This window comes from Taudactylus pleione, unplaced genomic scaffold (genome assembly GCF_031769625.1).
Source record: "Taudactylus pleione unplaced genomic scaffold, aTauple2 ptg000305l, whole genome shotgun sequence".
Taxonomy (NCBI): domain Eukaryota; kingdom Metazoa; phylum Chordata; class Amphibia; order Anura; family Myobatrachidae; genus Taudactylus; species Taudactylus pleione.
The window spans coordinates 1,897,871-2,042,049 of record NW_028284706.1 but is presented as its reverse complement, the minus strand read 5'-3'; the positions used below and the strand labels follow the sequence as shown (position 1 = coordinate 2,042,049).

At 45.3% G+C, this 144,179-nt stretch overlaps 1 protein-coding gene across 1 annotated transcript; it reads right to left on the bottom strand.

The window, feature by feature from the left end:
* Nucleotides 1-26,444: 26,444 nt before the first annotated feature.
* Nucleotides 26,445-86,368, bottom strand: SLC9A1 (solute carrier family 9 member A1). Its single transcript, XM_088442063.1, has 12 exons — nucleotides 85,571-86,368; nucleotides 59,618-60,078; nucleotides 52,285-52,535; nucleotides 51,882-52,099; nucleotides 48,306-48,499; nucleotides 47,434-47,523; nucleotides 35,418-35,488; nucleotides 29,439-29,612; nucleotides 28,763-28,877; nucleotides 28,490-28,591; nucleotides 28,212-28,284; nucleotides 26,445-27,890 (listed from the first exon to the last, which is right to left on the bottom strand). Exons 1-12 carry the CDS (start codon nucleotides 85,866-85,868, stop codon nucleotides 27,613-27,615), a joined length of 2,325 nt encoding a protein of 774 aa, XP_088298189.1. The 5' UTR covers nucleotides 85,869-86,368; the 3' UTR covers nucleotides 26,445-27,612.
* Between the last annotated feature and the right edge of the window lie 57,811 nt (nucleotides 86,369-144,179).

Sequence of the window (144,179 nt, the reverse complement as noted above, 5' to 3'; positions counted from 1 at the left end):
GATCTTCACCTCTGCCGGGCTTCCGCTGTCGGGATTTGAACATGCGGCCGGTGGTAAATCATACCGATCCCGGATTATGCTGGAGGTATGCACTTAAAGGAACAGCAGGGAAAAGCACAATGGGAAAAGTGTTGTCAGATGGAGAAATCCAAGAGAGGTTTATGGAGTTGGAGATTATTATTATTATCACCAGTTATTTATATAGCGCACACATATTCCGCAGCGCTTTATAGAGAATATTTGGCCATTCACAGCCATCCCTGCCCCAGTGGAGCTTACAATCTATATTCCCTAACACATGCACACACACATACACACACACATACACACTAGGGGTAATTTTGTTAGCAGCCAATTAACCTACCAGTATATTTTTGGAGTGTGGGAGGAAACCGGAGTACCCAGAGGAAACCCAGGCATGCACAGTGAGAATATACAAACTCCACACAGTAAGGGCCATAGTGGATATCGAACCAACAACCTCAGTGCTGTGAGGCAGTAACGCTAACCATTACACCATCTGTGCTGCCCAAGAAAAAGACAGTTACTGTACCTGAAAGGGAGAGATATGAATAAGATTATCAAGATTGCTGGAGCATTGCAGCGAGATGGATTAGGAGCGTGTGGGTAGAGTGTTGGGAGGGGGCAGAATTTTAGTGACTATTCTAACTTTTACCCACCCCTCCCGCAGCCTAACCCTGACCATCCCCTTCAGCATCCTGGGTCAGATGTATGAAGCTCTGGAAAGTGATAAAGTGGAGAGTGATAAATAACCAGCCAATCAGCTCCCAACTGTCATGTTACAGGCTGTGTTTGAAAAATGACAGTTGGGAGCTGAGTGACTGGTCATTTATCACTCTCCACTTTATCACTTCCAAAGCTTCATACATCTGCCCCTAACCCTAACACTCATTGACGGGATTTTCCTGCCGGTATTGTGATGGTCACTGCCGGGATCCTGACTACATCCCATGCATATCCACTGTGTATCTACATAAACCAATTGGTGACCTTTCATGGTTTAATCATTCAACAAGCCCACACTGTATTATCAAGGTAGTATAATACATCTGGCACTAGAGCTACCAGCTCTAGAGCCTGAGAGAGAAGAGTTAATTGCGTGACAATTTATGGACATTTTACAACTCAACCACTCAAGTAGCCCCATATTCTGTACAGGCCCGCCAAGAGCAGCGCTGGGCGCAGGTAAAAATGGGGCGTGGCCACATCCCCTTCGGGAAAAAAAATTTGCAGTGCCACTCGCTGGCGAGGGGGGGGGGGGGTGCAGTGAGCCCCTCAGCCCGGCGTATAACTAGTGGGGGGAGCGATCAGCTTGATCGTTTCCCCCACAGGCATAGGAGACTGCTGTAGCTGCTTCTTAGCAGCCGCGAGCAGTCTCCCAGTGCAGCCCAGTACACAGCTGCGTCTGCTCGGCTGCTGTGATGAAAGAGGGGGGAGCGGTGTCGGACCCAGGCCCCCGTTTGGCCCCTCCAGTAAGCCCGGGCCAGGGTAATTAGTACCCGCTTTCTCCGAGCCCATCGGCACCCCTGACTGCGTATGTTATTTATTAGTCTTCAGACTTTGATCACATGCTATGATATTGAGATTGGATTATTATTGGAAAATGTGGTCAGAAGATGACCTGACCTGTGATGTTGGCCTGTCATGGTCATTTAGATTCGGAAGAAACTTGTTGAATGGACTTTTGCCAAATTAGACACTAGCACAATGTTGGCTGGGTATGGCGGGCAGCAGTATCAGCTTATGTGTGACCAGTATAGAGCTGTGCACACACCTTACAATTGTCACTGTATCATTCTGTGTGTGTGAAAAGTGTTCAGTGTATAGATAAATTTACAAAAAGATCTTTGGAATAAAATTCACAAGCTCTTTACATGTAAATATGGAAAAGGTGTGTTCCCTAAGTAAAAATTAAACATTTTAACCCACTTACTCTTTATACCTTCCCAATAATGATCAGTTGTTTTTACTTTGCCTACCTATTGTGCGATGCATTGCAGATGAAGTGGGGAGTATACACTATTCTTGTACTTGGCTCCCTTTTCTTTGGATAACACATTCTGGGAGTGCCTCCAGTTCTCATAGCTTTCTTCAGTGACAAAGGCATGAGTATACTGTAGTTGAATATTTCATTACTATTTCCTTTGTTACAAGATATCAGTTCAGTGCTACTGTCCCAGGATCAGTGGACTATTAATTACAGCAAGACAATTATTCTCTTCCCAGAAACTTGTCTAACAGGGAAGTCTATTCAGTGCAATAAAAGGGACATTTGTGGCTGGTGCAGAGTGTAGTACAAAACATGTTAAATTGCTCTGCATATGCGCCTGGGCTGATATGTATGATTTGGAGGTTATGGCTACTTGCATCTGGAGAGGCAGGACAGTAGGGGGAGGGGAGGGGGTAGGGGGGCAATCTAACATAAGAGTACAGTAAGGGTGTTTGTGTGATTTCTAATAGATACACACCAGCTCAGGAAGCCATATTTGTAGGATCAATTCCCTCGCAACTTATCCACCTCACCTTCTTCAAACTTTTCCTATTCATCAGTATTTTCTTCACCTTCTTCAAACACACACTCCAGATTCTCATCAAACCCCTCTGTCATCCCTGTCACACTGTTGAACAATCTCTATGTTCTCATTCATCTACAAACTATTGTAGAACCTTGTCTACAGCTATGGCCAAAAGTTTTCAGAATGACACAATATTGATTTTCACATAGTTTGCTGCTTCAGTGTTTTTAGACCTTTTTGTCAGATGTTACTATGGTATACTGAAGTAAAATTACAAGCATTTCATAAGTGTCAAAGGCTTTTCTTGACAATTACATTAAGTTTATGCAAAGAGTCAATATTTGCAGTGTTGACCCATCTTTTTGAAGACCTCTGCAATTCGCCCTGGCATGCTGTCAATCAACTTCTGAGCCACATACTGACTGATGGCCGCCCATTCTTTCCTAATCAATGCTTGGAGTATGTCAGAATTTGTGGGTTTTTATTTGTCCACCCGCCTCTTGAGGATTGACCACAAGTTCTCAATGGGATTAAGGTTTGGGGAGTTTCCTGGCCATGCACTCAAAATATCTATGTTTTGTTCCCCGATCCCCTAAGTTCTCACTTTTGCCTTATGGCAAGGTGCTCCATCATGCTGACATTGTTCGTAACCAAACTGTTCTTGGATGGTTGGGAGAAGCTACTCTTGGAGGATGTTTTGGTACCATTCTTTATTCATGGCTGTGTTCTTAGGCAAAATTGTGAGTGATCCCACTCCCTTGGCTGAGACGCAACCCCACACATGAATGGTCTCAGGATGCTTTACTGTTGGCATAGGGGAATATATCTTCCTTCCTAGGTTCAATAAACTTAGTGGCACCCTTTTTTGAAAGAATACATTATTTTAAAAGATGTGGCCCATTAGTGGATATTTCTTGGTGATCACCAGACCATATCAATCAGCATTACCAAAATACTAAGATGATGGATGGGGGAAGGACACTTAAAGAGTATCATTTCCCCCATCCGAACACCTATACACTAGTGGGCACCTTCATTTGAAAGTGGAGTCCACTCTATGAAAGTGTGCAATCTTAATAGTTATTTTCTGATGATCACTAGACATTAACATCCTACAGTATACTATAGAAGGGTTAGAAGACCCAAGATTGAGTGGCATCAATAACCCCCGGTATCCCCTCACTTGATATGGTATATTGCCCATTTCTCAAAATGGTTTACCTTGCTGAGCTCCCATAGTATTTGTGCACATTTTCTGAATTTCATAAAAAAAATAATAATTATAAAGCATTATGTTCGAGTGCAGTTTTTATTCTGAAAAAGCTTTTGGGCCATTTTGGTAGATTGTCTTTGACTGGTAAGGAGAACATTTTAATATTATTTTCAGGGAATTTAAAGCTTTCTGGGAAAAAATATGTATATAGCTGCATGGATATTTCATAACTAATGACTGATGTTGCAATGGAACAAGCCAAAAAGAGTGTGGCAAAATAGTCTCAGCAGCAAAAGGGTTAAAAAGTACAAATATTTTTACGGTTACTACAATGATTTTCATATCAAGGATAAACTAGTGAGCAGTTGTAGATGGGGTTCTTTCTTCTAAGGGTGATTAAGCTGAGGATTTTTTGTGATTCAATGCTCTCTTACAAGAAATGTTATTTGAAGGAATTTATTAAACAAATTTTCTGGATCAGGAAGGAACCACCTCCAATAAGGCTAAATCAGCAACTTCTGGACTGGTTTTGTTTTACCTTTCTTTGGATCAATATAAATGGGTTCATCATATTCAACTTTTCATAAATTGTCTTTTTTGTCCTCGTCAAACACTACCATAAAACAAAAAGCTATACATTTTATTCCCCTTAAGAACCTAGTACTTTGAAAACATAGAACTGTATGTATTGTCCTAAAACTTGGAACTATCAGCTAATCAGTGTTTCCCTCAAGAACCATTTATCCAAGAGATGCAAGATGAGGGGACAATAACTACTTTCCCCTACTGGTCACAAGATCTCTGTTCCCGTTTGGTACAAAAATAGCTGCTACTTTTGTTTTAAAAACCTCCCCTTCCCATCACTAGACAACACCACCCTACAGTATACTATAGAAGGGCTAGAAGACCCCAGATAGAGTGGCATCAATAACCCCTGGGATCCCCTCATTTGATGTGGTAGGTTGCCCATTTCTCAAAATAGTATACCTTGCTAAGCTCCCATAGTGTTTGTGCACATTTTTTGCATTTAATTTAAAAAAATATTAAATATGGTTTTTAGAACCTCCCCAGCAAGTCCCATTCTGGCACCTGGATTTAGAATGACTTAATGTAATGGCCTAGTTTGAAAATTAGAGTTATGGTAGCCTAATACCCCTTTTACATCAGAGCTAAAACCCGGGTTATTGCAGGGTTAACCCGGGTAGCTCCTTGGTGTAAAAGGGGAAAGGGTTGGATTGCCAGGACGAGTGACCCAGAAATCCAACCCAGGTAACTAGCAGGGTTTATCACGGGAATAACCCATGAAACCCTGCAGTGTGAATGGTACGATCTGGGTCACGGTGACCCGGATCGTACCGCATGCCTGCCGATTGGCCAGCTTTAGTGGAGCTTGGAGAAGACGTCATCATCTCCAAGCATCCAAGTCCAACGCCAGAAAATCCGGGTCTATGCAGACCAGACTCCGGTGTGAACGGCGCAGGCTCGGGAAAATCCTGGATCGGCGCCGGCTAAATTCTGGTTCTGATCTGGATTGGAACCCTGTTCCAACCTCCGTGTCAGACCCGGAATTTTGGTGTAAAAGTGGTATTACCTAGGTAACTCCTTTTCCTCGAGATAGACGATAGGGAGAGCAAAAGTGGATGAAACAAACGATTTAATATAATATAATGATTAAAGAATATAGTTAAGCATAATCCACAATTTAGATGATAAAAATACCCCAAGCAAACAAGAAAAAATTAGTGCTTGAGATAGATAAAAAAAATGGGAGAAATCTGACATAAAAAATATAAATAGATAAATATATATGTATATTTTTCTTAGTAGAGAATAGATGTATATGAACGAACAGTCAACCAGAGTCTCTTAAAATCCAGTATAATTATAGATCCATTTAAAAGGGACAAAGATGTTGGATGCCTTTGTTAGTCAAATTGCTATTAATATATTTTGCCTCAATGCCGTGGAAGCACCTCACCTCCGCTGCAGATCTTAATTACCAGTGACAGTCCCGGAACAGCAGTAGCGGAGGGGTGCAGGTTATCAGTGAATCACGCTCCCCTTATAGATGTGAACAGCGGTCACCTGATAGTAGTGTGGAGCCAGGTCAGTTGGAGCAACACATCAATGGCCAGTGGATATGAAGATAGCAGCAGCTAGATGGCAGCCAAAGGTAGCATATCCAAGAAAAAGTCCCTGTGGTTTAAACACTTGGCGCTGAGAGATCACAATACTGGTGGATCAGCATACATGAAAGTCCTCAGATCCTTAAGTGTCTCCAGAAACTTTACTGGGAGCTGCAAAGTGGTTGTAGTAATTATTCATTTACTTGCTAATAACTATATTGTCTTAAGATTTTAAATGTGCCTGATATAGATAAATAAGATATATATCTAGTTCCTTCTCTTCGAGGTCCATAGGGTCCACAGTGATACCATGGGGATATTGTGGTTGGAGAGATCCAGGCACCAAACAGTTAAAGCTTCAGCTCCCAGGATGCCTCGGGTCTTCCTCCATATATACCCTGCCCCTAGCCACAGGCCTTCAGTTTTGTTAACAAGCCTCAAGGCAGCAGAAGGAAAGAGAAGGAAGAACAATCGCACACTAGAAATACTCTTACACAAGATGAAGGAATCTGTGACCGAAAGAAAATATTACCCATGTAGCCAGGTGCGTCAGAGCGGCTGCCCTGTGGACCCTATGGACCTCGAAAAAATGAGTTATCTAGGTAAGTCTACCATACATAACTCAAATTTTCTTCTTCAGGGTCCATAGGGATACCATGGGAATGTCCTAAAGCAGTTCCCCTAGGGTGCGGGACACGCCTGAGCAGAAAGGAAAACTCGTCGCCCAAAGGAAGCATCCTAAGAGGCAAAAGTATCAAAGGCATAAAACCTAAGAAAAGTATGGACAGAAGACCACGTGGCTGCCTTACATAACTGTTCAGCAGTAGCACCATGACTAAATGCCCATGATGGCCCTATAGACCAAGTAGAATGTGCTGTCACCATGCTTGGGACAGGGAGATCAGCCTGTGTGTACACCTGAGATATAGTCATGCGTAGCTATCTCACCAGTCTGCTTGTTAGCTGGCCATCCTCATTTGTGAAAACCATATAATACAAAAACAAAAAACACATCTGATTTTCTAACAGTTTGTACGCTCTACATAAATACAGAGAGCACGAACTACATCCAGGAAGGTTTCACCTAAAGAAAAATCTGGAGCCTGAAAAGCTGGAACTACAATTTCTTAATTCACATGACAACGGGACACTACCTTAGGAAGGTAACCCTCCCTTGTACGAAGAACAGCTTCATCCTGGTGAAGAATCAAAAATAGGGAGTGACAAGAAAGCGCTGCCAAATTAGAGACTCTGCGTGCAGCAGAAGAGATAGCGAGGATAAAAAGGGTCTTCGCTGCCAACCATTTCAAATCTGCAGAGTCCAGGGGTTCAAATGGGGGAGATTGAACCAATGACAAATCCCATGGTGCTACTGGTGGAAGGAAAGAAAAAAATAAAAAATCTGGTAATGATGCAATCTTCCTCTGGAACCAGACTCAGTGTAGAAACCTGCACTTCCAAAGTGGCTAAGCGGAGACTAAGGTCTAAACCCACATGGAGAAAAGCCAGTATCTTGGAGATCCTGAACACCTTAGGAATAAACTTTCTGTGGGCACACCACTGACCAAAAGAATGCCAAACACTGTAATAGATGCGGGCAGAGGCAGGCTTTCATGCCCTAAGCATCGTCTGAATTACTAGAACTGGAAAAATCTTTTGCTCTTAAGATGGAAGATTCAAGAGCCACGCCATCAAAGCCAGACGAGGTAAGTCCGGATACCGGCAGGGACCCTGCGTTAGTAGATCCTGCCATAGAGGAAGAGGATGCGGACTGTATGTGGATAGATTCTGTATGTCGGTGAACCAGTGACGTCTGAGCCAAGATTGAGTCACCAGTATTACTGTTCCACCTTCCTGCTTGAATTTCCTGTGAACTCTTGGGAGGGAAATCAGAAGAAAAAAGATGTACCAACTTGAAGACCGATTTACTGGCAGTACGTCCATAAAGGATGGAGAGACCACTCTCCGGCATGTATGTCCTGGCGACTTAGGAAATCTGCTTCCCAATTGAGTACTCCCAGTATAAATAATGTGGAGATTGCTGGAAGATGACGTTCTGCCCAAATCAGAAATCCTTGACACTTCCTTCATGGCTGCATAATTTCTTGTGCCTCCCTGATGATTGAGGTAGGCCACAGTAGTCGTGTTGTCAGACTGGATCTGAACCGGCCTTCCCTGGAGCAGGTCCTGTGCCCTGACAAGTGCTTTGTATACTGCTCGCAGTTCCAGAATGTTTATGGGCAGATGACTTTCTTGATATGTCCATCTTCCCTGAAAAGATGTGATGACCTGTCACTGCCCCCCATTCGCGAAGAATGGTGTCCGTGGAGAGAAACAACCCCATTTGGAATCCAGACTGGGGTGTCACAACCAAGGTTTCTCAGCATAGGGGATGACTGGTATTACCTGTGAGGGCACTGAGGCGTGGTCCTTCCGGCGGAGTGGCTGGTGTTTGGTGGTGGGTGTTGGCTGTGCAAAGTGTTCTGCGTGCGCTGTGTCATTCTGGCCAGGGTAGGCCTGGTGGCATTTCCATTCTGCTCTGGTATGGGCACTGCCATCTTGCCTCTGGTCATGTGACTTAGCTGCTCCAGTCCTGGCATGTCACATGCTCTCTCTGACCTATCACAATTCTGCACTGGGTACTTAAGGGAGTTCAGAGCTTCCCATAGTTGCCAGTGCAATGTGTTTCACAGCGAATGCTGTGAGAGAGTTCCTGTGCTCCGGAAAACCTGTCTGTTTGAGTGCTCACCTGTGCTTTTGCTGGATCCCAGCTTCCTAGCTGCCTTCACCGCTCTGCCTGCTCCCAGCCTCCTGCTGGAACCACCCTGCACTTTCTATCAACCCTTTCCCTGCCAAGAGACTCAAGTGTACAGTTAACCCTGTACCCACACTGCCTCAGCTTACCTAGCTTTTTTAACAACACTGAGCCATCTCAGTACAACTCTCCATTCAATTCATCAGCTGCTGCTAATCCAATTACTCTGTAACCTCTCTGGATTTCATCTCACTAGTATCAATCAGTAACTGTTATCCTGTCTGGAATCCAAAAGGTCACTGCAAGGCTGCAAAGACTTTTTATTAGTTCTGCCACTACCCAGACATTATTTATTCTTACTTCACTAGTTTCTAATCATCACCATCCTCTTAATATTCTGGACTTTATTTTATCCGTGTACATGTCTGCAAGTTCACCCATTAAAAAACCCACTTTTCAATTTAAATCTGTTCAGTTGCCTGCTCCTATTACCACCCAGAGTCCACAACAAACCCAGATTCTAACAATGGGTGCCCTTTGTTCAGATGATCCTTTCTTAGCCACCACAGTAGAGAGTGACGAACCTTTGGAGTGTGAAGGATCCTCTGGGACCTTATTTAAAGGACACAGGGCCTGATTCAGAGTTGGGAATAGAGAGAGAGATAGCACTTAACTGTGTACCTGGACAAACCATGTTGCAATGCAAGGGGTGTAAATACATTTTTTTTGCATGTAGGGTAAATACTGGCTGCTTTTACATGTAGCCCACAAATACTGCACAGCTTTATTATTACTCTACAATTTAGACGTCAGGTTGGGCACCTCCCTCCCAAATCTAAATCTCTCTGTACATTTTAAATCTGCCCCACCTGCAGTGCAACATGGTTTCACCAAGATGATCAGTTGAGAGAAATAGCTCTCTCTTTTCCCAACTCTGAATCAGGCCCACTGTCCTTTCCACCTGGAGAGGATCATTTTTTTGCAGAGGCCTGGAATGGAACTGATCGTACTCCACCATGTCGAAGGTGGATACCATTGATCCCAGGACCTGCATCTCTAATAGAATGGATACCCTTCGCTCGTGTAGCAGCTTGCGTATTCGCAATGATAGAACAGCAATCTTGTTCTCTGGCAGAAACACCCTTTGTGTCCGAGAATCCAGAAGAGCTCCCAGATGTAACATCTGCTGAGCTGGAGAAAGCAATGATTTCTTCCAATTGATGATTCAGACGTGCTTTTGTAGGCAGGCTATGGTCAGTTGAAGATGGTTTTGTAAAACCACCACAGTCTGTGTCAATAACAGAAAGTCGTCCAGATATGGTAGTATTCTGATGCCTGAGATAGGCCGTCATAACCACCATTATTTTGATAAATACCCTGGGGGTCATAGATAGGCCAAAGGGTAGTGCCTGAAATTAGTAATGTTGATGAAGGACAGCAAACCGTAAGAATTGTTGGTGGGATGGCATAATAGGAACATGCAGATATGCATCCTGAATGTCCAGGAAACCATATAATCCCCAGTCTCCATTGCCAAAATAATTGACCAGAGAGTTTCCATATGGATCTTGTGTACATGGGTAAACCGGTTGAGGGTTTTTAGATTCAGAATAGGGCGATGAGCCCCATTCGGTTTCTGAACCAAGAATAAATTGGAATAACAACCCCTTCCCTGTTGCGACACAGGAACTGGGATTATTACCCCCACTTGCAGCAGGGAGTGAATGGCTTCCTGAAGGGTCAAAGCCTTGACCGCATCTGATGGAGAATCTGTGAAAGAAAACTTCTGGGGAGGATGCTTCCTGAAAGTGAGGGCATACCCCTGAGAGACCACTTCTTTGACCCAGGCATCTGTTGTCTGATGCCAGTAATCTGCAAAGCAGTCGGCCTCCCACCCTGGGATCCCCCAGGAGGAGGCCTGCCCCATTAGGCTGAAGGTTTGTCGTCCGGTTTAGAAGTTGGACGTATAACCGACCTATTAGTTTGTCGCCTTGTAGTCCTGCAAAAACTAGACTGTTTAGAGGAAGACTGTTCCCTTGCTCGTCTCTGAGGATGGAAGGGCCAAAAAGAAACCTGCCTAGACTTTATTGTAGCCGGAGATGGCAGACCTGCTGACTTTGAAGCCGCCAGAGTAGCTATTATTTTTCCTGTATCAGCTTTCCAGGATATTAACCAAAGGGCCATGCATGCCACCATTGAAGCTGCTGATTCCCTAGAAGCTAAAATTCCAGCATCTACTGCAGCTCCTCCTAGGTAGGAAGCCGCTTCCCGTATATGGGAGATATAATCATCTGTTCTCTGGTAGCATTTGGTAGAGTCTTCCAATGCCCCTATCCATTCTTCAACAGCTTTGGCTACCCAGGCTCCAGCCATAGCTAGACGAGTAACAGCTCCAGATGATGAAAATATTGCCTTAAGACATGTGGAATCCTGCAGTGAGGATGCTGACTGAATAGGCAATGTAGCATTTCTGATTAAATGCATCGCATGAGCATCCACAGCAGGCGGTATCTCCCATTTAGTACATACAGAAGCTGGGAAAGGATACAACGATGTTATTCTTTTATTCACATAAAACAGTTTTCCAGGTTAGCCCAATGGCTCTTCCAAAAGCTCAGTGAGCAGTTTAGATACAGGAAACACCATTTGGCCACCTTTCAGTGGTGTCTAAACACTGGAGCCTTCTTACTATGAGCTGGTTCATCATCCTGAATATCTAGGACTGATTTAACCACCCTCACCAAAGAAGGAACATCCACTGTGGATGGATGGTCCTCCTCCCCTGAGCTAGACCCTGGAGAGGAACCCTGCACATCATTTGATTCCTCTGATGATGCGTCTGTATCCATATGTTGAGCAGACTGATAAAAAGATAACTTGCGCTTAGGCACCTTAGTAACTACCGGTCTGCTTTCAACAGTAGATAGTGCCATACTCTGACTAGAATGGTCATAAACATCCTTCCAGGAAGGATGCATAGGAGGTGCAAACATAGCATACTGCGGACACCCCATCCAAGGAGGCAGTGTGAGAGCAGCCATATGATCCACAAACTGCTTCATTACCTGGGACAAAGAGGGCTCTTGTTCCAGAACAGGTAAACTGGACTGGTGAGGTGGCTCTTTATAACAGACAACACACAAACCATCCTTTACATACTGAGGAGACAAAACACAAGGTTTACATGAAACCAGCACAGGGTGCTTCCAATCCAGTTTTCATTTATCCTTTGACATGTTCAAAATAAAAGGCTAAACACGAAGTTATGTGACAGCCTTCATAAAATCTTATTGAATGTGAAGTACTCAAAGAAAAACCTCTACTCCAAGGGGATGGAGAGAAAAAACAGTGATAGCTATAATTGACAGACAGAAATAAAAGTGTCAATACAGCAGTTAGCAAACAGTCACATACAATGCATATGTAATATAATTACAATCAACTCTAAATAAAATACACAAACACCAGGAATGGTAGGATATATAGAGCACTATATACCTTAACCAAGGGAGAGGTATACAGGGAGACTGACCATAACCCTCCTGAGACCAATAGCTACAGCAGCGCACTGATAGTGGACTGTGAGCATCACATACACGTGGAGGCTAGGTGGAGCAACCTAGATCCACAAAACCCTTTGTAGTGACGGCGTCTGGGTTGGAGGAGGAACTGCCGGGGAAGCACCTACGTCCCCTAAGCTGCATTAACTAGCCGGGTACGCTGGCCTCGTGGCAGCAGAATTGAATCTGTTGCTGATCCCCAGCGTCATATAAGGACCCGGGCGGTCTAGTGAGGATGCAGATGCTCCCGGGCCCTGACTGCAGCAGCTTCCTTTGCGTCTCCTGAATGCCTGTGGCTAGGTGCAGGGTATATATGGAGGAGAACCCGAGGCATCTTAGGAGCTGAAGCTTTAACTGTTTGGTGCCTGGATCTCTCCAACCACAATATCCCCATGGTATCCTTCTGGATCTCTATGGACCCTGAAGAAATAGAATTCATCCCTTTAACAAGTTTGTCAACCCAAGCAGTAAGTTTTGCTAAATGCAAAAAAGTCTACAAACAAGCCCAACATAGGCATATGGTGTCCAATGAGACTGGTTCATGTTTAAAGTGTGGCATTTCTATAGCGCACAGGTTCTCAAACTCGGTTCTCAGGACCCCAAACAGTGCATGTTTTCCAGGTCTCCTCACACAATCATAAGTGAAATAATTAGCTCCACCTGTGGATCTTTTAAAATGTCTCAGTGACTAATGAGGGGATGCGGTTAACATACCGCCATCCGGAATGCCGCCTGTCGGAATTCCGATGCTGGAAACTCAACGAGCGACTAAAGATAGACGTCGGTATTTAGACGCCTATCTTTAGCCTGATGCCGAAATCCTGACACCCAGCATCCCGATGAAGGTAAGCGGGGGCTTTGTAGCTGTTAGCCGCGGGGAGGGGGGGGTTGTTAGGCACCCTCTGGGGAGGGTTAGGCTGGGGAAAAGTGGGATTAGGGTTAGGCACCTCCCTCCAGGAGGATTAGGGTGCGGGAAGGGAGTAGTTAGGGTTAGGCACCCCTAAGGCAGGGTTGGTTTAGGGGGGGAAAGGGGAGGTTTAGGGTACTTACGAGACCTAGTTGGGATCTTCATTGTTCGACCTTCCACAGTCTATATTTAGTCCGCTGGCATTAGATCCAGCTGCATTACATACAGATTCCGTAATTACAACTGTGCACCTGCTGGGTGACCTGGAAAATGTGAACTGTGTGGGGTTCTGAGGACAGAGTTTGAGAACCTCTGCTATAGCTAACTTTATGCACTGTATGTGGGAATGTCTTAAGGTCAATAAAATTCTGTAAAAAGGTTGTTAGCTTCATTAATTCAGTTTTTTCTATACATGTAAGTCCTGACCGACTAGCCTGTTAAAAAAATTTCAAATGTTCAAAGCCTTGTCACAAAGAAGTCCCAGCAGCAAGAATACATAAAAGTAAAATAAGGATAATCACATTAAATTGTAACATATAAGTTAGAGAGGGTGCTTCCATCTTATACAAAATGACAGAGTTCAAGATAATGATGATTTAAGTCTATGGACGTCCTCGTTTTTAGTAGCACAAAACGAACCTTACCATACCGGTTTGCTAGTAAATTGAGGATGGTTCCTCCAAACAGCTTGTATAGGAGCAGGGCTGCAGGCAAAGCACTGACTCAGGACAGACAGAGAATGTAATAGTGTGTTAGCTCTTAGCTGTCACAACAGATAATTGGCAACATGCAGGTTCTTGTAGGAAGAATGGTCATTATTGCACATTATCTCTCTACGTATATCATTGTTCTGGCACTCACTGCTTTGAAGATTTTCTTCTCCTCATTGCCCTCTGGTACAGAATAAAATAATACACAAGCAAATAGCGGCGGCAATCAATGTTTCAATGCTCAGCGTTTTAGTCAGGGTAACCGTGATGAAAATGCAGAAGCTTTAAACATTGTCTAAAGCAATCAGGAAACAGAAAATAACAAACAAACCTAGCCCCTGTATGGGGCGACTAACTCACTTCTTCAACCCTCTCTATAAGGGAACAGCTAGTCTGCAAACAAAAGTCCCAAGTCAGCTTAGCCCTGCTTCCTGCAGGTTAGCACAGGCTCCGGGCCTGGTCTTTAGTTGGCTGACACAATTACACACACATTGGGGCATATCCAATTACCCGCGGGACTTCTCCCGCGAGTAATTGAGGCGTGAAAGTCCCGCGGCACGGGGTTAAGCTATTCAATAAAATAGATTTTTCCCCGCGTCCAAAAACAGGACTTCCACGCGAGAACTGCGGAATCAGTGTGTTATTCAAGCTCGCGCGAGGCCGAATAGGGTGGCCTCAAGCAGAATTTACCTCGCACCTACATGAGGTGCGAGGTAAAGCCTGACAGCGGGGACTCGCGCACGGGGTCTCGGAGACACCCACGCGTGGAGTCCCCGTTAATTGAATCCTGACCTGCACGATAATTAGCTAATTGGATATGCCCCATAGTCTGTCTCTATGCCTTCCCTGTATCCTCCAGGTTAGGCCTTGGCTTCCTCAGCCTGCAGCTTCACTGCCTTCTCGTCACAGTCAGAGTTTGTGGTCCCCCCTTGCCTCCTGCAAGATTCGGACACAGACCTTCTGGCTTCCCAATGGCTATCTCAGCTTCACTGGGCTCTCTGACTGGTCTGCCTCACAAGCCCACACCTGAGCTCTCTCCACAAGGCAGCCCTTACCCAACTTCCTAGACTCCTTTTCTTCCCTGTGTGGGCAGATCTCTCCTGCCCCACACAGAATCTGCTGCTCACCAGTGCCACCTCTGGTGATCCTGCCATATATCCCTCCCCAGCTTGAAACCCCTAGGTTCAGCTACATGGGACGAGGCATTCACATGACGATGTCCCTCTTCACCCTCCTCATGAGGGAAATCCACAGTCTCCACGGTCATCCAGACTCTGGTTATTTCTGGGGGTCGCATCCTCCAAGTTCCGGAGTTAATCTTTCTCCTCACTTTATGGTACCAACGGTGGTACTTTCTTTCTTTGTGCAGTACTTGAGGCTCTCGCTTGGGTACCACGTCAGGTATCAAGTACTTGAAGTTACTTTTCCCAAAGTTACATTCTTCAACTTCACTCTTGTCAACTTCAGCAGAACCCCGCAAGTTCTTTTCCTCATCTTCTGGTTCATACAAAGAATAGCTTTTACTTTGTTTCTTTTTAACCAAATATAGGTTTCTCTTGCTTACACCTCTTAAAAAGCACACATTTTGGCCAACTTCTCTTTGTCACATCTTTAACCTTCAACCTTGAAGCAAGTTATTGGCTATTGGCATAATTTACTGATGGCCCCTTGAAAGAAGAGGAGCTATCAGTACCTCGAGAGTCCCCAGCATCACAAATTCTGGACCCTGGCTTTATGTCAACAGACAACGTACTGGCACTGTCACCCTCAGATTCTGGACTCCCGTGTCCACATAGGATACTTGCATATTGACTCCATTGATCCACATAATTTATCTCATGGTTTTGATGGCTATCTGCCACTTGATTAAGGCATAGATCTCTTGGATTTTCTTGTGCTCCCGATTTTTGAGCCTTGAAAATATAATGAACTTCCACATGTTCCACCAGCACAGGTTAAAGTTCACTCTCCACAGAGGTCTTTATTTTCCAATTCACTTTAGCAGGACATTTTGCTTCAAGCTTTGTAGTTTGAGACCACTTCACTTTCTCACAGATAAATTCAGCTGTATTGCAAGTTTTATCCTGGTTGCATGACGGCATTACTTCACATATATGAGAATTACTCTTCACAAGACTGTTACCATTAATTGCCTGTAAGGTTCTGTTTTCCACTGCAAAAATGCATGACTTGGGCACATTCACATCACTGTGATCATATAGTGACATCAGAGTCTCATCTTTGGAAGCCATCAACATATCTGTAGACTTCTGTACATCTTGTACCTTTACCTCATGGGTTATGCGATCACCACCTGTATACGTTATTTCTTTATTGCCAATTTCCGACACGGTTATGCAACCTGGACCTGTGCCCCTTTGGGAGGACTTCACACCCTCAGTTATTACTGTAAGCTGAAAGTTGCTGAAAGGAATCTCATCCACTTTTCCAAGATGGACCTTTAGGGACTTTCCCAACTCAGATCCTTCTGTCCATTCTTGTATACTGGTATCGTTAATGAGGACATCTCTATGATCACATTGCTGCTGAATGACATTCTGGAACATCTTGCTTAGTTCCCGCAATTCACTGTTTGTCCGCTGCTCATCACAGAAGAGACTCAGCGCCAGTAGCATATCACTCTGCGCGCCAGCCTTTTCAGAATCAACCTGTAACATTTGCTGCTTGTGGTTACGTACTTCTGCCACACTGGGTTTAGTGAAGACATCGGACGCCATTGTTGGTCCAGAATACAACTGCAGAAGGTTATTTCACTTCTTTTCCTCTTCTGATCTTCCCACTACCATGTGGAACTTTATTTGAGCTGTGGACAGCTGCTCTCCCAGCCTGACAATTTTCACCATGACGCTTTCCAACTTGCTCTCAGATTGCAGTAGTTTGCGCTCCACAACTTCATGTTCAGCAAGTCTCAACTTTTGTACTTTTATTTCAGACTCTGCCACGTTTAATTCACTCTGCAACTCCAGTTCTTTGGTATTACTCTCCACTTGGAATCTTTGCAACTGTTTCTGTGCACTTAGCAAACACTTCTCAATGTTCTCACTCTGTTCTTGCAACTTCCAAGTCCTGCCATGGGCAAGGTTAAGCTCTCTCTCCAAAGATTCACTTTGCTTGGCAGCTTTATGCAGACTTTCCTCCAAGATTAAATTTTTTTTTCCGTCAGACATTCTGAAACTGCTCTAGCTAAATTGGATTGGAGAGTTTGTACTTGCTCTTTACAGCTGACTTTAAGACGGATCATCGGCATCTATTTACCTTCACGGTCAGTTTCCCACTGAGCGTGGGTCTGCAGCATCTGGCGATACTTCTCTTTTACTTCACAGAACTCTTCTCCAATTCACAATCTTTAAGTTTTACTTGTGTGGACACAAGTAAAGAGTCTTTTCCTTTTAACACCAGAGCCAGATCCACCACTGTCACTTGTGCGCGCTCTGCATCACTCTGGACACCTTCTTTCAATTCTTCCACTTCCTGCTGAAGTACCACACACTTTTGCTGCAATTCAACAATATCTTGCTGTAATATGTCATTTTTTGCTAGCAGCACATCATTCTCATCCTTGGTAATACATTGGAACATTTTAGCATCCTCAAGGCATTCAGACACCACTGCCAATTTGAGGTCTGTCTCTTTAAGAACTTCACGTTTTTTTGTTTCTTCCTGCTCAAATGCCATTTTCAGAGAGGCCAATTCACTCCGTAATTTCTTTAGTTTGTTCATTAACATTTCTCTCATCAGCTAATTGTTCCGTTAAGTCATCAACCTCCCCAGCAAAATCCGCATTACCTTCATTCAAAGCTTTACGCTTTCTGTCAAATTCTTCCAGGCTGATATAGCCCTCATTGTACGGACCTTGCACCATACACTGACCACACACACCGACATCTTTATTCAGCTTCGAATAGGTCTCTTTCAACGGAATAACATTGTTTACCCCATCAATTTGAAAGGATTCACCACAGAGGATTTCAAACAGCTTTAAATCCCTTCCATGTAACTGACTTTCTTCACCTTCAGACTAAACTCCAGCTCGGGTTTTCCATCTCTCTAGCTTGAGACAAACTTTGTAGCAGGCATTCTGCCTTTAGAATAATTTTTTATTTCCCATAATTCTTGACAAAAAATACACAAGAATAACGGTTTTGTTTTTACTATATCACACTTTGTCTTCCAAAGCATTTTCAACACAGTAAAACTTCTCTTTGTGTGGCACTACAATTACCAGCATATATCCAGTAGTCTCAATAGCCTTTCAATAGAAATCTCTGCTCCACACCACACTTTATTAGCCACACCTAACTTAACTAGCTTGAGGATTTCAACAGAACTTTAAACCACACAATTTCTTTTAACCGTTCCAATGCCAAGGAAGTGCACATTTCTCTTCACATACAATATATTTGCACTTTTCACTTTTACAAAACACTTGAATACTTTGTTTCTGGCAACTTTGCATCTCATAAGCAAAACAATTCTCCAGCAGCTTGTGTAACACTTATTTCTCTTTCGTTCCAAGGAAAAGATATACACTGCAGCATTAGTGCACACTTGCAGACAATTTGTTTTACTCACCACCTTGATGATCATTGCACTGTTGAGTCCACTATGCAGGTGCAGTAAACATCCATATTTCCATTTACTTGTGTAGAATCTTGGTGTGTAGAATCTCTTGTGCCCGCATTCTCCACCATATTGTGATGTCTTGGGGTTAATTAGCTCGGCAGAGGGTGAATGGGTACAAGTGTTTAGGTGCTTAATTAGGGTCCACACATAGCTTTCAGGTGAAATAAACAAGGTGATGCTTTACTGCCAGTATATGAAATCAGGAAACAGAAAATAACAAACAAACCTAGCCCCTGTTTGGGGCGACTAACTCACTTCTTCAACCCTCTCTATAAGGGAGCAGCTAGTCTGCAAACAAAAGTCCCAAGTCAACTTAGCCCTGCTTCCTGCAGGTTAACACAGGCTCCGGCCTGGTCTTTAGTTGGCTGACACAACTACACACACATAGTCTGTCTCTATGCCTTCCCTGTATCCTGTTTGTTGTCCCCCCTTGCCTCCTGCTAGAATCAGACACAGGCCTCCCAATGGCTCGCTCAGCTTCACTGGGCTCTCTGACTGGTCTGCCTCACCAGCCCACACCTGAGCTCTCTCCACAAGGCAGCCCTTACCCAACTTCCCAGACTCCTTTTCTTCTCTGTGTGGGTGGATCTCTCCTGCCCCACACAGAATCTGCTGCTCACCAGTGCCACCTCTGGTGATACTGCCACTATAATAAATACATTATATATATATATACACATATATACACACACACACATATATATACAATGTTTACTGACCGGCACTCCATATACTGAAACCAGACCTTGCCTGGGTGCCCTCCGCACATATAGATGTAGACCAAACAGCGGCACTCACAGGACTCTCAGTCGCTTTAAATCATGGAAAACATAGACCTTATTGCCAACGTTTCAATCTCATTTATTCCCTGAGGAACAATCTCAAATAAATGAGCAGGGTTCGCAAAATACGCGCTACAGGCACGTAGGGACCCACATTTTAAAAGTACCTGGGTCCCGCAGGACACGCTGTGTGTGCGCGCCGCAGCTGCTGGCCCAGTGACCTCCATCAACGTCTCATCTTGCAGGGCGCCTGAGACCTCCACCTCCTGGTCACGTGATGCTGCCAGGCTCTCTCTAGCAGCTGCCGTTCCCTGCTCCAGTGTCCACACAGGCTGACAGTGTGACTGCTCTGGCCTCCATACACAGGTCTGCGGGTAGGTGACGCCGGATCCCCCTTCCCGGTCACGTGATGCCGCCGGGCTCTCTCCAGCAGCTGCCGTTTCCTGTGCTGCATGGGCTGTGCTCCAGGCCTCCATGCTCAGGTCTGCGGGTTACACCAGATCCCCCCCCACTCTTCCTGTGCTGGTCCTCTTCATGTCAGACCCCCACCCGGATCCAGTGTCCGACCAGAGCAACACAAATTGTACCAAGATCGTCTGCAAGGCCACCAACCATGAGATTGCCCCAAGAAAAAGCACCTGGACTGTGAGTAGCTGCCCTCCAGGGCCACATCCTGTGTGAATCGGTGCCCAGGGTCTTACCAGTGTGTGATGGGGCACTCATTTGATATGCAGTGCCAAAGTGTGTATTGTTGCTTTACTGTGTGGTACATGGGGGTACCAGGGTGAGATGAGGCCCCTTGTGTTGCACCAGGTTTTCTCCAATGTGTTTTGGGACCCTCATTTCCCAGTGTGCAGTGGGACCCTGCTCTGTTGTGCCCATGTGTGGTGGGACCCTTTTATGCAAAGCCAGGGTGGTGCTATTGTGTAGTGGGACCCTTCTGTGTGGTGCCAGTATGTTATGGGAGCCTTCTGTGCAAAGCCAAGGTGTTGCCAGTGTGTGTGATGGGAGCCTTCTGTGCAGTGCCAGGGTGCTGCCAGTGTGTGATGGGAGCTTTCTGTGCAGTTCCAGGGTGCTGCCAGTGTGTGAAGGGACCCTACTGAGCAATGCCAGTAAAAGCCCCCTCCTTGCCCCCCAGTACTGCGCCAGCTGCTATCTACCCCTGCCCCCACCCTACTCCCAGCACTGCCTGCCCCTAGCTTCTCCTTGTCCCGCAGCACTGTTGCAACTGTTGTCTGCACTTTACCCCCACAGTTCTACCCCAACTTCTCTCTGCCTTTACCCACAACTCTACACCAACTGCTACCTGCCCCCACCACTGTCCCAACTGCTGCCTGCCATCAACACGCATAATATGTGATAGGACCCAGAAACCATGAAGTAGGACCCCAATTTTTTAAAGTGAGGGGTCCCCGGGACCCACAATTTTTTTCACTCACCGCGATCACTGAATGAGATTGAAACGTCGGCAATAAGGTCTAAGTTTTCCATGATTTAAAGCGACAGAGTCCTGTGAGTGCCGCTGTTTGGTCTACATCTAATAAATATATAATTTATATTTTACACATACACACCCACACACATTATCACAAGATCAAATTAGAGGTGACAGCACTTCTTATGCAGCATCCAATCAATAGCACACCATTCCAGTGTATCCACAGCCAGTTTGGCAGCACAAAATAAACAAAGCATAAAAAGAATTCCTAGCCTGTCCGGCTCTAACTAACAAAGTTCCCTCTCTCGGGGATGGAAGGTCCTAAGATCCAACTCACAAACAAAACATTTAGTGCAGCACTTACATCATCAAATACAACCAGAGGGCCTGATTCAGAGCCGGACGCTATTTGCGCTCGCTCGGTCATAAAAAGGGGCCGGCTATTTAAATTGAGCGGTCGCTCTTTGCGGTCTGTTGACGCCTCTATGTCTGAGCGAGCGAACGAAACATGTGCTCGCTATTTTGTAAAGACGCCCCCTGGCCGCTCGCATCCTACATCATCTCCGCTATTTATTAGATTAATCGAGTACATCGAAAGGCATCTGAACTGCTCGCAGTGCTTGTGGTTTATCCTACCGCAATCATGCGAACAGTTCGGGCTAAAAGACAACCAAGTGACGTGGCCGATGACGCTGCTTTGTTAATTATGCTAACCCTTAAAACGCCCGTTTTGACAGTTTGGCACGCCTACGTTCGGATCTCCACTCCCCGTATTCAAGCACCTTCCCGTTACCACCCACAAACGCCTCATCCTGTCACTCAAATTGGCAGGCACTCGCTATTTGGCGAGCGCTCGATTTCCGATCACACTGACTGGTTGGCGCATGCGCATAATGACCCATTCGCAGTTGTGCGAACATCGCTCGGAGCTTGCGAGCTTCTCTGAATCAGGCCCAGAGTCTCCCAGCAGTCCTCCAGCCTGTTTTCCCCAGGTAGTATGAGACTGACTAGAGAAACTGACAGCATTTCACAGGCGGTCTGACTATCACTGTGCTCAGTACCACACAGAAATGTCAAATTAAGAACCTGGAACATATAATCCTCCCATAAATAATCTCTCCAGTGCCTTTATCACTGTATACATACACACATTCATAACATTAAAACCACCTGCCTAATATTGCCTATGTCCCGCCAAGACAGCTCTGACCTGTCGAGGAATGGACACCACAAGACCTCTGAAGGTCTCCAGTGGTATTTGGCACCAAAACATTAGCAGCAGGTCCTTTACGTTCTGTAAATTGTGTGGTGGGGCCTCCATGGCTCGGACTTGATTTTCCAGCATATCCCAGATGCTTGATCAAATTGAAATCTGGGAAATTTCCTGCAATAAAGGAGCATGTGACCAATCGCAGTGGATTATTATCATTATTTATTTATATGGCGCCACAAGTGTTCAGTGGCCAGTCTGACAGACTGCAAGGAGACAACTAATCAGGACTAGGTTGAACTGGGCAAAATGACCAAATGAAAGCTTTCAACTCAAGGATATGACTTTTAAGATAGTAACATGAGGAAGTAGCTGAGGAAAGGCACCAAAATAGCGATCTAAACATTTACAGTAATTTGTGAATCTCAAATTACTGCATAGTTCGTTATTGGGCGTTTAATTACTATTCATCTTTAATGTACACACCTAAATACCTCCTTTGTTTCTTTTTGGTGCTGCAGCCAGGGAAGGAGCAGGGCTTAATTACTCATTGTGCTCAAGGAGAAATTCTAGCCATACATCCCCACACCTTCACAGCCAACACAATCAAATCAAAATTACAGGGAATGTCAGAGAGCACTAATAAAATGCTTTCTCTCCTTAATCATGGCATACACAAGCTCGCGGGTACCCTATCTAAAAGAGGGGAGTTCTCATGATGAAAATGTGAAACATATGGTATGTTATTCATTGATCATGAGCACCAGAGAGTAACCCAATCACTGAAGAAATCAATTACTCAAAGGCAATGGTTCCGAAACTCTGACCTCAAGGCACCTTAACAGTCCAGGTTTTAAGGATTTCCATAATTGAGCACACTTGATTAAAATCAGATCGACTGAGGTACTAAGCCCAAGCATGGTTATCCTTAAAACCTGGACCTTGAAGACCTAGTTTGGGAACCTCAGCTCAAGGGATTATCCTCAGTTCAGCAACCAATAAACTCAGGGATATCTTAATTTCAAAAAGGGGGAGCCACCTCTTTCAAATTAAATGGCCACTTAATGCTTATGGTCTATGCACTATAGAAACATTAGTAGAGCCAACCGATGTGGATAGTTGCTAGAAAAAGCCCATTCTCACCCATCCTGGCAGTATGCACTATGGAGCTCTTTATTAGAAAAAGGTGTCCCTTTAAAAGCTATTTTCTGGTGATTATCAAACTTCATCTAACAGAATCCATGTTGGATAGATGGAATAAAAGCCAAGCAAGAACCAGAGTATTCCTTGATGAGGTTTGGAAAAATAAAACACACATATTTGCATTTAAATTACCTTCATGCAATTTTAATAATAAAGAAAAAAAACCTTTATGACCCTTTTCGGCAGTTATTCTTTACCATGTGAATAGGGAAAAACAAATGAATGTTATTTTATAAAATTCGAAGTCTTCTGATAAAACCCCCCCCCCCCAATATATAATTAGTATGGGAACTGTACATACAAATTACTGAAATTGATGCTCAGCACAGCGGTGAGAAAAGCCTCAGCAGCAAAAGGGTTCTACAGTGAAGCCCCATCAGATCTTTACCAATGCATTTGGTTTCTGCCAAAATTTTAGTCATGTAGACTTAAGCTGAACACTAAATGCTCATACACACTAGACTATGTGCTGTATGAGAGATATTGGTGAAAGAACTTTCTGTAGTGCAGGACAAACGAGATTGGGTGTACACACAAACATATCTTTCCTATCACTGAATAAGCAATTCTTGACGATATCGTCAGATTGGCCTGCATGTACGGATGACCAAAGACATAGTTAACGACCCACGGGAGCGCGCATTGTTGGTTGTTCACTGCATACACACTAAACAATATATCGTTGAACGTTATCATCCTTAAAAATAGTCTAGTGTGCATGCGGCTTAAGGGCCACATTCAGAGGTAGACATGTCGGAAGTAGTTAAATGATTTTTTGCTACTGTCTAGTTCTTGCTGCACATTCAGTATATCCGTGTCCATACAGAGTTGTGATTTGAGACACATGCAGGGAGAAGTGTATTGGAAATGTAGTGTGTGTTCCTGGGCAGTGACAGGTGTCTCAGCGCACGCACAGTATGGTCAGTCTTATGAGAGTCAGAGAAACTGGTTGCATACACAGACACTCCACCACTCACATAGGAGGCCATACTCTGAGAGAGAAACTGCACCTGCCATAGGGCTAGTGCAAGTTTTGATAGTGTGACTGCGTGTAGCATCTAAGGATGCAGCAATTAGTATTACAGTATGTACAGACGCTGGAAGTGGGAGTCTCAGTCCTTGCACATTCAGGCACACAAATGTACACTAGTATCAGCATTTGCATAAAGACACAGTCAGACGACCAATAGATGCAACTGCGGGCGCTTCAGCGTCCTCCCCTGAATTAGCCCTTTACACACTTCTATGCCAGACCATCAGGAATGTATTTGGTGAACAAGATTAAGGAGCCCAAATTAAATAAGGGGCACCTTGCTGCATTGTTCTGACTCTCAGAACAAGTCAGATGAAGACTCTGTTCCACCAGTCCTGTAGCATTACATTTCACAGTGCAAGTGGCTGCAGGAAAGGGGGTGGTTCCAACAGTTCTTTTTGTGCAGCACACTAGCAGAGTACCTGAGAACAGGGCAACAGCCATGGCTGGTGAGTGCCTATCTAGTCTACTTGGTTTAGAATTTGTGGCTGTTCTAGTTAGGGTAACAAAAAATTTATACCAAAAAAAAACCATAACACTGCAGTAAATCACTCTCTGCAGTTGTTGATCTAACAGGGCAGAAATACAGTATATATCAGACTTAAGTTTTTTTTTTTTTTCTACACACCTTTAAGTTACCTGCAGAACATGGTTGTTGGAGAATTCTAAGTACTGGCCTCAATCTGATCTATAACCAAAAACTGAAGACCTATCAATCTAGTAACAGTATAGGTTGAGTCTCCCATATCCAAAATGCTTGGGGCCAGGGGTATTTTGGATAAAGGAATATTCTGTATTTTGGAATATTTGCATGTAATAATGAATTATCTTGGGAATGGGACCTAAATATACACACAGAATGCATTTATGTGTTATATACACCTTATACACACAGCCTGCAGGTAATTTTATACAATATTTTCAATAATTTGTGCCTTAGACAAAGTTTGTGTACATTGAACCATCAAAAATCAAAGGTTTCATTTTCTCAGTCATGCCAAAATGATTCCGTATTTCGGAACATTTGGATATGGGAGACTCAACCTGTACTACAATTAGAACTCTGAATTCCAAAAAATTGCAGTGCATAGTTCCTATAGGACTACACAGCGACAAAGGGCCGTGTTTTGCATCAGTGGAAAGCTTTACTTATTACAGCACCAGCCATACATGGGCTTAGATTCTGGGTTGCTCTGTAGTGTCAGTGTCCTCTCCAATTATTCTAGATGGTATGGGGAGAAAGGTGGGTAAGGGGGGCCAGAAGAAAAAGGGGCTTGCACAGCCTGTGTTATGTGCAATGGGCCCCACAATTTCTCATGACAGCCTTGCATTCCAAAACTTTGTGCATAATACTAGATTGTCACCCTGTCTAGTCCCAATGAGATACTTGCACTTGGTTCAAATTTGTTTTGTCTCATATTTTGGGGAAATAAGGTCTGGAGCCACCTTTAGGACTATGTGACAATCTAAATGTAATTTATTCAGACCATTTTCTGAAACCTCTTACATCTACAAAACGTCTATTTTTGTGGACAGGTGAACATGGCTTTTCTCTCCATAGAATACTGCAGTCTGCTCGGGAGTGTAGAAAGCTGCCATGTAAACTTAAAATGCAAATGACCAATGTCACAAAAAAAATAAAAAAATAGCATAAACTACCTTACTACCCATTCTGATTCCACATCTTTACCATTTCCCACACATCGAAGCAGGAAACTGTTTGGAGCAGTAGGTTTCATTGCTAATTTAAAGGACAAAATCCCTTAATCCACATAAGCTTAGAGTTTAATGGGCCTGATTCAGCAGCGTACGCAATTGCAACTACGTATGCAGATCGGCAGATTGTTCAGCACTGCACATACACTGTAATCACCCTTCGATTACGCATGCACATAGGAATCCATCGCAGAGTGAGTGACAGGCAGTGTGCGTTTGGAGATGGTGATGGAGGAGAGGTTGAAGAAACGCAGGCGTGCTTGTCCATTTGAACACCGTTGCATTCACGAGCATAAATTAGCCACCGAGATTGCCTACGTAGCTTGAGTACTCACTGCGTGCGTGGAGACTTGCAGTTTCTGTGACTGTCAGACCTGCTGTAATTGTGCGTGACAGGCCGATGTGCTTTGATGGTACCGATGTGTACACAGGTGCGAGATAGTACAAATGTGAGAAAGCAGCAATGGGGGTCTGAATGCTGGCTGAGCTGTGGCAGGCATTAGCATATATTTGCAGCTGCATTGCGTGCGATTACGCAGCTGCGATTGCAATCCATACTGATTCAGGCCCTATGTTAGCAATATGGTTATGGAAAGAATCAAACACCACATTAAAAACCATACATTTATTTACTGTATTCCCAAATAATAAAAAAAAAAAGTATTCTATAGCTCTCAGATACCAGAAAACTATTCACCTTTATACATGAGGCAGCAAAGAACCATTATGTCTGCAGAACTGTTCACGCAAAGGCATCTCTGCACACCTGTGCATGTACACACATTCCCTCCTACTTGTACATGTGCAGAGGAAAGGCACACGAAGCATGCATATATCTGTACACCATCACATATTCATTTAGAAAACCCAGAACTATTATTGCACAATCATTTGTTTTCTACAGCTGTAAAAGCAGTGTTGCTTTAGTAGTATTTGTTCCCTACACGTGCCTGTACACTAACTAGCATTTTAAAGGGCAGAACCTATGGACCAACATGGTTTGGAATCTCGCCTGACCTACAAAGCTTAGATTATACTATATGTATTGTATGTATTGACAGTGACAACACGGCAAGTACATAAGCCTGATGTACCCAGAGCAAAATGTGCCATGTAGCAATGTGAATTGTACCCACATAAGGTGGCTGAGGAAGAATGCATTTTAAATATTGACCTTAAGGTTAGAGTACCATGATTGTTTGTATAGCGATTTACTGCTGGTGTGTCAGGGACTAAAGATTATATTTGTGTGTGCGAGCAATGACGATAATATATTATTCACATGAACAGATCCTGCATCTAGAAAGCGAGCTTTAGTCTTCCTTCATGGAGTTACACAGAAAGTATTGAGATATCCCTGCCTAAGAACACACACGGACATGCGGGATGCCTACAAAGAAGTAGCCTGCTATTGTTACATCAGTTCAGTGCTTGAAATAAAAACAGATGTATCTGTTTTAACATAATTATCGGTACATCTATAGCTTAAGACCCATCACCATGTATATAAAACAGAGCAATAAAATAAAGAACTACATATGACAAATATACAGCAAGTTCATAATTCTTTGGTTAGAAATATATAAAAAAACAAACAAAAAAAAACATAATATAAAATATGGCAATGAGAAGGGAAGCTGCATGAGAATGTGTGAAAGAAAATAGATGACTAAGAAGGAAAAAGGCGGCAAGGTTATGAGGAGTGTAAAACAGATGCAATGACCTGTGCCAATTTCTCATTGCAATAGGATTCAAGCCAATTATAAAAGACATATGGATCATTCTGGTTTAGGCAGAAAAGGCTGGGTCTCTTCAGGCTGTGGTCCAGGATCACTTAAACAACGCTGTAAGCGCTTGGTGTCAGGGCTCTCTGTGGGATCAAAAACATCATCTGCTCCAGGTGATGGGGGCTCCCGTGCTACCATAGTGATTCCACCATCTTCATCGTTTTCCTCTTCTGTTTCATTCACGAGATCCACAGACTCTGGTGATGCTGGGTCAATGGTGATCACAGGGAGATTCTTAGAATCTGGCTTTGGTTCATAGGCAATAGGATCTAAGGATAAGATGACACAGGAAATACTATAAAGTCTAGAAGTAATGGGAGATCGATCAAGGAGATAAACTGTATAGATTTCTCAGAGCAGCCAGGAAGGAAGAAAAGAGTAAAAAAAACAAACATTTGTGCTATTGTTATAGGACCTGCTAACCATTACATATGAAGTTATCCCATTGCAAAAATGAAGTCAAACAAGTGTGCTCTCTGCCATCACAGCATTGCATGGCAAATTGAATATTTCTGTGTGTTGGTCTTATTCTGAAAAGTGACTAGGAGGAGGATGAAGGGTTGGATGACTTTCCTAATCACATTTCTCACCTGAACCCACACGCGCTCTGGAAAGAGTAGGGGAGTCCAACTTGTGTGCAGGAACAGTCAAATAATTTGTCACCTGGAACAAACATGGCACAAACAAAACAATTGTTTCAGCCTGTCCTGCCATTTCATTGTATGTGAATGTAAAAATAGCATTCATATTTAATCAAAAGCTAGTCAATACATTCAGCACTCTGAATAGAATGAAACTGTAAGAGCATATAGAGGGTGAACGTATTTATAATAACAGGTGCAAAATCAAAAATTAATTTAACGCTTACCCTATGGTCCATCTGATTAATTTTTTGTCTTCTTAGCAACATCTGGTTCCAGGCATCTTCATATGGGTCAGCAACCAACGTATGCCGGTTGTATGAACGGAGCTGGATAGATTTAAGACCACATATTACAAATTATAAAAGGTTGCAATGCAGAAGAGAGGGAAAAAAAACTAATAATAATAAAAAAAAAAAAAACTTAACCAAGCCACAAAAAGACACCTGGCTTAATTTACATATGCACAAAGATTATAAATCTTAATGAAATCTGCTCACCCTCTGGCGTGTCTTTTGCAAGTTAGTGCGTAGAATCTTTCGGATCTCTTCCTCTTTCACCTTAGATAGGTTTGGAATAATTCTGACTAATGTCTTAGGTTTAGGCTGAATATTCCTGCAGAAAGTGCATATTACATAAGTCACATGTCTGGCGTGTAATGGTCATCACAAAATCACTTGCTTTGTTTACAGAATGCTCATTTCCTCCTGATGAACTTTGGCTGGTTTGATAAAACATTTCTGATGTTACCCCACTTGAAAACAGAGTACTTTCAAATACATTTAAGAGTTATGGGAGCTGCGATGTTTTTAATCAATGGGTCCATATATTAATAGTTAATGTAATATTTGCTTTTAACTAGTGGTGTATATGGCAACAGTGGATGTGGCCATTTTGTAGCTTGAATATTCAGACAGTAGCTTCCATTTACTTGGAACCAACCACTGACGTCACTGAAATACTATTGGGCAGATTCATATCAATGTGGCTAATAATGGGAGTGAAATCTTGCTCTGCTTTGCTTGCAGCACTATGGGTTGCAAGCAGAAATGAGCGAGGTTATCCTGCCCGGATAACTTGTATTATGATAGCATGCAACATTGCATTCTTATGAAGGCACTTAAATCAGATAGACTTAATATATGTGCCAACAGTCTTTAAAAAACCCACACTTACTGCATGGATACCGTAGATACAGCAGATGGAATTTTTCCAATGCCCCCACTCTCTACCAGTTCAATTGCCTGTTTCATCTCCATTTTATGATAGAAAGCGATGAGCTGTGGCTCTGTGGATCTCTCCCCTGCAATAAGGCACTTCTTCACGTAAGTTTTATTGAAACGGTTCAACCTGTGTTGAGAGAGATTATAATTTTGTCAGTGGAAGCTCTAATCGGTAGCTTTCATAATCACGCCAGCAGGGGCGTATCTACCCATTGGCCAGGATGGCACTCGCCAGGGGCGCCGGCCGAGGGGTGGGGGGCGCCACCATGCAGTGCCTCCCATGGTCAAGGGGTAGAAATAGACAGGACTGCCGCGGAGTCCCAGGTACGCCCTATGATGTCCGTCCAGGGCCTGGGAGCCGCTAGTGAGTGAGAGGGAGTCACCCACCTCCTACTTTCCGGCACCACCTCCTCACCCGCCCGTCCTCCCCCAGCCTCCTCCTCCCTGTCCCCGGATCCTCCCCCGCTCGGCCTCCCCGGCAGCCGCGGCTGACTCTCCCTCTCACATGCCGCCGGGCACCGGGGAGCGGAGGATGTAGGAGTGTACCTGCCGGCTGCTCCTGTGCGGGCTGACAGCGGGACCCCAGAGGTATGTGACAGAGTATAGTGTGACAGGGTGTAGTCTGAGTGTGTGACAGGGTGTAGTCTGAGTGTGTGACAGGGTGTAGTCTGAGTGTGTGACAGGGTGTAGTCTGAGTGTGTGACAGGGTGTAGTCTGAGTGTGTGACAGGGTGTAGTCTGAGTGTGTGACAGGGTGTAGTCTGAGTGTGTGACAGGGTGTAGTCTGAGTGTGTGACAGGGTGTAGTCTGAGTGTGTGACAGGGTGTAGTCTGAGTGTGTGACAGGGTGTAGTCTGAGTGTGTGACAGGGTGTAGTCTGAGTGTGTGACAGGGTGTAGTCTGAGTGTGTGACAGGGTGTAGTCTGAGTGTGTGACAGGGTGTAGTCTGAGTGTGTGACAGGGTGTAGTCTGAGTGTGTGACAGGGTGTAGTCTGAGTGTGTGACAGGGTGTAGTCTGAGTGTGTGACAGGGTGTAGTCTGAGTGTGTGACAGGGTGTAGTCTGAGTGTGTGACAGGGTGTAGTCTGAGTGTGTGACAGGGTGTAGTCTGAGTGTGTGACAGGGTGTAGTCTGAGTGTGTGACAGGGTGTAGTCTGAGTGTGTGACAGGGTGTAGTCTGAGTGTGTGACAGGGTGTAGTCTGAGTGTGTGACAGGGTGTAGTGTGAGTGTGTGACAGGGTGTAGTCTGAGTGTGTGACAGGGTGTAGTGTGAGTGTGTGACAGGGTGTAGTGTGACTATGTGACAGGTTGTAGTGTGAGTGTGACAGGGTGTAGCGTTACAGGTGACAGGGTGTAGTGTGAGTATGTGACAGGGTGTAGTGTGAGTATGTGACAGGGTGTAGTGTTACAGGTGACAGGGTGTAGTGTGAGTATGTGACAGGGTGTAGTGTTACAGGTGACAGGGTGCAGTGTGAGTATGTGACAGGTGACAGGGTGTAGTGCTACAGGTGACAGGCTGAGTATGTGACAGGGTGTAGTGTTACTGTAACTGGCAGGTGAGACATGGCTAGGGAGAGGTTTTAAGTACAGTGTGTGTATTTATATAGAAAATATAGGGGGAGGGGGCGCCATTCCATTACTTTGCCATGGGCGCTCGGACCCCTAGATACACCCCTGCACGCCAGCAGCTGTTAATGAATGAGTATTTAAGATGCACTTCAACATTAACATAACAGAACTCAGTGGCATTAAAGCCTAAGTGGTATATTTATTAAAAGTGCGGCTTTTTAGAAGTGTAGATGTTGCCCATAGCAACCAGATTCTAGCTATTATCTTCTAGAAGGTGCTAGTTAAATGTTAAGTAGAATCTGATAGGTTGCTATGGGCAACATCTCCATTTCTAAAATTTCACTTTAGTAAATATACCCCTGTAAGTCCATCTAGACTTCTGTTGTAGGTTGTTTTGTGGTGGAGGCTTGAGGTTTGTTTACATTTTGTTTTTCCCAATATTGTCTAACCAAGGCTCAACATTTGTCACATTTATCCTTGATTTGTTTTACTATACAAGACCTCACCATGACTGCGGGAAGATTATTCCATGGAACAATCATTGTAAATCCAAACAAAAGAAAAAACTTCTTCCATCCAAAGTCAGAGTGTCCCTGTGCCCTGGATGGTTTCCCATTTATAAAACATTCACACCTTCCTGAGAACCATTAACAAGCATAAGGCATTTCCGTCCTTCACACATTTTCAATTATCTAGGTCAATTTAATTAGGCACGGGTTCGCGAAAGCAAGTTTGTTTCATGAAACTCGCATACATTGCGTGGACGTGTGGCAATTTGCAGTAGTCGCGGCAAGGGTGTGAGACTTTTCTACAAAACGTGACCTGGGAGAAGTGCATGAAAAAGTGGGAAAACCATCCAGGTCTCCAAAAAACTGACAAAGGCCTGATTCAGCTTGGATTGCAGTTGCTAATACGCACACAATCTGCCGATTGTTGCGTACCACGCATGCATCGAAGTGCGCGTAAGCGAACCAGCCGCTGCAATCAGTGACTACGCGGACCCATCGTAGAGTGATTTACAGGAAGTGCCGTTTGTGGGTGGCGACGGGTTGTCGTCAAAACGCAGGCGTGCCAGTGCGTTTCAACGCCGTTGCAGGGGCATGCATAAATTAGCCTCAGTGTGCGATCAAGTTAGCAATTCCTGAGTAAAGTTTAGAGCTTGTGCAAGTGTGCGTGAGGCTGCGATGGTACTCGATTGTACCGATGGTTTCTCAGTCTTGCTAAACATTACGGATGTGTGTAAGGTAAAGAGGAGTCCTTACATAGTGCTGCGATGGCATAGTGACCGCAATGGATTAGTGGGTAATCGCAGCTGCGATCGCAATAGCAATTAATCAGGCCCTCAGTACAAATTGCGATTTCGTATGGTACGCAGCGGCGAAATATGTTAATGCTTTCCAAAGCTCAGCCGGTATAAAAACGCCCACTTACAGCAGGTCTGATCTGCCACACACACTGCAGTGGCTAATTTATGCACGGCCAAGGAACTGTGGCCCTGATTCAGAGCCGGACGCTCTGAAAGAGCCCCCCTCATTTACACCTCCACACACCCCACCTGTCCCCCCCTCATTTACACCTCCACACACACACCCCACCTGTCCCCCCCTCATTTACACCTCCACACACACCACCTGTCCCCCCTCATTTACACACACACCACCTGTCCCCCCTCATTTACACACACACACACCACCTGTCCCCCCCCATTTACACACACACCACCTGTCCCCCCTCATTTACACCTCCCCACACACACCACCTGTCCCCCCTCATTTACACCTCCCCACACACCCTGTCCCCCCTCATTTACACCTCCACACACACCGTCCCCCCTCATTTACACCTCCACACACACCCTGTCCCCCCTCATTTACACCTCCACACACACCCTGTCCCCCCTCATTTACACCTCCACGCACACCCTATCCCCCTCATTTACACCTCCACGCACACCCTGTCCCCCCTCATTTACACCTCCACGCACACCCTGTCCCCCCTCATTTACACCTCCACACACACCCTGTCCCCCCTCATTTACACACACCCTGTTCCTCCTCATTTACACCTCCACACACACCCTGTTCCCCCTCATTTACACCTACACACACGTCCCCCAGCATTTACACCTCCACACACACCATCTGTGCCCGCTCATTTACACCTCCACACACACACCACCTGCCCCAACATTTACACCTCCTCAAACACCACCTGTGCCTGCTTATTTACACCTCCACACACACCATCTGTGCCCGCTCATTTACACCTCCACACACACACCACCTGTCCCCCAGCATTTAACCCATTACTAATCTGTTTAGATAAATTCACCTGAAAACATGTCTTTATTGGCCAAGTTTTGCAATTTCAACCCCTCCAACTGCATGATTATTCATTGCAAGGGGTGTACCAGAGCTTCTGCACTGTGTCCAGACATTTTTACCCGCTCAGGGAGTGTGCACAAAAAACAAACAAACATGAATTTCCTCTATATGAGTTTGCAACTGAATGCAAATATAATTTGTGGTGAGAACTCCTCGCAGGACCCAACTCACACCTAATTGAACTGACCCCTTCAAGTCTTTCTTTCGGATAAATTTGTTATGCTGCCCATCAGCTAATTTAGTACACATTTTCCCCCAAATGTTCTATCAGTGTCTTTTTAGAGCCAGGACTTCCAGAACTGTACACTCTTCATAGCATCTGAAACCATAAACCTTGATTCCTTTCTTCTGTTATTGTTCTATCCCATGTATGTTTTTAGATTTGCTATATTACAATTCAGATTCTACACTTTATCCCATTACTCAATGCTCTCTAAATTGTAACAAATTAATTTGAAACTTTTAATGCATCAACCCTATTACAAAACATAGGCCCTCATTCAGAGCCGCTCGTTAGCGGCAGTACGCTCGTTCCGAGCGATGTTCGCACATCTGCGCATGCGTACGGTTTTTAGTACGAATGCGCGAACCAGTCAGTGCGGCCAAGAATCGTTTGTACGCTGTATAGCGAGTGCCTGCTATTTTGAGTGACAGAATGAGGCGTATGTGGGTGGTAACAGGGGAAGGTGCTTGAAAACGGGGGAGTGGAATTCGAACGCAGGCGTGCTTAAAGGTCAAAACGGGCGTTTTAAGGGTGTGCATAATTAATCCAGCAGCGTCATTGACCACGTCACTTGGTTTTTTTAAACTCAGAACTGCTCGCAAAATAGCGGTTGAAAAAACCAACCACAAGAATAGCGAGCAGTTCATACGCTGTACGATGTACTCGATTAATCTAATAAATAGCGGACATGACGTATGGTGCGAGCGGCCAGGGGGCGTTTTTATCAAATAAACGAGCGTATGTTTTGCTCGCTCGTTCAGACTTAGAGGTGTGAACAGACTGCAATGTGCGAACGGATCATTTGATTAGCCACCCCTTGTTTTTGAACGAACGACCGCAAATAGCGAACGGCTCTGAATGAGGGCCATAGGCCACAAGCAATTTCACCAATGGACACATCAACCAAAACAGGAGGGAGCTTTCCTAGAGGTGCTCCCATTGGTTACCATCCCCTCATCTGCGCATGGATTACAAATCTGTGTCCTGAACTTGCACTTTCAGATTTCATTTAATCTGTGTTACCATATTTAAAGCCTTGCTAATATCTAAATAATAGCTTTTGAGTTAGAGTATAAATACAAAAACAAACACACATTGGATGTGTATATGATCTCCCTGCACCGAACATTATAATATGTATATTATATTTATTGTCTCAGTCACTACATGGTGGACGATCTGGCAATCAGGATTGCACACCCTAGTATTCCACTAAGACTGGACCCACGAACACCTCTTTCACACACACAGCAAAAACCCATGAACGTGCATCAACCTGGGTTTCTGCTAGATTTGAATAAAACCGACCCGGGTCGAAATCCCGAGAACACGACCCTACTCTGTACCAGGGGCAGACTGAAACCCAGGAAATTCCCGGGTTGATAGACCAGTGTATTTCCCAGGGCTTATGTCTGATGAAAGGGATAAAAGTGATCAATGACATATATACTGCAACGCCTAAGGATCACTTCTCCTCCTCCTGGATCACTATACTGAGTTACATACAGTTTGATCACTCTCTTCACTCTATTGTCCTTTGTGACAGGACTCTCCCTCTGGCATTGAGAGATCACATGAAACGACAAGTTCAAATTTTGGGGGGAAGCGAAGTCAAACATCACCGGCACCCATGGCATGTACAGTCTAATGTATGCCCTGTGTGTGTACAGATACGGTGGGGGAGGTACCCATGTACACAAATAGACATGCATACAGAAAACATACAAGACTGATAGATACGCAGGGCTGTGTAACTTACTTGTCCTTCCAGTGATGGTGGCCATAGTGACCACATATGTCTTCAATTCCAGTCAGAAGGTGGTCTAGAAACTAAAGAAATAAGTAGATGGGATAAAAAAAACAAAAAAAAAAACCCACACATTTATTGAATCACATTATCTAGCTGAACCAGCTGGCAGTGGAGAGCCGCAGGGGAAGACAATAGCTCTCAATGATCCTGTACCCATAATATGGGCGAGCAGGCAGGGTCAGTCACTGAAGGAGAGAACGTAACAAAAGACATCGAGCACTGGCGCTAAAATGCAAGGGGGACCTGCCCGTGAGATTAATTTCCCAAAACAAAATGATGGAACGCCAATATAGGATTATGTGGGTTGAGGGAACTGTAGGGGAAAAGGGACCAAACTCGCCTCTGTGGGGTCCACTATCTGCTTCGGTACCACCATTGCCACCGTAAGCCTCTTACCTCTCCATGGGCTTTAATTTGATTCAGCCTCCTCTCTGCCTCCCTTATAACTTTATGCATTAATTGGCTACTTTATTCAATTCACCCCAATGATCCACCACCACACCGCTGAGTTCTAACAGTAAGAAATAAAAACCCCAATGCACTCAGATCCCTACTCAATTGAAATAACTTCCAAGACTACGTAGAGAGCAGTACAAATATACAAAGTGTCTAGTGGTATCTATCAATCTGTTCAATTGCAATTAAGTAGCAAAAAGACATTACAAGACAACTATTAGAAACTAAAACATTTCATTAGGCATTGGGAAATTACTTTGGCGGCAATACAGTTAATTTGCAGAGAGTCGGCAGACACATTAGTAGTAATGCTGTGGGGAAAGGTACAGCATGAGAAAGTATATAAATAGCATGCATGTGCTGCGGTGAGTAAAGGTACGCAGCAGGGAAGAATCTTTGCTCATGACCGCTGCAAGCTGGAAATAGGGCAGATAATTGTACTGTACATTTCTCCACGGCCTTAATGTACAAATGGGGATATAAAAGTGGAATTCTGCTGCCTAAGTGGACAAAGTAGTAAATACAGATTATTGTACATATTTGCTATATTTTTAAAGTTATGTACATTATGGAATTCATGGTCTATGATCAATGCTACAACATACTACGTTGTAATCCCTATATTGTACCAATCAACCACCAAACATCTACATTCTACTGACTTTAAAACTAATTATCAATCAGCTAAAGGAAAGAGCACAAGGGAGATACATTAGAGGTCTGGCTCAAAAGAGGTTTGCTAAAAGTTTAATATTTATCACTCTAAAAGAAATGCTTACATTTTATAGCTGGTACTTAACCTCACCTCGCCTTCATGCAATTTAAACCCACTTCCCCTTGAGCTTGTTGGAGACAATGTGGTGCTGAGGGCTCTATGGCACATATCTGGTGGCATCATTACTTTGGGATTGCATGTTTATGACATGACATTCATGAGCTTATCAGATCAGTTACGGGTGTGACATTCCCACTCCTCTGCTGCCTCATCACCCCTAAGCATACAGCTTTCCTCACAGGATATATTTTAAATTCCGCAAAATGCTATATAGTGTGTAATTGGAAACAGGGTGCACCTCCATCTATCACCACTGTCATCAATGGATGTGGATAGGCATGCTCTTGAACAATGGATCTTAACTCCAGTCCTCAAGTACCCACCAACTGGTCATGTTTTCAGGAAATGTTTAATCATGTATAAGTGAGCGGATCTATTTTGCTGAGTTAATTATCCCACCTGATATAGAGATGGATATAGATCTATTTTTTTTATTTATTTAGAAAAGAATACACTCAAAATTGCCTTTAAAATGAAACTTATCTTATGAAAAACACATTTTGGCCTATGACATTACATCATAGTTAATGATAGGTTCAAAAAGGGAGTTCCGGATGAAAAATAGCACTGTTTACACATATACACTGGAGAAAGCCAATGCTAAAAATAAGGCCCTGCAGCAAGGCAGATAGAACTCACTGAATAAATCAAAACATTTCTTCACATATGTCATGGCACAAAAGGGAAGTAATCAATGTGACCAGAGAAAGATTGCACGGATATGCAACAATTTAGCCCCATGACTGTGTGTGTGACATCTTCCCATGCATCAATTAAAATACCAAAATATTTTTCATCTTAAAATCTGGGACTTTCAATTCTGTTAGAAACATAGCTGGAAACTTGAAATGTGATGTGTTAGCAATTCTCTAATCTGCCTAATATTCCACCAAAATAAACTATGGACAGTGTTTGGAATTAAAAAACAAAACAATTTCCTACTTAATATCATTGGGGTCCCAACTGTTGCTTGTTTTGAAGCCACTGGGAGGTTCATAGCTAAAGAGTCTGCAGTAGAAGTGTCAAGACTTTATTTGAAGGTATATAACAGCTATCCAATCTTTGCCACCTTCTCTCAGGCATAGTTCTACCCATGCGCAAGTTTTCCATGAAGTAGCACTGAATATAATAGTGGTTCTAGTGTCTATTATGCATATCGCATCAGGAACTTTAAAGTAGGAATGGTAAGGTGAACTTCCACTTTAAGGAAATTAGATAAGCATGCACTAGGCATTTGATCTTATACCAATATCCTGATACAACCATACTGTGGAACATCTATTAATCCCTTCATTGCCAAGGACAAGCTGGACTCTTGAGGACTGTTTAAAGGGGGAGGAAACTTATTTAAAAATTCCTCCTTATAGTTGCAGTCTCTCGGGCCAAGGAGGGGGCAGGGCTACAGAGGCACCCTTATATGAAATGGGGGAAGTGCCTTCTTTCAAATACCTACATCCTTTACTACAGAAAGCATCCAGAGGTGGGAGAGTTCTAATGTCTGGATCTCCCCCATCCTGGCATCAAACACAAGGGTCCCTTCACTTTATGCTGAAGGACAATTTTCTAATATGGTCTACCTCAGGGGTCTTCAATCTTTGGCCCTCCAGCTGCTGAGGAACTACAGATCCCAGGATGCCCTGCCAGTGTTTTAGCATTCCGTTACATCAAAACTGTGGCAGGGCATGCTGGGATGTGTAGTTCCACAGCAGCTGGAGGTCCAAAGGTTGAAGACCCCTGGTCTACCTTGTTGGTATATCATATTAATCTTACGCATTTGATGAGTTTTAGTCAAATGCAAAAAAAAAAGCCAGAGACTTAAAGAAAACCCACCCTGTAAGAAAAAGGATTCTAGGTAAAGAAAATGAAGAACCTGAAACTTTTTTCTTTTGGCACCAATCAATATATCTTTTCCATAATCTTTGATAACTATCTGCCGAAACATTTTTCCGGCCTTTAATCATATTCTGGATTACTGAAAATCATTTGTTATTTAATATCTTGGCTTCCAGAGCCATACAGGTGTGTCCTCATACATCTATCCTCCTAATAGCGCCATGCTGTAGCGTGACTCTGTAGCGCAGAGCATCTTCTTGTGCGACTTTTACCTTCAAATGAGTCTTATTCACACAGTGATGCACATAACTAGCACAGACAGCTTCTGCTGATTAAAATTACATGCATGCAAGATGCTACATTAGTGGTACAGCCACTGACACCAACGTAGCATTTCGCATACAGATACATCCGCAGATGAACACAGAACATAGGCATGCTGCATATCATTTTAAGAAGAGGTTTGTGCTAGCTATTCGCATCAGTGTGTGAATAAGGTGCATTTGAAGGTAAAAGTTGTACGAAAGATGCTCGGCGCTACAGAGGCACACGGAGCTCCCACGTTACGTGTGGCGCGACTTGTAGCGAATGGAGGATAGATGTATGTGGACACATTTGTACCATCAAATTTACATTCTGATATTCCTGACACGGACTCAGATCTTACAAACAGAAGCACCAGAGTTCAAGGGAGAAGTTGCCCATAGCAACCAGATTCTACTTCTTTATCTAGCACCTTCTAGAGCAGGGGTTCCCAACCAAAGGACCTCAAGGCACATTAACAGTCCAGGTTTTAAGGATAGCCATTATTGAGCACAGGTATCTCAATTAGTACCTCAATTATTTTGATTTAACCATCTGTGCTCAAGCATGGATATCACTAAAACCTGGACTGTTAGTGTGCCTTGAGGGCCGAGGTTGGATAACACTGTTCCAGAGGAGAATAGCCAGAATCTGATTGGTTGCTATGGGCAACACCTCCACTTCTATAAACCCGCACTTTAGAATATACCACCAAGACTCAATCTAAAATCATGCAAACTCTTACTCAAAACTCACTCCTTCATGCCTGCCTAACATACCATTTCCTAGTCTTTCAAGGTCATTCACACTCCTTCCTCCATCAGTCACTTGTGTCCTCTCTCTTGACCTTATTGTTTCTCATTAAGCCCTTCTCCTAGAATGTAAGCTGTCTAACTTATGTCATATCCGCCTCCTGTCTACTTTGTATCTTATTCTTAATGTCTATATGAGCACTATACTTTATGTTGAACTCATATGCATGGAATTTGTACTTTTATTCCTGTAACCTGTAATTGTTTGGCACAACTCATTTGTGTTTGTATCACACAGCTGCCTAAATGTATCCAGGAGTGTCTTAATAAAGGGGAGACTGCATTTACAGTGGGCCTCTTCACCTCCCCAGGTTACCAGACTGCTGGTAGCAGCACATTTCCAGCAATGTTTGAATGTGGCTCTTGCACAGAAAATAGCAGTGCCGCCAGCCTCTTCTGGGGCCTATGTGCACCCAACACCCATTATAGATTCTCCACTTCATGTATTTGTTATTATGCTTAATTGTATTAATGTGTATTTATGCTGACCGTCTGGTGTTGCAGTATTTGAAACGCCTTCCGAATAAAATATATATTATGATTGAGGTGTCCTGTATTTTGCCTGCTGTTGGTCCTCTATTGTTTTTTACTATGCTATATTTCTCCATGGTACAACGCTGCATAAATTTGGGGTGCAATATAAATGATAATAGTGGACATTTGAACGTTAAAGGTTTATTTTGCATAAGTTTGGCATAACACTTCAATGCAACACTTGATATATTTCAGCTTTAATACTATAGACTTGGCCATAACTAGTTACAATTAAGTTTGCTGGTATAACCTTAAGATACGATATAGTTATATAAATGCAGACACCATAGTTGCATATGATAACAAGAGATATGGTAAGAACTTACCTTTGTTATCTCTGTTTCTACGAAGTCCATAGGGTCCACAGGGTTGACCTCAGGGTATAGCTGGATCTGGATCCACAAGCACCACGCAGTTAAAGCTTTTGCTGCTCCCAGGATGCACTGGGTCCATCCTCCTCTATACCCTGCCCCCGAGCCACAGGCACCTCAATTGGAAAGTAGCCAAGGCCGGAGGAGGAAAAAACAGAGAAGGAAGACTGGAACACACAAGAACCATACTCACAGAAATGGAAGACTGAAAACCGGTGACCAGCCACATAGCTCATATGAAGCCAGGTGTGTCAGGGCAGGCGCCCTGTGGACCCTATTGACTTCGTAGAAACAGATAACAAGAGATATGGTAAGAACTTACCTTTTGTTTTCTACTTCAGGGTCCATAGGGGGTCCACAGGGTTGACCTTGGGTATGTCCAAAAGCAGTTCAACTAAGGGCAGGGACGCTCCTATGCTGAAAATAGAATCCGGCGCCCGAAGGATGCATCGTGAGAGGCGAAGGTGTCAAACGCAGAAAAGTCTGGATAGAAGACCATGTGGCCAGCTTACACAGCTGAAAAGCCGAGGCGCCACGGCTAGCAGCCCACAAAAGGACCCACAGTCCGAGTAGAATGAGCCTTAACAGAGGCCGGAACAGGCAAACCCTCCTGTGCATAAGCCTCACAAATAAACAAACAAAGCCAACGGGCCAAAGTTTGTTTGCTTGCAGGCCAACCCCTCTTGTGAAAACCAAAGAGGACGAACAAGGAATCAGACTTCCGAATGGAACTAGTCCGGTCCACATAAACTTTGAGAGCACGGACGACATCCAAAGAAGCCTCACCAGCCGAGAGGTCAGGTGACAAAGGCTGGCACAACAATTTCTTGATTAATGTGGAATTTAGAAACCACTTTAGATAGAAAACCGAGATGAGTGCGAAGCACCGTCCTGTCCTGGTGAAAAATCAGAAAAGGAGGACGACAGGAAAGCGCCCCCAATTCTGACACCCTCCTGGCCGAAGCAATTGCCAGGAGAAAAACAAACAGTTTTAATCGTCAACCACTTGAGTTCCACCGACTCAAGAGGTTCAAATGGAGGACCCTGTAGGGCCCGAAGCACCACCGCCAAATCCCAAGAAGCCACAGGAGGGACAAAGGGAGGCTGAATCCTGAGAACCCTCTGGAAAAAGGTGCGGATATCTGGCAGAGTAGCGATCCTACGTTGGAACCACACAGATCGTGCAGACACATGAACTTTCAAAGAAGCTACGCATTAGTGTAGTTCCAAATAAGACTGAAGGAATGCCAAAACCTTAGAAACACGAAACGCCTGCGGATCGTAGTTTCTGGACTCACACCACTGAAAATAAGTATGCCACATTCTGTGGTAAATCCTGTCGGAAGGCAGCTTGCGTGCCTGAAGCATTGTGCTGATGACAGAGCTGGGAAAACCCCCGGACCTTAAGACGGATGTCTCAAGAGCCACGTCATCAAAGACAGATGACCCAGATCAGGGTAAAAGCAGGGCCCCTGAGACAATAGGTTCCGCAACGTTGAGGCAGAAGGAACGGAGCGTCGATGGAAAGGCTCCGAAGATCGCAGTACCAAGGACGTCTGGGCCAAGCCGGAGCCACCAGCAGAAACGTGCCGCCGTCCTGTTTGAATTTCCGAAGGACCCGAGGCAGCAGAGATATCGGAGGGAATAGATACGCCAGCTGAAATGTCCATTTCACTGACAGCGCGTCCACCAGGCTTGCGCCGGCGTCTCTTGTCCTGGACCCGTACATAGGTAGCTTGTGATTGTGACAGGAGGCCATGAGGTCCACCTCCGGCAGCCCCACCTGTCCACGAGTAGATTAAATACCTCTGGGTGAAGCGACCATTCCCCGGGATGCACGTTGTGACAACTGAGGAAGTCAACCTCCCAATTGAGGACTCCTGGAATGAAAACTGCCGAGATGGCCGGAAGGTGGCACTCCGCCCAAGCCAGGATACATGACACCTCTGACATCACTGCTCGACTGAGAGCCCCCCCTTAATGGTTGATGTACGCCACCGTGGTGGCGTTGTTGGATTGAATTTGCACGGCCCTTCCTTGAAGAGCGTGACCGGACAACTGGAAGGCCCTGTACAGAGCCCGAAGTTCCAGAATGTTGATGGGGAGAACCGCTCCTTCCACAGTCCATCGGCGCTGAAGTGAAAGTTGACCGGTCACTGCCCCCCAACCCCGGAGACTGGCATCTGTCGTGAGCAGAACCCAGTCCGGGATCCAAAAGGAACGACCCTAGGAGAGATGAGATGTCTGAAGCTACCAAGCTAGCGACAGGCGCACCTCCGGAGACAACACCAGCATCTGAGTCCTGATCCGGTGTGGCAACCCGTTCCAATTTGGATAGAATCAGCCCATGCAGGGGCCTGGAATGGAACTGGGCATACTCCACCATGTCGAATGCCGACACCTTGGACCCCAGAACCCTCATTGCCGAGTGAACAGACACTCGGCAACTCTTCAGGCAACTGAGCACCCGCAGTTGTAAGGAGGAAATCTTTTCCGGAGTCAGAAAGATACTTTGCTGATGAGAATACAGCAAGGCTCCCAAATGAACCATCCGTTGTGATAGAATCAGGGAGGACTTCTTCCAATTTATCAGCCACCCGTGTGCTTGCAGACAAGCGATCGTCAGGTGTAGATGATGTAGAAGTACCTCCGGAGAGCTTGCCAACAATAGGAGGTCGTCCAGATACGGCAGAAGCCGTATACCCTGGCTCCGTAGATGGGCGGCCATGACCGCCATAATTTTGGTGAATACCCTTGGAGCCGTGGAGAGGCCAGAGCCTGAAAAACTGGTAGTGGTGTTGACGTATAGCAAACCTCACCTACCGTTGGTGTGAAGGCGCTATAGGAACATGAAGGTAGGCGACCTGGATGTCATGACATGTAGTCCCCAGGTTCCATAGCCAGAATAATGGAACGCAAAGTTTCCATCCTGAATTTGGGAACTCTGAGGAACTTGTTCAGCAACTTTAAATTGAGGATAGGCCGATGAGACCCATTGGGTTACTGCACCAGAAACAGAGAAGAATAGTAACCCATCCCGCGCTGAGAAAGCGGAACGGGAACAATGACCCCTACTTTCAGCAAGGACTCTATTGCTTCCTGAATCTGCAAGGCCTTGGTCTTGCCCTGAGAAAGATTTGTGCAGAAGAACTGAAGGGGAGGTCTGTGACAAAAGGGGAGGGCGTACTCCTGAGAGACCACTTCTCGAACCCAGGCATCCGTGGTGGTGTTGAAGAAGTCGGCCCCCCACTCTGGGATCTCCCAGAGGGAGGCCTGTCCCATCAGGCAGAAGGTTTATCCTCCGACTTGGAAGAAGGGCGTCTAGCACTCCACGCTGGGTTCTTGGGCTTAGGGGCGGCCTTGGTCACCGACTGCCTCGGGAAACTCTGTCCCTTGGACTTTCCCTGAGTACGAAAGGACAGAAATGCAGAGGTCCTAGCCTTAGAAGGTGCAGCTGCTGAAGGTAGAAAAGCTGATTTAAACTTAGCCAGGGTATCCACAATTTTGTCCAGGTCTGGGACAAATAATATCTCCCCATTAAAGGGTAAAGCCTCCAGGCCTTTCTTGGAATCTGCATCCGCTCTCCAAGAACGCAGCCACAAAGACCGGCGAGCAGACACCGCTGCAGCAGATACTCTGGAAGTCAGAAGACTGGCATCCAAAGACGCTTCTCCAATATAGGAAGCGGCATCCCTCATCTGTCCCACTAAAGCTCTCTGCATTTCCGGAGCATCCGCTGGAAAAGCATCTTCCAGTACATTGGCCCAACTCTCAATGGACACCCAAGAGATGGCCATGGATGTACAGGCCATCACCCGTGAGAGAGAATAGATGGATTTTAAACAAGTCTCCACTTTCCTGTCTGCGGGATCCTTTAGGAATGAAATCGACGGCAAAGGCAAGGTAGTGCTCTTATTAAGTGAGTAACATGAGAATCCACCGCGGGCGGGGTTTCACACTTTTTGCAATGAGCTGCAGGAAACTGATAACTAGATACTAAACGTTTCTGCGGCTGGAACCTCTTACTAGGTGACTGCCAGGCCTCCGTCATATGATCAGTCAGCTGGTCAGATAGGGGAAAAACCGCCAAAGTCACTTTTGTCTGTTTGAAATTTGAATACTTGGATTTAGGAGCTGGTACGTCATCCTCTATATCAAGAATGGACCACACCGCCCTTACCAACGCCGGCACATTAATGGAAGACTTAGGCCCTGATACGGAGCCGGACGCTCTGAAAGAGCGCTCGCTCTGAATCAGGGCGTTTTTCTTATTTTTGGAGCGGCCTCCTGGCCGCTCGCATAGCTGTGGGTGACCACCCACAGCTATAGCGAGCGTCCATGATGATGGTCGCGATGGTCAAGACCATCGCAACCATCGGGCTTGTGACGAGACCCTTGTGGCAGGGTCTCATTCATCGCAAGCCCCAGAGAGCTTTTGGCTCTAACAGAGCCGGAAGCTCTCCACTGAGATCACTTATGTCGTCAGTGGAGAGGTGTTCTCATGGGAACGCCTCTGTTTGGGCAGCCACCCCCCTGGCCCGCCCACCAAAGGGGGCGAGCTGTCACTCAACATCGACAGCTCGCCCCCTTTGGTGCGAGACCCGGAGCGACGGACTGCCCGTCACTAGCCGGGTCTCGCGCATGCGCATGACGGAGCCGGCTCAGTCGTGCGCATGCGCTGTGGGCCACCACCGAGCCGCTTGCAAGCGCTCAGTGCTTGCGACCGGGTCTGAATCAGGCCCTTAGTTTCCACCTCCTGGACAGGGGAATCCAAGTCAGAGTCCTCAAGCAATTCCCCATCATCCAAGGACACCTCCAAGTCTGATATTTGCGCAGACTGGGATGACATAGCACAGCGTTCGGATGCCTTCTGAGGCTTGTCACTATATAACATAGTTTGAAAGGCCGAAGATGATGAAAATATTATGAAAAAATACTCTAGGGATGTGCAGGCTCGGATAGGTTCGAGTTTGCACGCAGAGTTCGGATTGTTCCCTCCAAAAAAACGGAACTCAGAAAGAGGCAAAACGTCATCTTGCATGGACAAACATCATCATTCTTGGACGAACCTATCCGAGCCTGCACATCCCTAATATACACATACATATGTACATATACATATATATATATATATATATAGTTATATATAGTGTGTGTGTGTATGTATATATATATATATATATATATATAGTTATATATAGTGTGTGTGTGTGTGTATGTATATATATATATATATATATATATATATATATATATATATATATATATATATATATATATATATATATATATATATATATATATATATATATATATATATATATACACACACACACACACACACATACATATATATACATACACACACATTATATATACACACAGCGTTCCCGCTAGGCTGTTTCTGGAGGGCAGAAAGCGCCCTGTCCTCACAACCTGCGGGTGACGTCTTCACCCGCGAGTCGCAGTGTCCCGAGCGTTGGGAAATGTGCGGTGACCCGGTCGCCACCGGAGAATAGATGCCGGGCGGTGTGTCCGTAAGTGCCGGGCACGCCCCTAGGTATGACGAAAAGGGGACGCGTCTTTATAGACACGCCACCCTTTCAATGGCCATGCCCCCTTTTCGGGCGCGTGGCATGGAAGTGCAGTCTCCTGCCTGCCGCCGGAGCTAGAGTGAACATACTAATATAAATAAATAGAGAGAAAGGGATAGGTATAGACTGCCAGTATGTAGAAATAAAGCACAGAAGGTCAGCACTAGCAAAAGTCACATACAATGCAGAAAGTTAATACTCACTGCACCTTGTCACTACAATCAACTGCCCAGATTCAGTGTCTGGGAGGGCTATAGTGCTGTGTACGCTGTCCTTTAGCAGCGGAGAGGTACACAGGGGTACCGGTCCATGCGCTGCCTGGGAGATCTGCGATGCTGCTAGGAAAGATGGCCGCCGGACACCTCAGAGGAGGAGTGGACGCAGGAAGAAGCAGCTCAGTGTCGCCAGACCCGAGTGGAAAGGCGCGCTGAGGTGAGGAGCCGCTAAAAAGGGAAGGCTGCCTCCCCAGGCTAGCAATTAACCCCAGGGACGCTGGCTCCCGCTGGCGGCATTATTCCCTGGTGGTCTAGTGGTCCCGTGGGGTATTCCTCCAGAGAGGGGGAGCCCGCCGCCACAGCCAGTCTGTCCCCAGAGACCGGAGGCATGCGACTGCATATACAGGCGGGTCACCGCAAGCAGTGAACCGCGTTTTAGCTGATCCCCGGCGCTCCGGCAGCAGTCGTGGGTGTCCCCAGACCCCAGCTAGTACAGACTCTGGGGTCCCGCCGCGATCCTCAGATCTGTACTGGCGTCGCAGCGCCAGCGGGGTGCAGGAGCGGCAGCTTAGATGTCCAATGGACAGTCTGATGCTGCCGCTCCGAAGAGTCAGTTAAAGATAAAAAAATGAAATAATAAAATAAAAAACCTCTAAAAATAAGCTTAGGGGCTGCTAAGCAGCCCCCCTGCGCTATAGGTGACCAGACTCCGGCCGGGCACCAACTAAAACTGAGGTGCCTGTGGCTCGGGGGCGGGGTATAGAGGAGGATGGACCCAGTGCATCCTGGGAGCAGCAAAAGCTTTAACTGCGTGGTGCCCGTGTATCCAGATCCAGCTATACCTCGATGTCAACCCTGTGGACCCCTATGGACCCTGAAGTAAATATTTTAATACCCAGGAGTCCGTATTTCCCAAGTCTTTCTAATTTGTAATTTCAAACGGTTAACTGCCCTTCCTAATTCATAATTTCTTTACGCTATAAATATGAAGGTGTTTGACTGTCCGATTTACCTGTGTGTGAATCTCTTCATTTATTGAACGTTTACTCTCCTGCTTTTTCTTCACAGCTAAAAGTTCCACCAGTGGCCGAATGGTCATACCCTGTGTGAGACCGAGAATATTTGTCAGAGCACAGAAAAAGAAATAAGCAAACATTAAGTCTTGCTGCACTTAATAAGAACTTCAGTAAACAATACTATACTAGAGGTACTTTAGAATAATCACTATGGAAATCCCCTTTCAGACTTGAGGCGTACGCACCCAATTTATAAACCTCACCAGACAGCAGTTTTCTACCCACAATCACCTTAATTACAATATCTCATAAGGGGAGATCTACAAACATTCCATAATGGTTTGCGAACGTCATGTGCAGCAGTTACAGTTTTCCCTGCATGTTTCAAAGCAGGGAAATGTCAATTATTGGCGCAGCTAATAGGATGCCGATCGTGAATCGCTAGTTATGAACAGTCAGTGGCAGTCTCATTGGATTTCACCCGCTTCTGGTATTGCCAGTGCACGTCCCTGGCTGTTGGAATATGCAGCCAGGGCTTGTGCATACATTTCTTTTTTTTCATAATGTTGCATACTAATTCCCTTGCATACTAAATCGGTTGTGGGTGCCGCAAGGTAGGCAAGACCAGTGCATGCAAAGTATGACTACATACACCGGTCACTATCGCCGATAGGACAGCAAAAAGCGAGGTGAGTCAACACTCCCCTACTTTGGCAAATGTAATTCTGATACATTTCATTGCTTAATGACCATGCTTCGCATCAATAACGGACGAAACAGGCCTGCATTTTAAAATCTTTAATGAGCCGGATAACTCTCCCATAGTGACCTCCTCCAAACATAAGGTTCCACCAAATGACTCACTTACCTGCACAAAAACGGTGAAGAATATGACTGTTATTATTGCGGTGAGGAACATATCCCTGTTACTACTGTGCAATAAATATCCCAGGGAGAAGGCAATGGCACCACGCAAACCACCATATGCAATTATAAATTGATCTTTGGGCGTCAGCTTCACTATGCGGAACTTGTTAATAAACCAGGTCAGACTCAGCACACCTGAGGAAAGAAGGCATAATGAAGTCCTACCACAAGACAAACTAACAGTGTAAGGTTCTTCACAATATACTATCAGCGTCAGTTTGCTATAAAGAATTAGGAGATAACTCAAGACTGTTTGCTAGATAAATGATGCATTATGCCTAGCAGTCAAATCATATTCCCTGCAAGAAGTGGAAGAATAGAGAAAAGTAAAAAAAACAAAACAAAAAAGTATTAAGAACTGGGTATAGGGTCATGGGGGCAATAGGAAGAGTCAGGGGTAAAGTGGAGATGGCAGGGGCTCAACACTGGCCAGCTAGCTCCAGTCTGGCACTTAACATAACACAAGCTGGAGTATAGTTGTAATTACATCCAAACAGGTTAAGGTAAAACCTTTGGAACAACTTTTCCAACCTGAAGGCTCATCTTCCAAGATTTCATACTACTGATGGATCTAAAACAGCGTGAGCGGCAATCACTAATGACTAAGCATTTTAGGCAGTCTATATTCTTGGATGCCCTCCATATTGCCAAGCATCAAATATAATGGGTGACCATTTTTTTTCCAGACTGGTGGCATAAAACCTACCGTATATACTAGAGTATAAGAAGAGTTTTTCAGCACATTTTTTGTGCTGAAAAAGCTCCCCCTTGGCTTATACTCGAGTGATGCTCCAGGACCAGCGGGCCACGGTGCAGCATGTGTCTCTGTGACACAGCTGCACCGCGTGTGTAGCGCTGACCGGACGGAGTTCGGTCAGCAACTACACAGTGCCAAACACACAGCCGCTGGCAACGGCAGCTGTGTGTTTGTTGTAATCAGCAGCCGATGAGAGTCTATCAGACTCTCATCGGCTGCTGCTGCTCCCACTGCGGGAGTCACCTTCCGGCTCCTGCAGTGGGTAATGGGAGAGACATCGTCATGACAATGTCTCTCCCATAATGCAAAGAGGCCGGAGGAGCAGTTAGCAGCGTCGGGACCAGGAGCGGGGTTTCAGGTGTTTTTTTTATTACGTCTCTCTACTGGAGGGGGATTACTACTGGGGGCACTACCAGGGGGGGATATTACTACTGGGGGCACTACCAGGGGGGGGGAGATTACTACTGGGGGCACTACCAGGGGGGGGAGATTACTACTGGGGGCACTACCAGGGGGGAGGGGATTACTACCAGTAGCTGCTGCATTTCCCACCCTAGGCTTATACTCAAGTCAATAAGTTTTCCAAGTTTTTTTGTTGTAAAATTAGGTACCTCGGCTTATATTTGGGTCGACTTATACTAGAGTATATACGGTAATTAATTCAGGCAGTCTATAGGTCTGTCTGTCTCAATGCATTTTAATTCTAACTAGATGAGTGTCCACCACTTCTGCTGGGATACTGCTACAAGGATTTAAAGCTATTTTTTTTTTTTTTTTTTTAAATAAGTACTTTTTAACATGGCCATTTAGCCTATAATAGCACACTATGGCCCTCATTCAGAGCCGTTCGCTATTTGTGGTCGCTCGTTTAAAAACAAGGGGTGGCTATTCAAATGATCCGTACGCACATTGCAGTCTGTTCACACCTCTAAGTCTGAACGAGCGAGCAAAACATACGCTCGTTTATTTGTTAAAAACGCCCCATGGCCGCTCGCATCCTACGTCATGTCCGCTATTTATTAGATTAATCGAGTACATCGACCAGCGTATGAACTGCTCGCTATTCTTGTGGTTGGTGTTTGCTACCACAAATTTGCGAGCAGTTCTGGCTATAAAATAACCCAGTGACGTGGTCAATGACGCTGCTGTTTTAAATATGCACACCCATAAAACGCCCGTTTTGACCTTTAAGCACGCCTGCGTTCGGATCTCCACTCCCCATTTTCAAGCACCTTCCCCTGTTACCACCCACATACGCCTCATTCTGTCACTCAAAATAGCAGGCCCTCGCTATATTGCGTACCAACGATTTTCGGCCGCACTGACTGGTTCGCGCATGCGTACTAAAAACCGTACGCATGCGCAGATGTGCAAACATCGCTCGGAACGAGCGTACTGCCGCTAACGAGCGGCTCTGAATGAGGGCCTATGTTCCCATGCTGTACATATGCAATAATGTGTTGCATACAACCTCCATTTTTAAAGTCGCCTCGCTTTTTCCAGGAATCATTTTAATTTCTCAATTTACCCAAAGCAAATCTTCTCTCGTTTCAGGACAGACCTCTTTTGGAAATGTAAAAGTTATATAAAGCTTATTAGCAGGAGGAAGTAAATAAAGAAACACTGCACTTTTCCCATAAGGTTTCGCATTGTCATTTATTCACATTCAGAGCATTCTCAGATAATGACTCTGAAGTGCAATTTTCTAGCTCTATGTTTGAGATATCAAATGTATACAAATAATGTCTTAGGACAGTTATTGGGCTGCAAAGATGGGATTTTTCTACTAGGGCAGTGGTTCTCAAACTCGGTCCTCAGGACCCCACAGTTCATATTTTCCAGGTCACCCAGCAGGTGCACAGATGTATTCATTACTCACTGACACATTTTAAAAAAGGTCCACAGGTGGAGCTAATTATTTCACTTTGATTATGTGAGGAGACCTGGAAAACATGTATTGTTTGGGGTCCTGAGAACAGAGTTTGAAAACATGTGAACTAGGGGAGTGTAGGAGTAAAATCCCCTTCTCTAAAGTTACGTTTAATAACTAATCTACAATATGGCACTGCAATGGATTCTGGTGTGAAGTGATTTAATAAGCTGTTTTCCTGACTCTTTAGAAGCTTGGATGTGCTCATCATATTTGAGAAGACAAGTCTAGCCTTTAGTTTTACTGCAGGAGAATAATGACAGTCTCGCTCTTACAATAAGCTAAAATATCTAAGTACATTAGTTCTCCCACAAAAACCACTGGAAAAGTGGTGCTGTCACCATTACAGTGGAGATAGGCATTGTATGGGCTGTATAATTATGTGTGAGAATGAAGCAATATCAATTAACTATGAGCCATAACCTCATGAATAAAAATATTGCAGGACCTCCGTGTAGTCACTGGTTCCTAGCATATTTACAGGATGCATGATTGTTAAATCCACAAAAAACAGAAGAGACTTTTCCATTTTGCCTTGACACTGAATACCATTTGTGATGGTCTCCTAAACTAGATCCTCAAGGCTCCCCCCTTTACAATCCATGCTTTTATTATATCAGTGTGGACGATAAAATAAAAAAATTACTGGAGGTACTAATTAAGCATGGATAGCCATAGAACCAGGATTGCTAGTGGGCTTTGATGACTGAGTTTGGTAAACACTGTTTTACCGGGACCAAAAGAAAAAAAAAAAAAAAAAAAACACATACAAAACTAACCAAACACTCTCACACCATGTATGTTCAAGCAAATAACGTATTTCACTATACCCAGCACACGTGCGATCAGACAGAAGATGAGTGTACTGATCACATAGGTCCAGTTCCAGGAATGGGGCCCAGCCACGGTGGAAACTCCAAGAAAGATGAAAATTAAAGTCTCGCTGACACTGCTCCACATCTTCAAGAAATACTTGATGGTGGTGTGCGACTTGTGAGAAATATTAGCCTCAACGTAAGGTCGCATTACAACCCCAGAGGCAATAAGACTGCAATGAAATATAAAAAAATAGGAACATTTCAGGTAAATACTCCAAGAGAGAGTGAACTGGAATGTGGTCACTCAAATTTGCAGTGATATTGTGGTGGGAGAGGTATGGTGGGGAGGGAAAATATAGGGAAAGGTTGTGTGTGGGGGTTAGGGAAGAGAGAAAAAGAAAAATGTAAAACTCACGCCATAATTCCTGAGAGGTGGAAGAGTTCTGCAGACATATAGGCCATGTAACTATAAAGAAAAACAAACAAGGGCTCGATAACACGAATGTGGGAGGTAAAGCGTGAAGTGAAGGCTGCGATTATGCCATATACCAATCCTACAAACACCCCTCCAAGAGAAACAATGAAGAAACTCAGGAACCCCAGGAAGATATCATGGAATGTGACCTGTTCAAATTCAGAAAACTCTTCAAACAGGTGGTACAAGACCTAGGGAAGAGAGATTTACATAAATTATAGTCAAAATGCTGGAGTATAAAAACAAACCTCAATTTCAATGCTCAAGTTAAAAAAAAAAAAAAAAACAATATAGTAGAAGAGGGACAGCAAGGGAATTAAGTACAATATAAATGGAAGTAAACCAACATAAACCTTAAAGAAAAACAGAATAAGTGAAAACTTTACTTCCTACATGCATGCCCTGCAAGGCACAGCCATGCATAAATCCAAACACTGATTACTGACAAATTGTGTGAATTTTTTTCTAATCATGACTTTAGGATCCGGAAGGCCAGTTTGAGTCTCTGATTCCCTTCTATTGCATGCCCAACAAGAGACCAAGGGGCAATTCAATGGTTTATCACTCCCATCTAAAGTGACCGGGAGCTTTTCAATTGTTTGCGTAACCAGCAGCATTCTCGCACCCTAATGCACAGGATTAGCCGGGTTAAGCGGTTTATCCAGTGCCAAGTGCTGGGCACGTTGCAGGTCTGGTGTGCACTGCACTCGTGCCCAGCCCTAAAACTAACTTTCCTGAGGTGACAGCTCAAATCCGCGTAGAGTGGGAGCAAAAAGTCACGATAAGTGCAACCTCGGGGCTAGTCACCCATAATATTTGACTAGCTCCCAGTCACTTTGGACGACAAATAACTTACCCATAATTTTGTGTCTTTGAGATACTTCATGGCAACCATTACTCTGGGATTGCATCCCATTCCCCTAGTATTAGACAGGACGTTTTTTTTCCCCTTTCTAGGCTCCGCCCACTTAGGGTATATAGGGTCTTTGATTATCTCAAACAAAAAAAAATATCAGCAAGTTATAATTTGCAGTTTTCTTCTTCTTCTTCTTACTTCATGGCAGCCATTACTCTGGGATATAGAATAGTCAACACAAACAAATTCATGCCGGATTACTATATTTATTCAAACCACTGCCCGAGAGAATGGGACTTCCAAAAGTGGGTGTCCGAAACCTCCAAGGCATAATGCTTTGAGAAAGCATGAACCGATGACCAGGTAGCTGCTGCACAGATGTCTCACAGATACTTGAGTCTTTTTTGCCCATGAAGTCGCCATTGCTCTGGTCGAGCATGCCTTCAGATTCTCTGGAGCTTTACGCCATCTTTCCTCATATATAAATATAATCAATTGTTTGATCCATCTTGCGATCGTCTGCTTCGTGGATGATTCCACCTTTTCTTGCACCTGTATGCAGGACAAACGAATGCTCAGTCTTCCAAAATTCTTTAACTCTCTAAACAGAGATCACCCGCAACAAATCTAACAAATGCAGTTTCTCCTCTCTCATTTTTTCGGTTTAGGAAAACATGAAGGCAAAAGTACTTTCTTGAATTAGATGAAACGCTGATATTAATTTTGGTTCGAAAAACTACTTTCCATGTTAGCTTTATCGGAATCTCATGTAATGGCTCAAACAGGGGTAACATTAATGCATTCAGTATTAGGTTCAAGTCCCATGGGGCTAAGGCCAACCTAACTTGAGCCATATTATTTTCATTACTCAACAGATCATCATTACAAGATTCTCCTCGGATAATCTTCTGTCCAATAGAATACTTAATGCTGCTATTTGTACCTTAATTGTTGAGGTTGCCAGACCTTTTTCAAATCCCTCATGTAGAAGCTGCAATACGTGGGGTGTATCTGCCTTCATCACATCAAACCTTGAGCCAGCCCAAAATATAAATGTTTTCCAGATCCTATAGTAGATATCTGAAGATACTCTCTTTCTTGCTTGCATAAGAAATCGGACAATCCTTTCACTTGTTCAGACGATCCTATCCGTCTTAATAGTTGCCATTCAATTTTTACACCGTCAAATTAAGATTTTGAAGATTTGGATGAAACAATGGACCTTGGTGCAACAGCCCTGGCGTAGTTGGCAAAGTCCATGGCACTTCTGCCTTTTTGGCCAAGAATAGTGTGGTTTCAAACGGTGTGAGAATGGCAGGACTATTATTGCTTCTACTCGTTGCTCCCTGAACTTTTTTAGCGCACGAGAAATCATAGGAAATGGTGGGAATATATATCCCAGTTTGAAATTCCATGGTAGAGAAAAGGTGTCTACTCCGTTTGTTTGTGCTAGGTGGTACTTTTGTACTCTGATGTGTCGCCATCAACTATCTGTGGATGGCCAAACTTTATCACTATACGCTGAAATACCTGGACATCCAGTTATCATTTTCCTGGCAATACTTTGTCTTCTGAGGAAATCTGCAATAACACTGTCTTTCCCTGGTACATGAAGGGCTGATAACGAGATGTTCTGCCCATTTTAAAATTGTTGACATCTTCCATTAGGACTCAACTCCTGGCACCAGCTTGACAATTCAGATATGCCACTACAGCTACATTATCTGAAAATACTTTCAGATGTTTTCCTTTTAAATGGTCTTGAAAACCCTTTATAGCATTCCATTATTTCTGATTCAAGGACATCATCATCTCCTTGGCATTCCAGAGTTCTTGTAGGCTTTGTGCCAACAGATGTGCTCCCCATCCTGGCAAGCTTGCATCGGTAGTTATAAAGAAAACTCTGTTTCTGGCAATGATGTTGTTCTTAAGTTTACTTCTGTACTTATCCACCAATGCAGAGAATCTCTTGGGTCTTGACATAGGCTTATCCGTTAAGAGAGAGGAAACCCTTTCCTGCTGTACTTAAGTAGGTTCCACTGTAACTCCATCATTCTTCACCTTGCCCATGGAATTATATCTATGGTAGAGGACATCATTCCCAATAGACTTGACCTTAGACGTAGCAGTATTTTGATGCACACAAGCTAAAGAAGCCAGTCTTAGGATCTTTTTACTGACAGTGCTATAGTGTATTTTGAGTGTCTACATGCACACCCAAGAACTGAATTTGCTGTGGCGGATCTAATCGACTCTGGGCCTGATTCAGAGCCGGACGCTCTGACCAGAGCACTCGCTCTGAATCAGGGCAACTCCTACCTAAAAATGGAGCGGCCTCCTGGCCGCTCGCATAGCTGTGGGTGACCACCCACAGCTTATGCGAGTGTCCATGATGATGGTCGCGATGGTCAAGACCATCGCGACCATCGGGCTTGCGACGAGACCCTGCAGTAGGGTCTCGTGGCCGCAAGCCCCGGAGATATTTTGGCTCTATCAGAGCCAAAATCACTCCCACTGACATCACTAGTGATGTCAGTGGGGCCGGACCCAGACGGTAGGTGTTCCCATTGGAACGCCTCCGTCTGGCAGCCACGCCCCCGGCACGCCCACCAAAGGGGCCGTGCTGTCTGTCACCATCGACAGCATGCCCCCCTTGGTGCGAGACCCGGAGCGACAGCTTGGCTGTCGCTATGCGGGTCTCGCGCATGCGCACGACGGAGCTCCTTCCGTCAAGCGCATGCGCATTACGGCACCATCGACCCGCTTGCAAGCGTCCTACGCTCGCGGGTCTGAATTAGGCCCTCTTCCCAGTTTATTATCCAACTGTGACACTAAAGAAATGTTATGGTTCTGTCCACAGCTTCTCTCACTATCTCTATTGAACTTCCAGCAATTAACAGATCCTCTAGATATGGCCAGACTGCTATACCTTGTCTTCTTAGGCAAGATATAAGGGTCACCAACATCTTTGTAAACATTCTCGGGGACGTAGCCAACCCAAAAGAAAGGCAAGTAAATTGGAGAGGTTTACCTTTGATGCAGAATCTCAAACTTTCAATATTTTTTGCATACCGGAACATGAAAGTAGGCATCCTTTAGATCTATTGATGCGAGGAAGTAGTTTTGTCTTATATCCATCAGAATACAATTTTATGGTTTCCATATGTAATCTCTATATTCTTACAAGCTTGTTTAATTGTCAGCGATCCAAAATAGCTCGGAATCCTGCTGTAGCTTTTTCCACAAAAGAAATTGGTGAACAAAACCCTGTCTTCTCTGACCGTGGGACAATCTCTACAGACTTTGAGATGATACATTTTTTATGCTGTTTTCTAGAGCTCTGACCTCCAAAAGTTGCCACTGAAACCTTTGACTCCACAAATTTGTCAATTTTGGGAATTTCTAATTATATCCTGTACCCGAGACACCACTTCCAGGACCCAAATGTCTTAGACTCTTTCCATTGTCTTGCAAATTCCAGAAGTGTCTCCACTAATGGTAAGTGTGTCAGGGGGTGTAGTAGGTATTACCGCCGGCCTAAACGTAACGCTCTCCCCCCCCACAGCTGCCCGCGCCCGGCTTACCTTCGTTCGGTATGCCGGGCATCGGTCTTCCGGCGTATGGTTAATGACAGGCGTTGAGTTTGACGCCTGTCATTAGTACCACGCTGGGATTAGAAAGTCTGGAAGCCGGTGGTCGGCATTTAGACCGTCGGCTTTCAGACTACATCCCGTGCCAGGATCCTGTAATAGTCATGGTCTCAGATTGTCTTTCCTGTAGGATTGACGAAAGGATTGCCTCGTCACCCCTGAGGAGTATCTGCCACTGTATAGCCACCCAGGTCTTTAACGTTTGGCTTCTGTATACTGTTGCTTAACAGATGGGGTAAATACATTGCCTATCTTAAGGCAATCGTACAGATTTACCTACCTTCATCATCCAATTACCAAATAGTAGAGAACCTTCAAATGGTAAAGTGACCAGCCTAATTTTTGAATGCATATCGGCTGCCCACGAACGCAGCCATAGGGCTCTTCTTGTCATCACTCCTGCCATCATATAGTTTGCAGAGCACTTCAAGGGAAGCCTCACAGGTATTCAATAGCTTTACACATAATGAAAAGTCTCCTCTGTAAATTAATTTCTTTCAATTTTCTCTTCCAAATCTGTGTGCATAATAGATCCCCAGAGTCTTGATATTGACGAAATCGCAACACCAGACTTTAAAAAAACTGCATAGTTCTGCAGCAGTTTCTCTGAAGAACATTAAATTTTTATCCATGCTATCTTTTAGTACAGCCCCATATTCCAGAGGGATAGTAGTTTTAGAAACAACCTCAGCGACAGCTGCATCAACTTTAGGTATTATACACCACAACAAGAATTGTTCATTCATAATAGGATACATCTTATCAATTCTCTTGACGTTACCCAGACGTTTATCAAGATTTTGCCATTCCTTATTGATAATCTCCTTCATAACTTTATGCACTGGAAAATGCCTGCTTCTTTTGGACCTATCTTCAAACAGAAAATCTTGATAATCGCTAACTTCCACAGTATCAGAATTCATAGATTTATATATATTCTTCAGTAGACTATCCACAATATCCAAATCAAATGCTCTAAAATCTTCAACTTTGCCAGATTCCTCACAAGATTTATTCTTGCACGCTTGTTCAAACACAATTTCAGGTGAAACTGATTCATAAAGTCCAGACAAGTTTGAGATCTAGATCTCTTAGATCCGTAACTGCAAAAACTCTTCCTTAATAACAAAAGATTTTCATCCATTCCATTAAGTCTTGTAACTGTTTAGGACTGACTATCCACAGGAGTAGTTTATTTGACAGTCATTGCAGAATTTAGCATCTTGATTACTATTAAAGGGCTTTTCATAAGCAGGGAAAATATTTGCAGGATGCTGCTTCTTACAACTCTTCTTCCAAGCTTCCAAAGCTGGAGACACTGTAGAATGGAATAATTACATTAATAAGCACCCTAACTAACACTTATTATATAACATGTGCCCTCTATGAGGACTTGCCTCTTTTGGGCACATACAGCCTTTTGTGGAGAAGGCTCCTTTTCTATCGTTTGTAAGAGGTAGAATAGCAGCAACACTCCCAGATAAATAGCAGCTCCATATCGTTCAATGCACAGTGCCATTTTCAATCCTTTCATCCCTCCTGAACTACACCGCTGAGATTGCTGGGACTGCAGCGTCATAAGGACTTGCACCTGCCGTCCGCGAATGCCAGCACTGCCGCTTGCCACCAGTCATCCCCGGCCATACTCCACACGGGGTGAGACAAACAGCCGCTTAGGGTGATAGCAGCGGGCGGGTTACATGTGAACATCAGCACATATTGGGCGCAGCTCAAGGGCCCCAGTAAAACATGCCTCAGCCTCTCCCCAGGGTACTACCCTCTTCCAGAACAGGGCTACCAGTCATATTTACTGGGAATAAGTGAGGCAAGTCCTCCTAGAACAAAATAAACATATATACCCTAAGTGGGCAACCCTAAAAATGGGGGGAAAAAAAACTTCCTGTCTAATATTAGAAGAATGGGATGCAATCCCAGAGTAATGGCTGCCATGAAGTAAGAAGAATAAAAACAACTGAACTACCCCCAGTATCCTTTGTGATAGGACACTAAATTATATTGCTTATTAAGGTGGAAAAAATAATTCTGGAATGACTAGATTTGAGAGATACATTCTACAAATGTTAGTGGGGACTAGATACCAAATACAGTAAGTCTTACGCAAGAATTATTTCATTACAGTCAGGATGGAAGATTTAGGTTTTTTCCCTTTAATTATGGTCAAAAATCATCAACTGGTAGACTACCCAAGTCCGTGTCAGTAATGCAGGATAGTTTTTAAGTTCCAGGTTTATGAATGCTGAATTGGGAATTAGCACGAAGAGCAGCTGGAGTCACACTTCATAGATTTAATCAATAACGTTTAGACTTTCGCACTGTGTAAGCAATATGTATGTATGTATGTATGTATGTATGTATGTGTAACTTCCTTATAAGCTTCAAAGTACAATTTCTTTTTGTGGCAGCCAGAAAAAAAAAAGTAAAAAAGTTTTGCAAGCCATGAAATAGGGTAACAAACAACTAAAGTGCTTTATAGAAGGGATGAATTAGCAGAATTGTTTCCTGGCAACTGTAGATGGAAATACAATTGTGTACAGAGTTTCCACTACATGTGAATGTGGCTATGGAATAAAAGGTCTGCAAGGTTTGTAGACTGTTTTTATGTCGTGATCCATTCTAAAAGGGACAAAGTGCAAAAAGTAAAATATATATGTTTCACTACATGTGAAAATAGAACACTAATAAAACAATACATGCAAGTAATTTAACATCTTTCCCAAAAAGTTGTTTGGTAAAGCCACACACTTACCACAGTGACTGCATCATTAAGCAAGGACTCTCCAAACACCAGGATATGCAGCAACTCATTAATGTGGATTTCTTCAAATACAGCCAATACAGCAACTGGATCCACAGCTGAAATGATACTGCCAAACAGCAAGTTCTCCAGGAGGTTTACTTTCATTAGCTCTTCCCCACCAATCTGGCACACTGCGTACAGCAGTGATCCTATGAAGAAAGCATTCCAGAGTGTTCCCACCACTGCAAATATTAGAATAGTTCCCAAGTTTTCAGAGAAAGGACGCAATGGTAGGAAATATCCAGCATCCAAGATAATAGGGGGCAAGAGGTACAGGAAGAAGACCGTAGAACTCAAAACTGGAGGAATTTCACCAACTGCCTTGATAAGTCCGCCTACCAGAAGGCCCACAACAATGAGCAGGCAGCTCTCTGGAACTACATTGGACACCGTAGGTATCACATGGAAACCTGCAGACACAAGGAGAGATTATATCCATATGTGAAAATAAGGTAAGAGTAATAACAATGCATCCATTTATGAAAGTGGGTTCATACAGAGGCTGTTTTGATTAGAGACTACCCTTAATTACTAGACCATGAACTTAAGTACAGGAATTTGAAAAAGCAGGAAGTGTTTTATGATTGGATATTGAGGCCAGACCCTATGATATGAGGCTCTGTATTCATCATAATCCTACATTTGGTTAATTTACTGATAATACTACCTGTGCATGTCTTTCAGCTTCCAGTTTACTAGAAAGTGATAAAAAAGGACCAATGGGTTTTGGACCGAGCTTAACCAAATTTGGCAGGGCAATGTAGTTTGATAAAACTTAGGTTAAAAACCTAATCATTAACTTAATCAGGGCCACACAATCATTAAAAATGGGGACACTCTTAAATTACACAGGTTCTAGGGCTGGCTCAAGTGGAAATTGGCTGTCTGCCAAAAACCTGTGTGATAGCTACAAAAAATATCCTTTTAACCTCACAGCAAGTGTCAAACTTTGACTCATGCAAGTTCATATTAAATCCAGAGTCAGTCCTTTTTAAAGTAAACATATATATTAGTCAGCCCTCTGTGTTTGCATGCAAGGGTGTAACTAGAAATTTGGGGGCCACATAGCAAGGTCTTAAAAGCCCCCCACACCCCCCCCTTCCAGATGTAAAAAAAAAAAACACACACCCCTTATACACATTATGCCATGCAGTAGTAATGCCCCTTATACATTATGCCACACTGTAATGCCCCTTACACATTAATTATACCACTGTAATGCCACATCGTAGTAGTGGCCCATATAACATTATTCCACACAATAGTAGTGCCCCTTAGACATTGTGCCACACAGTAATGCCCCTTATACAACAACTCACCTCCCCATGCCCCTCCAGCAGCCTCTCACCTCCCCATGTGCCATCAGCAGGTGTGGATTTGGTGCAGGGCAGTCAGCTAATTACATATGGCGCAGCGGCAAACAGACAGACCGCACCGGCGTAATATGAATTTTGCGCCGGTCACAAGCCAACCAGAGCTCGCAGACTGGCAGTCAATCAGGAGCAGCCACTGCTGATTGGCTGCTGGTCTGCAAGCTCCGATTGCCTTGCGACCGGCTGTGCTGTCTCTCCATGTCTGTCTGCCAGTACACCAGCTGTAATCAGCTGGCGGGCCGGCAGCAAATCAACACAACTGCCACCTGGGCCCCCCCCCCCCGGCGGCCCTGACTGGACCGGCTCACCTTGTGTGCGTGAGTGGGTGCAGGGGGAGCGGCGGGCTACATACGTAGCTCAGGCACCATATCAGCCGCATTCCTTGCACCCACGGGCCACTGTTTGAATGCATGCTAGCAAACAGTGGGGTCCTATTCAGGATTAATGGAATGGGGTTATAAGAGAGAACAATGTAAACAGATACAGGCTGCGGGTGTACTTCAGGGTGCAGTCTTCAACCTGGGCAAAGCAGAGTATCCCAGCTAGTCTTAAATGGTGCTCAAACCAATCAGCTCCTAACTGACATTTTTCAAATACCTGACAATTAGGAGCTGATTGGTTGGAGCACCATTTAAAATTAGTAACGAGTGATAACAAGATTATCACTTATTATATATGCCTACAAAATACCCCCCAGGAAATTAAGCTAAAAACTGAATTTTGAACCAATGTAAATGTTACATTCTTGTATTGAAAGCAGATAAAAGGATGTATATTGCACTACCTCCAGCATAACATTTATGATCCCGTTCCTCCCCTCACTCCAATAAACAAAACATTTTGGAAACTGTGCAAGAAATACTTTGATTTAAAAAAAAAAAAAAAAAAAAAAAAAGTTACATTGTACAACCTGGTAAGTTACCATAGACAAATAAGGTTGTAGTGTAGGGGCACACAATACAGCAGTGATAGACAACAGGTTGCTCTTATCCTGCAACCCCAGCTCTTTTCTGCTTGACATCTTTGTTATAGCTTGTAACACTTGTTCCAAATGCACGCTGATGTGTTACACATAGGTGCCTTATTCATGTATTGGATAAACTTATGAAGAGTAAAATGTGGCCTAGTTAAAGATTAGAGGGATGCCAATGGTGCACCCCCAAAATGTTGCTCAACATTGACATAGTGAATTATCACATGATACACTAAAAAAAAAAAAAAAACACATAAGTTAACTCAGTCACGTTTAAAACTGTAAACATTGATACATATTTCCTGGTGTAGCATGTATATGTTTTAATATCTCCCATATGGCCAGTATGTAGCCAGATCACAGTATACAAAAGGTAAGCCATTCTGGAGGCTAGTATATAAAACAGTTACCTCTGCATGAAAGTTTAGAGGCTAGCACAGAAAAGAGTTTTTACTGTGGGCGGCAGTTCTGAATATTGTTTAGCGCTTACAATCCCTAGCTGACAGTCTCTCATCATAGCCCAACTGCGAGATGGCTGCAAACTTGACATTTGTAATCGAATTGTACTACTTATTCCATTACTATTTGTAAAGCAGATTATTAACATATTGCAAATTTGCAGCTAATTGATTTCGGCCTATAGGGTACTGAGCTGCAATGAGCTGCCAGTAATCCTCCAATGTGCAGTGACACAGAATTTAAGCATCTATTCTGATTTTGAAATACTACCAAGAGATATTGCAACAGTTTTGTTACAGACATCAAACAATTCCAGGGGGATACAGTTTATAGACCAGTGAACTAAATGCTGCCGGTCTATATCCCAACAGCAGCAGCCCGACGGGGGACTTAAGATAGGTGTCGAAGTACCAATTCCTATCTTAATCCCAACGCTGAGACGCTGAAGGACAACAGCCCGACCAAGGCATGTCCAGGGCTTCCTTAGCGTTAGCCGTGCGGGGTGGGGGGTTGTTAGGTTTAGGGAGTGTAGCGGGGTTGTTTTTTGGGGGGAGAAAGGTTAGGGTGAGGCACCCCCTAGTGAGGAGGGTTAGGGTAAGGCACCCTCCTGGGAGGGTTAGGTTTAGAGTGCGGGAAGGGGGGGGTTAGGTTTAGACACCCCTGGTGGGGTCTTGGGGTTAGGCATCCCTAAGGGAGGGTTAGGGTACTTACCAGCTGGCGTCGGGATCTCCTCCTGTCAGGCTTCTCCTGTCGGGATTTAAACAGGCGGCTAAACAGCGGCCGGTATTTCATACGGATTCCGTTTCAGGCACTACTACAAAATCTCTTTTAATCCAGAGTTATCATGGTAGATGCCACTACCTCAAAATTTCCAAACGAAGATCACATTAGTCAAATGTTCACAACAACGCATATCACAACTACCACCATCTCTAAAAGGCACAGAGGTTCTCTTCTAGCCCTAGCACATGAAATACTGGGCAACTTTACCTGCCCAGTCTTAACATAATACTTGGGGGTTTATACACCAAGTCTCAGGTTGTAAAACCTGACAATTTTGTTCGTGTTCATGCCCGATATTTAAAAGGGCAGTGCTTTTACTACCAGGATTCGGCTAGTAAAAGCACTGCCCTTTTAAATATTGGGCTTGAACACAAGCAAATGTGTTGGGTTTAATATTAAAAAAAACCCTAAGCATCAGAGGATATGAGCATCTGCTTTAAGCAGACTTTGTAGACATTTAGTGATTTGCTTTGGTACTTACATAAATTTTATTGGTTGCATTAAGGATATACTGTTTATTTCATCTATGTAGTTTTCTATTTCCATAGTGCAAGGCTTAGAGAGACCTGTTGGTAAATGGCACCAATGAACTTAGCAGGATGTCTAAAAAACAAAATTCATTTGATTTAGTCCTTATCTAGGTTATCCTCATTCAAATGATAATATATTGTATCTTACCCAATATCTTATACTGTATTATGCTTCAATAAGAGTATAATGCCCTAAGTAGGCTTCCAAAGAAAGACGGTCTTGCGGACACTCCTAGTTCATCAATGATTTTTTTTTTAAATCAGATTTGTGGTCTACAGAAACCTCAGATACACTTAATTTATAAACATAGAATTTGACAGCAGATAAGAACCACTTGGCCCATCTAGTGTTGCCCTTTTTAACCTTATGGTAACTTCAAACCTTAGTTGATTCTTATGGTGGGTACACACTGACGACGGATTGGTCAGGAGACCGATCTGCCATTATAGCGGCCGATTAGTAAGCTATACACAGTTACCAATGAGTCCCTTGATGTGTCTGGGCTGATATCACAAGTGGGCGGGCATTTAAATTTGTCCGCCCAGTTGAAATATCTGTGTCGGCGGCTCCCTGCAGCAAGTGTAAGGATTATTTCCAACAAGTCTGTTTTCACTGGCCGGCAAAAGCTGGCCGTTTTTCTTCAAGCACTCAATGCCTTTCACATGCAATGGCTTTGAGTAGGTTTTTAATGTTTTTTTCTTCCTTCCTCTATTGCAGCAGCAGCACAAGCCGGCCATGTGTGAAAGGAAACATTGTATCCTATACTCCACTGACTTGCATGGACAGCAGGGGCACAGCAGCCATCCTTCTCAGTGGATATTCCCAGCTGTAACACAGCGACTGTGCCATGCCCATGCTGTCTGAAAGGACCCAGCAGTTTCCTTGTTTAATTAAATATTACACCCGGGAAAAAAAAGGCAGTTTTTTTGCCGGCCAGTCAAAACCAGCAGGTGTGAAATAGCCCTACGGGTGGTTAGCGGATCGTCCGTACACACAGCCAGGTACACTTTTATATCTTTCAGATTTATCAGCATCAGCTGTGATGCAGCACCGGTCCAATATGTCTGAACGACGTCGTTCATGGACATATCGGTTGTGCACACCAGCAGACGCACTTGCGATATATAACAAGCGTTATATTGCCAAGTGTGTACCCATCTTAGTTCTTTGTAAGGATATCCTTACCTTTATCCCAAGCATGTTAAAATTGCTCTACTGTATTAACCGCTACCACCTTTGATGTTAGGCTATTCCACATATCCACTACCTTTTCTGTGAAGTAATTTTCCCTAAAACTTCCTCTTAACCTATTATCCCTCCAGTTCCAGTGCGTATTCTAATACTTTTCTTCCTTTGAAGTGTTTACCTCCTATACCTTATATATTTGAACGTTTCTACCATATCCCCTCTTTCCCTTCTCTGCTCCAAACTATACATAGAGATCTTTTAGTCTTTCCGGATAAGTTGCGTGATGTAAGCCATGCACCATTTTAGTTGCCCTTCTATGTACAGTCTCTAATGTATTTATATCCTTCTGGAGATATGGCCTCCAGAACTGGCCAGAGTATCCTAGATGAGGACGAACCAATGGCCTATACAGTGGCATTATTACTTCTGTCTTTTTGCTACAGATTCCTCTCTCAAAGCAACCAAGCATCCGACTTGCCTTTCTCATTGCTTTGTTACATTGCTAACCAGGCTTTAACTCACCTGAAATAGTGACTCCTAGATCCCTTTCCTCCTCAGTAGTCTCCATTATAGTGTTGTTAATACCATATTTAGCCTTTGGTTTTTTGAGACCCAAGTGCATGATATTAATTTTTTTAGGCATTACCACACACTTGACCATTCTTCTAGTCTACCTAGAGCCTCCATCATTTGTCTTACCTCTCCTGGTGTGTCTACCTTGCTGCATACCTTTGTGTCATCTGCAACAAGGCATACTTTCCCTTCAATACAAATTGCAATGTCACCAATAAAGATATTAATTTTTCACAATGCTTTCCAAAATGTACAACTTCAATTTGACACAAAACACGTAAGTAGCAGTAAACCATTTGTTCATGCCTTCACAGTAAATGTGGGTTATGGATTGGACATTAGAATATTACTGACCTACCTACTAGAAGAAACAGGTACTAACAATCACACCTCTTACACAAAACTTTTCAACAATTAAGAAAGGGAATTTGTATGGTCTGTAAACTTTATGAAAGCCCCAATTACATTTCAGGGTGTAGATAATTTGTGTAACACAGTTGAATTAAAGCGTGCAGCTACATGTAATTTCACTACGCTCAGACTGCATTATAAATCATAATCAGTTATTTGTAACTTACAGACCTCCACACAACCCGACAGTGTAACAAAACAAGGACATACAAGTGCCTTGCTCATAAGTGCTTACATTCTAAGATGGCATAGAGACATGAAATCAGGATTTTGGTTCTTACCGATAAATCCCTTTCTCCAATTCCACAGGGGACACTGGAACCTCAGTACAGTGGGGTATAGATGTGGGTTAACCGGGAGCTGGCACCTTTAAGAAAAAAACTGTATGGTAGCTAGCTCCTCCCCCTCTATACCCCCCAACAGGTCAGTCTAAATAAACTGTGCCCGAGGGAAAATGGAACATACAAGGAGAAAGAAGACAGAAAAGCTACAGCATTCATGAACTTATAATAATTAGTGTTATAATAGAAATTAACAAAATTCCAATCAGACCTAGATACAACCAATCGTCTGAACCTGGAAAACCATAACTTATGCAGGAAGAACAGCGCCGGTGGGTGTCCAGTGTCCCCTGTGGAATCGGAGAAAGAGATTTATCGGTAAGTACCAAAATCCTGATTTCTCCTTCATCCACTAGGGGACACTGGAATCTCAGTACAGTGGGGAGGTCCCAGAGCTCACATCTCGGGTGGAAGAGCGCTGAGAACCCTGCAAAACTGCACGGCCAAACTCCGAAGCAGAGGCAGCAAAAGTATTAAAACGATAAACTTTATAAAAGTATGTCTGCCTGCCCAAGTGGCCGCTCGACAAAGAAGGTTGAAGGAAACCCCTCGAGCAGCCGCTCAAGAAGGACCTACCGAGCGCGTTGAATGCACCGTAATAGAAACAGGTGGCTGTATTGAAGCTTCCAGATAAGCCTGTCTGACAGTCAGACTAATCCATCTAGAAATGGATTGTATTGAAACCGGCCAAACCTGGATGCGCCAGATCAAACCTAACAAAAGGAGTATTTGACATACGGAGAGAAGCGGTTCTCTTGACATATATCCAGAGCACTCTTACAACCTCTAAAGATTTAGAGGCCGGAGACTCATATCTAAACACAGGAACCACTATCGGCTGGTTTATGTGAAAAACAGATACCATCTTAGGAAGGAAGGGCATCTGTATACGTAGTTCCGCTCTATCTTCATGGAAAATTAGATAAGGCGGACGACAAGATAGAGCACCTAATTAAAAGACACGCCTAGCTGCGGCGAGTGCAAGCAGTAAACCAACCTTCCAGGTCAAAAACTGAAATTTCACCATCTGTAAAGGTTCAAACATGTCAGACTGTAAAAAAGACAGGACCAAATCCAAGTCCCATGGTGCCGTTGGAGGCACTAAAGGAGGCTGAATTCTGACTACTTCTTGCAGAAAAGTCTGGATATCCGAAAATAATGCTAACTTTTTCTGGAAGAAAAAAGCAGTGTCGATACCTGCATCATTAAGGAACCAAGACGAAGGCCTGCTGATAAACTGGCCTGTAGGAAAAGGAGGACGATGTGGGACAATTTAAATTTCTGGAGGTGAATTGCGGCGTTCACACCAGGCTACGTACGTCTTCATATCCTGTGATAGTGCTTAGACGTGACTTCCTTCCTAGCTCGAATCGTGGTTGGTATTACACTAGACGGAATTCCCTTATTCGCAAGGATGGCCCTTTCAGTAGCCACACTGTAAAACGAAGCCACCTTAAGTCCTGATAATAATTGGACGTTGAAGAAGGAAATAGTCTTGTAGAGGAAGCGGCCATGGATCGTCTCTTAACAGACCCCGTAGGTGGGAGTACCACTCTCGTCTGGGCCAATCTGGAGCTACTAGTAGCACCTTGATGTTCTCTCGCTTGTGTCTCTGAAGCAGCCGTGTACTCTCGCTCAGCCGAGGGAGGAGTGGAAATGGAAGGAACAGGTATACACACTGACATAGCTAGGGCGTTGTCAGTGCATCTACTGCAACTGCTTGTTGGACCCTCATTCGGGAGCAGTAAACTGGCAGTTGGTGATTCAATTTCAACGCCATGAGGTCAGCCTGAAGTCAACCCCAACCCTGGGCCAACTGGAAAAATCTGTTGATTGAGTGACCCTTCCTCCGGATGAATGCCCTGCTGACTGAGGACGTCAGCCTCCCAATTTTCTACTGCCGAGATGAAGATCGCTGAAAACGCCACGGCAAATTTTTCTGCCCCAAGGTGAATTCCATTTACCTTCGCCTTGCTCCGATTGCCTGACCCTGCAACAGAGGATGAGCTAGCTGGAGCGCATACAGCACTGCCCGCAATTCTAGGATGTTTATGGGCAGAATTGTCCCCCGCTGAGTCCAGTGTCCCTGAAAGTGTCTTCCCAGAGTCACAGCCCCCCAAACCTCTCAGACTTGCGTCCATGGTGAGGAGAATCCAAACCCCCACTGCAAACAGTCTTCCTGCCCACAGGTGAGAGGGATTTAACCACCAAATGAGAGATGTTGGTAGACAGTAGAACTGGCTGGTGGAGAAAACGATGGAACCCCGACCTTTGGGAGAGAATGTCCAATTGAAACGGACGGGTATGAAACCTTGTTTATTGAATAGCGTCGAAGGTCGCCACCATTCTCCCCAGAAGGCGAGTACACAGATGTTCTGATACTCTGCAGTGTTGCAGTAGCAGACGCCCCCTGTGTTGAATGGAAGAAATTCGGGAGGAACACCTTTTGTTCCACTGTATCAAAGATAACGCCCAGAAATAGCAGGCGTTAAATTGGAGTTAGAGTGGATTTTTGGAAATTGAGAATCCATCCATGTTGTAGGAGCAGAGTTAATTGAATATCCAAAAGCAAACGATCTACTGACGGAGCCTTGATCAGGAGATTGTCCAGGTATGGGACCATCATAGCCTCCTGAAGCTGAAGCAGTATCATCATAACTGCCATTACCTTCGTGAACACACTTGGTGCTGACGAAGACCGAAAGGCAAGGGAGGTAGGCATCCTTTATGTCTAAAGACACAAGAAACTCGTCCTTCTGGTGCTATAACAGACTGGAGAGACTCCATTTGAATTGATAAGTCGGAACAGTCACTACAACCTGAGGGAGGGGGGAGAGAGAGGGTGGGGGGGGGAGAGAGAGAGGGTGGGGGGGGGGAGGAGAGAGAGAGGGTGGGGGGGGAGAGGAGAGAGAGAGGGTGGGGGGGGAGAGAGAGAGAGAGGGTGGGGGGGGGAGAGAGAGAGAGAGGGTGGGGGGGGAGAGAGAGAGAGAGGGTGGGGGGGGAGAGAGAGAGAGAGAGGGTGGGGGGGGAGAGAGAGAGAGAGAGGGTGGGGGGGGAGAGAGAGAGAGAGGGTGGGGGGGGGAGAGAGAGAGAGAGGGTGGGGGGGAGAGAGAGAGAGGGTGGGGGGGGAGAGAGAGAGAGGGTGGGGGGGGAGAGAGAGAGAGGGTGGGGGGGGGAGAGAGAGAGAGGGTGGGGGGGAGAGAGAGAGAGGGGTGGGGGGGGAGAGAGAGAGAGGGTGGGGGGGGAGAGAGAGAGAGGGTGGGGGGGGAGAGAGAGAGAGGGTGGGGGGGGAGAGAGAGAGGGTGGGGGAGAGAGAGAGAGAGGGTGGGGGAGAGAGAGAGAGAGGGTGGGGGAGAGAGAGAGAGAGGGTGGGGGAGAGAGAGAGAGAGGGTGGGGGGGAGAGAGAGAGAGGGTGGGGGGGAGAGAGAGAGGGTGGGGGGGAGAGAGAGAGAGGGTGGGGGGGAGAGAGAGAGGGTGGGGGGGAGAGAGAGAGGGTGGGGGGGAGAGAGAGAGGGTGGGGGGGAGAGAGAGAGAGGGTGGGGGGGAGAGAGAGAGAGGGTGGGGGGGAGAGAGAGAGAGGGTGGGGGGGAGAGAGAGAGGGAGGGAGAGAGGGGTGGGAGGGAGAGAGGGGTGGGAGGGAGAGAGGGGAGGGAGAGAGAGAGGGGAGGGAGAGAGAGAGACCTAAGGGGAATAGGTCCAGCTACCATTCAGTTTTTTTCTTAAAGTTAGCCCACATCTATACCCCACTGTACTGAGATTCCAGTGTCCAGTATAATGTAAAGGAACACTTATAATCACAATCTCATTAATATCATTTAATTGCAAACGTCCATAGACAAAAGTCACCTCCTCCTTTCTACTTCCTTGCCTTGTTGCAAAAATTGCGATTTATTTCCTCTAAGCAACTGGACAGAAGCAGAATTCCTGATTAACAAGCGATACAAATATACCTCTATATCCTTGTTGTCCATCAATGAACTGATCTCTGGATTCATAGTCCTACATGCAAACTAAACACACACATCCTATATACTGCTAAGAGGGCCAATCTATCTCGCTGGCATTCCTCTGAAATATGTTTACATGTGTAAGCACTTCGCCAACAAGAAAAACAATATAACAATGATACAAAAAAAGTGTTGCTTTTTTGGGGTAAATAACATACTTAAAAATTGCACCCCAATTTAAAGTAGGTGTCCTCCAGACCTAGCTTCAAAACGAGAATGTATTTATGCCTAAATAACTTCTGAAGAAAGACTGCATAGAACACGCAATCCCCAACAAAAAAATTTGAGTAATGGTAGACTTACCTAGATAACTACTTTTCTTTGAGATCCATAGGGTCCACAGAGATACCATGGGGGATATTATGGTTGGAAGACCAGGCACCAAACAGTTAAAGCTTCTGCTCCCAGAATGTCCCGGTCCTTCCCCTTATATACCCCACCCCTAACCATAGAACTTAGTTAACAAGCCTCAAGGCAGCAGAAGCAAAGAAGAACAATCGTACACCAGAAACACACTTACATAAGATGAGGGAATCTGTGACCGATATAATATAAACCAATGAAGCCAGGTGCATCAGAGTGGACCCTATTAACCTCGGAAAAAAAGGAGTTATCTTGGTAAGTCTACCATAACTCTAATGGAGCGTACACACGGTCAGATTTGTCAGACTTGTCAGATGAACGATTGAACGATTAAACGATTTGAACGATTTTACCAAAGTTTTGAACGATTGAACGATTTTTGACTGCATTAAAATGAATGGAATCGTCCAAGTCTGACTGCAAACACATCAGATATCAGAAATCGTTATCTGACCATCGGGAACGCGCATCGTTGATCGTCCATCGTTCAGGCATGTCAGATATGAACGATTTTCCTTCAGATATGAACGACTGAACGATTTTTAAATCGTTATCGTTCATATCTGAAGGAAAAATCTGATCGTGTGTATGCACCATAATTGTCTTCTTCGGGGTCCATAGGGATCCACAGGGATACCATGGGGATGTCCTAAAGCAGTTTCCCTAGGGTGGGAGACGCTCCTGAGCAGAAAGGAGAACTTGTCACCCCAAAAGGAAGCATCTTGAGAGGCAAAAGTATCAAAGGCATAAAACCTAAGAAAAGTATGGACAGAAGACCAGAATGTGCTGTCACCATGCTTGGGACAGGGAAACCAGCCTGTGTGTACACCGGAGAGATTGTCATGCGTAGCCATCTCGCCAGAGTCTGCTTATTAGCTGGCCATTCTCGTTTTTGAAAAACATAATACAAAAAGAGCACCAGATTTTCTAAACACAGTTTGTACGCTCCGCATAGATATGGAGAGCACAAACTACGTCCATGGAGGCTTCACCTACAGAAAGGTCTGGAGCCTGAAAAGCTGGAACAACAATTTCTTCATTCACATGAAAACAGGACACTACCTTAGGAAGGTAACCCTCCCTTGTATGAAGAACAGCTTTATCCTGGTGAAAAACCAAAAATGGGGAGCGACAAGAGTGTGCTGCCAAATCAGAGACTCTGCGAGCAGAAGAAATAGCAAGAAGAAAATGTGTCTGCTGTTAACCACTTCAAATCCAGAGTCCAAAGGTAAATTCGATTTGGTTCGGTTTGGAACAGTGATTTGCTGTTCGATTTGGCATATTATTGTACAAATCGAGCAACAAATCCCACTTCAAACCGAACTGCAAATCCCAGACTGAATAGAACTGCTACATGCTTGCACTTTCAGCATGAACAACCCGCCACCCACCGCCCAGGAGTGGCGGGGATAGCCCCGGGCTATCAGTCTAGACCAGGGGTGCCCTGGAGAGGGGGACCCCTTCATTGGTGGGGTTCCCAACTCCCCAGGCATCCCTGGCCTGGGCTGACTAACGGTCAGGGCTGATGCTGCGGCTGGGGGGCCTGGTGAAATGGCTCCCATGGCTATGGCATCAGTCCCTCGCTAGAAAGTGTCCGGTGCTGGTTCTGGAGCTTACAGGGGGAACCCTATGCAATTTTATCCCATGTAATTTCAGGTCTGGTTCCCAGAGCCTAGTATTGGTTGTACTAAGTACAGTGGAACCCTACGTATTTTTTTCCCTGTAGTTTGACAACCAGGACTGGCTACGAAAAGTCCAGGGCTGGTTCTGTTTTAGGGGGGGGGAATGACATCTTTTTTTTTCAAAATTTAACTCTTAGCTTTTTACAGTAAGATACATGCATACATCAGTGAGATGCATCTATCTGTGTCAATCCGACCCTGCTTATGCTCAAATCGAAAGCATGAAGCAGGTCTATTCATGTGGGGATTTGAAGTTCGATTCTGTGTTCGAATTCAAATCAAACACAAAAAGTGCCCAGGCGTAGACATTTGTCTAATCCTGCCTGAAGAAAAGCCAGTACCCTGTAAATCCTGAATATTTTAGAATCATACTTCCTATGTGAACACCATTGACCAAAAGAATACCATACTCTGTAATAGATGCGGGCAGAAGCAGATTTCCGTGCCCTAATCATCGTCTGAATTATAGAACTGGAAAAAACCTTTTGCTCTTTGGATGGAAGATTCAAGAGCCATGCTGTCAAAGCCAGACGAGGTAAGTCCGGATGTTGGCAGGGACTCTTGTGTTAGCAGATCCTGCCATAGAGAAAGAGGATATGGACTGTCTATGGACAGATTCTGTATGTCGGTGAACCAATGACGTCTGGGCCAAGCCGGAGCCACCAGTATTACCGTTCCGCTTCCCTGCTTGAATTTTCTGAGAACTCTTGTAAGTAGAGAAATCGGAGGAAAGAGATATGCCAGCTTGAAGTCCCATATTACTGCCAGTGTGTCCACAAAGGCTGCTGATGGGTCGCTGGACCTGGACCCGTACCTGGGGTCCTTGTGGTTGTGGCATGACGCCATGAGATCTCTCTCTGGTAGACCCCATTTGTTTACCTTACCAGGAGCTGAAACACTCCCAGATGGAGAGACCACTCTCCGGCATGTAGCAACTTAGGAAGTCTGCTTCCCAATTGAGTACTCCCAGTATGAATATTGCAGAGATGGCCAGATGATGACGTTCTGCCCAAATCAGAATCGTTGTCACTTTTCATGGCTGCATAACTTCTTGTGCCTCCGATGATGAGGTAGGCCATTGTAGTCGCATTGTCGGACTGGATCTGGAGCAGCCTGCCCTCGAGCAAGTCCTGTGCCATGACAAGAGCTCTGTATACTGCTCGCAGTTTCAGAATGTTTATTTTCAGATGACTTTCTTGATTTGTCCATCTTCCCTGAAAGGTGTGACGACCTGTCACTGCCCCCCATCCGCGAAGGCTGGCGTCCGTGGTGAGAAACACCCAATTTGGAAACCAGAACCGACACCCTTTGTTTAGATGATCCTCTCTCAGTCACCACAGGAGGGAGTAACGAACCACTGGAGTGAGAAGGATCCTCTGAGACCTTATCAGATGATGCTGCCCGTTCCGCCTGGAGAGAATCAATCATTGTAGAGACCTGGAATGGACCTGAGCATACCTCACCATGTTGAAGGTGGATCCCATTGATCCCAAGACCTGCACTGCTAACAGAATGGATACCTTTTGCTTGCGTATTCGCAATGATAGATCCACAATCTTAACCTCTGGGAAACACCCTTTGTGCCAGAGAATCCAGAAACGCTCCCTGATGTACCATCTGCTGTGTTGGAGAAAGTGGTGAGTCTGTGCTAATATCAGAAGGTCGTCCAGATATGGCAGAATTCTGACTCCCTGATGCCTGAGATAGGCCATCGTGACTGCCATTATTTTGGTAAATACCCGGGGAGCCGTAGATAGGCCAAAGGGTAGAGTCTGAAATTGGTAATGTTGCTGAAGGACAGCAAACGATAAAAATTGTTGGTGGGATGGTATAAAAAAAAAAAAAAAAGCATGCAGATATGCATTCTGAATGTCCAGGGAAACCATGAAATCCCCAGGCTTCATTGCCAAAACAATTGCCCGGACAGTTTCCAAACGAAACTTGGGTACATAGATAAACCTGTTGAGGGTTTTTAGATTTAGTATAGAGCGATAAGCCCCAGTCGGTTTCTGAATCAGAAACAGATTGGAATAACTATCCCTTCCTTGTTGAGACACAGGAACTGGGATTATTACCCCTGCCTGTAGCAGGGAGTGAATGACTCACTGAAAAGCTAAGGCCTTGTCCACATCTGATGGAGGATCTGGGCATTGCCACCACATCGGGACTGGGATTGTCCTATTGTATTGATTCCCGGCAAGTCGAACCCCCCAGAGGTCGCATGTACCCATTGTCCTTACCTGAGACCAAAGCAATGTCCGAATATATCCAGGAAAATTTGCAAAAGGGCTTCCATAAGGCCTTCCACCTCTCCAGCTGAAGCAGGATTTTTCTTCGTTGCCAAAAAGGATGGAGGCCTACGTCCCTGTATTGACTATGGGAGACTAAACTACATTACTGTGAAGAACAGTTACCCCTTGCCTCTTATCACCAAACGTTTTGACAGAGTCAAGGGCGCTTCCATTTTTACAAAACTAGACTTGAGAGGGGCTTACAACCTCATCCGAATACGACCTGGAGATGAATAAAAGACCGCATTCAATATTCGAGATGGACATTTTGAATATCTGGTGATGCCTTTTGGCCTATGAAATGCCCCAGCGGTCTTCCAAGGATTTGTGAATTAAATCTTCAGAGATCTGCTGTATTCCTCTGTTGTGGTCTATCTCGACGATATTTCGATTTTTTTCCTTCTCACCAGAGGAGCATCAAGAACATGTGAAAGAGATCCTGTCTCGCTTATGTAAGTACCGGTTGTACTGCAAGCTCTAGAAAAGTGTGTTCGGGGTATCCTCCATTTCTTTCTTGGGATACGTTATCTCCGGCGCTGGATTAAAAATGGATCCTCAAAAGGTACAAGCCATTCTTGATTGAAATCGCCTTTAAAGAGCCAGGACGGGACCAAAGATTCCTGGGGTTCACCAATTATTATAGGCATTTCATCAAAGGCTTATCCACCTAAGGGAACGCCTGCATTTGTGCAGCCATCCCCCCTACCCGCCTACAAAATGGGGCGAGCTGTCACTCACCATCAACAGCCGCCCCGTCTTGTAGCGAGCCCCGCAGCGACTGAAGTTCAGTCGCTTGGCTGGGCTTGCGCATGCCGGACGCGGTGCATGCACAGTGGCCAAACATCGAGCAGCTCTGAATCACATACTGTACATGCCCTATTCACCATTATCTCTCCCCTATATTCTTCAGTGATTTAGGGCTGACATTTATTATGTTTTTGTGGGGTCCACATAGGGCAACTGATCAGGGCATTGCTTTGGTCCTAAGCTCCTAGCCATATAAAAAAAATAATAATATTTTTTTCTTGTAATTGGTGTTGATTAAACTTCCCCATCTATAGTCTTCTCTAGCTGAGGGGATGCAGTCAGAAAGTCGAAATGTACTAATGACAGGCGTCGAAATTCCGAAGCCTGTCATACCTATGCCGGGAGCCCGACTATCCCGACTCTGAAACAAGAGCACGATTTAGACATTGTAATCGTGCTCTCGTTTTACAGTCTGTGATGAGCCTACAGTGAACGTTCAGTCGTTCAGTTTAGGCACATCAATCATCCCTGTACATGCTGAACCTGACGTGATCGTCAGGTTGACCAGCATGTATGGGCGATGATAGATGTCAAAAACGACCAGCGGGAAAGCGCATCGCTGGTCGTGTTTGACATTCACATGGCCGCTTTGCGGACGATTAGCAAGCGATTGAACGATAATGTTGTGATCGTTCAATCGGCCTGTTTAATCGCCTAGTGGATACACACCTTAAGTGTGATTATTAATGAATGCCAACAGCTGTGCTGTATGTAACATGACAGAAGTGCCCTTTGACTCACCTCAATACGTACCAGGAATTGCCACTTACGCCAATACCACAGGACATTGCTACTTATTGGCAGACATCACCAACCTTTACCTTTTTTTTATATATATATACTATACACATTACTCAATGTTTGTGGATTCAATTGTAACTTTTTCCTTCTCCCCTTCCCACTACGCACTAACAGCAGTAGCACTTAGCAACCCCTTATTTACGCCATCTATCATACTGAATATTTGGATACCTTCAGGTCCAAGCAGCTATTCCTTTGTCCTATATTTAAAACCAAAAGAGCGCAACAACCCATCTCTTTTACAAGGGAACTAAATATGGTTGTAATCTTTACACCTTTCACAGTTGCATATATTTACCCATAAATCATTAGTTATACATCACATCTACTATAACCTATACTGTCCTTATATGAAACCAGAAATTTTATATTTCCATTAGCCTTAAGCTGGCCACACATCTAAAGATTATCTCTCCAACCAGCCAACTAGTTGATTGGTTGGAATGAAAATCTGGTAACGTTTGGGAGTAAATGATGATCAGCAAATTGCTCCTAAATGCCAAAAAACAGATGAAAATGGTCGTTTAGACAAGTTTGTTAAATGTTTGATCTAAACAATTTGTTCGAACAGTTTTTGTCCATTTTCAGGCGTTTGGGCGCAAATTGCTGATTGGAATGAAAATCTGGTAAGATATGAAAACAAATGACAACCAATCAACTAGTTGGCTGGTTGGACAGATAATCTTTAAGGCGCACTTCCACTAGGCGACTAGGAAAAGACAGTATGATTACAACATCGTAATCGTACCTTCGTTCACCTTCCCCTGCAGTGCCTACACTGAACGATTAGTCGTTCGGTGTAGGCACCATCCCTCATCCCCGAACATGGGCAATCTGTCGTTATCGACAGATTGACCGGCATGTTCGGGAGATGACTAATATCGGAAACGACCAGCGGAAGTGCGCATCGCTGGTCGTTTCCGACATTACAGTGTTACGATTAATGAGCGATTGCACGATTACGATGTCGGTTGTTTATTTTACCATATGTTTTTCTCTGTGTGAACATTACAATATATAAATACAACTAGCTGTGGTCAGTTGCATCATAGCTGGTCTGTCCTTGTGTAACTGCTAATTGCATGCTGCCAGAGTCAGCAATTCCATTAACCACTTAACTGACAAATTCTTGTCGTGAAACCGCACAGAAATGGTTGGTTTATTTTTTTTTTTTTTATTATTATTATTATATTATGTTTAAAAAGTATTTTAAAATCTATTATAAATATTTTATTTAAAAATAATATACTTAGAGGATGTTTTGCATTCCCCCCCCCCCCCCCCCCCAACTCCCCTGTCCATAGGCACCTATTGTAATTTAACGGTCCACCCCCCATCAAAAGATCCCCAGCAATAACAACCCCCACCCACCCTAGGTATATTGGGTACCTGTGGCACAGCCCCCACCCTCATCCCCAGGGAAAATGGGTGCCCAATTTAGGCCCCCCTTCCTCCCCATATGACACACACATTATATATATATATTTATATATATATATATATATATATATATATATATATATATATATATAAATCTTTAGATAACCCCACCCTCGCCAGCCAAAATATTTTTTTACTGGCCTGCATAAGCCCCCCTCTACCCCTCCAGGGCCACAGATGCCACACCCCATTACCTCCCCCCCACATCTAGCCCCGCCCCATCACATTTGCAGAGGGCAGGGGGACCAATAATAAGTCCCCCCTGCTGCGGCTGATTTCTGCACACGGAGGTCAGCGAACTGGCGCTCAGAGGGGAACTTTTACTGACGGCACACGTGTCCCAGAGCGCCGTTCACACAGCATTCTGGAACGCGATACTGCCAGTGATGTCAGCGGTCACAGACTGCCGCATCACTTCAGGGGGTCTGGGGAGACAGAGGAACTCATTGTGTGATATATATATATATATATATATATATATATAGATATTATACATTCAGGGTAGGGGGTCCCTTCTCCTGGGGTAGATGGACACCTCCTTACACACAGCAGCCAGGAAACAGCACTCCAGTCGCGGGTTTTCGTGCAAGCTGGTCGGCGCCAGTTTTTATTGTGCATCACCAGTGATCAAATAAACAAAACATAAAATTCCTAGCCCATCTGAGCGATTGAACGGTAATGACAGCTCATTAATCGTGTAGTTTAATGTCGGAAACGACCAGCTATTGTGCGCTCCCGCTGGTTGTTTCCAACATAAATCATCGCCTGAACATGCTGGTCAATCTGCCGATAACGACAGATTGACCATGTTCAGGGATGAGAGAGGGTGCCTACACTGAACATATCATTCAGTGTAGGCACTGCAGGGGAAGAGGAACGACTGTACGATTACAATGTTGTAATCGTACTGTCGTTACACTATCTGCTAGTGGATGTGCCCCTTTGGTGGTGTTGTGTGCACCTGTCAGGTAGGCTGACAGCTTATGGCTTAAGCACTATTCCTAAAGTGTACCAGCAGATAATCTTTGTTCATAGGCCAGAGGGAAGGGATGTGAGCTACATAATTGGGGCTTGGTCATGACAAGATGAGATGGGTGGGAAAAACAGAGGTGTAAGGGAACAGTCAACCATAAATAGAGAATTGCAGAATTTTGTTGCACTTTATAAATGAAAAATGATTAAAGAATCACAACACCTTAAAAGAAAAATGGCATGCTTACTCTAAACTGGCAAATTCTAACTGTGAAAATGGTAGGAGCTATGGATTCCTAAGTCGCACAAAAACAAAATAATGCATGGTAAAACTCTATACACAACTCAAGAAGACTCAACTAAAAGACCCTAGATCAGGGGTGGCCGACCAGTCAGAGGCAAAGAGACAAAAAAATATATGTGGTCAAGTTAAGGAGCCGATCGCCCACACCCCATTTTTGTGCACACGCCTTTGGTATGACATTCGCAGGAGGATGACCTTGTGTCACACACCCGTTTTAGTCACGCTGGGGGTGAGCCCAGCACATTGAAGATACACAATTTACATAATCTCCCCAATATAATTTTTTGAAGTGAAAGAAAAAGCCAGAGCAATATAGAAAACATTGAAATATCCACGTTCACATAAAATACACAGAAACAAGCCAGATCCACATAAAATACACATCCGCATAAAATACATATTGAAATCAAGAACCACATAAAATACATTGAGAAAGCCAGTGCCCATTATGCTGTGCCCCCAGTAGTTGTAGCCCTTCTGCAATGCCCCCTGTAGTGGTGCCCATTAACCAATTCCTCCTGTAGTCGTGGCCCTTATGCAATGCTCCATGTAGTCGTGCCCCCTAAGCTAGTGTTAGTTCCCCCTCCCCGCCCACACACCTTTGAAGAAACTTACCTGTCTTTATGCCACGGTCGCTGCTGCTGCCGTTTCCGCTGCCTGTTAGATGCAGTTAGATCCAACAGGCAGCGGAAATGGCGCGGGCTCCTCACATTGCGGGTGACGCCATGATGTCACCCGTGCACTGCATTACTGGGAACGCTGGCCTCTGAAGCGATCAGGTGCTTCTTTAGTCTCTGATCGCTTCAGAGACCAGCGTTCTCAGTACTAGTATGGGTCTTAGATTCATACAGATTTTACTTTTGCTATTTTCACAATGTTGTTTTTAATATATTTTGAGGCTTAATTTGTGGACTGAACACTTTTTTTTAGGGTCTTCCAAAATAATCATGTAGTTTGGGATGCATTTATTGTATAAACTGCCTGGAATAAACACTGGCATTTAACAGACTTAAAGCCCCCATACACGGTACAATATACGCGCCGATCCGACGGATCGGCACAATATAGGTGCTATATCGTGCAGTGTACGGGAACGATATCGTACGTAATATCGTGCTGCGCGCTCCAGCGGGGTCGTACATCGCATCCCCAGATCTTCCTCCAGAAGGGTCGTACATCGCATCCCCATCGCATCCCCAGATCTGATCCTGGGATGCGATGTACAATCCCATTCAAATGGAGGAGGGGGGAGCCGGCATATCGTGCGGTCAGCGGGGACAGCACGATCCGTTGGCAGACGGATCGGCAGTCGCCCTACACAGTGCATCGCACCTTGTATGGACACCTTTTACACATTTCATCAATAAGACAAACTAAAAAAAACGATGTTGTTATCGTTCAATCACTCTGTTTAATCGGGTAGTGGAGGTGTGCCTTAAGTCAGAAATATATGCCCCAACACACTATCAAACCACCAGAGCCCTTCACTGCTGGAAACAAGCACTCAGGGTTCTTAAGGTTGGCATAAAGAACAGCTGGCACGTAAACCAACATAACCACAGAATTCGTAAGTACCATATTCCAGAAACTAGGTCAAATACAAAATTAGTCGCCTACTTTCCACTGTGCTGGAACCCTAGCTACAAGCATATGGGCGTTTAATCTGACAATACCAAGTTTTATCTTTCTTCAGAGAGATAGAAGGGAAGCGATGAAGACACATAAGGGAACATTGATCCCTACAAGGAGGGGGCCACTGTTTCATATTGTTGCTAATTCTGAGTTATTTGAAGATGATCTAATGCACTTTCAATCTTTTCTCACAGACATGAATACCATTCCTTTCTCGGGCTACATCTATAATAATGCAATGTAGCACTGGCATAGTACTGTACATACGAGCATGTGAAGTCACCATCTTAAAATAATGGTTACAGAAGCCAGTTTCCACAGTGCTTTTGTCTGACCCTTGCATGCATTCTGAAGTTTATAAAGACATCAATATATGACATACATTTGTGATTTTAGCCAGCGATAGAGCTTAATATGTTAATATATTAATATTAACATATTAAGCTCTAATGTAATATTAACATGTTACAACAAGTTTAAATGTGTTACTTCTGATTTAAAAAGCAAAAAAAACAACTAGATTACTCTATTTCACCCGTTTACCATGATCACATACAGATTAACCTGGATCTAATAACCGGGAGCTGAAACAGAATTTATTTCAGAAAACAGCCACTTTGATTTCTGTGGACTACAATAGTGACACTTTCAAACTTGGAGTTTCTCTAACAGTATTAAGGTAGCTATACAGTAGCACACGCAGGGGGGGTTTCTGAGTACCCAGAACCCCCCCCCACCCCCCGACAGCCTCAAGAGCAGGCACCATGTCCATGAGCCCGGCCCCCTTGCGACAAAATGCAGTGATTCGTTGGCTAATAGTGAGGAGGCGGAGCCAATATGACAATTCTATTAGAATTGCATTGTTTGGCTCCGCCCACCTTTGATTGACCTGCGAATCATAGCATTTTGACACTAACGGGAGGGGCCTAATGTCATGGTTCCAGCCTACCAGGTCCAGACCCCGCAGCTGCAAGGTTAGTTGTGTGTAATGTGTGTATATGTACTGTATGTGTGTGTAAGGTATGTGACATATGTATGGGTGTGTGTGTTTATGTATGTTTGTGTACATATGTATTTCTATATCTATATGTATATGCATGTATATAATGTGTATGGAAACCCTCCTGTAAAAATCCTGCGTTTGCCCCTGCTATACTTATCCTACAAATGAACTTTCATAAAGATGCCTCAGCCAAATATACAAAAATAAATAAAATAGCAAGTTTGGGGTTTTTAAGCAAACACAAAAGTGTGGGAGATCAGTAAAAGATAGGCTTCCACGTACATGATTGTTTCAAACTACATAGAGGTAATCAACATAAGCCAAAAGCATTTTAAAGGGGCCTATGTATCAAGCTGTATTTTACATAAAATTGTTCATAAACTGCAGTTTCTGCATAATTTAATGTATCGAAACTATGTACTAAAAGCACAATGCAGGGGATATTACAGAAATCTCCGGCAAAGTGCTAATTAGCGCTGCAGAACGCAGTCCCCATCATCATCATCATCAATTGGGACAATGATCTGACCCCTATGTACTAAACGCCAAAAAGCGAAGCTTTTCAGCATTTAGCCCCTTTAGTTTACACCATCTTCAGATGGTGTAAACTGCTTTAAGCCTATGGAGGCTCCAGGAGCAGGAGAGAGATCTGCTCCGGAAGCGGACACTGAGCACATGCGCCGTCTCTGCAAGTTCCCTTTGTACATAGCGGGGATATTTTTATTAAAAATTTAAATATCCCTGGTGAAATGGATAGATAATATATAAGTACATAGCCCCTAAAAACTACATCTTGGAATTTCTAGTAAATTCTCAGGTTATTTACGCCAAAGGTACTTTCTCCAGTTATAAAAGTTAGTATTCCAGCTAATTTATTTGGTTTAGGGCTTCTGGTTTAGGCACTGAAATTTGGGAATTACTGGTTTATATTGTAGGCTTGTTTTTTTTTTTTTTTCTTATCCATTATTGCATTATGTTGTGGCATGTCACCCCTTACAATTACCGTAAGGAGTTAAAGGGCATATGTATCAAAGCTTGATGTGAGATAAAAGTGTGATATGTATATCACCAACCAATCAACTCCAAACTATCATTTCTTAAACACAGCTTGCAAAATGTAAGTTAGAAGCTGATTGGTTGGTGATCTATATCTCACAATTTTATCTCGCATCAAGCTTTGATACATATGTCCCTAAATGTGTGCCCTTGATACTGCAACAAATTTAACGCAAAATATATATTTGGGATGCCAATACTTTGAAGTTGCATGAATTGCTAGCCTCATTCCATCTTCTCTTATTACCTTTCATTCCCAAATATCTCGGAATTCATGGTAAATTATCAGGTTATTTACGCCAAAAGGTACTTACTCTAATTATAGAAGTTAGTATTCCAGCTAATTTATTTGGTTTAGGGTTTCTTTAATACACAAGAGGCAAGCTATTTGGCAGCAAAAATTACCTCGAGCCCAAAGAGTAGCATTTGAGAGGTTTTACATCCAAATTGTGAAGCAAACAAAAATTTATTTTTAAGCCGACTGTAATCCAAGTATATTTTGGGTTTGTCAAATGAACAACTGTACATGAAGAATTGCAACAGCAACCTGGAAAGTACCTAGATAACCATCTTGGAAATGCAGAGCTTAAACAGGAGCAATAAAACTCTGGCATATGATATGCTCAATTGACACTACTCTATTGCTGCCCATAGACCAAGATTCAACTGACTTGGGGGCATATGTATCGAGCCGATTTTTACATCCAGTTTATGCATAATTGTATGTATCGATCCTATGTACTAATAAATAGCACAATGCAGGAGATTTCACAGAAATCTACGGTTAAGTGCTAATTAGCACTGCAGATCTCAGTCCCTATTATTATCAATGGGAACTACGATCTGACCCCTATGTACTAAACTACAACATCTTCAGATGATGTAAACTGTTTATGGGTTCTTCAGGGGAAGGAGATCTTTCCCCCACAGCCCCTGGCGGCCCCGAAAGCTAACGCTGTGCGCATGTATAGTGTCAACTTCTCCCGGGGAAGTCTGACTTCTGTGAAAGACTTCTCAGAAATGCCGGGGATATAACTCGCAGGGACAGCGGTGTGAGTTCCCCGAAAGCACATAGCCAGGATATTTTTATTAAAAATTAAAATATCCCCAGCGAGTTAGAACATTAATAATCGATGTAGTACCGCGATTATTATTACATAGACCACTTAATATTTTACACTGTGGCACGTGAGGCCATCACACATGTGCCATTCAGCAATATAATAGTTTGAATAAAAATAATTGTAATTTGATTGTTAGCTAGCATGACCAAATTGCACTGATACTACCATAGAGTACTGCTCATGGAGTTACAAAGTAATATAGCTCAGTTAAAAACCAGCATATGGTAGACAAGAAAAAAAATTATCCAAGACACAAAAAAGTGGATGGCCAGAACTTTCAAGTCATATTCAAAAAATGAACTGCCCTATTTTGCTCAAGCAATAAAAAGGCTGATCATAACAGTGAAGAAAAACATATAGTAAAACTTAAAAAAGTTATTGTAATGTGTATCTGAACTGTGTGCTAATGTTTTTAAGCAAGCATGAAGCAGACTGATTGGAAACAAAAAATAAAATAAAAAAGGATACATGTGCTGCCAGTTTAATGCTCAAGCAGTACTATACCTTAAATTTAGCAAATATTTGTACAATAAAAACTTTCAGAAACAGAAGAGTGTATACATTCAGCAGCACTGGCACCTGCGCTTGTAGATTTATGAGATGTGTATGCATCAAATCACAAGTTTTTAACCGCATTCCCACTATAGTAAATAGACTTCTCCAAAAGTTCTACATTTCAGATTGTGAAGGTTTCGAGTCCTATGTCCCTACAGATGTGTGTGGGCATGTGTGTACACGTATATACAGTATACAAACACGCAGAAGAGAACCAACCATTTATACAGAAGATAATCAGATGAGAATGGTTCTCTTCATAAAATGGTCACTAGAAATAAAACTATATATAATAAGGGTGTGGGTAAAAGCCGGAAACATAGTAAATTCATGGAAGATGCCGGAAACCATGAAAAGTGTATTGAAAAAGCCAGAAACCATAGTAAATGCATTGAAAAAGACGGAATCTAAATGCATTGAAACAGACAGAAACCATTGTAAATGTATTGAAAAAGCCAGAAATCTTATTAAATGCACTGAAAAAGCCGGAAACCATAGTAAATGCATTGAAAAAGCCGGAAATCTTATTAAATGCATTGAAAAAGACGGAAATCTTATTAAATGCATTGAAAAAGCCGGAAATCATATTAAATGCACTGAAAAAGCCGGAAACCATAGTAAATGAATTGAAAAAGTCGGAAATCTTATTAAATGCATTGAAAAAGCTGGAAACCATGTAAAGTGTATTGAAAAAAATCTGGAAATCATATTAAGGGCCATATCCAATTAGCTGTAAAAAGCTGCAGTTTGTCTAAAAGTTTACACTTGTGCAAACTTTTCACCAAAAATGCATATCATGCTATCCTATTAGCCTCGACATTTCATACATGCAATTTTTTTTTTTTTTTAATACATTTACTATGATTTCCGGCTTTTCTAATACATTTACTATGGATTTCCAGCTTTTTCAATACATGTAATATGATTTTCGGCTTTTCTAATACATTTACTATAGATTTCCGGCTTTTCTAATGCATTTACTATGGCTTTCCGGCTTTTTCAATGCATTTACTATGTTTCCGGCTTTTACCCTCTTCCCTATAATAACCACTGGTCCAGAGGTAGAGTAACATGGGTGACAACTTCATCGCCAGTACTTTCCCTGTAGGATATTACACTGCAGTCTCCTTAGAGAAGAGCTGACCGGTGAGGCTGCAGTTTCAATCATGCAGCAATAATGCCAGTCTATTCCCTATGGCTGCCCACCAATGCCAGGCACCGGCTGCCACTCACCCAGCTTCATCAGGCATGCCAGGAGAATCCACAGAGCGATCTCAAAGGGCGCACGGACGTGACCGTAGTCCAGCTCCAGCACCGGGAACAGCTTGCGCCTGGAATGGTTCTTATGGCCGCTGGTGGCGAACGGGTCGGTGGTGACCCCAGCATGCTCCATGACCTCGGTGAATCCCTGCAACTCGGGAGCCGAGTTGGAGGCAGAACTGGCATCAGGGGAAAGCCCAGACCCCAAGGAGAGGATGAGGAAGACATACAGCGCCCACCTGCACCCAGGCAGCTCCGGGAAGACCCTCATTGTGATGGCAACAAGAGTAGTACCACCTGCCTGCCTGCTGTACCCTGCTCACTGCACCGGCCTCATGCACTGCACAGCGCCGGCTCCCCCGCACCCTGTACGCGGAACATACTGCGCTAGATCATACAGAGATCACTGTGTCACAGAGCACACCCCGGGCCATACGGCTTCAGGTGTTCTGGCAGGTAGTCATGTACATGCTTCATTACGGGAGGGGACATAGGAAGGTGAGCGGGCAATATACGCCGACCGGGTGTGTAGCAGACAGGAACATAAACACCGCCCCTCCACTGCTCTCTATAGGAAGTTACTGTACGGGGAAGCCAGGGCGTGTATGTCAGCATATAGGTTACATGTGTGGTCACATATATCTGTGTGTCTCTGCGGTTAGATGGGGAGAGCGAGTCTATGGCGCGCCCCCTCAGTCCACCCTGTCGCAGCGCCTGCACCCGCCAGTCTTCCCGTCCCCAGCACCTTCTGCTTCTGCTGGTGGTTATCACTTTATTTCCACAGCAAACGAGAGGATGCTCAAGGCTAGAAGGTACCCGAGTGGACGCTTACTGGAAACGCTGGGCAGCGACACCTGCTGGAGGGGAAGAGCTAGATCCCCATTCAGTTTCTGTACAATTACGTCATCAGCCAGTGTCCAACGTCATTCCCTACCATCCAAGTGGGCAAAGAGGGAGAATATATTCTTGTGGCGAGCCACCAAGCCCACAGCGTGGTGAGCGGAGTGAGCCCGCAAGGGGCCAACTTTCTTATTTTAGTGGAAAGTGTGGGCAGAAACCTGCACTTCCGCCCTCACTCAGGTCACTTCCAGGTACGCCTAGTGAAGGGATTTATACCTTTCTCTGCTGGAGAGGGATCGCCAAGAATCTCATCATCACCTCCCCAGCAAATATTGTGTATGTAGGCAGTTGTTCTGGTTTACTACGCCATAATGTGTTTTCTTTCTTTTTGAGAGATTATACATCTGTAAAACTTGGAATAGAAGCATTGTTTTCACATGGCCTTAAATTCCCATGACTTATATTACAATCGGCTGAGCAGAATAAACCAAGGTTTATAATTTGAGTAATACAATTATGTTGAGTGAGCTCAAGGCAGGATCCACTCAGCACATGGACAATGTCACCTCAATACCCAACGCGTTTCATCCGCATCAGTGGACATCTTCAGCAGTATAACTTTAAAAAGGGGGATACATAGTAAAAATGTTACATAACTGATCAAATAAATGTAATGTGTCCAGAAAATATTAAATAATACAGAAGTCAACCAATACGGACAAATGTGTTCGGTATTGAAGTGCCATTGCCTATGTGCTGAGTGGATCCTACTTGAGCTCACATCCGTAAGGGTGCTGGCAGGAACTATCATCTCCCCTATTACCAATATTGGAGCTACTGACACTGTTTTTAATACTGCAAGCACATTTTAAAGCTTGTATATGATTTTATCAAGAATAAATCATTTCTACTTCAGGGTCCATAGGGTATCCACAGGATACCTTGGGGTATAGGCGATGGCGGCAGATATCCAGGCACCACAGAGTTAAATTTTCAGCCTCCCAGGATGCACTGGGGTCCCTCTCCTATACCCCGCCCCCGAGCCTCAGGCCACTTAGTTTTCATAGGTGCCTGGCCGGACCAGTCGCACCGTACAGAGGGGGGTCTTTTTAAGGCCCCTGAATATTTCTTCGCAGCTGTGGCTGCACAACTAGAGTGCTCCAGCATAGGACAGTCAGTATTGACGTCCATGCTGTCACTCCTACACCCCGCCGGTACCAGAACGCCGGTACCGATCCGGGGATGCTGGTAGGTAGCTGGGGTCACAGCTAGCAGTGATCCCCGGCTACCTGGACTGTGGCCGGATGCACGGGGAACAAGGTAAGCGGCGGGGTCCCGCGGTGGGCACCCGCCGGTAACACAGTCCTGTTTGGTCCCCAGGCAGGGGGCTCCCTGGGGACCGGCTGCGCGTGGGGCCAGGTACTGATCCTGCGCCTTCCACTAGACCACCAGGGACAGCGGGCCGTAGCATGTGCGGTACAGCGCGGCGTCCCAGGGGTTGATAGCACGCTAGGGGAGAACGCCTTCCCTGTCTCACAGCCGGCGTCTCCCCCGCTGCACAGTGCCATTCCACAGCGGTCTGAGCGGGCTGTGTCAGCGCTCCTCCCCCGGGCCCTGCCTTCTCTCTGCTCCTCGGTGGCCATTTTCTCACTACATGTGCTGGGGATGGCAAACGCTGCTGGAAGCTGATACAGATGCCATTGCGGTCCGGGTCCCCCGCATACCTCTCCTTCAATTAAGGTCAGTGTATGCAGCACTGTTTCCTACCAGGCTCTGGTCTGTGTAGTTGATTGCAGTGCCTGTAATGCAGGATGTTATCTGTGCATTGTATGTGACTTAAATGCTAGCGCTGTTTGCCTGTACTTTCATTTCTGACTGTCAGCCTTTTCCTATCCCTGTTCTTCTGCTACAGCCCTTGCGGTGCGGTGTCGCAGGGTGTTTATTACCTCACAGTAAACGTGGTTTTTCTGTGTGGGAGGTCACATACGCTCCGTTCACACTCCTCATGTCGGAAAGTGAACGAGGATATCCTCTTCCAGCTATAATGTACTGATATCATGTGCAGTTAGCGGAGGGATATGTAGACGCTGAGGGTTTATGGAGGGCATGTTGTATTATATATCACGCCCCATTTCTGTCACTGTGCCTGCACAAAAAAGGGGACCGCCCTCGGCTGGCTAAGATGCTTACAGCCTTTGTGGGCAACGCCCCCTGCGTTTCCCCAAGGGGCTATCGCAGCCTGTGGTGGTCTCATCACATGCAGGGGTCCCTGGACAGTTGATGGTACCCCAGTGTATCCTGTTTTTCGCCCCCCCAGGTCTCGCAGGAGCCTGTGTGGGTGAATTTATTGTCCAAATGGTATAGCACCTGATGGACGTTTTACAGGGGGAGTCACCATTTCTGCCTTCTAAACGGCCTTTCGGGTCTCAGACGGGTAAAGACATGACGTCTGATGACGGTGACATTATTGACTTTTTCAGACACGAGCCCCTTAGTGCAAAGGAGGCGTAGTCTGGGTCTAAAGTCTATATACCTGGCCTTCTACGGGCAGTCCGTGCGGCTTTGGTTATTACATATCCCCCGTGGCTAAATCCAAATATGCCTTCTTTAAGGATAAGGGTGTTGCCACTGTAATTCCTCTATCTGGTCAGGTGGATCATTTTAGAGGAGGCGTGGAAAATCCGGGTAAGCGGTTCCAGCCTCAAAAACGGTTGACCTTTTGCATACCTCTTTTGCGGATAATTACATTTCCGAATGGGAGTTACCTTTACGGGTAGATTCTCATGTTACACGCCTAGTGAGGAGTGCTACGTTGCCCATGCCCTCCAGGTCCTCTTTGAAGGAGGTTCCAGATTGCAAGGTGCAAATATATCTAAAATCCAATATTCCCTTGCTGGAGGGGCTTCCAGGCCGGCTATGGCCGTGTGCTGGGGGGCCAGAGCCATGGAACACTGAGTAGGTAACTGGATCTCTGCACACTGACTCTCCAGCAGAGCAGGTGGATAGTGGCAAATTCTCAGAGACTTTGCCACGTTCATAATGAGACGGTCTTACATATAGCCTACTCCTTTCCTGAATCTCCTCGGCAGCAGTAGCGGCTTGCCGCTCCCTGTGGTTGCGCTCTTGGAAAGCGGACGCAGATTCCATTTGGAATGCTTTGCCTTTTATGGGACAAGTCCTGTTTGGCCCTCGTCTGGACGCAATTGTGGCCCTGCAGGCAGCAGCTACGTCTGCGTGTCTGCCATCGGCTACAGTCCCATCAGGGTCTGGGACTTTGTCTTTTCGGCCCTGTGAGGCCAGGGTAAGTCTAAAATACAGCTTTCCAAGACAGTCAGTAGCCAGGAAATCTGCTCAGCCATAAGAACAGGCTTGGAGTACAAGACGTCCTACTCCCAAGTTGGACTATAAGCCTTCAGCCTCACGGAACGGGCCTCCTCTCGGGAGACCCCAGAGTTGGAGGCCGGCTTCTCCAGTTCGCCCAGTACAGGTGTCTGACCACCACGGACACTGGGGTAAGAGAAGTATTTTCTTGAAGGTATGTCTTTTCCTCCCGGTAAAAGCCTCCCAGAAGGTTTTTCGTTACAGGTCTTCTGTCAATTCAGGACTAGGCCCTGTAATTTTTGAGGGTGTTACACTCTATGCTCCAGGCAGGAGTTATAGTACCTATTCCGTTGCCCCAAAGGGGAACGAGGTATTACTCCATCCTCTTTCTGGTACAGACACCCAATGGGTCTTACCAGGACATTCTCAACCTCGAATCCTTCAACAAATTCTTAAGGGTTCCTCGGTTCGGGAGGGGGACCCTGCATTCCATCATTCAATGGAGCCTGGGAATTTTGTGGTGTCGTTGGATATATTCAGGGTGACTACCTGAATATCCCTCTTTTCTTAGCACACCAGTGTTTTCCTCAGGTTTGCAGTGGTCGATAAGCATTTCCAGTTTCTGGCATTGCCCCTTGGTCTGGCCTCCGCGCCTCACGGTTTACCAGGGTCATGGTAGTTATGGCAGCCCACCTGTGGAGGCAGGGGGTCCACTTGTTACCCTATCCGAGTGACCTCCTGTTGTTACACGGTCTCCAGAGATACTTCAGTGCCATATGCAACGGACAATATCTGTGTTGCTACGTTAGGGCTGACTGATAAACTGGAAATGGTCCTCTATGATTCTTCACAGAGGATGCTCCATATCCCAACATCTGAGGATCTTTGTGATTGAGGAAAAGATCTCTGCATTACAGGCAAAGGTACGCAGTTGCCTGCAGAGTCGCTGAGTGTCTATTCACTTGGCAATGTGGTTCCTGGGTTCCAGGATGTCGCTGTTCGACATGGTGGAGAGTACCCAGCTTCACTCTAAAGAACTTGATCCTCTCCGGATGGGATGGGTTGCCCCATAGGATAAAGTCAATAGGCTTTCCCCGGAGGTTTGTCTCTCTCTGGCCTGGTGGCTGCAGAAAGCTCACCTAAACAAGGGGCACCCCCTTTGGGATTGTGAACAGGGTCCTTCTGACGACGGACGCCAGTATCCATGGCTGGGAAGCATGACGGGTCCACACTTGTTCCAGGGCAGGTGGACACCAGTAGTTTTTGCGCTTCCCATAAACATCTGAGAACTCTGAGCAGTATTCAGGGTTCTCCAGCATGCAGGACAGGTCCTCCACGGAAATACCGTGCAGGTACAGTCTGACAACGCCATCATGATGGCTTATGTAAACCACCTAGGAGGTTCCCGAAGTCAGGCGACACTAACAGTGGTGTCCCGAATTCTGGCTTGGGTGGAAGGCTATATCCCTGCCGTCATTGGCAGTGTTCATTCAGGAATCCTCAGATGGAAAGCAGGCTTTCTCAGCCGTCAAGACGTGCATTCAGGGAAATGTCCTCTTTATCAGGAGGTGTTCAATCTTCTGGTGAACAAGTGGAGCCTTTCAGAGATGAGACTCTTCTGATAGACGTAGGCAGGTCCAGTGGACCTTCCAAGTTGTGTACCTCGTCCCTCCGTTATCCCTTCTTCCTCCAGTAATAGCAAGAAGGAGGCACGCTCCTGCTGATAGCTCCAGCGTAGGCCAGATGGCACTATTACTCAGATCTTCGGAGCCTCTCAGTTAACACTCCGAAGATGTTGCCTCTATGCCCGTGGACCTGTTGTCTCAGGATCCTGGCTGATCCCCAGACCTGGGTTGTCTGTGGTGGAGACTGCCCTCTTAAGGTCTAGGAGTTTTTCCAGCTCTATAGTTAACAGGGGCTCTGTCCATGCTAAGAGCTCGGAAGTTTTTATCTGCAAGAATTTACCATTAGGTATGGTATACTTTCTTTCAGGTGTCGCCCTAGAGGCTAGGCTCCTCGGGTATTCCGGATATCCAGAGGTTGGCTTTCCTACAGGTGGGCTTAGATAACGGTCTTCGCCTTGCTTACCTCAAGGTGCAGGTTTCTGCCCTGTTAGTATGGTTTCAGTGTAGGATTGCTACTCTTCCTGATGTCCGCACCTTTGTGCAGGGTGTACGTTATATTCAGCATCCCTTTGTTCCACCTGTGGCTCCTTGGGATTTGGCTGTGGTCCTTAGGGCTCTCTGAGGACCGCCATTTGATCCACTGGGCTCAGTGGATTTCAAATGGCTTACGGCTAGGACTGTATTCCTTCTGGCTCTTAATTTGGCCAGTAGGATCTCAGAATGGGAGGCTCTGTCATGTAGACCTCCCTTTTTCTCATCTTTCCTAGGAACAGGACAGTGCTTGCCTTTACTTCCCCAGTCCTGTCTGCTGGTGAGGCCTATTTGGCTGTGGTACGGGTGCTAAGAATTTAAGTTGACCGTACCAGTCCATTTAGGAAATCAGACTCTCTGTTTTGTCCTTTCTGGTTTCCATAAAAAGGGTTGGCCTGCCACTACGCTAACTTTGGCAGGATGGATTCACAGGTCTTCCTGTTCCATCCTCTATTAAAGCTCTTCCACTAGGTCTGTGGGTCCTTCGTGGACAGCTCGACGTGGCGCTTCAGCGGTGATTGGCAGCCACGTGGTCATCTGTCCATATTTTTGGTAAGGTATTATGCTTTTGATACTTTCGCCTCTCAGGATGCTTCCTTTCGGTGGCGGATTCTCCTTACAGCACAGGAGCGTCCCCACCCTTAAAGGATACTGCTTTGGGACATCCCCAAGGTATCCTGTGGATACCCTATGGACCCTGAAGTAGAAAATATGAGATATGGTAAGAACTTACCCTTGTTATCTCTATTTCTACGAAGTCCATAGGGTTCCACAGGACTCCCGCCCTGTCGCACCTGTACTGCAGATGGGCTTTGATCTGGTCACCGGTTTCTCCGTCTCCTTCTGGTGAGAATGTGATTCTTGTGTGTTCCAGACTGTCTTCTCTCTCTTTTTTGCTCCTGCTCCGGCCTATGGCTTGTTACGAAACTAAGTGGCCTGAGGCTCGGGGGCGGGGTATAGGAGAGGGACCCCAGTGCATCCTGGGAGGCTGAAAATTTTACTCTGTGGTGCCTGGATGTCTGCCGCCATCGCCTATACCCCAAGGTATCCTGTGGAACCCTATGGACTTTGTAGAAATAGAGATAACAAGGGTAAGTTCTTACCATATCTCATATTTTTTTATATCCAGAATAATTGGTCATTGGGCCCTTATTTTTGGATTATTTAGTGGAGGTATACACTTTCAGAGTGTACAGGACACACCAACCCCCCCCACTATCAAGATACCAATGAGGACTCAAGCTGAATGAACCTGTTAAATCATTTGAGACTGAATACTATTTCAAAAATATATTTTTATTCATCATATGAACTTCCACATGTTTTATAACGATATGTTCAGATATATCACATATGAAATAGCACCCTCTGGTTTTAATTTTGTATGTAATGTATGTATAAACATATAGTTCCAGATTGGTCCACACTCACGTCTTCTTAATAAACTTGCTGGGGTGGCTAACCCAAAGAGGGAGTCACAAAAAAACACCCATAATAGACAAAAAAAATTTGAAAAAATGGGGTGCACTAACCAGTCTTCAAAAAAACCCTTTATTGAATCTCACAATATTGCAGGGTTACAGCATATCCATCTTCATATAATGAAGATGGATATGCTGTAACCCTGCCATGTTACAGTGAGAGTGAGATGTTATGAGTGAGATTCAATAAAGGATTTTTTTGGAAGACTGGTCAGTGCACCCCTTTTCATTGAAATTTATTTATATATATATTGTAAGGGCACAGTCATGCCCTTATATTAAGGCTGAGGGCCGTATTCAATTAGTGTCGGAAAGTCCAAATCCGCGGAAAAGTATCGCAAGTGACGTCATTTTTGCCAGGGGCTGCACCGATGAGACACAGCAGCAGGGGATAGCAGAAAGCGGGCAATAAGGCGCCAACAGGAAGAGGCAGCTGCACATATTACAACTTCTATCCTTCACACCGAAACTCCTGCTGCCTCTGTGTGTGATGCCGATCTCCCGGAGTGATGCCACTGTGCTGAGCCGCATGTGTCTGCGCACGGGGAGCATGTTCCCTTCCGGCTGTGAGTGGCAGCAAGCGCTCCCTCGGTACACATTTCTGTTGCCATCTACCAGATATTTCACACAGCTGGACCCCCTTGTATACCGTACAGTACACCAGCCAGGGGACCTTCCTGGAGACCATGCAGCCCAGTACAGAGCAGCCTGCAGGACCGGGAGGGGAAACATGGCGTTCTATGTAGATAATAGTTTCACACAGGCTGTGAGATGAAGCCCCCTGCTGACTGAGCCCTCAGGTATTGAACACAGGGTGGCTGTGTGGGCTGTGTGCCAGCTGTGACTGACAGCTCTTTGTGGGAAGTAAATGTAACCTACGGTCAGGGCGGGTCCGGGAAGATGGCGGCATCCGAGGACACACTGTGCCAGAAAGATGAGACCGGTCCGGATCATGTCTGGGCGGAGGGCACCAGAGGGCAGGGGGAAATGCCCAGATATCCCGGCAGCAGCGGCGCCGCCCAAGCTCAGGCAGAGACTGATCTCCAGTTGGTAGACAGACCGAAACTGAAACTACGGTCAGGGCAGCAGGGGCTGGCTGGCAACTTTTAGCATGGGGGGCAAATGCATGCAGGCGGCCCTGGCAGAGGAGTAGCGTGTAGCCAGGGTGCCCGAAGAACGTGCGTGCTATGGCGCCCCCCCCTCAAGTGTTCCAGGGAGGAGGCTGGCCATATGGGATTAATGTAAAGTAAAAATAAAGATTAGGGACAGCCCCATCGTGGTGCCCATATGCAGTGCCCCCCTGTGCCCCAGGAGAGGATCCCCTTATGCAGGCCTCCAGTAGTGCCCCCAGTAGTGATCCCCCCTATGCAGTGCCCCCAGTAGTGGTCCCCCCTGTGCAGTGACCCTTGTGCCCTCAGTAGTAAGCCCCTTATATAGTGCCCCCAGTAGTGGTACCCCCTATGCAGTGCTCCTTATATAGTGCCCCCAGTAGCAGTCCACACCCCATACAGTACCCCCAATAGTGTTAACCCTTATGCAGTGCCCCTTAAATAGTGGCCCCAGTTGAAATCTCCCCCCTATGCAGTACCCCCAGTATTTCCCTTTTTATAGAGCCCCCAGCAGTGGTCCCTCGATGCAGTGCCCCTAGTAGTAGTCCCCTCCCCCCTATGCAGTGCCCCTAGTAGTTGTCCCCTCCCCTTGTAGTGCCCATAGTAGTAGTAGTCCCGCCCTTGTAGTAGTAGTCCCCCCCCTTGTAGTGCCCCCAGTAGTAGTCCCCCCAGTTGTAGTCCCCCCCCCTTGAAGTGCCCCCAGTTATAATCCCCAGTAGTGGTCCCCCCTTGTAGTGCCCCCCCCTGTAGTGCCCCCAGTAGTGATCTCCCCCTTGTAGTACCCCCAGTAGTGGTCTCCCTCTTGTATTGCCCCCAGTAGTAGTCCCTCCCTCTTGTAGTGCCCCCAGTAGTAGTAGTCCCCCCCTTGTATTGCCCCCATTAGTAGTAGTCCCCCCCTTGTAGTGCCAGCCTCCCCCCCAGTAGACACACGTAGTAAAAAAAACAAAACACCTGAATCCCCGCTCCCGCCGTCGCCATCCACTCCTCCGTCTGTCCTTTCTGGGCTGGGCCGCACTGCATTATGGGAGAGACGTCATATGACGTCATGACACCTCTCCCATTGCCCACTGTGGGAGCCGGAAGATGGAGCAGCTCCTGCAGTGGGCGCAGCAGCAGCTAATGAGAGTCTGACAGACTCTCATTGGCTGCTGATCAAAACAAACACACAGCTGCCGGAGCCGGCGGCTGTGTGTTTGTCACTTGTGTAGCCAGGGCTACCATTAGAAATTATGGGGCCCGGGACTACCAAAATAGGCAGGCCCCCCCCTCCCCACAACCCCAGACACTTAACTAAGTTACCACACTCTTCTTATTATTAAGTTCTAGCTGCTCCCCAGTTCTCACATGCTGCGGCTCCTCGGGGAGAGGCAGTGGCTGCCAGGAGAGATAGGTGACTGGTAGATATAGTGTGAGATGGAGAGGTAGTGGGTGACAGGAGAGGGAGAGGGTGAAGTGGATAGGCAGTTGGTGATGCCAGGGAGAAAATGACAGAGAGAGGCAGTGGGTGATGCCAGGGAAAAGGTGACAGGGAAAGGCAGTGGGTGACGCCAGGGATAGTGTCAGGGAGAGGTAGTGGGCGACACCGGGGATAGGGTGACAGGCAGTGGGTGACAGGGAGAGGCAATGGGTGACGCCAGGTAGAGGGAGAGAAGGAAAGGCAGTGGGTGATGCCAGGTAAAGGGTGAAAGGCAGTGGGTGACAGGTAGAGAATAATGGGGAGAGGCAGTGGGTGAGATATAGGGGGCACTGGGCTGGATGGAAAGAGGGGAGTGAGATGGTGGTGGGAGGGGGGAACACTAGGCTGGAGAAGGTGTACACTGGGCTGGATGATGGCGGGACACTGACTAGACTGGCTGCGGTTCTTGCTGAGGGGCAGTTAGATGGAGGCAGTGGGCTGGTTGGGCAGGGAAGGGGTAGACACTGGGATGGGGGAGTCAGTGAGATGGTGGGGGACACTGGGCTGAATGGGGGTGCACTGGACAGGATGAGAAGGGGGATCACTGTGACTGGACTGTTTGCATAGTACCTGAGCCAAATATAATTGCACATGGTACATGTGCTGGGGTTTTGGAATTGCAGAGACAACAGAGCAATGATCTGCACAACAAAACGTGTAATCTGTAGAACTGCTTTTCCACATCTTTTGTTTTGCAGCTCATTGGACTCTCTCTCTGCAATTCCAAAATCCGGCACATGTACTATGTGCAATTCTAATATATTTGGCACAGGCACAGCATGTGCATATGAAATAAAAAAATACACCTGACCTTACCTGTATGCTGGTTTCTCTGTGATGGGGAACCTCTGAAGAAATTGATCCTCCCTGGGCAGATGGTGTCTTCAGTCGGTATTCACTATTCATGTAGGAAATCCCATTGTCCGGAAAATGCCTGTTTGTGTAGGAATATAACTAATGTCATTATCATACAACAAAGGTTCAACCAGACTCGCCACCTGTGTCTCCTCCGGCCTGCTGCCCATGTGTCACTCCAGCCTCCTGCTCCATGTCCTATCTATCCCCTTGTCTTTCCAGCTACATACCCCATGTTATCTCCAGCCTCCTGCTCCCTATGTCACCTCCAGATCCCTGCAACATTCCAGATTCCTGTCCCGTCTCCCCTCCAGATCCCTATGTCATTCAAGCCTCTCTGCCCTGTGTCATCTCCAGATCCCTGCGCCATTCCAGCTTTCTGCCCACTTTTCTCCCCGTCTTTCAAGCCACCTACCCCCTTGTCTTTCCAGCCTGCCACCCCCTTGTCTTTTAAGCCTCCTGCCCCCTTTCCACCCTCATTTTTCCAGCCTTCTGCCCCCTTTCCACCCCCATTTTTCCAGCCTTCTGCCCCCTTTCCAGCCTTCTGCCCCCTTTCCACCCCCATTTGTCCAGCCTTCTGTCCCCTTTCCAGCCTCGTTTTTCCAGCCTTCTGCCCCCTTTGTACCCCCGTTTGTCCAGCCTTCTGTCCTCTTTCCAGCCTTCTGCCCCCTTTCCGCCCCCATTTTCCCAGCCTTTTGCCCCTTTTCCACCCCCATTTTTCCAGCCTTCTGCCCCCTTTCCATGCCCATTTTTCCAGCCTCCGGCCCCCTGTCCACCCCCATTTTTCCATCCTTCTGCCCCCTTTCCACCCCCTTTTTTCCAGCCTTCTGTCCCCTTTCCAGCCTTCTGCCCTCTTTCCACCCAGTTTTCCAGCCTTCTGCCCCCTTTCCAGCCATCTGTCCCCTTTCCAGCCTTCAGCCCCTTTTCCACCCCCGTTTTTCCAGCCTTCTGCCCCTTTCCAGCCTCGTTTTTCCAGCCTTCTGCCCCCTTTGTACCCCCGTTTGTCCAGCCTTCTGTCCTCTTTCCAGCCTTCTGCCCCCTTTCCGCCCCCATTTTCCCAGCCTTTTGCCCCTTTTCCACCCCCATTTTTCCAGCCTTCTGCCCCCTTTCCATGCCCATTTTTCCAGCCTCCGGCCCCCTGTCCACCCCCATTTTTCCATCCTTCTGCCCCCTTTCCACCCCCTTTTTTCCAGCCTTCTGTCCCCTTTCCAGCCTCCGGCCCCCTGTCCACCACCGTTTTTCCATCCTTCTGCCCCCTTTCCACCCCCTTTTTTCCAGCCTTCTGTCCCCTTTCTAGCCTTCTGCCCCCTTTCCACCCCCTGTTTTCCAGCCTTCTGCCCCCTTTCCAGCCTTCTGTCCCCTTTGAAGCCTTCAGCCCCCTTTCCACCCCCGTTTGTCCAGCCTTCTGTCCCTTTCCAGCCTTCTGCCCCCTTTCCACCTCCATTTTTCCAGCCTCCGGCCCCCTGTCCACCACCGTTTTTCCATCCTTCTGCCCCCTTTCCACCCCCTTTTTTCCAGCCTTCTGTCCCCTTTCCAGCCTTCTGCCCCCTTCCCACCCCCCTGTTTTCCAGCCTTCTGCCCCCTTTCCAGCCTTCTGTCCCCTTTCCAGCCTTCAGCCCCCTTTCCACCCCCGTTTGTCCAGCCTTCTGTCCCTTTCCAGCCTTCTGCCCCCTTTCCACCTCTGTTTTTCCAGCCTCCGGCCCCCTGTCCACCACCGTTTTTCCATCCATCTGCCCCCTTTCCACCCCCTTTTTTCCAGCCTTCTGTCCCCTTTCCAGCCTTCTGCCCCCTTTCCACCCCCCTGTTTTCCAGCCTTCTGCCCCCTTTCCACCCCCCTGTCTTCCAGCCTTCTGCCCCCTTTCCAGCCTTCTGTCCCCTTTCCTGCCTTCTGTCTCCTTTCCAGCCTTCAGCCCCCTTTCCACCCCTGTTTGTTCAGCCTTCTGTCCCCTTTCCAGCCTTCTGCCCTCTTTCCACCTCCGTTTTTCCAGCCTCCGGCCCCCTGTCCACCTTCAGCCCCCTTTCCACCCGTTTGTCCAGCCTTCTGTCCCCTTTCCATCCTTCTGCCCCCTTTCCACCCCCTTTTTTCCAGCCTTCTGTCCCCTTTCCTGCCGTCTGCCCCCTTTCCACCCCCCTGTTTTCCAGCCTTCTGTCCCCTTTCCAGCCTTCTGTCCTTTTCCAGCCTTCAGCCCCCTTTCCACCCCATTTGTCCAGCCTTCTGTCCCCTTTCCAGCCTTCTGCCCCCTTTCCACCCCCATTTTTCCAGCCTCCTGTCCCCTTTCCACCCCCTTGTCTTCCCAGCCTATGTCCCTTCTCTTACCTTTTACATGATCCTCCATTAGCTGGTCCGGGTCTCAGTCCCACGCGGCCGGCGGCTCCTCTCTTCAGCAGGGAGCGCGACGTGATGTCACAAGGTCAGCGTCGCGCTCCCAGCAGTCCTTCAGGTAGGAACTGTGTCACAGCAGGAACTGCCGCTGCGCTGCCGAGCAAGACCATATAACTCGGCGGCGCAGCGGCAGTTCCTGCTCTGACACAGTTAATAATAGTGATGGATGTATGGCGTGGGAGAGCTGCCGGCAGTACTAGGAGCGCCGCCGCAGGCAGGGTCCCCAAAGTGTCTGGCTGCTGCCATGGCTTGTGCAGCAGCAGGGCTTAGCAGCAGTCGGGCTCCCAGAGTGTCTGGCCGTGGCTGTTAGGGTGCAGAGCAGGAGGACTTTCCTGGGCTTGGGCTGCAGTGGACGGGCGGGCCCCCCGAGTGTCCGGGCCCGGGACTCCAGTCCCGGCAGACCCCCCTGATGGCGCTACACACACGGTGCAGTCTGTGTCACAGTGACACAGACTGCCCCGGCCCGCGGCCTGCATGACGCTGCGGCCCGGGGGGCACATGCCCCCCGGCCCAGCCCGCCACTGCAGGGCAGGAAGATGGTGTCCCTCTCACCTTCCACTATGTCATATGTGTATAATATACCATGTACATGTCCTAACACTTCACATATGTACACTACCATTCAAAAGTTTGGGGTCACTTAGAAATTTCCTTATTTTAGAAAGAAAAGCACTGGTTTTTTCAAAGAAGATAACATTAAACTGATCAGAAATACACTCTATAGATTGTTAATGTGATAAATGACTATACTAGCTGCAAACGTCTGATTTTTAAAGGAATATCTACATCACTCCAGTGTTTTAATGGTACATTGTGTTTGCTAAGCGCCTTAAGGCCCCCATACATGAGCAAAATTTATTGCAGCAATCGTGCAATTTGCAATCGATTGCGTATAAAATGTTTTCCCTTTTACAATCAATAGTGGCAATTCTGCAATCTGCAATCGATTGAAAAAGGGAAAGATTTTTATACACAATCGATTGCAAATTGCACGATTGCTGCAATCAATTGCTGATGTATGGGGGCTTTAAGAAGACTAATGGATGATTAGAAAACCCTTGTGCAATTATGTTAGCAAAGCTGAAAATGGGTTTGCTCTTTAGAGAAGCTATAAAACTGGCCTTCCTTTGAGCTAGTTGAGTATCTGGAGCATCACATTTGTGCAGGAGCGGATTGGCCATTACCTTCAGCAGGAAGATTTCCGGTGGGCCGATTGGTCTGTGGGGCCGCTTGTCACCTGTGGCCCCGCCCCCCTAACCCGTCACTGCTGTCTTGTATGACAAGCAGCCCGCCGGCTGCCTGTCACACCTCATAGAGCGGCCCGCCTATACCGCGAGAAGCGGAAGTCCAGGAAGGAAGCTAAGGTGCATGTGACTCCGTGCACCTTGGAGGCTGCAGAGCGGGTCCGTGTCCGGCAGTAAAGGTAAGTATAGCACTGCCAAACCCCCGCTGCTGCCGCTAGTCCCCCGCTGTGCAGGTAATGGCAGCAGGTGCTGGCAGATAGGAGACAGGCTGTGTCTTGAGGCTGTGATGTGAAGGGCCAAGGTGATGTGAATGGCTGTGCTGTGCATTGAGGGGCTGTGCTACAAAGGGACTGTGGTGTGAGGGGCTGTGCTACAAAGGGACTGTGGTGTGAGGGGCTGTGGTTTGGGGGGCTGTACTGTGAGAGGCTGTGCTGAGGGGGCCTGTGATGTAAGCTGCTGTGCTATGAGGGGCATTGCTATGCGGGGGACTGTGCTGTGAGGAGCTGTGATAGACTGTGATGAGGGGGGCTGTGCTGTGACGGGCTATAATGAGGGGTTATGCTCTGAGGGGGTATGTCATATGAGGGAGACCGTGCTGTGAGCGGGCTGCCCTGTTAGAGGGTCTGCTATGCGGGCGATTGTGCTGTGGGGGGCTGTGTTGTGGGGGGCTGTGTTGAGAGGGGCTGTGTTGTGGGGGCTGTGGTGAGGAGGGCTGTGATGTGAGGGGCTGTGGTGAGGAAGGCTATGTTGTGAGGGGCTGTCATATGAGGTAGATTGTGCAGAGGGGGGCTGTGGTGTGGAGGACTGTGCTATGAGGGGGGCTATGATGAGGAGGACTGTGCTTCGAGGGGCTATGAAGGGGGCTATGAGCAGTGCTGTGAGGGGAGGGTTTTGCTGTGCTGTGGGAGGATGCTGTGATGTGGGGAGAGGGTTGACACTGGGGGCAAAGAGGAGATGGTGCTGGGGAAAAAAGGAGATGCCCTGGGGGCAAAGAGTAGCTGCAGCTGGACAGTGGGATGTATTGGAGAGACCCAGGTGGATGGTACTGGAGAGTGACAGGGGGATGGTGCTGGTGAGATCATATAGGTAAGAAAATACTTATTTACATGCTGTGTTTATTCTCTGGTGATAGGAACTGGGGGCATATCCAGGCATCAACTCCCAGAGCGGTGGGCATGTCCAAAGCATGATGAAAACAAGGAGATCAGCTTGCGGGCATACCATTTCAGACAAGGCCACACCCCTTGCCACAAAACCACATCCCTTGCGGCAAAGCCACACCCATTTTTTCGACGCGCGACTTTGGCGCACACACATAGGGCCTCTTTCATGTTTTTTCCAGGTCCACTTCCCAATCCGCCCCTGCATTTGTGGGTTCGATTATACTCTCCAAATGGCCAGTAAAAAGAGAACTTTCATGTGAAACTCGAATAGTCTATTCTTGTTCTTAGAAATGAAGGCTATTCCATGCGAGAAATTGTCAAGAAACTGAACATTTCCTACAAAGGTGTGTACTACTCCCTTCAGAGAGCAGCACAAACAGGTAGAAAGAGAAGTGGGAGGCCCCGGTGCACAACTGTGCAAGAAGACAAGTACATTAGAGTCTTTAGTTTGAGAAATAGACACCTCACAAGTCCTCAACTTGCAACTTCATTAAATGGTACCTGCAAAACGCCAGTGTCAACGTCTACAGTGAAGAGGCGACTCCGGGATGCTGGAGGTAATGTGATGGTCCGGGGCTGCTTTGGTGCTGGTAAAGTGGAAGATTTGTACAAGGTAAAAGGGATTTTGAATAAGGAAGGCTATCACTCCATTTTGCAACGCCATGCCATACCCTTTGGACAGCGCTTGATTGGAGCCAATTTCCTTCTCCAACAGGACAATGACCCAAAGCACACCTCCAAACTATGCAAGAACTATTTAGGGAAGAAGCAGGCAGCTGGTATTCTGTCTGTAATGGAATAGCTAGCGCAGTCACCAGATCTCAACCCCATTGAGCTGTTGTGGGAGCAGCTTGACAGTATGGTACGCAAGAAGTGCCCATCAAGCCAATCCAACTTGTGGGAGGTGCTTCAGGAAGTGTGGGGTGAAATTTCTTCAGATTACCTCAACAAATTAACAGCTAGAATGCCAAGGGTCTGCAATGCTGTAATTGCTGCAAAAGGAGCATTCTTTGACGAAAGCAAAGTTTGAAGGACAAAATTATTGTTTAAAATAAAAATCATTTCTAACCCTGCCAATGTCTTGACTGTATGTTCTATTCATTTTGCAACTCATTTGATATATAAAAGTCAGTTTTCATGTAAAACACAAAATTGTCTGGGTGACCCCAAACTTTTGAAGGGTAGTGTATGTCAAATATACACCGTCTAATATATACATGTCCTATCATCCACACATCCTAATATATCCTATACGTGTCCTGTCCCCTCATATGTATGTCATATACACCTGCTAATATATCTTATACATGTCCTGTCTCCTCATATGGTACATATGACTTTCGCTTGTGATCCTGGCCACCCTAATCATCTGTGATTTAGGGAGGCCTTTCTTTAGGGCTGGTGGATGGTGGCTACTCGCCAACAATAGGATATTCTTATCAGTTGGTTTGGAATACACCCCTGTGTTGATGTATCCATTGATAATGGAAACCTGAACATCTAAATAATTGAGAGAGTGGAAACTGTGTTGATAAGTGACACGAATCGGTGAGGCTCTGGAGTTGATGTGTGACATCAGAGCGATGAATTGTTGATCGCCCCCGGACCATAGCATAAATAGGTCGTCTATATACCTGGCGAACACGATGATGTTGTTTGCCACTCCGATATCGCTGTAAAACATGGACTGTTCCTCTTTCAGCATATAGATGTTGGCATATGACGGGGCCACGTTACTCCCCATTGCGCAACCCGTGCGCTGGAGAAAGAAGTGTCCATCAAACAAAAAATAATTTCTCGTGAGGGTTAATTGTAATAATTGCAGAAAAAGATCGTGATCGATGTTGTCAACATTTTCTGAGATCAAAAATTCTTTCATGGCCTCCAGTCCATCTGTATGAGGAATTGAGGTGTACAGACTGCAGATATCCATAACACATATTAATGTGTTGTCTAGCACAGGGCCTATGTTATTGAGGAGGGTCAAGAAGCTTGAAGTGTCCTTGATGAAAGAAGGGAGCTTCGATAAAGAAGGCTGTAGAATGCTGTCGAGAAACTGTGAAATGGGTTGATATAGTGAGCCTCTCGCCGAAATTATCGGTCGTCCAGGTGGTCTTGTTATGCTCTTGTGTATTTTGGGTACAGTGAATAAGATAGGTATTACCGGATGATCGGTGGTAAGAGCCTTCACTAGTTGGTCTGATAAAAGCCTCCTGTCTCTGGCCCGAGTTAGGATGTCGTCCAGTTCTCTTTTATACACAAGCGTAGGGTCACTACTGAGAGGTTCGTACGTTTCCAAAATCGACAGTTGTTGGTAGACCTCCTCCTTATACTCGCTCAAATTTTGAATAACGATACCGCCCCCCTTGTCGGCGGGGCGGATGGTTATGTCCCTGTATTGCCCAAGATTCCTCAGAGCTTGTTGTACCCTGCTGGAAAGATTATAGTGTTTCTTAGGCGCCGCTGCCATATAGCGTGTGACTGCGTCGTCCAAAAGGCGAGTGAATGCTTTGATGGATGCATTCGATGAGGGAGGGTCAAAGGAAGAACGGAGTCTATGCTTGATGAAATCGGCATGATCCTCAGGTGGTGTAGGGGTGGGAAATTTAGAACCAAAGAATTCTTGGAGTCTCAACTTGCGGGTGAATTGATGTAGGGAAATCTTCCAAGAGAGATCATCGTGATAGTTGGTAGGTACAAAAGAGAGGCCTTTGTTTAAAACCGATGTCTCAGTTCACTCACCTTTTGGACGACGCAGTCACACGCTATACGGCAGCGGCGCCTAAGAAACACTATAATCTTTCCAGCAGGGAACAACAAGCTCTGAGGAATCTTGGGCAATACAGGGACATAACCATCCGCCCCGCCGACAAGGGGGGCAGTATCGTTATTCAAAATTTGAGCGAGTATATGGAGGAGGTTTACCAACAACTGTCGATTTTGGAAACGTACGAACCTCTCAGTAGTGACCCTACGCTTGTGTATAAAAGAGAACTGGACGACATCCTAACTCGGGCCAGAGACAAGAGGCTTTTATCAGACCAACTAGTGAAGGCTCTTACCACCGATCATCCGGTAATACCTATCTTATTCACTGTACCCAAAATACACAAGAGCATAACAAGACCACCTGGACGACCGATAATTTCGGCGAGAGGCTCACTATATCAACCCATTTCACAGTTTCTCGACCGCATTCTACAGCCTTCTTTATCGAAGCTCCCTTCTTTCATCAAGGACACTTCAAGCTTCTTGACCCTCCTCAATAACATAGGCCCTCATTCAGAGCCGCTCGTTAGCGGCAGTACGCTCGTTCCGAGCGATGTTTGCAGATCTGCGCATGCGTACGGTTTTTAGTACGCATGCGCGAACCAGTCAGTGCGGCCGAAAATCGTTGGTACGCAATATAGCGAGGGCCTGCTATTTTGAGTGACAGAATGAGGCGTATGTGGGTGGTAACAGGGGAAGGTGCTTGAAAATGGGGAGTGGAGATCCGTACGCAGGCGTGCTTAAAGGTCAAAACGGGCGTTTTATGGGTGTGCATATTTAAAACAGCAGCGTCATTGACCACGTCACTGGGTTATTTTATAGCCAGAACTGCTCGCAAATTTGTGGTAGCAAACACCAACCACAAGAATAGCGAGCAGTTCATACGCTGGTCGATGTACTCGATTAATCTAATAAATAGCGGACATGACGTAGGATGCGAGCGGCCAGGGGGCGTTTTTAACAAATAAACGAGCGTATGTTTTGCACGCTCGTTCAGACTTAGAGGCGGGAACAGACAGCAATGTGCGTACGGATCATTTGAATAGCCACCCCTTGTTTTTAAACGAACGACCGCAAATAGCGAACGGCTCTGAATGAGGGCCATAGGCCCTGTGCCAGACAACACATTAATATGTGTTATGGATATCTGCAGTCTGTACACCTCAATTCCTCATACAGATGGACTGGAGGCCATGAAATAATTTTTGATCTCAGAAAATGTTGACAACATCGATCACGATCTTTTTCTGCAATTATTACTATTAACCCTCACGAGAAATTATTTTTTGTTTGATGGACACTTCTTTCTCCAGCGCACGGGTTGCGCAATGGGGAGTAACGTGGCCCCGTCATATGCCAACATCTATATGCTGAGAGAGGAACAGTCCATGTTTTACAGCGATATCGGAGTGGCAAACAACAGCATCGTGTTCGCCAGGTATATAGACGACCTATTTATGCTATGGTCCGGGGGCGAACAACAATTCATCGCTCTGATGTCACACATCAACTCCAGAGCCTCACCGATTCGTGTCACTTATCAACACAGTTTCCACTCTCTCAATTATTTAGATGTTCAGGTTTCCATTATCAATGGATACATCAACACAGGGGTGTATTCCAAACCTCACAGATGATTAGGGTGGCCAGGATCACAAGCGAAAATCATAATTTGGAAGCTGGTCTGAACGAGATTGTGTGCAAATTCCTGCATAGGGGATACGACCCGACTTTGTTACAAAAACAGAAGGAGGAAGTACTGAGCATCTCAAGAGACTCTTTATTTCAGCCTAGAGCCAAGAACTCTGAGTCACTGATTCCTTAGAAAAGCCAATATAGTTCATCCAGTGCAGTTATACAAAGGGCTACCCGAGCGCTTTGGCCTATAGTCACTAGCGACAAGGACCTTCCTTCTCTAAAAGGCAAAAGACCCCTGGCCTGTTACACACGTGGCAGGAACATCAGGGACATTGTAGTTCATGCCGATATCACCAACTTTGACGCGGACCCAGATGCCTCCTCAAAGAACTTTTTATCTAAACAACCAGGCTGTTACAAATGCCTCAAATGTACCACCTGCCAACATATGGTGACTGGCCATACTTTCATGCACCCCCACTCAGATCGCCTGTTCCACATTAGACACGTCTTGACGTGCACTTCCTCCTACATAGTTTATTTGATCAGTTGTCCCTGTCGTCTATACTATGTCGGAAAGACTACCAGAACCATGAGGGAGCGTATGGCCCTGCATCGCTCAGCTATCAAAGGAGCTCTTACCGGCAAATTAAGTGACCAACCTGTAGCCAGGCACTTTGCCGAGATGAAACACAACCTTTTGGATCTAAAGCACATGGCTATAGATCAAGTACCCAAAACCATCAGGGGGGGAGATAGGGCTCTACGACTTCTTCAAGTTGAAGCAAGATGGATTTTCAACCTGAACACTATCAGTCCGGCAGGACTCAACGAGAAAATCGCTTGGAACGTTTTCAATTGATTCATTTTTGCTATTGTATCCGTCCCTTTTTTTTCCCTTGCCCCCTTTTCCTCAAGTATTTTCAGTGCATACGACATTTTTGTGCTGCACTTAATTTTGTACGAGCCAGGTGCCCTTTTCCGAATCTAGCTTTGTGAATATGCACAAGAACTACATTTTGTTTGTACTATGTCTTTGTCTCTATTTATGATTGCTATCTTACGCCTGTCGGTTTGTATACCCTTCCGCACACAGGTTTGGTTTCCAACTCTGGTCTATGATGTGACAGATGATCACTGTATTTCAACATAATTATTTTGCTTTACAATAACATTCAATGGACCCTCCTCTCTTTTTAACTTTTAACTTTTCTAGTCTGTATCTTAATCGATACAGCGGTGTCACGTTGGTGCCTTTGTTTCACTTGTTTATTGTTTCCAAGACGACCAGCCGCGTTCTCGCGCTAGCATCCTGGTTGCCTAGGTTACCAGGATCACGTAGCGCGTCTACGTCATCAGAGCGGGACCCCGACGTCACGTGGGGTCCCGGGCGGCGTCTGGACTCGGGCACTTCGGCGGGCTTCTTTGGGGATATAAGGTAAGAACGTTTTAGCTTTCTGTTCTTTCTTCACCTTGACAAAGGGGCACACATAGCCCCGAAACGTTGGCTGTGATATTGTGAAGGATCACAATTAAACCTTTTTTTTGACAGACTCCTAGTGCCGCTTTCTCCTGGTACGTTTATGCATTCATGTAGCTGGCACAGGAGCAAGTTGCCCTCAGTCAAGCAGAGTGCCGGTCCGTTCCTTTGCTGCATTACTAGGTCCGGTGTCAAACACTGGGTCCTGCTTGGGACAAGGCACCGCTCCAGTTAAAATTCATTCTTCCTTCTTATTCAAGGTGAGGCCTGCCTGCAAACGAGGGTTACCATCAAGAAACAACTCTTTTTTACAAAGATGACAGATACAGCATCATCTCTAGAAGACACCCCAGGATGTAGAGGGGTATCTATCTCCAAAGGGTAAGTTTATAGCTTCACTGATGATGATGCAGAAAGGCTACGCTTTAAAGACCATCTCAATTACACCGATAAAAATCAGGGAGCGGAAGACATATATTTTCAATTATTGAAACTGAAGAAAAAAGAAATCGATTTTTTGCTACACGGTATATGTCTATCCGATTATCATAGAGAAAACATGATTCCTCAGGGCTTTAGGGTCCGTAATGTACCCACGATCGGCCGGTATAACCCAGATTTCTGTAGGAAATGGATAGGGATATTAAACAAATGCAGTCTTGATTTGATTCTCTTAGTAATAGAAGAGGTGGGACGCGAGCTGGGATCCACTAGGGACAAAATTGCCCTCTTGGAATCCGAACACAAATTGATTATGACTCAGGATCATTTAACTGATAGGATTTCCAAGCTCGAATCACAATGCGAAACATATCGCAGAGACCTAACCAAATTTAAAAGAAACAAATTCCAGATTGTAAAATCCGATTATGATGATAATCGAGTATACCGATGGCTCATGGGAGGGGAACCAATGTCACAATCTCAGAGACCATACAGACCTTGGTCGAACTGGCGTCGTTGCAGAGAAGGATTCAACCGTACCACAGCCTCCTCCAACAGCGATAGTGAATTCAACCCTGTCGATTCAGAGGATCCCCAAGCAGGACCATCTGTTCCTCCAACTGAAGTTTCTAACATCTCTAAAGCATCAAAAAACAGGGGACGCCCACCCGCAGGGGGGGTCAAAACAAGAGGCTTAATCGGATCGACTTCCAAAAAGAAGAACTAATTTTTAACCTGTCCTCCCGCCAGCTTACGTCAACTGAGACATCGGTTTTAAACAAAGGCCTCTCTTTTGTACCTACCAACTATCACGATGATCTCTCTTGGAAGATTTCCCTACATCAATTCACCCGCAAGTTGAGACTCCAAGAATTCTTTGGTTCTAAATTTCCCACCCCTACACCACCTGAGGATCATGCCGATTTCATCAAGCATAGACTCCGTTCTTCCTTTGACCCTCCCTCATCGAATGCATCCATCAAAGCATTCACTCGCCTTTTGGACGACGCAGTCACACGCTATACGGCAGCGGCGCCTAAGAAACACTATAATCTTTCCAGCAGGGAACAACAATCTCTGAGGAATCTTGGGCAATACAGGGACATAACCATCCGCCCCGCCGACAAGGGGGGCGGTATCGTTATTCAAAATTTGAGCGAGTATAAGGAGGAGGTCTACCAACAACTGTCGATTTTGGAAACGTACGAACCTCTCAGTAGTGACCCTACGCTTGTGTATAAAAGAGAACTGGACGACATCCTAACTCGGGCCAGAGACAGGAGGCTTTTATCAGACCAACTAGTGAAGGCTCTTACCACCGATCATCCGGTAATACCTATCTTATTCACTGTACCCAAAATACACAAGAGCATAACAAGACCACCTGGACGACCGATAATTTCGTCGAGAGGCTCACTATATCAACCCATTTCACAATTTCTCAACAGCATTCTACAGCCTTCTTTATCGAAGCTCCCTTCTTTCATCAAGGACACTTCAAGCTTCTTGACCCTCCTCAATAACATAGGCCCTGTGCCAGACAACACATTAATATGTGTTATGGATATCTGCAGTCTGTACACCTCAATTCCTCATACAGATGGACTGGAGGCCATGAAAGAATTTTTGATCTCAGAAAATGTTGACAACATCGATCACGATCTTTTTCTGCAATTATTACAATTAACCCTCACGAGAAATTATTTTTTGTTTGATGGACACTTCTTTCTCCAGCGCACGGGTTGCGCAATGGGGAGTAACGTGGCCCCGTCATATGCCAACATCTATATGCTGAAAGAGGAACAGTCCATGTTTTACAGCGATATCGGAGTGGCAAACAACATCATCGTGTTCGCCAGGTATATAGACGACCTATTTATGCTATGGTCCGGGGACGAACAACAATTCATCGCTCTGATGTCACACATGAACTCCAGAACCTCACCGATTCGTGTCAGTTATCAACACAGTTTCCACTCTCTCAATTATTTAGATGTTCAGGTTTCCATTATCAATGGATACATCAACACAGGGGTGTATTCCAAACCAACTGATAAGAATATCCTATTGTTGGCGAGTAGCCACCATCCACCAGCCCTAAAGAAAGGCCTCCCTAAATCACAGATGATTAGGGTGGCCAGGATCACAAGCGAAAGTCATAACTTGGAAGCTGGTCTGAACGAGATTGTGCGCAAGTTCCTGCATAGGGGATACGACCCGACTTTGTTACAAAAACAGAAGGAGGAAGTACTGAGCATCTCAAGAGACTCTTTATTTCAGCCTAGAGCCAAGAACTCTGAGTCACTGATTCCTTAGAAAAGCCAATATAGTTCATCCAGTGCAGTTATACAAAGGGCTACCCGAGCGCTTTGGCCTATAGTCACTAGCGACAAGGACCTTCCTTCTCTAAAAGGCAAAAGACCCCTGGCCTGTTACACATGTGGCAGGAACATCAGGGACATTGTAGTTCATGCCGATATCACCAACTTTGACGCGGACCCAGATGCCTCCTCAAAGAACTTTTTATCTAAACAACCAGGCTGTTACAAATGCCTCAAATGTACCACCTGCCAACATATGGTGACTGGCCATACTTTCATGCACCCCCACTCAGATCGCCTGTTCCACATTAGACACGTCTTGACGTGCACTTCCTCCTACATAGTTTATTTGATCAGTTGTCCCTGTCGTCTATACTATGTCGGAAAGACTACCAGAACCATGAGGGAGCGTATGGCCCTGCATTGCTCAGCTATCAAAGGAGCTCTTACCGGCAAATTAAGTGACCAACCTGTAGCCAGGCACTTTGCCGAGATGAAACACAACCTTTCGGATCTAAAGCACATGGCTATAGATCAAGTACCCAAAACCATCAGGGGGGGAGATAGGGCTCTACGACTTCTTCAAGTTGAAGCAAGATGGATTTTCAACCTGAACACTATCAGTCCGGCAGGACTCAACGAGAAAATCGCTTGGAACGTTTTCAATTGATTCATTTTTGCTATTGTATCCGTCCCTTTTTTTTCCCTTGCCCCCTTTTCCTCAAGTATTTTCAGTGCATACGACATTTTTGTGCTGCACTTAATTTTGTACGAGCCAGGTGCCCTTTTCCGAATCTAGCTTTGTGAATATGCACAAGAACTACATTTTGTTTGTACTATGTCTTTGTCTCTATTTATGATTGCTATCTTACGCCTGTCGGTTTGTATACCCTTCCGCACACAGGTTTGGTTTCCAACTCTGGTCTATGATGTGACAGATGATCACTGTATTTCAACATAATTATTTTGCTTTACAATAACATTCAATGGACCCTCCTCTCTTTTTAACTTTTAACTTTTCTAGTCTGTATCTTAATCGATACAGCGGTGTCACGTTGGTGCCTTTGTTTCACTTGTTTATTGTTTCCAAGACGACCAGCCGCGTTCTCGCGCTAGCATCCTGGTTGCCTAGGTTACCAGGATCACGTAGCGCGTCTACGTCATCAGAGCGGGACCCCGACGTCACGTGGGGTCCCGGGCGGCGTCTGGACTCGGGCACTTCGGCGGGCTTCTTTGGGGATATAAGGTAAGAACGTTTTAGCTTTCTGTTCTTTCTTCACCTTGACAAAGGGGCACACATAGCCCCGAAACGTTGGCTGTGATATTGTGAAGGATCACAATTAAACCTTTTTTTTGACAGACTCCTAGTGCCGCTTTCTCCTGGTACGTTTATGCATTCATGTAGCTGGCACAGGAGCAAGTTGCCCTCAGTCAAGCAGAGTGCCGGTCCGTTCCTTTGCTGCATTACTAGGTCCGGTGTCAAACACTGGGTCCTGCTTGGGACAAGGCACCGCTCCAGTTAAAATTCATTCTTCCTTCTTATTCAAGGTGAGGCCTGCCTGCAAACGAGGGTTACCATCAAGAAACAACTCTTTTTTACAAAGATGACAGATACAGCATCATCTCTAGAAGACACCCCAGGATGTAGAGGGGTATCTATCTCCAAAGGGTAAGTTTATAGCTTCACTGATGATGATGCAGAAAGGCTACGCTTTAAAGACCATCTCAATTACACCGATAAAAATCAGGGAGCGGAAGACATATATTTTCAATTATTGAAACTGAAGAAAAAAGAAATCGATTTTTTGCTACACGGTATATGTCTATCCGATTATCATAGAGAATACATGATTCCTCGGGGCTTTAGGGTCCGTAATGTACCCACGATCGGCCGGTATAACCCGGATTTCTGTAGGAAATGGATAGGGATATTAAACAAATGCAGTCTTGATTTGATTCTCTTAGTAATAGAAGAGGTGGGACGCGAGCTGGGATCCACTAGGGACAAAATTGCCCTCTTGGAATCCGAACACAAATTGATTATGACTCAGGATCATTTAACTGATAGGATTTCCAAGCTCGAATCACAATGCGAAACATATCGCAGAGACCTAACCAAATTTAAAAGAAACAAATTCCAGATTGTAAAATCCGATTATGATGATAATCGAGTATACCGATGGCTCATGGGAGGGGAACCAATGTCACAATCTCAGAGACCATACAGACCTCGGTCGAACTGGCGTCGACGCAGAGAAGGATTCAACCGTACCACAGCCTCCTCCAACAGCGATAGTGAATTCAACCCTGTCGATTCAGAGGATCCCCAAGCAGGACCATCTGTTCCTCCAACTGAAGTTTCTAACATCTCTAAAGCATCAAAAAACAGGGGACGCCCACCCGCAGGGGGGGTCAAAACAAGAGGCTTAATCGGATCGACTTCCAAAAAGAAGAACTAATTTTTAACCTGTCCTCCCGCCAGCTTACGTCAACTGAGACATCGGTTTTAAACAAAGGCCTCTCTTTTGTACCTACCAACTATCACGATGATCTCTCTTGGAAGATTTCCCTACATCAATTCACCCGCAAGTTGAGACTCCAAGAATTCTTTGGTTCTAAATTTCCCACCCCTACACCACCTGAGGATCATGCCGATTTCATCAAGCATAGACTCCGTTCTTCCTTTGACCCTCCCTCATCGAATGCATCCATCAAAGCATTCACTCGCCTTTTGGACGACGCAGTCACACGCTATACGGCAGCGGTGCCTAAGAAACACTATAATCTTCCCAGCAGGGAACAACAATCTCTGAGGAATCTTGGGCAATACAGGGACATAACCATCCGCCCCGCCGACAAGGGGGGCGGTATCGTTATTCAAAATTTGAGCGAGTATAAGGAGGAGGTCTACCAACAACTGTCGATTTTGGAAACGTACGAACCTCTCAGTAGTGACCCTACGCTTGTGTATAAAAGAGAACTGGACGACATCCTAACTCGGGCCAGAGACAGGAGGCTTTTATCAGACCAACTAGTGAAGGCTCTTACCACCGATCATCCGGTAATACCTATCTTATTCACTGTACCCAAAATACACAAGAGCATAACAAGACCACCTGGACGACCGATAATTTCGTCGAGAGGCTCACTATATCAACCCATTTCACAATTTCTCGACAGCATTCTACAGCCTTCTTTATCGAAGCTCCCTTCTTTCATCAAGGACACTTCAAGCTTCTTGACCCTCCTCAATAACATAGGCCCTGTGCCAGACAACACATTAATAAGTGTTATGGATATCTGCAGTCTGTACACCTCAATTCCTCATACAGATGGACTGGAGGCCATGAAAGAATTTTTGATCTCAGAAAATGTTGACAACATCGATCACGATCTTTTTCTGCAATTATTACAATTAACCCTCACGAGAAATTATTTTTTGTTTGATGGACACTTCTTTCTCCAGCGCACGGGTTGCGCAATGGGGAGTAATGTGGCCCCGTCATATGCCAACATCTATATGCTGAAAGAGGAACAGTCCATGTTTTACAGCGATATCGGAGTGGCAAACAACATCATCGTGTTCGCCAGCTATATAGACGACCTATTTATGCTATGGTCCGGGGACGAACAACAATTCATCGCTCTGATGTCACACATCAACTCCAGAACCTCACCGATTCGTGTCAGTTATCAACACAGTTTCCACTCTCTCAATTATTTAGATGTTCAGGTTTCCATTATCAATGGATACATCAACACAGGGGTGTATTCCAAACCAACTGATAAGAATATCCTATTGTTGGTGAGTAGCCACCATCCACCAGCCCTAAAGAAAGGACTCCCTAAATCACAGATGATTAGGGTGGCCAGGATCACAAGCGAAAGTCATAACTTGGAAGCTGGTCTGAACGAGATTGTGCGCAAGTTCCTGCATAGGGGATACGACCCGACTTTGTTAAAAAAACAGAAGGAGGAAGTACTGAGCATCTCAAGAGACTCTTTATTTCAGCCTAGAGCCAAGAACTCTGAGTCACTGATTCCTTAGAAAAGCCAATATAGTTCATCCAGTGCAGTTATACAAAGGGCTACCCGAGCGCTTTGGCCTATAGTCACTAGCGACAAGGACCTTCCTTCTCTAAAAGGCAAAAGACCCCTGGCCTGTTACACACGTGGCAGGAACATCAGGGACATTGTAGTTCATGCCGATATCACCAACTTTGACGCGGACCCAGATGCCTCCTCAAAGAACTTTTTATCTAAACAACCAGGCTGTTACAAATGCCTCAAATGTACCACCTGCCAACATATGGTGACTGGCCATACTTTCATGCACCCCCACTCAGATCGCCTGTTCCACATTAGACACGTCTTGACGTGCACTTCCTCCTACATAGTTTATTTGATCAGTTGTCCCTGTCGTCTATACTATGTCGGAAAGACTACCAGAACCATGAGGGAGCGTATGGCCCTGCATCGCTCAGCTATCAAAGGAGCTCTTACCGGCAAATTAAGTGACCAACCTGTAGCCAGGCACTTTGCCGAGATGAAACACAACCTTTCGGATCTAAAGCACATGGCTATAGATCAAGTACCCAAAACCATCAGGGGGGGAGATAGGGCTCTACGACTTCTTCAAGTTGAAGCAAGATGGATTTTCAACCTGAACACTATCAGTCCGGCAGGACTCAACGAGAAAATCGCTTGGAACGTTTTCAATTGATTCATTTTTGCTATTGTATCCGTCCCTTTTTTTTCCCTTGCCCCCTTTTCCTCAAGTATTTTCAGTGCATACGACATTTTTGTGCTGCACTTAATTTTGTACGAGCCAGGTGCCCTTTTCCGAATCTAGCTTTGTGAATATGCACAAGAACTACATTTTGTTTGTACTATGTCTTTGTCTCTATTTATGATTGCTATCTTACGCCTGTCGGTTTGTATACCCTTCCGCACACAGGTTTGGTTTCCAACTCTGGTCTATGATGTGACAGATGATCACTGTATTTCAACATAATTATTTTGCTTTACAATAACATTCAATGGACCCTCCTCTCTTTTTAACTTTTAACTTTTCTAGTCTGTATCTTAATCGATACAGCGGTGTCACGTTGGTGCCTTTGTTTCACTTGTTTATTGTTTCCAAGACGACCAGCCGCGTTCTCGCGCTAGCATCCTGGTTGCCTAGGTTACCAGGATCACGTAGCGCGTCTACGTCATCAGAGCGGGACCCCGACGTCACGTGGGGTCCCGGGCGGCGTCTGGACTCGGGCACTTCGGCGGGCTTCTTTGGGGATATAAGGTAAGAACGTTTTAGCTTTCTGTTCTTTCTTCACCTTGACAAAGGGGCACACATAGCCCCGAAACGTTGGCTGTGATATTGTGAAGGATCACAATTAAACCTTTTTTTTGACAGACTCCTAGTGCCGCTTTCTCCTGGTACGTTTATGCATTCATGTAGCTGGCACAGGAGCAAGTTGCCCTCAGTCAAGCAGAGTGCCGGTCCGTTCCTTTGCTGCATTACTAGGTCCGGTGTCAAACACTGGGTCCTGCTTGGGACAAGGCACCGCTCCAGTTAAAATTCATTCTTCCTTCTTATTCAAGGTGAGGCCTGCCTGCAAACGAGGGTTACCATCAAGAAACAACTCTTTTTTACAAAGATGACAGATACAGCATCATCTCTAGAAGACACCCCAGGATGTAGAGGGGTATCTATCTCCAAAGGGTAAGTTTATAGCTTCACTGATGATGATGCAGAAAGGCTACACTTTAAAGACCATCTCAATTACACCGATAAAAATCAGGGAGCGGAAGACATATATTTTCAATTATTGAAACTGAAGAAAAAAGAAATCGATTTTTTGCTACACGGTATATGTCTATCCGATTATCATAGAGAATACATGATTCCTCGGGGCTTTAGGGTCCGTAATGTACCCACGATCGGCCGGTATAACCCGGATTTCTGTAGGAAATGGATAGGGATATTAAACAAATGCAGTCTTGATTTGATTCTCTTAGTAATAGAAGAGGTGGGACGCGAGCTGGGATCCACTAGGGACAAAATTGCCCTCTTGGAATCCGAACACAAATTGATTATGACTCAGGATCATTTAACTGATAGGATTTCCAAGCTCGAATCACAATGCGAAACATATCGCAGAGACCTAACCAAATTTAAAAGAAACAAATTCCAGATTGTAAAATCCGATTATGATGATAATCGAGTATACCGATGGCTCATGGGAGGGGAACCAATGTCACAATCTCAGAGACCATACAGACCTCGGTCGAACTGGCGTCGACGCAGAGAAGGATTCAACCGTACCACAGCCTCCTCCAACAGCGATAGTGAATTCAACCCTGTCGATTCAGAGGATCCCCAAGCAGGACCATCTGTTCCTCCAACTGAAGTTTCTAACATCTCTAAAGCATCAAAAAACAGGGGACGCCCACCCGCAGGGGGGGTCAAAACAAGAGGCTTAATCGGATCGACTTCCAAAAAGAAGAACTAATTTTTAACCTGTCCTCCCGCCAGCTTACGTCAACTGAGACATCGGTTTTAAACAAAGGCCTCTCTTTTGTACCTACCAACTATCACGATGATCTCTCTTGGAAGATTTCCCTACATCAATTCACCCGCAAGTTGAGACTCCAAGAATTCTTTGGTTCTAAATTTCCCACCCCTACACCACCTGAGGATCATGCCGATTTCATCAAGCATAGACTCCGTTCTTCCTTTGACCCTCCCTCATCGAATGCATCCATCAAAGCATTCACTCGCCTTTTGGACGACGCAGTCACACGCTATACGGCAGCGGCGCCTAAGAAACACTATAATCTTTCCAGCAGGGAACAACAATCTCTGAGGAATCTTGGGCAATACAGGGACATAACCATCCGCCCCGCCGACAAGGGGGGCGGTATCGTTATTCAAAATTTGAGCGAGTATAAGGAGGAGGTCTACCAACAACTGTCGATTTTGGAAACGTACGAACCTCTCAGTAGTGACCCTACGCTTGTGTATAAAAGAGAACTGGACGACATCCTAACTCGGGCCAGAGACAGGAGGCTTTTATCAGACCAACTAGTGAAGGCTCTTACCACCGATCATCCGGTAATACCTATCTTATTCACTGTACCCAAAATACACAAGAGCATAACAAGACCACCTGGACGACCGATAATTTCGTCGAGAGGCTCACTATATCAACCCATTTCACAATTTCTCGACAGCATTCTACAGCCTTCTTTATCGAAGCTCCCTTCTTTCATCAAGGACACTTCAAGCTTCTTGACCCTCCTCAATAACATAGGCCCTGTGCCAGACAACACATTAATAAGTGTTATGGATATCTGCAGTCTGTACACCTCAATTCCTCATACAGATGGACTGGAGGCCATGAAAGAATTTTTGATCTCAGAAAATGTTGACAACATCGATCACGATCTTTTTCTGCAATTATTACAATTAACCCTCACGAGAAATTATTTTTTGTTTGATGGACACTTCTTTCTCCAGCGCACGGGTTGCGCAATGGGGAGTAATGTGGCCCCGTCATATGCCAACATCTATATGCTGAAAGAGGAACAGTCCATGTTTTACAGCGATATCGGAGTGGCAAACAACATCATCGTGTTCGCCAGCTATATAGACGACCTATTTATGCTATGGTCCGGGGACGAACAACAATTCATCGCTCTGATGTCACACATCAACTCCAGAACCTCACCGATTCGTGTCAGTTATCTACACAGTTTCCACTCTCTCAATTATTTAGATGTTCAGGTTTCCATTATCAATGGATACATCAACACAGGGGTGTATTCCAAACCAACTGATAAGAATATCCTATTGTTGGTGAGTAGCCACCATCCACCAGCCCTAAAGAAAGGACTCCCTAAATCACAGATGATTAGGGTGGCCAGGATCACAAGCGAAAGTCATAACTTGGAAGCTGGTCTGAACGAGATTGTGCGCAAGTTCCTGCATAGGGGATACGACCCGACTTTGTTAAAAAAACAGAAGGAGGAAGTACTGAGCATCTCAAGAGACTCTTTATTTCAGCCTAGAGCCAAGAACTCTGAGTCACTGATTCCTTAGAAAAGCCAATATAGTTCATCCAGTGCAGTTATACAAAGGGCTACCCGAGCGCTTTGGCCTATAGTCACTAGCGACAAGGACCTTCCTTCTCTAAAAGGCAAAAGACCCCTGGCCTGTTACACACGTGGCAGGAACATCAGGGACATTGTAGTTCATGCCGATATCACCAACTTTGACGCGGACCCAGATGCCTCCTCAAAGAACTTTTTATCTAAACAACCAGGCTGTTACAAATGCCTCAAATGTACCACCTGCCAACATATGGTGACTGGCCATACTTTCATGCACCCCCACTCAGATCGCCTGTTCCACATTAGACACGTCTTGACGTGCACTTCCTCCTACATAGTTTATTTGATCAGTTGTCCCTGTCGTCTATACTATGTCGGAAAGACTACCAGAACCATGAGGGAGCGTATGGCCCTGCATCGCTCAGCTATCAAAGGAGCTCTTACCGGCAAATTAAGTGACCAACCTGTAGCCAGGCACTTTGCCGAGATGAAACACAACCTTTCGGATCTAAAGCACATGGCTATAGATCAAGTACCCAAAACCATCAGGGGGGGAGATAGGGCTCTACGACTTCTTCAAGTTGAAGCAAGATGGATTTTCAACCTGAACACTATCAGTCCGGCAGGACTCAACGAGAAAATCGCTTGGAACGTTTTCAATTGATTCATTTTTGCTATTGTATCCGTCCCTTTTTTTTCCCTTGCCCCCTTTTCCTCAAGTATTTTCAGTGCATACGACATTTTTGTGCTGCACTTAATTTTGTACGAGCCAGGTGCCCTTTTCCGAATCTAGCTTTGTGAATATGCACAAGAACTACATTTTGTTTGTACTATGTCTTTGTCTCTATTTATGATTGCTATCTTACGCCTGTCGGTTTGTATACCCTTCCGCACACAGGTTTGGTTTCCAACTCTGGTCTATGATGTGACAGATGATCACTGTATTTCAACATAATTATTTTGCTTTACAATAACATTCAATGGACCCTCCTCTCTTTTTAACTTTTAACTTTTCTAGTCTGTATCTTAATCGATACAGCGGTGTCACGTTGGTGCCTTTGTTTCACTTGTTTATTGTTTCCAAGACGACCAGACGCGTTCTCGCGCTAGCATCCTGGTTGCCTAGGTTACCAGGATCACATAGCGCGTCTACATCATCAGAGCGGGACCCTGACGTCACGTGGGGTCCCGGGCGGCGTCTGGACTCGGGCACTTCGGCGGGCTTCTTTGGGGATATAAGGTAAGAACGTTTTAGCTTTCTGTTCTTTCTTCACCTTGACAAAGGGGCACACATAGCCCCGAAATGTTGGCTGTGATATTGTGAAGGATCACAATTAAACCTTTTTTTTGACAGACTCCTAGTGCCGCTTTCTCCTGGTATGTTTATGCATTCATGTAGCTGGCACAGGAGCAAGTTGCCCTCAGTCAAGCAGAGTGCCGGTCCGTTCCTTTGCTGCATTACTAGGTCCGGTGTCAAACACTGGGTCCTGCTTGGGACAAGGCACCGCTCCAGTTAAACTTCATTCTTCCTTCTTATTCAAGGTGAGGCCTGCCTGCAAACGAGGGTTACCATCAAGAAACAACTCTTTTTTACAAAGATGACAGATACAGCATCATCTCTAGAAGACACCCCAGGATGTAGAGGGGTATCTATCTCCAAAGGGTAAGTTTATAGCTTCACTGATGATGATGCAGAAAGGCTACGCTTTAAAGACCATCTCAATTACACCGATAAAAATCAGGGAGCGGAAGACATATATTTTCAATTATTGAAACTGAAGAAAAAAGAAATCGATTTTTTGCTACACGGTATATGTCTATCCGATTATCATAGAGAATACATGATTCCTCGGGGCTTTAGGGTCCGTAATGTACCCACGATCGGCCGGTATAACCCGGATTGCTGTAGGAAATGGATAGGGATATTAAACAAATGCAGTCTTGATTTGATTCTCTTAGTAATAGAAGAGGTGGGACGCGAGCTGGGATCCACTAGGGACAAAATTGCCCTCTTGGAATCCGAACACAAATTGATTATGACTCAGGATCATTTAACTGATAGGATTTCCAAGCTCGAATCACAATGCGAAACATATCGCAGAGACCTAACCAAATTTAAAAGAAACAAATTCCAGATTGTAAAATCCGATTATGATGATAATCGAGTATACCGATGGCTCATGGGAGGGGAACCAATGTCACAATCTCAGAGACCATACAGACCTCGGTCGAACTGGCGTCGACGCAGAGAAGGATTCAACCGTACCACAGCCTCCTCCAACAGCGATAGTGAATTCAACCCTGTCGATTCAGAGGATCCCCAAGCAGGACCATCTGTTCCTCCAACTGAAGTTTCTAACATCTCTAAAGCATCAAAAAACAGGGGACGCCCACCCGCAGGGGGGGTCAAAACAAGAGGCTTAATCGGATCGACTTCCAAAAAGAAGAACTAATTTTTAACCTGTCCTCCCGCCAGCTTACGTCAACTGAGACATCGGTTTTAAACAAAGGCCTCTCTTTTGTACCTACCAACTATCACGATGATCTCTCTTGGAAGATTTCCCTACATCAATTCACCCGCAAGTTGAGACTCCAAGAATTCTTTGGTTCTAAATTTCCCACCCCTACACCACCTGAGGATCATGCCGATTTCATCAAGCATAGACTCCGTTCTTCCTTTGACCCTCCCTCATCGAATGCATCCATCAAAGCATTCACTCGCCTTTTGGACGACGCAGTCACACGCTATACGGCAGCGGCGCCTAAGAAACACTATAATCTTTCCAGCAGGGAACAACAATCTCTGAGGAATCTTGGGCAATACAGGGACATAACCATCCGCCCCGCCGACAAGGGGGGCGGTATCGTTATTCAAAATTTGAGCGAGTATAAGGAGGAGGTCTACCAACAACTGTCGATTTTGGAAACGTACGAACCTCTCAGTAGTGACCCTACGCTTGTGTATAAAAGAGAACTGGACGACATCCTAACTCGGGCCAGAGACAGGAGGCTTTTATCAGACCAACTAGTGAAGGCTCTTACCACCGATCATCCGGTAATACCTATCTTATTCACTGTACCCAAAATACACAAGAGCATAACAAGACCACCTGGACGACCGATAATTTCGTCGAGAGGCTCACTATATCAACCCATTTCACAATTTCTCGACAGCATTCTACAGCCTTCTTTATCGAAGCTCCCTTCTTTCATCAAGGACACTTCAAGCTTCTTGACCCTCCTCAATAACATAGGCCCTGTGCCAGACAACACATTAATAAGTGTTATGGATATCTGCAGTCTGTACACCTCAATTCCTCATACAGATGGACTGGAGGCCATGAAAGAATTTTTGATCTCAGAAAATGTTGACAACATCGATCACGATCTTTTTCTGCAATTATTACAATTAACCCTCACGAGAAATTATTTTTTGTTTGATGGACACTTCTTTCTCCAGCGCACGGGTTGCGCAATGGGGAGTAACGTGGCCCCGTCATATGCCAACATCTATATGCTGAAAGAGGAACAGTCCATGTTTTACAGCGATATCGGAGTGGCAAACAACATCATCGTGTTCGCCAGGTATATAGACGACCTATTTATGCTATGGTCCGGGGACGAACAACAATTCATCGCTCTGATGTCACACATCAACTCCAGAACCTCACCGATTCGTGTCAGTTATCAACACAGTTTCCACTCTCTCAATTATTTAGATGTTCAGGTTTCCATTATCAATGGATACATCAACACAGGGGTGTATTCCAAACCAACTGATAAGAATATCCTATTGTTGGCGAGTAGCCACCATCCACCAGCCCTAAAGAAAGGCCTCCCTAAATCACAGATGATTAGGGTGGCCAGGATCACAAGCGAAAGTCATAACTTGGAAGCTGGTCTGAACGAGATTGTGCGCAAGTTCCTGCATAGGGGATACGACCCGACTTTGTTACAAAAACAGAAGGAGGAAGTACTGAGCATCTCAAGAGACTCTTTATTTCAGCCTAGAGCCAAGAACTCTGAGTCACTGATTCCTTAGAAAGCCAATATAGTTCATCCAGTGCAGTTATACAAAGGGCTACCCGAGCGCTTTGGCCTATAGTCACTAGCGACAAGGACCTTCCTTCTCTAAAAGGCAAAAGACCCCTGGCCTGTTACACACGTGGCAGGAACATCAGGGACATTGTAGTTCATGCCGATATCACCAACTTTGACGCGGACCCAGATGCCTCCTCAAAGAACTTTTTATCTAAACAACCAGGCTGTTACAAATGCCTCAAATGTACCACCTGCCAACATATGGTGACTGGCCATACTTTCATGCACCCCCACTCAGATCGCCTGTTCCACATTAGACACGTCTTGACGTGCACTTCCTCCTACATAGTTTATTTGATCAGTTGTCCCTGTCGTCTATACTATGTCGGAAAGACTACCAGAACCATGAGGGAGCGTATGGCCCTGCATCGCTCAGCTATCAAAGGAGCTCTTACCGGCAAATTAAGTGACCAACCTGTAGCCAGGCACTTTGCCGAGATGAAACACAACCTTTCGGATCTAAAGCACATGGCTATAGATCAAGTACCCAAAACCATCAGGGGGGGAGATAGGGCTCTACGACTTCTTCAAGTTGAAGCAAGATGGATTTTCAACCTGAACACTATCAGTCCGGCAGGACTCAACGAGAAAATCGCTTGGAACGTTTTCAATTGATTCATTTTTGCTATTGTATCCGTCCCTTTTTTTTCCCTTGCCCCCTTTTCCTCAAGTATTTTCAGTGCATACGACATTTTTGTGCTGCACTTAATTTTGTACGAGCCAGGTGCCCTTTTCCGAATCTAGCTTTGTGAATATGCACAAGAACTACATTTTGTTTGTACTATGTCTTTGTCTCTATTTATGATTGCTATCTTACGCCTGTCGGTTTGTATACCCTTCCGCACACAGGTTTGGTTTCCAACTCTGGTCTATGATGTGACAGATGATCACTGTATTTCAACATAATTATTTTGCTTTACAATAACATTCAATGGACCCTCCTCTCTTTTTAACTTTTAACTTTTCTAGTCTGTATCTTAATCGATACAGCGGTGTCACGTTGGTGCCTTTGTTTCACTTGTTTATTGTTTCCAAGACGACCAGCCGCGTTCTCGCGCTAGCATCCTGGTTGCCTAGGTTACCAGGATCACGTAGCGCGTCTACGTCATCAGAGCGGGACCCCGACGTCACGTGGGGTCCCGGGCGGCGTCTGGACTCGGGCACTTCGGCGGGCTTCTTTGGGGATATAAGGTAAGAACGTTTTAGCTTTCTGTTCTTTCTTCACCTTGACAAAGGGGCACACATAGCCCCGAAACGTTGGCTGTGATATTGTGAAGGATCACAATTAAACCTTTTTTTTGACAGACTCCTAGTGCCGCTTTCTCCTGGTACGTTTATGCATTCATGTAGCTGGCACAGGAGCAAGTTGCCCTCAGTCAAGCAGAGTGCCGGTCCGTTCCTTTGCTGCATTACTAGGTCCGGTGTCAAACACTGGGTCCTGCTTGGGACAAGGCACCGCTCCAGTTAAAATTCATTCTTCCTTCTTATTCAAGGTGAGGCCTGCCTGCAAACGAGGGTTACCATCAAGAAACAACTCTTTTTTACAAAGATGACAGATACAGCATCATCTCTAGAAGACACCCCAGGATGTAGAGGGGTATCTATCTCCAAAGGGTAAGTTTATAGCTTCACTGATGATGATGCAGAAAGGCTACGCTTTAAAGACCATCTCAATTACACCGATAAAAATCAGGGAGCGGAAGACATATATTTTCAATTATTGAAACTGAAGAAAAAAGAAATCGATTTTTTGCTACACGGTATATGTCTATCCGATTATCATAGAGAATACATGATTCCTCGGGGCTTTAGGGTCCGTAATGTACCCACGATCGGCCGGTATAACCCGGATTTCTGTAGGAAATGGATAGGGATATTAAACAAATGCAGTCTTGATTTGATTCTCTTAGTAATAGAAGAGGTGGGACGCGAGCTGGGATCCACTAGGGACAAAATTGCCCTCTTGGAATCCGAACACAAATTGATTATGACTCAGGATCATTTAACTGATAGGATTTCCAAGCTCGAATCACAATGCGAAACATATCGCAGAGACCTAACCAAATTTAAAAGAAACAAATTCCAGATTGTAAAATCCGATTATGATTATAATCGAGTATACCGATGGCTCATGGGAGGGGAACCAATGTCACAATCTCAGAGACCATACAGACCTCGGTCGAACTGGCGTCGACGCAGAGAAGGATTCAACCGTACCACAGCCTCCTCCAACAGCGATAGTGAATTCAACCCTGTCGATTCAGAGGATCCCCAAGCAGGACCATCTGTTCCTCCAACTGAAGTTTCTAACATCTCTAAAGCATCAAAAAACAGGGGACGCCCACCCGCAGGGGGGGTCAAAACAAGAGGCTTAATCGGATCGACTTCCAAAAAGAAGAACTAATTTTTAACCTGTCCTCCCGCCAGCTTACGTCAACTGAGACATCGGTTTTAAACAAAGGCCTCTCTTTTGTACCTACCAACTATCACGATGATCTCTCTTGGAAGATTTCCCTACATCAATTCACCCGCAAGTTGAGACTCCAAGAATTCTTTGGTTCTAAATTTCCCACCCCTACACCACCTGAGGATCATGCCGATTTCATCAAGCATAGACTCCGTTCTTCCTTTGACCCTCCCTCATCGAATGCATCCATCAAAGCATTCACTCGCCTTTTGGACGACGCAGTCACACGCTATACGGCAGCGGCGCCTAAGAAACACTATAATCTTTCCAGCAGGGAACAACAATCTCTGAGGAATCTTGGGCAATACAAGGACATAACCATCCGCCCCGCCGACAAGGGGGGCGGTATCGTTATTCAAAATTTGAGCGAGTATAAGGAGGAGGTCTACCAACAACTGTCGATTTTGGAAACGTACGAACCTCTCAGTAGTGACCCTACGCTTGTGTATAAAAGAGAACTGGACGACATCCTAACTCGGGCCAGAGACAGGAGGCTTTTATCAGACCAACTAGTGAAGGCTCTTACCACCGATCATCCGGTAATACCTATCTTATTCACTGTACCCAAAATACACAAGAGCATAACAAGACCACCTGGACGACCGATAATTTCGTCGAGAGGCTCACTATATCAACCCATTTCACAATTTCTCGACAGCATTCTACAGCCTTCTTTATCGAAGCTCCCTTCTTTCATCAAGGACACTTCAAGCTTCTTGACCCTCCTCAATAACATAGGCCCTGTGCCAGACAACACATTAATAAGTGTTATGGATATCTGCAGTCTGTACACCTCAATTCCTCATACAGATGGACTGGAGGCCATGAAAGAATTTTTGATCTCAGAAAATGTTGACAACATCGATCACGATCTTTTTCTGCAATTATTACAATTAACCCTCACGAGAAATTATTTTTTGTTTGATGGACACTTCTTTCTCCAGCGCACGGGTTGCGCAATGGGGAGTAATGTGGCCCCGTCATATGCCAACATCTATATGCTGAAAGAGGAACAGTCCATGTTTTACAGCGATATCGGAGTGGCAAACAACATCATCGTGTTCGCCAGGTATATAGACGACCTATTTATGCTATGGTCCGGGGACGAACAACAATTCATCGCTCTGATGTCACACATCAACTCCAGAACCTCACCGATTCGTGTCAGTTATCAACACAGTTTCCACTCTCTCAATTATTTAGATGTTCAGGTTTCCATTATCAATGGATACATCAACACAGGGGTGTATTCCAAACCAACTGATAAGAATATCCTATTGTTGGCGAGTAGCCACCATCCACCAGCCCTAAAGAAAGGACTCCCTAAATCACAGATGATTAGGGTGGCCAGGATCACAAGCGAAAGTCATAACTTGGAAGCTGGTCTGAACGAGATTGTGCGCAAGTTCCTGCATAGGGGATACGACCCGACTTTGTTACAAAAACAGAAGGAGGAAGTACTGAGCATCTCAAGAGACTCTTTATTTCAGCCTAGAGCCAAGAACTCTGAGTCACTGATTCCTTAGAAAAGCCAATATAGTTCATCCAGTGCAGTTATACAAAGGGCTACCCGAGCGCTTTGGCCTATAGTCACTAGCGACAAGGACCTTCCTTCTCTAAAAGGCAAAAGACCCCTGGCCTGTTACACACGTGGCAGGAACATCAGGGACATTGTAGTTCATGCCGATATCACCAACTTTGACGCGGACCCAGATGCCTCCTCAAAGAACTTTTTATCTAAACAACCAGGCTGTTACAAATGCCTCAAATGTACCACCTGCCAACATATGGTGACTGGCCATACTTTCATGCACCCCCACTCAGATCGCCTGTTCCACATTAGACACGTCTTGACGTGCACTTCCTCCTACATAGTTTATTTGATCAGTTGTCCCTGTCGTCTATACTATGTTGGAAAGACTACCAGAACCATGAGGGAGCGTATGGCCCTGCATCGCTCAGCTATCAAAGGAGCTCTTACCGGCAAATTAAGTGACCAACCTGTAGCCAGGCACTTTGCCGAGATGAAACACCGTTTCGGATCTAAAGCACATGGCTATAGATCAAGTACCCAAAACCATCAGGGGGGGAGATAGGGCTCTACGACTTCTTCAAGTTGAAGCAAGATGGATTTTCAACCTGAACACTATCAGTCCGGCAGGACTCAACGAGAAAATCGCTTGGAACGTTTTCAATTGATTCATTTTAGCTATTGTATCCGTCCCTTTTTTTTCCCTTGCCCCCTTTTCCTCAAGTATTTTCAGTGCATACGACATTTTTGTGCTGCACTTAATTTTGTACGAGCCAGGTGCCCTTTTCCGAATCTAGCTTTGTGAATATGCACAAGAACTACATTTTGTTTGTACTATGTCTTTGTCTCTATTTATGATTGCTATCTTACGCCTGTCGGTTTGTATACCCTTCCGCACACAGGTTTGGTTTCCAACTCTGGTCTATGATGTGACAGATGATCACTGTATTTCAACATAATTATTTTGCTTTACAATAATATTCAATGGACCCTCCTCTCTTTTTAACTTTTAACTTTTCTAGTCTGTATCTTAATCGATACAGCGGTGTCACGTTGGTGCCTTTGTTTCACTTGTTTATTGTTTCCAAGACGACCAGCCGCGTTCTCGCACTAGCATCCTGGTTGCCTAGGTTACCAGGATCACGTAGCGCGTCTACGTCATCAGAGCGGGACCCCGACGTCACGTGGGGTCCCGGGCGGCGTCTGGACTCGGGCACTTCGGCGGGCTTCTTTGGGGATATAAGGTAAGAACGTTTTAGCTTTCTGTTCTTTCTTCACCTTGACAAAGGGGCGCACATAGCCCCAAAACGTTGGCTGTGATATTGTGAAGGATCACAATTAAACCTTTTTTTTTACAGACTCCTAGTGCCGCTTTCTCCTGGTACGTTTATGCATTCATGTAGCTGGCACAGGAGCAAGTTGCCCTCAGTCAAGCAGAGTGCCGGTCCGTTCCTTTGCTGTATTACTAGGTCCGGTGTCAAACACTGGGACCTGCTTGGGACAAGGCACCGCTCCAGTTAAAATTCATTCTTCCTTCTTATTCAAGGTGAGGCCTGCCTGCAAACGAGGGTTACCATCAAGAAACAACTCTTTTTTACAAAGATGACAGATACAGCATCATCTCTAGAAGACACCCCAGGATGTAGAGGGGTATCTATCTCCAAAGGGTAAGTTTATAGCTTCACTGATGATGATGCAGAAAGGCTACGCTTTAAAGACCATCTCAATTACACCGATTAAAATCTGGGAGCGGAAGACATATATTTTCAATTATTGAAACTGAAGAAAAAAGAAATCGATTTTTTGCTACACGGTATATGTCTATCCGATTATCATAGAGAAAACATGATTCCTCGGGGCTTTAGGGTCCGTAATGTATCCACGATCGGCCGGTATAACCCGGATTTCTGTAGGAAATGGATAGGGATATTAAACAAATGCAGTCTTGATTTGATTCTCTTAGTAATAGAAGAGGTGGGATGCGAGCTGGGATCCGCTAGGGACAAAATTGCCCTCTTGGAATCCGAACACAAATTGATTATGACTCAGGATCATTTAACTGATAGGATTTCCAAGCTCGAATCACAATGCGAAACATATCGCAGAGACCTAACCAAATTTAAAAGAAACAAATTCCAGATTGTAAAATCCGATTATGATGATAATCGAGTATACCGATGGCTCATGGGAGGGGAACCAATGTCACAATCTCAGAGACCATACAGACCTCGGTCGAACTGGCGTCGACGCAGAGAAGGATTCAACCGTACCACAGCCTCCTCCAACAGCGATAGTGAATTCAACCCTGTCGATTCAGAGGATCCCCAAGCAGGACCATCTGTTCCTCCAACTGAAGTTTCTAACATCTCTAAAGCATCAAAAAACAGGGGACGCCCACCCGCAGGGGGGGTCAAAACAAGAGGCTTAATCGGATCGACTTCCAAAAAGAAGAACTAATTTTTAACCTGTCCTCCCGCCAGCTTACGTCAACTGAGACATCGGTTTTAAACAAAGGCCTCTCTTTTGTACCTACCAACTATCACGATGATCTCTCTTGGAAGATTTCCCTACATCAATTCACCCGCAAGTTGAGACTCCAAGAATTCTTTGGTTCTAAATTTCCCACCCCTACACCACCTGAGGATCATGCCGATTTCATCAAGCATAGACTCCGTTCTTCCTTTGACCCTCCCTCATCGAATGCATCCATCAAAGCATTCACTCGCCTTTTGGACGACGCAGTCACACGCTATACGGCAGCGGCGCCTAAGAAACACTATAATCTTTCCAGCAGGGAACAACAATCTCTGAGGAATCTTGGGCAATACAGGGACATAACCATCCGCCCCGCCGACAAGGGGGGCGGTATCGTTATTCAAAATTTGAGCGAGTATAAGGAGGAGGTCTACCAACAACTGTCGATTTTGGAAACGTACGAACCTCTCAGTAGTGACCCTACGCTTGTGTATAAAAGAGAACTGGACGACATCCTAACTCGGGCCAGAGACAGGAGGCTTTTATCAGACCAACTAGTGAAGGCTCTTACCACCGATCATCCGGTAATACCTATCTTATTCACTGTACCCAAAATACACAAGAGCATAACAAGACCACCTGGACGACCGATAATTTCGTCGAGAGGCTCACTATATCAACCCATTTCACAATTTCTCGACAGCATTCTACAGCCTTCTTTATCGAAGCTCCCTTCTTTCATCAAGGACACTTCAAGCTTCTTGACCCTCCTCAATAACATAGGCCCTGTGCCAGACAACACATTAATAAGTGTTATGGATATCTGCAGTCTGTACACCTCAATTCCTCATACAGATGGACTGGAGGCCATGAAAGAATTTTTGATCTCAGAAAATGTTGACAACATCGATCACGATCTTTTTCTGCAATTATTACAATTAACCCTCACGAGAAATTATTTTTTGTTTGATGGACACTTCTTTCTCCAGCGCACGGGTTGCGCAATGGGGAGTAATGTGGCCCCGTCATATGCCAACATCTATATGCTGAAAGAGGAACAGTCCATGTTTTACAGCGATATCGGAGTGGCAAACAACATCATCGTGTTCGCCAGGTATATAGACGACCTATTTATGCTATGGTCCGGGGACGAACAACAATTCATCGCTCTGATGTCACACATCAACTCCAGAACCTCACCGATTCGTGTCAGTTATCAACACAGTTTCCACTCTCTCAATTATTTAGATGTTCAGGTTTCCATTATCAATGGATACATCAACACAGGGGTGTATTCCAAACCAACTGATAAGAATATCCTATTGTTGGCGAGTAGCCACCATCCACCAGCCCTAAAGAAAGGACTCCCTAAATCACAGATGATTAGGGTGGCCAGGATCACAAGCGAAAGTCATAACTTGGAAGCTGGTCTGAACGAGATTGTGCGCAAGTTCCTGCATAGGGGATACGACCCGACTTTGTTACAAAAACAGAAGGAGGAAGTACTGAGCATCTCAAGAGACTCTTTATTTCAGCCTAGAGCCAAGAACTCTGAGTCACTGATTCCTTAGAAAAGCCAATATAGTTCATCCAGTGCAGTTATACAAAGGGCTACCCGAGCGCTTTGGCCTATAGTCACTAGCGACAAGGACCTTCCTTCTCTAAAAGGCAAAAGACCCCTGGCCTGTTACACACGTGGCAGGAACATCAGGGACATTGTAGTTCATGCCGATATCACCAACTTTGACGCGGACCCAGATGCCTCCTCAAAGAACTTTTTATCTAAACAACCAGGCTGTTACAAATGCCTCAAATGTACCACCTGCCAACATATGGTGACTGGCCATACTTTCATGCACCCCCACTCAGATCGCCTGTTCCACATTAGACACGTCTTGACGTGCACTTCCTCCTACATAGTTTATTTGATCAGTTGTCCCTGTCGTCTATACTATGTTGGAAAGACTACCAGAACCATGAGGGAGCGTATGGCCCTGCATCGCTCAGCTATCAAAGGAGCTCTTACCGGCAAATTAAGTGACCAACCTGTAGCCAGGCACTTTGCCGAGATGAAACACCGTTTCGGATCTAAAGCACATGGCTATAGATCAAGTACCCAAAACCATCAGGGGGGGAGATAGGGCTCTACGACTTCTTCAAGTTGAAGCAAGATGGATTTTCAACCTGAACACTATCAGTCCGGCAGGACTCAACGAGAAAATCGCTTGGAACGTTTTCAATTGATTCATTTTAGCTATTGTATCCGTCCCTTTTTTTTCCCTTGCCCCCTTTTCCTCAAGTATTTTCAGTGCATACGACATTTTTGTGCTGCACTTAATTTTGTACGAGCCAGGTGCCCTTTTCCGAATCTAGCTTTGTGAATATGCACAAGAACTACATTTTGTTTGTACTATGTCTTTGTCTCTATTTATGATTGCTATCTTACGCCTGTCGGTTTGTATACCCTTCCGCACACAGGTTTGGTTTCCAACTCTGGTCTATGATGTGACAGATGATCACTGTATTTCAACATAATTATTTTGCTTTACAATAATATTCAATGGACCCTCCTCTCTTTTTAACTTTTAACTTTTCTAGTCTGTATCTTAATCGATACAGCGGTGTCACGTTGGTGCCTTTGTTTCACTTGTTTATTGTTTCCAAGACGACCAGCCGCGTTCTCGCACTAGCATCCTGGTTGCCTAGGTTACCAGGATCACGTAGCGCGTCTACGTCATCAGAGCGGGACCCCGACGTCACGTGGGGTCCCGGGCGGCGTCTGGACTCGGGCACTTCGGCGGGCTTCTTTGGGGATATAAGGTAAGAACGTTTTAGCTTTCTGTTCTTTCTTCACCTTGACAAAGGGGCGCACATAGCCCCGAAACGTTGGCTGTGATATTGTGAAGGATCACAATTAAACCTTTTTTTTTACAGACTCCTAGTGCCGCTTTCTCCTGGTACGTTTATGCATTCATGTAGCTGGCACAGGAGCAAGTTGCCCTCAGTCAAGCAGAGTGCCGGTCCGTTCCTTTGCTGTATTACTAGGTCCGGTGTCAAACACTGGGACCTGCTTGGGACAAGGCACCGCTCCAGTTAAAATTCATTCTTCCTTCTTATTCAAGGTGAGGCCTGCCTGCAAACGAGGGTTACCATCAAGAAACAACTCTTTTTTACAAAGATGACAGATACAGCATCATCTCTAGAAGACACCCCAGGATGTAGAGGGGTATCTATCTCCAAAGGGTAAGTTTATAGCTTCACTGATGATGATGCAGAAAGGCTACGCTTTAAAGACCATCTCAATTACACCAATTAAAATCTGGGAGCGGAAGACATATATTTTCAATTATTGAAACTGAAGAAAAAAGAAATCGATTTTTTGCTACACGGTATATGTCTATCCGATTATCATAGAGAAAACATGATTCCTCGGGGCTTTAGGGTCCGTAATGTATCCACGATCGGCCGGTATAACCCGGATTTCTGTAGGAAATGGATAGGGATATTAAACAAATGCAGTCTTGATTTGATTCTCTTAGTAATAGAAGAGGTGGGATGCGAGCTGGGATCCGCTAGGGACAAAATTGCCCTCTTGGAATCCGAACACAAATTGATTATGACTCAGGATCATTCAACTGATAGGATTTCCAAGCTCGAATCACAATGCGAAACATATCGCAGAGACCTAACCAAATTTAAAAGAAACAAATTCCAGATTGTAAAATCCGATTATGATGATAATCGAGTATACCGATGGCACATGGGAGGGGAACCAATGTCACAATCTCAGAGACCATACAGACCTCGGTCGAACTGGCGTCGACGCAGAGAAGGATTCAACTGTACCACAGCCTCCTCCAACAGCGATAGTGAATTCAACCCTGTTGATTCAGAGGATCCCCAAGCAGGACCATCTGTTCCTCCAACTGAAGTTTCTAACATCTCTAAAGCATCAAAAAACAGGGGACGCCCACCCGCAGGAGGGGTCAAAACAAGAGGCTTAATCGGATCGACTTCCAAAAAGAAGAACTAATTTTTAACCTGTCCTCCCGCCAGCTTACGTCAACTGAGACATCGGTTTTAAACAAAGGCCTCTCTTTTGTACCTACCAACTATCACGATGATCTCTCTTGGAAGATTTCCCTACATCAATTCACCCGCAAGTTGAGACTCCAAGAATTCTTTGGTTCTAAATTTCCCACCCCTACACCACCTGAGGATCATGCCGATTTCATCAAGCATAGACTCCGTTCTTCCTTTGACCCTCCCTCATCGAATGCATCCATCAAAGCATTCACTCGCCTTTTGGACGACGCAGTCACACGCTATACGGCAGCGGCGCCTGAGAAACACTATAATCTTTCCAGCAGGGAACAACAATCTCTGAGGAATCTTGGGCAATACAGGGACATAACCATCCGCCCCGCCAACAAGGGGGGCGGTATCGTTATTCAAAATTTGAGCGAGTATAAGGAGGAGGTCTACCAACAACTGTCGATTTTGGAAACGTACGAACCTCTCAGTAGTGACCCTACGCCTGTGTATAAAAGAGAACTGGACGACATCCTAACTCGGGCCAGAGACAGGAGGCTTTTATCAGACCAACTAGTGAAGGCTCTTACCACCGATCATCCGGTAATACCTATCTTATTCACTGTACCCAAAATACACAAGAGCATAACAAGACCACCTGGACGACCGATAATTTCGGCGAGAGGCTCACTATATCAACCCATTTCACAATTTCTCGACAGCATTCTACAGCCTTCTTTATCGAAGCTCCCTTCTTTCATCAAGGACACTTCAAGCTTCTTGACCCTCCTCAATAACATAGGCCCTATGCCAGACAACACATTAATATGTGTTATGGATATCTGCAGTCTGTACACCTCAATTCCTCATACAGATGGACTGGAGGCCATGAAAGAATTTTTGATCTCAGAAAATGTTGACAACATCGATCACGATCTTTTTCTGCAATTATTACAATTAACCCTCACGAGAAATTATTTTTTGTTTGATGGACACTTCTTTCTCCAGCGCACGGGTTGCGCAATGGGGAGTAACGTGGCCCCGTCATATGCCAACATCTATATGCTGAAAGAGGAACAGTCCATGTTTTACAGCGATATCGGAGTGGCAAACAACATCATCGTGTTCGCCAGGTATATAGACGACCTATTTATGCTATGGTCCGGGGACGAAAAACAATTAATCGCTCTGATGTCACACATCAACTCCAGAACCTCACCGATTCGTGTCAGTTATCAACACAGTTTCCACTCTCTCAATTATTTAGATGTTCAGGTTTCCATTATCAATGGATACATCAACACAGGGGTGTATTCCAAACCAACTGATAAGAATATCCTATTGTTGGCGAGTAGCCACCATCCACCAGCCCTAAAGAAAGGCCTCCCTAAATCACAGATGATTAGGGTGGCCAGGATCACAAGCGAAAGTCATAACTTGGAAGCTGGTCTGAACGAGATTGTGCGCAAGTTCCTGCATAAGGGATACGACCCGACTTTGTTACAAAAACAGAAGGAGGAAGTACTGAGCATCTCAAGAGACTCTTTATTTCAGCCTAGAGCCAAGAACTCTGAGTCACTGATTCCTTAGAAAAGCCAATATAGTTCATCCAGTGCAGTTATACAAAGGGCTACCCGAGCGCTTTGGCCTATAGTCACTAGCGACAAGGACCTTCCTTCTCTAAAAGGCAAAAGACCCCTGGCCTGTTACACACGTGGCAGGAACATCAGGGACATTGTAGTTCATGCCGATATCACCAACTTTGACGCGGACCCAGATGCCTCCTCAAAGAACTTTTTATCTAAACAACCAGGCTGTTACAAATGCCTCAAATGTACCACCTGCCAACATATGGTGACTGGCCATACTTTCATGCACCCCCACTCAGATCGCCTGTTCCACATTAGACACGTCTTGACGTGCACTTCCTCCTACATAGTTTATTTGATCAGTTGTCCCTGTCGTCTATACTATGTCGGAAAGACTACCAGAACCATGAGGGAGCGTATGGCCCTGCATCGCTCAGCTATCAAAGGAGCTCTTACCGGCAAATTAAGTGACCAACCTGTAGCCAGACACTTTGCCGAGATGAAACACAACCTTTCGGATCTAAAGCACATGGCTATAGATCAAGTACCCAAAACCATCAGGGGGGGAGATAGGGCTCTACGACTTCTTCAAGTTGAAGCAAGATGGATTTTCAACCTGAACACTATCAGTCCGGCAGGACTCAACGAGAAAATCGCTTGGAACGTTTTCAATTGATTCATTTTTGCTATTGTATCCGTCCCTTTTTTTCCCCTTGCCCCCTTTTCCTCAAGTATTTTCAGTGCATACGACATTTTTGTGCTGCACTTAATTTTGTACGAGCCAGGTGCCCTTTTCCGAATCTAGCTTTGTGAATATGCACAAGAACTACATTTTGTTTGTACTATGTCTTTGTCTCTATTTATGATTGCTATCTTACGCCTGTCGGTTTGTATACCCTTCCGCACACAGGTTTGGTTTCCAACTCTGGTCTATGATGTGACAGATGATCACTGTATTTCAACATAATTATTTTGCTTTACAATAACATTCAATGGACCCTCCTCTCTTTTTAACTTTTAACTTTTCTAGTCTGTATCTTAATCGATACAGCGGTGTCACGTTGGTGCCTTTGTTTCACTTGTTTATTGTTTCCAAGATGACCAGCCGCGTTCTCGCGCTAGCATCCTGGTTGCCTAGGTTACCAGGATCACGTAGCGCGTCTACATCATCAGAGCGGGACCATGACGTCACGTGGGGTCCCGGGCGGCGTCTGGACTCGGGCACTTCGGCGGGCTTCTTTGGGGATATAAGGTAAGAACGTTTTAGCTTTCTGTTCTTTCTTCACCTTGACAAAGGGGCGCACATAGCCCCGAAACGTTGGCTGTGATATTGTGAAGGATCACAATTAAACCTTTTTTTTGACAGACTCCTAGTGCCGCTTTCTCCTGGTATGTTTATGCATTCATGTAGCTGGCACAGGAGCAAGTTGCCCTCAGTCAAGCAGAGTGCCGGTCCGTTCCTTTGCTGCATTACTAGGTCCGGTGTCAAACACTGGGTCCTGCTTGGGACAAGGCACCGCTCCAGTTAAAATTCATTCTTCCTTCTTATTCAAGGTGAGGCCTGCCTGCAAACGAGGGTTACCATCAAGAAACAACTCTTTTTTACAAAGATGACAGATACAGCATCATCTCTAGAAGACACCCCAGGATGTAGAGGGGTATCTATCTCCAAAGGGTAAGTTTATAGCTTCACTGATGATGATGCAGAAAGGCTACGCTTTAAAGACCATCTCAATTACACCGATAAAAATCAGGGAGCGGAAGACATATATTTTCAATTATTGAAACTGAAGAAAAAAAAAATCGATTTTTTGCTACACGGTATATGTCTATCCGATTATCATAGAGAATACATGATTCATCGGGGCTTTAGGGTCCGTAATGTACCCACGATCGGCCGGTATAACCCGGATTTCTGTAGGAAATGGATAGGGATATTAAACATATGCAGTCTTGATTTGATTCTCTTAGTAATAGAAGAGGTGGGACGCGAGCTGGGATCCACTAGGGACAAAATTGCCCTCTTGGAATCCGAACACAAATTGATTATGACTCAGGATCATTTAACTGATAGGATTTCCAAGCTCGAATCACAATGCGAAACATATCGCAGAGACCTAACCAAATTTAAAAGAAACAAATTCCAGATTGTAAAATCCGATTATGATGATAATCGAGTATACCGATGGCTCATGGGAGGGGAACCAATGTCACAATCTCAGAGACCATACAGACCTTGGTCGAACTGGCATCGTTGCAGAGAAGGATTCAACCGTACCACAGCCTCCTCCAACAGCGATAGTGAATTCAACCCTGTCGATTCAGAGGATCCCCAAGCAGGACCATCTGTTCCTCCAACTGAAGTTTCTAACATCTCTAAAGCATCAAAAAACAGGGGGGGTCAAAACAAGAGGCTTAATCGGATCGACTTCCAAAAAGAAGAACTAATTTTTAACCTGTCCTCCCGCCAGCTTACGGCAACTGAGACATCGGTTTTAAACAAAGGCCTCTCTTTTGTACCTACCAACTATCACGATGATCTCTCTTGGAAGATTTCCCTACATCAATTCACCCGCAAGTTGAGACTCCAAGAATTCTTTGGTTCTAAATTTCCCACCCCTACACCACCTGAGGATCATGCCGATTTCATCAAGCATAGACTCCGTTCTTCCTTTGACCCTCCCTCATCGAATGCATCCATCAAAGCATTCACTCGCCTTTTGGACGACGCAGTCACACGCTATACGGCAGCGGCGCCTAAGAAACACTATAATCTTTCCAGCAGGGAACAACAATCTCTGAGGAATCTTGGGCAATACAGGGACATAACCATCTGCCCCGCCGACAAGGGGGGCGGTATCGTTATTCAAAATTTGAGCGAGTATAAGGAGGAGGTCTACCAACAACTGTCGATTTTGGAAACGTACGAACCTCTCAGTAGTGACCCTACACTTGTGTATAAAAGAGAACTGGACGACATCCTAACTCGGGCCAGAGACAGGAGGCTTTTATCAGACCAACTAGTGAAGGCTCTTACCACCGATCATCCGGTAATACCTATCTTATTCACTGTACCCAAAATACACAAGAGCATAACAAGACCACCTGGACGACCGATAATTTCGGCGAGAGGCTCACTATATCAACCCATTTCACAATTTCTCGACAGCATTCTACAGCCTTCTTTATCGAAGCTCCCTTCTTTCATCAAGGACACTTCAAGCTTCTTGACCCTCCTCAATAACATAGGCCCTGTGCCAGACAACACATTAATATGTGTTATGGATATCTGCAGTCTGTACACCTCAATTCCTCATACAGATGGACTGGAGGCCATGAAAGAATTTTTGATCTCAGAAAATGTTGACAACATCGATCACGATCTTTTTCTGCAATTATTACAATTAACCCTCACGAGAAATTATTTTTTGTTTGATGGACACTTCTTTCTCCAGCGCACGGGTTGCGCAATGGGGAGTAACGTGGCCCCGTCATATGCCAACATCTATATGCTGAAAGAGGAACAGTCCATGTTTTACAGCGATATCGGAGTGGCAAACAACATCATCGTGTTCGCCAGGTATATAGACAACCTATTTATGCTATGTTCTGGGGACGAACAACAAGTCATCGCTCTGATGTCACACATCAACTCCAGAACCTCACCGATTCGTGTCAGTTATCAACACAGTTTCCACTCTCTCAATTATTTAGATGTTCAGGTTTCCATTATCAATGGATACATCAACACAGGGGTGTATTCCAAACCAACTGATAAGAATATCCTATTGTTGGCGAGTAGCCACCATCCACCAGCCCTAAAGAAAGGCCTCCCTAAATCACAGATGATTAGGGTGGCCAGGATCACAAGCGAAAGTCATAACTTGGAAGCTGGTCTGAACGAGATTGTGCGCAAGTTCCTGCATAGGGGACACGACCCGACTTTGTTACAAAAACAGAAGGAGGAAGTACTGAGCATCTGAAGAGACTCTTTATTTCAGCCTAGAGCCAAGAACTCTGAGTCACTGATTCCTTGGAAAAGCCAATATAGTTCATCCAGTGCAGTTATACAAAGGGCTACCCGAGCGCTTTGGCCTATAGTCACTAGCGACAAGGACCTTCCTTCTCTAAAAGGCAAAAGACCCCTGGCCTGTTACACACGCGGCAGGAAGATCAGGGACATTGTAGTTCATGCCGATATCACCAACTTTGACGCGTACCCAGATGCCTCCTCAAAGAACTTTTTATCTAAACAACCAGGCTGTTACAAATGCCTCAAATGTACCACCTGCCAACATATGGTGACTGGCTATACTTTCATGCACCCCCACTCAGATCGCCTGTTCCACATTAGACACGTCTTGACGTGCACTTCCTCCTACATAGTTTATTTGATCAGTTGTCCCTGTCGTCTATACTATGTCGGAAAGACTACCAGAACCATGAGGGAGCGTATGGCCCTGCATCGCTCAGCTATCAAAGGAGCTCTTACCGGCAAATTAAGCGACCAACCTGTAGCCAGACACTTTGCCGAGATGAAACACAACCTTTCGGATCTAAAGCACATGGCTATAGATCAAGTACCCAAAACCATCAGGGGGGGAGATAGGGCTCTACGACTTCTTCAAGTTGAAGAAAGATGGATTTTCAACCTGAACACTATCAGTCCGGCAGGACTCGACGAGAAAATCGCTTGGAACGTTTTCAATTGATTCATTTTTGCTATTGTATCCATCCCTTTTTTTCCCTTGCCCCCTTTTCCTCAAGTATTTTCAGTGCATACGACATTTTTGTGCTGCACTTAATTTTGTACGAGCCAGGTGCCCTTTTCCGAATCTAGCTTTGTGAATATGCACAAGAACTACATTTTGTTTGTACTATGTCTTTGTCTCTATTTATGATTGCTATCTTACGCCTGTCGGTTTGTATACCCTTCCGCACACAGGTTTGGTTTCCAACTCTGGTCTATGATGTGACAGATGATCACTGTATTTCAACATAATTATTTTGCTTTACAATAACATTCAATGGACCCTCCTCTCTTTTTAACTTTTAACTTTTCTAGTCTGTATCTTAATCGATACAGCGGTGTCACGTTGGTGCCTTTGTTTCACTTGTTTATTGTTTCCAAGACGACCAGCCGCGTTCTCGCGCTAGCATCCTGGTTGCCTAGGTTACCAGGATCACGTAGCGCGTCTACGTCATCAGAGCGGGACCCCGACGTCACATGGGGTCCCGGGCGGCGTCTGGACTCGGGCACTTCGGCGGGCTTCTTTGGGGATATAAGGTAAGAACGTTTTAGCTTTCTGTTCTTTCTTCACCTTGACAAAGGGGCGCACATAGCCCCGAAACGTTGGCTGTGATATTGTGAAGGATCACAATTAAACCTTTTTTTTGACAGACTCCTAGTGCCGCTTTCTCCTGGTACGTTTATGCATTCATGTAGCTGGCACAGGAGCAAGTTGCCCTCAGTCAAGCAGAGTGCCGGTCCGTTCCTTTGCTGTATTACTAGGTCCGGTGTCAAACACTGGGTCCTGCTTGGGACAAGGCACCGCTCCAGTTAAATTTCATTCTTCCTTCTTATTCAAAGTGAGGCCTGCCTGCAAACGAGGGTTACCATCAAGAAACAACTCTTTTTTACAAAGATGACAGATACAGCATCATCTCTAGAAGACACCCCAGGATGTAGAGGGGTATCTATCTCCAAAGGGTAAGTTTATAGCTTCACTGATGATGATGCAGAAAGGCTACGCTTTAAAGACCATCTCAATTACACCGATAAAAATCAGGGAGCGGAAGACATATATTTTCAATTATTGAAACTGAAGAAAAAAGAAATCGATTTTTTGCTACACGGTATATGTCTATCCGATTATCATAGAGAATACATGATTCCTCTGGGCTTTAGGGTCCGTAATGTACCCACGATTGGCTGGTATAACCCGGATTTCTGTAGGAAATGGATAGGGATATTAAACAAATGCAGTCTTGATTTGATTCTCTTAGTAATAGAAGAGGTGGGACGCGAGCTGGGATCCACTAGGGACAAAATTGCCCTCTTGGAATCCGAACACAAATTGATTATGACTCAGGATCATTTAACTGATAGGATTTCCAAGCTCGAATCACAATGCGAAACATATCGCAGAGACCTAACCAAATTTAAAAGAAACAAATTCCAGATTGTAAAATCCGATTATGATGATAATCAAGTATACCGATGGCTCATGGGAGGGGAACCAATGTCACAATCTCAGAGACCATACAGACCTTGGTCGAACTGGCGTCGTTGCAGAGAAGGATTCAACCGTACCACAGCCTCCTCCAACAGCGATAGTGAATTCAACCCTGTCGATTCAGAGGATCCCCAAGCAGGACCATCTGTTCCTCCAACTGAAGTTTCTAACATCTCTAAAGCATCAAAAAACAGGGGACGCCCACCCACAGGGGGGGTCAAAACAAGAGGCTTAATCGGATCGACTTCCAAAAAGAAGAACTAATTTTTAACCTGTCCTCCCGCCAGCTTATGTCAACTGAGACATCGGTTTTAAACAAAGGCCTCTCTTTTGTACCAACCAACTATCACGATGATCTCTCTTGGAAGATTTCCCTACATCAATTCACCCGCAAGTTGAGACTCCAAGAATTCTTTGGTTCTAAATTTCCCACCCCTACACCACCTGAGGATCATGCCGATTTCATCAAGCATAGACTCCGTTCTTCCTTTGACCCTCCCTCATCGAATGCATCCATCAAAGCATTCACTCGCCTTTTGGACGACGCAGTCACACGCTATACGGCAGTGGCGCCTAAGAAACACTATAATCTTTCCAGCAGGGAACAACAATCTCTGAGGAATCTTGGGCAATACAGGGACATAACCATCCGCCCCGCCGACAAGGGGGGCGGTATCGTTATTCAAAATTTGAGCGAGTATAAGGAGGAGGTCTACCAACAACTGTCGATTTTGGAAACGTACGAACCTCTCAGTAGTGACCCTACACTTGTGTATAAAAGAGAACTGGATGACATCCTAACTCGGGCCAGAGACAGGAGGCTTTTATCAGACCAACTAGTGAAGGCTCTTACCACCGATCATCCAGTAATACCTATCTTATTCACTGTACCCAAAATACACAAGAGCATAACAAGACCACCTGGACGACCGATAATTTCGGCGAGAGGCTCACTATATCAACCCATTTCACAGTTTCTCGACAGCATTCTACAGCCTTCTTTATCGAAGCTCCCTTCTTTCATCAAGGACACTTCAAGCTTCTTGACCCTCCTCAATAACATAGGCCCTGTGCCAGACAACACATTAATATGTGTTATGGATATCTGCAGTCTGTACACCTCAATTCCTCATACAGATGGACTGGAGGCCATGAAAGAATTTTTGATCTCAGAAAATGTTGACAACATCGATCACGATCTTTTTCTGCAATTATTACAATTAACCCTCACGAGAAATTATTTTTTGTTTGATGGACACTTCTTTCTCCAGCGCACGGGTTGCGCAATGGGGAGTAACGTGGCCCCATCATATGCCAACATCTATATGCTGAAAGAGGAACAGTCCATGTTTTACAGCGATATCGGAGTGGCAAACAACATCATCGTGTTCGCCCTGTATATAGACGACCTATTTATGCTATGTTCTGGGGACGAACAACAAGTCATCGCTCTGATGTCACACATCAACTCCAGAACCTCACCGATTCGTGTCAGTTATCAACACAGTTTCCACTCTCTCAATTATTTAGATGTTCAGGTTTCCATTATCAATGGATACATCAACACAGGGGTGTATTCCAAACCAACTGATAAGAATATCCTATTGTTGGCGAGTAGCCACCATCCACCAGCCCTAAAGAAAGGCCTCCCTAAATCACAGATGATTAGGGTGGCCAGGATCACAAGCGAAAGTCATAACTTGGAAGCTGGTCTGAACGAGATTGTGCGCAAGTTCCTGCATAGGGGATACGACCCGACTTTGTTACAAAAACAGAAGGAGGAAGTACTGAGCATCTCAAGAGACTCTTTATTTCAGCCTAGAGCCAAGAACTCTGAGTCACTGATTCCTTGGAAAAGCCAATATAGTTCATCCAGTGCAGTTATACAAAGGGCTACCCGAGCGCTTTGGCCTATAGTCACTAGCGACAAGGACCTTCCTTCTCTAAAAGGCAAAAGACCCCTGGCCTGTTACACACGCGGCAGGAACATCAGGGACATTGTAGTTCATGCCGATATCACCAACTTTGACGCATACCCAGATGCCTCCTCAAAGAACTTTTTATCTAAACAACCAGGCTGTTACAAATGCCTCAAATGTACCACCTGCCAACATATGGTGACTGGCCATACTTTCATGCACCCCCACTCAGATCGCCTGTTCCACATTAGACACGTCTTGACGTGCACTTCCTCCTACATAGTTTATTTGATCAGTTGTCCCTGTCGTCTATACTATGTCGGAAATACTACCAGAACCATGAGGGAGCGTATGGCCCTGCATCGCTCAGCTATCAATGGAGCTCTTACCGGCAAATTAAGCGACCAACCTGTAGCCAGGCACTTTGCCGAGATGAAACACAACCTTTCGGATCTAAAGCACATGGCTATAGATCAAGTACCCAAAACCATCAGGGGGGGAGATAGGGCTCTACGACTTCTTCAAGTTGAAGCAAGATGGATTTTCAACCTGAACACTATCAGTCCGGCAGGACTCAACGAGAAAATCGCTTGGAACGTTTTCAATTGATTCATTTTTGCTATTGTATCCGTCCCTTTTTTTTCCCTTGCCCCCTTTTCCTCAAGTATTTTCAGTGCATACGACATTTTTGTGCTGCACTTAATTTTGTACGAGCCAGGTGCCCTTTTCCGAATCTAGCTTTGTGAATATGCACAAGAACTACATTTTGTTTGTACTATGTCTTTCTCTATTTATGATTGCTATCTTACGCCTGTCGGTTTGTATACCCTTCCGCACACAGGTTTGGTTTCCAACTCTGGTCTATGATGTGACAGATGATCACTGTATTTCAACATAATTATTTTGCTTTACAATAACATTCAATGGACCCTCCTCTCTTTTTAACTTTTAACTTTTCTAGTCTGTATCTTAATCGATACAGCGGTGTCACGTTGGTGCCTTTGTTTCACTTGTTTATTGTTTCCAAGACGACCAGCCGCGTTATCGCGCTGGCATCCTAGTTGCCTAGGTTACCAGGATCACGTAGCGCGTACACGTCATCAGAGCGGGACCCCGACATCACGTGGGGTCCCGGGCGGCGTCTGGACTCGGGCACTTCGGCGGGCTTCTTTGGGGATATAAGGTAAGAACGTTTTAGCTTTCTGTTCTTTCTTCACCTTGACAAAGGGGTGCACATAGCCCCGAAACGTTGGCTGTGATATTGTGAAGGATCACAATTAAACCTTTTTTTTGACAGACTCCTAGTGCCGCTTTCTCCTGGTACGTTTATATAATTATATAGATATATTGATAGATATATCTATATACATTGATGTGTGTGTATATATATAGTGTTCCCGCTAGGCTGTTCTAGCAGGGCGCGGCGCCCTGCCCTCCTTCTGGAAGGCAAAAAGCACCCT

Coding starts and splice junctions, on each gene's coding strand:
- SLC9A1 (XM_088442063.1), bottom strand. CDS start 85,868: ATGAGGGTCTTCCCGGAGCTGCCTGGGTGCAGGTGGGCGCTGTATGTC. Junction 48,500..51,881: donor TCTGATCGCACGTGTGCTGG/GTATAGTGAAAT, acceptor TTCTTTCCTCAG/GTGTGCTGAGTCTGACCTGG. Junction 28,592..28,762: donor TGCAAAAGACACGCCAGAGG/GTGAGCAGATTT, acceptor AAATCTATCCAG/CTCCGTTCATACAACCGGCA.